Below are 118637 nucleotides of genomic sequence, written 5' to 3'. Positions count from 1 at the left end.
TAGATATTAATAAGTCACTATACAATATTTTAGGATAATTTTTATAACATATATTATTCGTATTTAATAATATGTGAGAATTATTTGTATAATACGTGAACTTTGTGAGAATTACTAAAAATTTTGTAAAAAAATATGTGTATTAGGCATTAGAAATACGTATGTACATGTACAATACGACTATTGTACGTTTGCTTTTAAAAAAATAGTAGACGTGTGTAGAATACGAATGTATTATTGAAAAATACGTACATACATATGTATATATGTATAAGACTATATTTTAAAGAAACTAATTTCATATTTTTTCTTTAAAAAATTTAAAAAATAACGTAAACACTTCTCCCGACGAAATTTCGTCGGCATAGGTCTATGCCGGCAAATACTTGTCGGATTAGGTTTCTCCCGACAAAATAACCTACGCCGACGAAATTTCGTCGGGAGAGGTCTTTTACAAAAAATTAAATATAAAATTAGGATGTTTAGGTTAATTAGTTTTTTAAAATTTTATTTTTAGAAATTAAATAATAGATTTGACGGATTTAATTAGTTAAATTAGTAATTACATTTTAATTATTATTTATTTAGTGAATAATTAGTATTAAATATTTTAATTCATTTCATGAATTATATTACTTAATAAATAGGAATTCAATTGTTCTTTTTCTTTTTTTCCTTTAATATTCACTAAGTAAATAATAACTAAAACATAATTACTAATCAAAGTTTTTAAAAAAAGAGAAATACATATTATGCTGCTTAAAGGGTTCGTAAAATAGTATAGCCGGGCGGCTGTACGTTTTTAAAAAAATTTATAAAACTGAGTATAGCCGTGCGGCTGTACTATTTTATATGTATAAAAAAAAAAGAGGACCCCAATAATTAGGCGCCACGTGTCAATACAATTCAACTTTTCAAAAACAGATTAAAAACACAGAGTATAGCCGCCCGGCTGTACTATGTTTTAATTTAATAAAAAGTTTATATTAAAAGGGCCCTCCAGCGATTAGACGCCACGTGTCACTATACTATTTTTTGGAAGAAAAAAAAAAATTCGTAGTATTGCCGCACGGCTATACTATTCTAAAAGGTCTATCTATACTATTTAATATATAAATTAAAAAAAGAAAAGAGGACCCTCCAAGTTTCATTAGCTTGTACTTTATAGATATTAATTTGCTAGTTTCAACATATCCAAAGTAGATATTAATAAGTCACTATACAATATTTTAGGATAATTTTTATAACATATATTATTCGTATTTAATAATATGTGAGAATTATTTGTATAATACGTGAACTTTGTGAGAATTACTAAAAATTTTGTAAAAAAATATGTGTATTAAGCATTAGAAATACGTATGTACATGTACAATACGACTATTGTACGTTTGCTTTTAAAAAAATAGTAGACGTGTGTAGAATACGAATGTATTATTGAAAAATACGTACATACATATGTATATATGTATAAGACTATATTTTAAAGAAACTAATTTCATATTTTTTCTTTAAAAAATTTAAAAAATAACGTAAACACTTCTCCCGACGAAATTTCGTCGGCATAGGTCTATGCCGGCAAATACTTGTCGGATTAGGTTTCTCCCGACAAAATAACCTACGCCGACGAAATTTCGTCGGGAGAGGTCTTTTACAAAAAATTAAATATAAAATTAGGATGTTTAGGTTAATTAATTTTTTAAAATTTTATTTTTAGAAATTAAATAATAGATTTGACGGATTTAATTAGTTAAATTAGTAATTACATTTTAATTATTATTTATTTAGTGAATAATTAGTATTAAATATTTTAATTCATTTCATGAATTATATTACTTAATAAATAGGAATTCAGTTGTTCTTTTTCTTTTTTTCCTTTAATATTCACTAAGTAAATAATAACTAAAACATAATTACTAATCAAAGTTTTTAAAAAAGAAGAAATACATATTATGCTGCTTAAAGGGTTCGTAAAATAGTATAGCCGGGCGGCTGTACGTTTTTAAAAACATTTATAAAACTGAGTATAGCCGTGCGGCTGTACTATTTTATATGTATAAAAAAAAAAGAGGACCCCAATAATTAGGCGCCACGTGTCAATACAATTCAACTTTTCAAAAACAGATTAAAAACACATAGTATAGCCGCCCGGCTGTACTATGTTTTAATTTAATAAAAAGTTTATATTAAAAGGGCCCTCCAGCGATTAGACGCCACGTGTCACTATACTATTTTTTGGAAGAAAAAAAAAAATTCGTAGTATTGCCGCACGGCTATACTATTCTAAAAGGTCTATCTATACTATTTAATATATAAATTAAAAAAAGAAAAGAGGACCCTCCAAGTTTCATTAGCTTGTACTTTATAGATATTAATTTGCTAGTTTCAACATATCCAAAGTAGATATTAATAAGTCACTATACAATATTTTAGGATAATTTTTATAACATATATTATTCGTATTTAATAATATGTGAGAATTATTTGTATAATACGTGAACTTTGTGAGAATTACTAAAAATTTTGTAAAAAAATATGTGTATTAAGCATTAGAAATACGTATGTACATGTACAATACGACTATTGTACGTTTGCTTTTAAAAAAATAGTAGACGTGTGTAGAATACGAATGTATTATTGAAAAATACGTACATACATATGTATATATGTATAAGACTATATTTTAAAGAAACTAATTTCATATTTTTTCTTTAAAAAATTTAAAAAATAACGTAAACACTTCTCCCGACGAAATTTCGTCGGCATAGGTCTATGCCGGCAAATACTTGTCGGATTAGGTTTCTCCCGACAAAATAACCTACGCCGACGAAATTTCGTCGGGAGAGGTCTTTTACAAAAAATTAAATATAAAATTAGGATGTTTAGGTTAATTAATTTTTTAAAATTTTATTTTTAGAAATTAAATAATAGATTTGACGGATTTAATTAGTTATATTAGTAATTACATTTTAATTATTATTTATTTAGTGAATAATTAGTATTAAATATTTTAATTCATTTCATGAATTATATTACTTAATAAATAGGAATTCAGTTGTTCTTTTTCTTTTTTTCCTTTAATATTCACTAAGTAAATAATAACTAAAACATAATTACTAATCAAAGTTTTTAAAAAAAGAGAAATACATATTATGCTGCTTAAAGGGTTCGTAAAATAGTATAGCCGGGCGGCTGTACGTTTTTAAAAAAATTTATAAAACTGAGTATAGCCGTGCGGCTGTACTATTTTATATGTATAAAAAAAAAGAGGACCCCAATAATTAGGCGCCACGTGTCAATACAATTCAACTTTTCAAAAACAGATTAAAAACACAGAGTATAGCCGCCCGGCTGTACTATGTTTTAATTTAATAAAAAGTTTATATTAAAAGGGCCCTCCAGCGATTAGACGCCACGTGTCACTATACTATTTTTTGGAAGAAAAAAAAAAATTCGTAGTATTGCCGCACGGCTATACTATTCTAAAAGGTCTATCTATACTATTTAATATATAAATTAAAAAAAGAAAAGAGGACCCTCCAAGTTTCATTAGCTCGTACTTTATAGATATTAATTTGCTAGTTTCAACATATCCAAAGTAGATATTAATAAGTCACTATACAATATTTTAGGATAATTTTTATAACATATATTATTCGTATTTAATAATATGTGAGAATTATTTGTATAATACGTGAACTTTGTGAGAATTACTAAAAATTTTGTAAAAAAATATGTGTATTAAGCATTAGAAATACGTATGTACATGTACAATACGACTATTGTACGTTTGCTTTTAAAAAAATAGTAGACGTGTGTAGAATACGAATGTATTATTGAAAAATACGTACATACATATGTATATATGTATAAGACTATATTTTAAAGAAACTAATTTCATATTTTTTCTTTAAAAAATTTAAAAAATAACGTAAACACTTCTCCCGACGAAATTTCGTCGGCATAGGTCTATGCCGGCAAATACTTGTCGGATTAGGTTTCTCCCGACAAAATAACCTACGCCGACGAAATTTCGTCGGGAGAGGTCTTTTACAAAAAATTAAATATAAAATTAGGATGTTTAGGTTAATTAATTTTTTAAAATTTTATTTTTAGAAATTAAATAATAGATTTGACGGATTTAATTAGTTAAATTAGTAATTACATTTTAATTATTATTTATTTAGTGAATAATTAGTATTAAATATTTTAATTCATTTCATGAATTATATTACTTAATAAATAGGAATTCAGTTGTTCTTTTTCTTTTTTTCCTTTAATATTCACTAAGTAAATAATAACTAAAACATAATTACTAATCAAAGTTTTTAAAAAAAGAGAAATACATATTATGCTGCTTAAAGGGTTCGTAAAATAGTATAGCCGGGCGGCTGTACGTTTTTAAAAAAATTTATAAAACTGAGTATAGCCGTGCGGCTGTACTATTTTATATGTATAAAAAAAAAAGAGGACCCCAATAATTAGGCGCCACGTGTCAATACAATTCAACTTTTCAAAAACAGATTAAAAACACAGAGTATAGCCGCCCGGCTGTACTATGTTTTAATTTAATAAAAAGTTTATATTAAAAGGGCCCTCCAGCGATTAGACGCCACGTGTCACTATACTATTTTTTGGAAGAAAAAAAAAAATTCGTAGTATTGCCGCACGGCTATACTATTCTAAAAGGTCTATCTATACTATTTAATATATAAATTAAAAAAAGAAAAGAGGACCCTCCAAGTTTCATTAGCTCGTACTTTATAGATATTAATTTGCTAGTTTCAACATATCCAAAGTAGATATTAATAAGTCACTATACAATATTTTAGGATAATTTTTATAACATATATTATTCGTATTTAATAATATGTGAGAATTATTTGTATAATACGTGAACTTTGTGAGAATTACTAAAAATTTTGTAAAAAAATATGTGTATTAAGCATTAGAAATACGTATGTACATGTACAATACGACTATTGTACGTTTGCTTTTAAAAAAATAGTAGACGTGTGTAGAATACGAATGTATTATTGAAAAATACGTACATACATATGTATATATGTATAAGACTATATTTTAAAGAAACTAATTTCATATTTTTTCTTTAAAAAATTTAAAAAATAACGTAAACACTTCTCCCGACGAAATTTCGTCGGCATAGGTCTATGCCGGCAAATACTTGTCGGATTAGGTTTCTCCCGACAAAATAACCTACGCCGACGAAATTTCGTCGGGAGAGGTCTTTTACAAAAAATTAAATATAAAATTAGGATGTTTAGGTTAATTAATTTTTTAAAATTTTATTTTTAGAAATTAAATAATAGATTTGACGGATTTAATTAGTTAAATTAGTAATTACATTTTAATTATTATTTATTTAGTGAATAATTAGTATTAAATATTTTAATTCATTTCATGAATTATATTACTTAATAAATAGGAATTCAGTTGTTCTTTTTCTTTTTTTCCTTTAATATTCACTAAGTAAATAATAACTAAAACATAATTACTAATCAAAGTTTTTAAAAAAAGAGAAATACATATTATGCTGCTTAAAGGGTTCGTAAAATAGTATAGCCGGGCGGCTGTACGTTTTTAAAAAAATTTATAAAACTGAGTATAGCCGAGCGGCTGTACTATTTTATATGTATAAAAAAAAAAAGAGGACCCCAATAATTAGGCGCCACGTGTCAATACAATTCAACTTTTCAAAAACAGATTAAAAACACAGAGTATAGCCGCCCGGCTGTACTATGTTTTAATTTAATAAAAAGTTTATATTAAAAGGGCCCTCCAGCGATTAGACGCCACGTGTCACTATACTATTTTTTGGAAGAAAAAAAAAAATTCGTAGTATTGCCGCACGGCTATACTATTCTAAAAGGTCTATCTATACTATTTAATATATAAATTAAAAAAAGAAAAGAGGACCCTCCAAGTTTCATTAGCTCGTACTTTATAGATATTAATTTGCTAGTTTCAACATATCCAAAGTAGATATTAATAAGTCACTATACAATATTTTAGGATAATTTTTATAACATATATTATTCGTATTTAATAATATGTGAGAATTATTTGTATAATACGTGAACTTTGTGAGAATTACTAAAAATTTTGTAAAAAAATATGTGTATTAAGCATTAGAAATACGTATGTACATGTACAATACGACTATTGTACGTTTGCTTTTAAAAAAATAGTAGACGTGTGTAGAATACGAATGTATTATTGAAAAATACGTACATACATATGTATATATGTATAAGACTATATTTTAAAGAAACTAATTTCATATTTTTTCTTTAAAAAATTTAAAAAATAACGTAAACACTTCTCCCGACGAAATTTCGTCGGCATAGGTCTATGCCGGCAAATACTTGTCGGATTAGGTTTCTCCCGACAAAATAACCTACGCCGACGAAATTTCGTCGGGAGAGGTCTTTTACAAAAAATTAAATATAAAATTAGGATGTTTAGGTTAATTAATTTTTTAAAATTTTATTTTTAGAAATTAAATAATAGATTTGACGGATTTAATTAGTTAAATTAGTAATTACATTTTAATTATTATTTATTTAGTGAATAATTAGTATTAAATATTTTAATTCATTTCATGAATTATATTACTTAATAAATAGGAATTCAGTTGTTCTTTTTCTTTTTTTCCTTTAATATTCACTAAGTAAATAATAACTAAAACATAATTACTAATCAAAGTTTTTAAAAAAAGAGAAATACATATTATGCTGCTTAAAGGGTTCGTAAAATAGTATAGCCGGGCGGCTGTACGTTTTTAAAAAAATTTATAAAACTGAGTATAGCCGAGCGGCTGTACTATTTTATATGTATAAAAAAAAAAAGAGGACCCCAATAATTAGGCGCCACGTGTCAATACAATTCAACTTTTCAAAAACAGATTAAAAACACAGAGTATAGCCGCCCGGCTGTACTATGTTTTAATTTAATAAAAAGTTTATATTAAAAGGGCCCTCCAGCGATTAGACGCCACGTGTCACTATACTATTTTTTGGAAGAAAAAAAAAAATTCGTAGTATTGCCGCACGGCTATACTATTCTAAAAGGTCTATCTATACTATTTAATATATAAATTAAAAAAAGAAAAGAGGACCCTCCAAGTTTCATTAGCTCGTACTTTATAGATATTAATTTGCTAGTTTCAACATATCCAAAGTAGATATTAATAAGTCACTATACAATATTTTAGGATAATTTTTATAACATATATTATTCGTATTTAATAATATGTGAGAATTATTTGTATAATACGTGAACTTTGTGAGAATTACTAAAAATTTTGTAAAAAAATATGTGTATTAAGCATTAGAAATACGTATGTACATGTACAATACGACTATTGTACGTTTGCTTTTAAAAAAATAGTAGACGTGTGTAGAATACGAATGTATTATTGAAAAATACGTACATACATATGTATATATGTATAAGACTATATTTTAAAGAAACTAATTTCATATTTTTTCTTTAAAAAATTTAAAAAATAACGTAAACACTTCTCCCGACGAAATTTCGTCGGCATAGGTCTATGCCGGCAAATACTTGTCGGATTAGGTTTCTCCCGACAAAATAACCTACGCCGACGAAATTTCGTCGGGAGAGGTCTTTTACAAAAAATTAAATATAAAATTAGGATGTTTAGGTTAATTAATTTTTTAAAATTTTATTTTTAGAAATTAAATAATAGATTTGACGGATTTAATTAGTTAAATTAGTAATTACATTTTAATTATTATTTATTTAGTGAATAATTAGTATTAAATATTTTAATTCATTTCATGAATTATATTACTTAATAAATAGGAATTCAGTTGTTCTTTTTCTTTTTTTCCTTTAATATTCACTAAGTAAATAATAACTAAAACATAATTACTAATCAAAGTTTTTAAAAAAAGAGAAATACATATTATGCTGCTTAAAGGGTTCGTAAAATAGTATAGCCGGGCGGCTGTACGTTTTTAAAAAAATTTATAAAACTGAGTATAGCCGAGCGGCTGTACTATTTTATATGTATAAAAAAAAAAAGAGGACCCCAATAATTAGGCGCCACGTGTCAATACAATTCAACTTTTCAAAAACAGATTAAAAACACAGAGTATAGCCGCCCGGCTGTACTATGTTTTAATTTAATAAAAAGTTTATATTAAAAGGGCCCTCCAGCGATTAGACGCCACGTGTCACTATACTATTTTTTGGAAGAAAAAAAAAATTTCGTAGTATTGCCGCACGGCTATACTATTCTAAAAGGTCTATCTATACTATTTAATATATAAATTAAAAAAAGAAAAGAGGACCCTCCAAGTTTCATTAGCTCGTACTTTATAGATATTAATTTGCTAGTTTCAACATATCCAAAGTAGATATTAATAAGTCACTATACAATATTTTAGGATAATTTTTATAACATATATTATTCGTATTTAATAATATGTGAGAATTATTTGTATAATACGTGAACTTTGTGAGAATTACTAAAAATTTTGTAAAAAAATATGTGTATTAAGCATTAGAAATACGTATGTACATGTACAATACGACTATTGTACGTTTGCTTTTAAAAAAATAGTAGACGTGTGTAGAATACGGATGTATTATTGAAAAATACGTACATACATATGTATATATGTATAAGACTATATTTTAAAGAAACTAATTTCATATTTTTTCTTTAAAAAATTTAAAAAATAACGTAAACACTTCTCCCGACGAAATTTCGTCGGCATAGGTCTATGCCGGCAAATACTTGTCGGATTAGGTTTCTCCCGACAAAATAACCTACGCCGACGAAATTTCGTCGGGAGAGGTCTTTTACAAAAAATTAAATATAAAATTAGGATGTTTAGGTTAATTAATTTTTTAAAATTTTATTTTTAGAAATTAAATAATAGATTTGACGGATTTAATTAGTTATATTAGTAATTACATTTTAATTATTATTTATTTAGTGAATAATTAGTATTAAATATTTTAATTCATTTCATGAATTATATTACTTAATAAATAGGAATTCAGTTGTTCTTTTTCTTTTTTTCCTTTAATATTCACTAAGTAAATAATAACTAAAACATAATTACTAATCAAAGTTTTTAAAAAAAGAGAAATACATATTATGCTGCTTAAAGGGTTCGTAAAATAGTATAGCCGGGCGGCTGTACGTTTTTAAAAAAATTTATAAAACTGAGTATAGCCGTGCGGCTGTACTATTTTATATGTATAAAAAAAAAAGAGGACCCCAATAATTAGGCGCCACGTGTCAATACAATTCAACTTTTCAAAAACAGATTAAAAACACAGAGTATAGCCGACCGGCTGTACTATGTTTTAATTTAATAAAAAGTTTATATTAAAAGGGCCCTCCAGCGATTAGACGCCACGTGTCACTATACTATTTTTTGGAAGAAAAAAAAAAATTCGTAGTATTGCCGCACGGCTATACTATTCTAAAAGGTCTATCTATACTATTTAATATATAAATTAAAAAAAGAAAAGAGGACCCTCCAAGTTTCATTAGCTCGTACTTTATAGATATTAATTTGCTAGTTTCAACATATCCAAAGTAGATATTAATAAGTCACTATACAATATTTTAGGATAATTTTTATAACATATATTATTCGTATTTAATAATATGTGAGAATTATTTGTATAATACGTGAACTTTGTGAGAATTACTAAAAATTTTGTAAAAAAATATGTGTATTAAGCATTAGAAATACGTATGTACATGTACAATACGACTATTGTACGTTTGCTTTTAAAAAAATAGTAGACGTGTGTAGAATACGAATGTATTATTGAAAAATACGTACATACATATGTATATATGTATAAGACTATATTTTAAAGAAACTAATTTCATATTTTTTCTTTAAAAAATTTAAAAAATAACGTAAACACTTCTCCCGACGAAATTTCGTCGGCATAGGTCTATGCCGGCAAATACTTGTCGGATTAGGTTTCTCCCGACAAAATAACCTACGCCGACGAAATTTCGTCGGGAGAGGTCTTTTACAAAAAATTAAATATAAAATTAGGATGTTTAGGTTAATTAATTTTTTAAAATTTTATTTTTAGAAATTAAATAATAGATTTGACGGATTTAATTAGTTAAATTAGTAATTACATTTTAATTATTATTTATTTAGTGAATAATTAGTATTAAATATTTTAATTCATTTCATGAATTATATTACTTAATAAATAGGAATTCAGTTGTTCTTTTTCTTTTTTTCCTTTAATATTCACTAAGTAAATAATAACTAAAACATAATTACTAATCAAAGTTTTTAAAAAAAGAGAAATACATATTATGCTGCTTAAAGGGTTCGTAAAATAGTATAGCCGGGCGGCTGTACGTTTTTAAAAAATTTTATAAAACTGAGTATAGCCGAGCGGCTGTACTATTTTATATGTATAAAAAAAAAAAGAGGACCCCAATAATTAGGCGCCACGTGTCAATACAATTCAACTTTTCAAAAACAGATTAAAAACACAGAGTATAGCCGCCCGGCTGTACTATGTTTTAATTTAATAAAAAGTTTATATTAAAAGGGCCCTCCAGCGATTAGACGCCACGTGTCACTATACTATTTTTTGGAAGAAAAAAAAAAATTCGTAGTATTGCCGCACGGCTATACTATTCTAAAAGGTCTATCTATACTATTTAATATATAAATTAAAAAAAGAAAAGAGGACCCTCCAAGTTTCATTAGCTCGTACTTTATAGATATTAATTTGCTAGTTTCAACATATCCAAAGTAGATATTAATAAGTCACTATACAATATTTTAGGATAATTTTTATAACATATATTATTCGTATTTAATAATATGTGAGAATTATTTGTATAATACGTGAACTTTGTGAGAATTACTAAAAATTTTGTAAAAAAATATGTGTATTAAGCATTAGAAATACGTATGTACATGTACAATACGACTATTGTACGTTTGCTTTTAAAAAAATAGTAGACGTGTGTAGAATACGGATGTATTATTGAAAAATACGTACATACATATGTATATATGTATAAGACTATATTTTAAAGAAACTAATTTCATATTTTTTCTTTAAAAAATTTAAAAAATAACGTAAACACTTCTCCCGACGAAATTTCGTCGGCATAGGTCTATGCCGGCAAATACTTGTCGGATTAGGTTTCTCCCGACAAAATAACCTACGCCGACGAAATTTCGTCGGGAGAGGTCTTTTACAAAAAAATAAATATAAAATTAGGATGTTTAGGTTAATTAATTTTTTAAAATTTTATTTTTAGAAATTAAATAATAGATTTGACGGATTTAATTAGTTATATTAGTAATTACATTTTAATTATTATTTATTTAGTGAATAATTAGTATTAAATATTTTAATTCATTTCATGAATTATATTACTTAATAAATAGGAATTCAGTTGTTCTTTTTCTTTTTTTCCTTTAATATTCACTAAGTAAATAATAACTAAAACATAATTACTAATCAAAGTTTTTAAAAAAAGAGAAATACATATTATGCTGCTTAAAGGGTTCGTAAAATAGTATAGCCGGGCGGCTGTACGTTTTTAAAAAAATTTATAAAACTGAGTATAGCCGAGCGGCTGTACTATTTTATATGTATAAAAAAAAAAGAGGACCCCAATAATTAGGCGCCACGTGTCAATACAATTCAACTTTTCAAAAACAGATTAAAAACACAGAGTATAGCCGACCGGCTGTACTATGTTTTAATTTAATAAAAAGTTTATATTAAAAGGGCCCTCCAGCGATTAGACGCCACGTGTCACTATACTATTTTTTGGAAGAAAAAAAAAAATTCGTAGTATTGCCGCACGGCTATACTATTCTAAAAGGTCTATCTATACTATTTAATATATAAATTAAAAAAAGAAAAGAGGACCCTCCAAGTTTCATTAGCTCGTACTTTATAGATATTAATTTGCTAGTTTCAACATATCCAAAGTAGATATTAATAAGTCACTATACAATATTTTAGGATAATTTTTATAACATATATTATTCGTATTTAATAATATGTGAGAATTATTTGTATAATACGTTAACTTTGTGAGAATTACTAAAAAATTTGTAAAAAAATATGTGTATTAAGCATTAGAAATACGTATGTACATGTACAATACGACTATTGTACGTTTGCTTTTAAAAAAATAGTAGACGTGTGTAGAATACGAATGTATTATTGAAAAATACGTACATACATATGTATATATGTATAAGACTATATTTTAAAGAAACTAATTTCATATTTTTTCTTTAAAAAATTTAAAAAATAACGTAAACACTTCTCCCGACGAAATTTCGTCGGCATAGGTCTATGCCGGCAAATACTTGTCGGATTAGGTTTATCCCGACAAAATAACCTACGCCGACGAAATTTCGTCGGGAGAGGTCTTTTACAAAAAATTAAATATAAAATTAGGATGTTTAGGTTAATTAATTTTTTAAAATTTTATTTTTAGAAATTAAATAATAGATTTGACGGATTTAATTAGTTAAATTAGTAATTACATTTTAATTATTATTTATTTAGTGAATAATTAGTATTAAATATTTTAATTCATTTCATGAATTATATTACTTAATAAATAGGAATTCAATTGTTCTTTTCCTTTTTTTCCTTTAATATTCACTAAGTAAATAATAACTAAAACATAATTACTAATCAAAGTTTTTAAAAAAAGAGAAATACATATTATGCTGCTTAAAGGGTTCGTAAAATAGTATAGCCGGGCGGCTGTACGTTTTTAAAAAAATTTATAAAACTGAGTATAGCCGAGCGGCTGTACTATTTTATATGTATAAAAAAAAAGAGGACCCCAATAATTAGGCGCCACGTGTCAATACAATTCAACTTTTCAAAAACAGATTAAAAACACAGAGTATAGCCGCCCGGCTGTACTATGTTTTAATTTAATAAAAAGTTTATATTAAAAGGGCCCTCCAGCGATTAGACGCCACGTGTCACTATACTATTTTTTGGAAGAAAAAAAAAAATTCGTAGTATTGCCGCACGGCTATACTATTCTAAAAGGTCTATCTATACTATTTAATATATAAATTAAAAAAAGAAAAGAGGACCCTCCAAGTTTCATTAGCTTGTACTTTATAGATATTAATTTGCTAGTTTCAACATATCCAAAGTAGATATTAATAAGTCACTATACAATATTTTAGGATAATTTTTATATTATTCGTATTTAATAATATGTGAGAATTATTTGTATAATACGTGAACTTTGTGAGAATTACTAAAAATTTTGTAAAAAAATATGCGTATTGAGCATTAGAAATACGCATGTACATGTACAATACGACTATTGTACGTTTGCTTTTAAAAAAATAATAGACGTGTGTAGAATACGAATGTATTATTGAAAAATACGTACATACATATGTATATATGTATAAGACTATATTTTAAAGAAACTAATTTCATATTTTTTCTTTAAAAAATTTAAAAAATAACGTAAACACTTCTCCAGACGAAATTTCGTCGGCATAGGTCTATGCCGGCAAATACTTGTCGGATTAGGTTTCTCCCGACAAAATAACCTACGCCGACGAAATTTCGTCGGGAGAGGTCTTTTACAAAAAATTAAATATAAAATTAGGATGTTTAGGTTAATTAATTTTTTAAAATTTTATTTTTAGAAATTAAATAATAGATTTGACGGATTTAATTAGTTAAATTAGTAATTATATTTTAATTATTATTTATTTAGTGAATAATTAGTATTAAATATTTTAATTCATTTCATGAATTATATTACTTAATAAATAGGAATTCAATTGTTCTTTTTCTTTTTTTCCTTTAATATTCACTAAGTAAATAATAACTAAAACATAATTACTAATCAAAGTAATTAAAAAAAGAGAAATACATATTATGCTGCTTAAAGGGTTCGTAAAATAGTATAGCCGGGCGGCTGTACGTTTTTAAAAAAATTTATAAAACTGAGTATAGCCGTGCGGCTGTACTATTTTATATGTATAAAAAAAAAAGAGGACCCCAATCATTAGGCGCCACGTGTCAATACAATTCAACTTTTCAAAAACAGATTAAAAACACAGAGTATAGCCGCCCGGCTGTACTATGTTTTAATTTAATAAAAAGTTTATATTAAAAGGGCCCTCCAGCGATTAGACGCCACGTGTCACTATACTATTTTTTGGAAGAAAAAAAAAAATTCGTAGTATTGCCGCACGGCTATACTATTCTAAAAGGTCTATCTATACTATTTAATATATAAATTAAAAAAAGAAAAGAGGACCCTCCAAGTTTCATTAGCTTGTACTTTATAGATATTAATTTGCTAGTTTCAACATATCCAAAGTAGATATTAATAAGTCACTATACAATATTTTAGGATAATTTTTATATTATTCGTATTTAATAATATGTGAGAATTATTTGTATAATACGTGAACTTTGTGAGAATTACTAAAAATTTTGTAAAAAAATATGCGTATTGAGCATTAGAAATACGCATGTACATGTACAATACGACTATTGTACGTTTGCTTTTAAAAAAATAATAGACGTGTGTAGAATACGAATGTATTATTGAAAAATACGTACATACATATGTATATATGTATAAGACTATATTTTAAAGAAACTAATTTCATATTTTTTCTTTAAAAAATTTAAAAAATAACGTAAACACTTCTCCAGACGAAATTTCGTCGGCATAGGTCTATGCCGGCAAATACTTGTCGGATTAGGTTTCTCCCGACAAAATAACCTACGCCGACGAAATTTCGTCGGGAGAGGTCTTTTACAAAAAATTAAATATAAAATTAGGATGTTTAGGTTAATTAATTTTTTAAAATTTTATTTTTAGAAATTAAATAATAGATTTGACGGATTTAATTAGTTAAATTAGTAATTATATTTTAATTATTATTTATTTAGTGAATAATTAGTATTAAATATTTTAATTCATTTCATGAATTATATTACTTAATAAATAGGAATTCAATTGTTCTTTTTCTTTTTTTCCTTTAATATTCACTAAGTAAATAATAACTAAAACATAATTACTAATCAAAGTAATTAAAAAAAGAGAAATACATATTATGCTGCTTAAAGGGTTCGTAAAATAGTATAGCCGGGCGGCTGTACGTTTTTAAAAAAATTTATAAAACTGAGTATAGCCGTGCGGCTGTACTATTTTATATGTATAAAAAAAAAAGAGGACCCCAATCATTAGGCGCCACGTGTCAATACAATTCAACTTTTCAAAAACAGATTAAAAACACAGAGTATAGCCGCCCGGCTGTACTATGTTTTAATTTAATAAAAAGTTTATATTAAAAGGGCCCTCCAGCGATTAGACGCCACGTGTCACTATACTATTTTTTGGAAGAAAAAAAAAAATTCGTAGTATTGCCGCACGGCTATACTATTCTAAAAGGTCTATCTATACTATTTAATATATAAATTAAAAAAAGAAAAGAGGACCCTCCAAGTTTCATTAGCTTGTACTTTATAGATATTAATTTGCTAGTTTCAACATATCCAAAGTAGATATTAATAAGTCACTATACAATATTTTAGGATAATTTTTATATTATTCGTATTTAATAATATGTGAGAATTATTTGTATAATACGTGAACTTTGTGAGAATTACTAAAAATTTTGTAAAAAAATATGCGTATTGAGCATTAGAAATACGCATGTACATGTACAATACGACTATTGTACGTTTGCTTTTAAAAAAATAGTAGACGTGTGTAGAATACGAATGTATTATTGAAAAATACGTACATACATATGTATATATGTATAAGACTATATTTTAAAGAAACTAATTTCATATTTTTTCTTTAAAAAATTTAAAAAATAACGTAAACACTTCTCCAGACGAAATTTCGTCGGCATAGGTCTATGCCGGCAAATACTTGTCGGATTAGGTTTCTCCCGACAAAATAACCTACGCCGACGAAATTTCGTCGGGAGAGGTCTTTTACAAAAAATTAAATATAAAATTAGGATGTTTAGGTTAATTAATTTTTTAAAATTTTATTTTTAGAAATTAAATAATAGATTTGACGGATTTAATTAGTTAAATTAGTAATTATATTTTAATTATTATTTATTTAGTGAATAATTAGTATTAAATATTTTAATTCATTTCATGAATTATATTACTTAATAAATAGGAATTCAATTGTTCTTTTTCTTTTTTTCCTTTAATATTCTCTAAGTAAATAATAACTACCATATCACATAAACGAATAAGATAACTAATATATTGAAAAAAAATTATACGGAACTTCAAATTACTGTTGCGAAGAATTAGAGAGAAAAATAAAATGGCTTACTTGCAGTCGAAAGATAAAAAGAATTCTTGAAATTGATGGAGATTATCTGAAATTGATGAAATTCGTTCAAGTTGGGTTCCTGCATATGTGAATCATGTTTTTTAAGCCGGAATGACAAGTAGCCAACGAGTAGAAAGTTGCCATGCATTCTTCAAGAGATATGTTTCCAAAAATAATTCTTTAACCGACTTTATAACACGGTTAAGTAGGGCACTTGTACGACAACGTCATTAGGAGTTAAGTGCTGATCATATTGATAAGAATGAGAAACCTGTGTTGAAATTGCCATTAGAGATGGAAAAGCAAATGGTTGGGACTTACACACGTAAAATTTTCTATGAATTTCAAGATTAATTATGGTGCAATTTGTTATATATGGTTGAGTTGACAAGTGAGACTGCCAATTATTGTGTGTACAAAGTTAAGAGGAGAAACAATGACCATGGCTCCAGAGTGCGAGAAATTGTTCATGAAAAAGAATTGGATTTTGCTTCGTGTAGTTGCAAAAAAATTGAGAGTCAAGGAATCACATGTAGACACATCTTAGCATTTTTGAATACTATGCGGTTCACTTATTTGCCACATCAATACATCTTGAAGAGATGGACTAAAACAGAAAATTTAGAGAGAGTTTTTTATGATGACGGTTTGGAATTAAATGATTTTTCTGAAAAATCATTTCTTGTGAGACGAACTAGATTGTTTCAACTTGCTTCAGATGTAATTGATAAAGCTATGACAAATGAAGAAGCAAGTGACATCGTAGCAAAAAAAATTACAAAATGCGCTTGAGGAGATCAAACCTATAGTTGATGCTACAAGTGGAGTTCCTGAAAAATGTAGTACTACTCGAGCACACAAGTTTAATGAACCACTTCCTGTTAGAGCCAAAGGTTGTGGAGAAAGGTTAAAGGAAAGAGTAAGAGTAGGCGCTGTCATGGATGCGGAAAAATTGGACAATCACATGATAAAAGAAATTGTCCAATGCTAAAAAATGGGTGAGTGTGTAATTATTATTCAAAATTTTTATATATGAATATTGCATCAATCGTCTTAATTATTGTTTTCCTTTGATGTAGATGCAATGATGCAAATTCAAATTTATCTGATACAGATGAGAGTTCCTTCTCCATAGGTAATGTTGATGTATATATGTGTGTTAATTTATTGACAGGAAAATTGAAGTAACACATTCTGATATTCATTTTTCCTTTAACAGGCTAAAAATTACCTGGAAGTGCAAACATGGGCTTCATACTACAGTCATGAATATGGGACATCTTGCACTTGAGTCTAGACTATGCGAATAAACATGAGGACATGGGAATCTTTTAGGTTTTTTTATATATAATTTTTCTTGCAAAGATGAATTTGAACCAAAGAGATGCTGCAAGGACAAGTAATTTGTAGAACTTTTATATTTCAAGAGTTCTTTTAACTTTTTCTTAATAATAAGGTATTATTTGCTTAAAGTATTTTTTCTTATTGGAGCATGTCAATTATAAAGAAAACATAGGTATCAAACAAACAGTGACAATTGGTTTCAAAGAGAGAAAAATGACAGGAAAAAAAGAGTAGAAAGAAAAATTGAGAAAAAGCGAAAGAAGGAAAAAAAGAAAAAAGAAAAGAGAATGAAACAATTACGAGAGAAGTATGAGAGTGATAATGAAAAAATGAAACAGGAGAGAGAATGAAACAATTGTGTCTATCTTTAGTTTCAAAGTGAGAAAGAACGGAAAAAAAAAAAAACAACGAATGGAAAGGCAAAAATGAGAGGAGGAATGTATAAACCAATTAAATTTGTCAATTAATTGGTGGAGAGAGAAACAAAGAAACACCCATTGCAGAAAGGTTCACAACCTCCAATTAAAATTTTCAATTAATTTATAGGTTATGATTGCATATGACCTGCCATTAAGGACAAAATTTATCAAGAGGGAGAGAGAGACATACGGAGGGAAGAGAGGGAGAGAGAGAGAGAAAAGAAAGAGAAGAAAGAGAAAGAAAATTAAAAAAAGAAAGAGAGGGTGAGAGACAGAGAGAAGAAGAAGAGAGAGAAGGGAAAATGTGAGGTAATCGAGAGAAAGAAGGAGAGAGAAAGGTATGATAAGTTTGATATAATATTAAATTAGTTTAATAATCATTAAAGTGGCTGTCAATTGTGCTTGAAAAAAAAAAACCAAAGAGTTGATCTGCGCGTGGTTTTAAGTTTTGTCTATTAGTACATATCAAAGCTGCAGAACCATTAGATTGATCTGACGTTTCACTTTTAGTGTCCGTATTTTAATTAAAATCCAATTATCCTGATGTGAGCAAAACTGTATATATATATTGTATAGTAAACTTACGTTTTTTTTTTTATATATAAAAAACACTCCAGGTGAAACGACGTCGTCTCATTTAAATCTTTTTAAAACACTGCAATCGAAACGACGTCGTTTCATTACAATTAACCTATAAAAAAAACACAGAGTCGTCTTCCTCGCAGAGTCGCAGCCAATTTGCAGACTCGCAAAATTTCTTCCGGTTCAGAAGTGTCCAGATCTGGCGCGCCTTGCTCCGCCTGGCCACGCCTTGAAACGCCTCCTCACGCCTTCCCCGCGCTAAACGTGCAACTCGCGAAACAGCCGACCGCCTCGGGCGATTTCCTGCCGCCTCGCTCCGACGCGCGCGAAGGCATGCCTTTGAAAACACTGGAAACAGAGAAAGACCCATATCATGTTTGTTTCCTTTTGTTTATATTTTTTTATTTGAATATGTGATGAAATTTCTCTGCGTATAACTCATTAGGATATTGCTAGAGCACAATAGTTAAATTTCTGTAAGATTTGGTGTTGGATGCAATAGGTAAGTTATTAATCTAGCCATTACTTTGTTTTTTTACAGATGAACTCTATACACTATTAGAAACATTATAAATTCAAACCCGGACGCAATGTTGTATCCCATTGTATCCTTAAGCCCTGAAATTAAAATAAAAGAATACCTCTGTACATGAAAATTGAAAATAGTTTGATAGCGTGGTTAGTATCCCGAATTACATATGCAAGAGTTTCTTCCCCTCGCATCTTGCGATTACCCTGTTATTAAATTTTATCTAGCAACTGGTGGTACTTGAGTGAGTATATATTACTATTAGTGAAGACACCATCTCCATCACAAATAAAATAGAAAAACATCTGATACGAATTTGTGTGTGGTTTCTGGGCATGAAGTAGTTTCAAACTGGAAATGTATGAAGGAGTATAGGAAAATCTGTTCTAGTTTTCTATATAAGTTTAGTAATGTATTTGCCTATTTTTGTTCTTCAAATGTTTTAGAATGTTTTAATGAGGATGTGGTTTACTATCAATACTACTATCATTATGATTTTTCTTCTGGGTCATTGAAGGATTCGAGTGTTTATCTCTGTCCTCACATCCTAATTTAGGACACAAGACAGATTGTAGTTCAGTACACTCAGCTATCCTCAATGCTTGGGCACAAAACTTAGATTGTGTAATACGTAGATAGCAGGTTGCAAAATGTGTGCATATCCATTTTAGTAAGAGGAGCACTCTTTTTTTAAGTGACATATTTGATGCTCTTTTTATGTTTAGGGTTTTCCAGTAATCCATTGTGTTCTTATCATCTTTTATTTAGACCTTTTAATGATTGAATGATCTTGGATATGATTGTTCGTCACTAAATTGGTATTTTGTGGTCTACAAGCTTATAAGAACAAACAGTAATTCATTGTTGATACATTCATAAGTTGATGTAGAGGAAGGGATAGTCATACAAGGAGCTAAGAGATGTTAAATCTAATGATTATATTTTCTGTTTTGGAGGATAATTATTGTTAACCAATATGAATAAGGATGGATAGGATGGGTTGGAACAAAAAATTAACCATATATGCCAAATAGCCGATTTTTTGTTGCTCATCTGTTGGTGATCAGTATGTGCTTATGTTTAATGGTTGACTGTATTGCAACCCTTTATTTTGAGTTGGCATGAGTTTTGGCTTACAAATTTTGGTCCTACTCTTATTATAAATAGTTTCAACATAATAAACAGGGAGAAATTATAAATTTGCTTGCTAATGCTCTGATGAAGAAACTCACAAGCTCAGACCCCTCCAAGACCCTGACACCGGATCACATGAATGGCGTCAAACAATGCCTTTCTGTATTCTACCCTGTGTTTCGCTCACCTGATCATCCCACCTATGCTGTGGTACCACACTCTTTTGCCTTACTAATGCTTCTTCAGTAAGACTTTTTCTGATTGTTTCCTATTTTTTACTTTTGGAATGTTATATTTGGGCAGATGATACAGAGGGCAATTGCTGAGTTGAACGAGGAAGGGGGTTCGACTCAAGAAGCAATATCAGAATTTATTAGAGAGCGGTTTGACTGTTTGCCATTGGCTCATGAAAGTTTCTTGAGTCATCACTTGAAGAAACTTAGTGAGAGCGGAGAAATTCTGAGTGCTTCAAATAATTATTATATGCTTCCGGCTGAAGAAAATGGTTATGTTTCTCGAAGGGAGCGAGTGCAGAAAAAAGAGAGTAGTGGGCTGGGTAGGGGAAGAAGAACAAGAAATGGAATTGAGCATAAAAAACTGGCAGAAAAACAAGTTGAAGTAACTGAACATAGAGAACAGAGGCAGCAAAGTCAGGAGCCCGAGGTGATAGTTGATCAAAATGGATGCTCAGAGCAACAAAAGGAACAACAAGATGAAGTGAATGGAGAAGTTGCAATGGTTGTGGCAAAACAGAAATATAAAGCGACTAAAGAACAATTTGAAGTAACTGAACATAGAGAATGGAGGCAGCAAAGTCAAGAACCAGAGGTGATAGTTGATCAAAATAGATGCTCTGAGCAACAAAATGAACAACATGATGAAGAGAGAGGAGAAGTTGCAATGGTTGTGGTAAAACAGAAATATAAAGCGACTGAAGAACAGGTTGAAGTAACCGAACAACAGAGAGAACAGGGGAAACAAAGTCAAGAACTGGGTCTACAAGAACAGCACAGTAAGGTGATTGATGATCACAGTGGACCTCCTGAGGAACAGCAAGACAAAGTGAAAGGGCAAAAAACTGAAAAACAAATGCAAGAAGTTGCTGTGATTGTTGAAAAGCAGCACAATTCAGAAGAGAAATATAAAGCAACTGAAGAACAAGTTGAACTGATTGAACAGAGACAACATGGGCAGAATTGTCTTGAACCGAATCAAGAGCAAGATGAACTGATTGGACACCAAAGTCAAACTGAAATGCAAGAAGTTGTAATGATTGTTGAAAAGCAGAATAATGCAAAAGAGAAATATAAAGTGACTGAAGAACAGGTAGAAATTACTGAACGGAGATTACATGGGCAACAAAGTCAAGAACTGAGTCTAGAAGAACAGCATAATATGGTGATTGACATTCAAAATGGATCTCCAGAGAAACAAAACGAACATGCTGATGGATCTCCAGAGAAACAAAATGAACATGCAGATGAAGCAAATTGGCAACAAATTCAAAAACAAATGCAAGAAAATGCAGTGAATTTTCGAAAGCAGAGTAATGCAGAACAGAAATATAAAGTGACTGAAGAAAACATTCAAGCACAAAGGGATGAACTTATTGAAGAACGGTGTCAATCTGAAGAACAACAATGTGAAGTGACCAGAGAACAATTACAAATTGAAAGAATTGAAAGAGAGATTCAGTTACTAGAGGAACAAGTTGAAATAATTGAAAAGATGACTAAACCAGGAGAGCAAATTGAAATGATTTCTGAACGAAATAAGCCACAAGAGCAAAGTGAATTAATATCCAAGATCGTTGGTTCTCGGTCAGCCATTTTCTTTCTGTATTCAGTATTAGTTGTGTTATTGGCTATTTTGCGCATGCCAGTCTCATTTCATAAACAGCAATATGCAGGAGTTATTATCAAAGAAGCAAGATAAAGATGCAGCTACTGCGATCAATTCAAGCCCTTCTCTTACAAGTCAAAAACTGCCCCACCATGGTTCATCATTTTTGTCTGAGGTAAATGTTGAAATGTGTATGTAATACAAAATGCAACCACTACCTATTGATTCAACTTATTTAAGCCTGGCATGTTTGTTATTGTATTTATTTTGATCAACAGGAAAATTATGTAGAATTGTTGATGAGGACACGTAAGCTTGAGGAGAAGTTGTTGGAAAATCTGTCTAGCATAAGGGAGGGATCAAACCATAGCAGTCAGAAACCTAGGACAGACTTAGAGGAGTTATTTTCAAGGCATGGAGAGCTAGCCACCCATGATAGTCAGCCGCAGATGCCCAAGTGCCAAAACAAATCAATTAACACTTTTCCTGATGTTGAATTGCCACAACAAGAGGAGATTGGAAACTTAGAAAGATCATTGGAACCGTTAACAATGGAAGCAGAGAATATCAGAGAAATATCCCGGCATGTTGGAAAGAAGACTTGTCTAAACTTTGAAGCAAAGCATGAGAAAGAAAAGCATAGTGCTGCCTGCGATCCCAACCTTTGTTGTCAGCAGAAGCCATCCGTCTCTCTGCAAGTTGCAAGTTGTGAGGATGTCCCCAAGCACTCACCAGACCAGGAACTGGAACGGAAACTGAAGAACCAGCAACCAGAACTTCAAAAGCCACAAAGACCTCAAGATGTCAAATTACTGTCAGTTGAGGGAGGCTATAAGGCTCATGAATCTGAGCCAAACATTATGGACAGTTCTGTTGATTTGCTCCAGGCATCACAGCATCAGAAGAGGCAGCTGCGTCCTCGGCATAAAAAGACATCTGAATCTGGTTGTGGGGTGCCAAAGGCACGTAAATGCGAGGTAGCAGCCATGAATTTTCTCTAGAATTGGTAGCTATCCCTCAATGAAGGGGACTGACTGCTGTAGTTTCAGATTCAAGTGATTTTTTTTTTACATATATATAACATCTATTGGTAGCCATCTCCTGTATATATATTTTTTATACAGATATATATATATATATGTATATGCGTGTTGACCAATAGATGTTAATGTGACTCCAATTTCTTGTATTACATAGGAACTTGAGAACAAGAAGCAGCCCAGAGAAGAAATACAGGACATGGGTATGAAGCTTGATCATTTTGCAGTTAAGCTGTCATTTCAAGCACAGAAAAATACACAGGAGCCAGCACAGCAGAGGCAATTGTGTCCGCGGCGCCAAAGGCAGTCCAAATCTGAAGAGTTGATCACTACATCGATGATGGAATCACCACCCACAAGGCATCAGGATCCCCTGATATCAAACCTTCAAGAAGCTGAAAAGCCTCAGGAGCTAAAGACATCAGCAGCGAAAACAGGCCCCACACAGCAGCAGAGGCAACTTCGACCTCGAGACAAAAAGCTGCCTGGATCTAGGGCAGTTCTGTCACCTTCACAATCTCTGGATGAGCAGTATCCATTGCTTTCAAACAGTGGAAGATCTCAAATGCAACAGCCGAGAGTGGATGATTCATCTCAGCTGAAGAACCGACATCGACATGATGAATTGTCCCAAACAATAAAAGAGCTGCAGCGTCATATGAAATTACATTCACACAGCCAAGGTGTTTCACAATCTGATCCTAGTGTGTCCATGACAAAATCATCACCCTCACAGAACCAATGTGAGGAACCCCAAGAAAAGATGCAACATGATGAATTGCAGCACCTGAAACATCAAAAGCATAAGAAGCCTCCTAGACCAAAGGAAAATGTAGACCCAACTATGGAGGTTTTGCCCCCATCAGCTGACCAGCAGCCACAGAAGCGAGGAAGAGGGAGGCCTCCTAAAGCAAAACTGGCTACAGCTTCAACCAGCAATGCATCACTGCCTGCTAAATGCCAGAAGCAGAAGGAACAACCAGAAAAACGAAAACAAGGGAGGCCCCGTAAGTTGACAGCAAAAATTACTTTAGCAAGGACCAGATTGACCTTAAAGAACCAACCACAGCAACAAAAGCGAGGTAGGGGAAGGCCTCGAAAAGTGACTGAGGAAACCTAAGAAGGCAACCATGAATGTTCTGTTCTCTAATATCACTAGCATTGTAGTTCACCAGTTTGTAATATGGTTTACCTTGGTAGGATTTTTCCTCGGAGAAAACAAAGAATCATCTTATGTTTTTAACTTATTTAGTAACCATGGAACTGTCAATGCCAGGTTGATTCCAAACATATACCAAAATTTGTTCATGTTCTTTCTGCAAGGAAGGTATAATTTTTGCCCCCTTTCTACTCACAGAAGACGGATTCTAAGGTTTTTCCCAGGTTAGAGAACTTTTCCCGCTGTCCTCCTTTCAACAGGGATTGAATTATTATTGCATAAAGAGCAATGGCCATGGCAAAACTATTATATAAATGGAAAACACTCGAAATTTATGCATTGAAGGTTGAAATAATAGAGCTGCAAATTTAAGCGTTGAGATCCATTGTCAAATAGTGAATTTACCAATCTTGGTTAATCAAAAGATGTTTTAGTAACATATTTTTTGAAAAAATTCGAGTGCGTTCAGGTTCAGTGTTGAGTTTTTCTTACCAAATGCTTTTAAAATGTGGTGAAAGAAAAATTCAATACTGAATTTTATTTTTAACAAATCCACTTTCATTTTCACCATTGAAAGGGGTTGCCAAGATACCCTTAGTCGATTAATTCCACATTGTTCTTGGTGTTGATGTGCTTTGCATTTCAACAGAGTTTCAGTCTAAAGAAGTTGCCAGGTTTAGCCATCTATCCCCCCTTAGCATGGGCATGGCTGTTTTCATTGTTCCTTTTCACTTTGTGTTTGTGAGGTATTTTTAAATATTTTTAAAGAAATAAGCATACAAAATTAATGAAATGGGGAAGTTGATAAGTTTTTTTTCTTCTGTATACAAGCGATATTCATAAATGTGATACGAATGCAGAACCTCAGATTGAGGGGTCACTTCTCTTAATCATTTGAACTACAAATTACAAGACCTCAGATAAAAAGGTCACTGCTCCTTAAACACTTGAATTACAAACTCCTTTGAGGGGAAAATTGAGAGAGAAAAAAACAAAGTTGAGCTCGAGTGTAGTGATGAATTGTTGGGTGTGTTTAGCAACACTGTAGGAAACAAACCAAAGTAGAAGTTGTTTATAACGATTTGAAATAAATATGTTTTGATATGACACAATCTCACTACAGACAGACAGAGTGAAGTGCTCTCCTACCCTCCTTTCCTTTTTTAGCTTCTCTCTTTCTCTCTCTCTCTCTCCGAGCTTCGTGTCTGCACTGTGTTTCTCTCAGTGGAAACCAACCCGACTTTATTCTATTATTGAACCTCACTTCTTTCTTCTTATTTTTTATCCCTTTCTATTTTCTTTTTCTTCTTTTCCTGATTTGAGTGCAGGATTTAATAAGCGAATGAAGCAGCCATTATTGCTGTCTTCCTGGGTTTTCTGGTCTCGCAACAAACATGGCCTTCTCTTCTTGCCTTTGCCAATCTCCACTCTCACCCAAGGTATGGTTTTTCCTTCAAGCTTCATTTTCTCTTACCTCCAATTAATTGGGTTTTTACTTCTTTTTTTCTTTCAGTGATCTTTTTCTTTAAAAATTGTAGTTTGATGGTAGGTTTGGATGAATTTCTGATCCACTTGAAATGGGTATCTGGCATAGTTTGAAATTCGTTATGTGTAGTCCATCCAATCCAAGATACAATATCAGAGTTAGCATTTTGATCTATTTGTGCTAAAATTTCTTTCCATGTCAAAGGGGTGGTATGTTTTCCCAGCGTGGTTCCAATAATTTACAGATTGGGTCAACCGGCATTGTTACTCTCTTTGTTGGCTCTTTAATTTTTCAACCTGGAAACTTATTTAGAAATAAAAACAACTAATTTGAGTTGAAAAAGTTAGTGATAATTGGTTCATTGAATATCACTTTTGATAGTTTAGAGCTCAGAGGGGTCATGAAACTAATATGCTGTATGAACCTTCTGCTGCAATTTGATGGGTTGCTCATGTAATTTTTTATTGTGCTTTTGCTGTCATTCTTCTATCTGTATTATTGAAGCATTATTGATCAATTAATTTTACTGTTTAACTGTGTAATGAGTTTGAAGTACTGGATAACTTGTGACTATTTTCATAAATAATCTCATGTTTAGCCACTGAGCATAATTTTGTCAGTGGTGGGCTTCTCTTACTATTTAAGTTCCGTTTCTGATAGATTGACTGCGGCAAGAAGATTGTCAGGCCTTGGAGTAGTGATGGAAGGAAACAAAGGTTCACTTTTTCACTCGGAAGTAATAGCACAGAACTTGTTGGTCAACAGCTTGTGACAGTGGGAGCTCACTTACACAAGCACTGGAGTTTTGTGGGAGGTTCAAGAGTTACTGTGAGACCAGAACTTGAGAGATCCATTCCACTTCGAAAAAGCTCAGGAGTATATGCATCATGTGATCCCTTCTCCCACTTTAATTCCTTTTAGTAATTTATTATTATCATTTGTAATGTTGCATGGCTGAGTTAATTATACATTGGTAGTAACAGGCCTTCGCAGAGGTATGCGAGGGCAAAAGTCTGTATGAAGACCAAAGCACATAAGTATCCTATGCATAAAAGACCAAATCGACTGACAATTGCAGCAATGTTACAAAACAGTTTGCCTATTAAACAATGTTCTTGTAACATCTAGTTGTGTAGTTCTTAGCATGAAATAAAGACTCAAACGAATCTAGTATCTCTGTATTGCCACCAATATTGTTAATTTTGACTATGAACTATAGTATAATGTGATAGCCCTGTTGAAGGCTTTATGGATTTTGCACACATGAATGAAAGTTTTGACATAGTTTTCAGAACCAATTTCTACCCGACTCTTGAGGTGTTATCCTTTCAGAGGTGCAAACATAAGTAAAGGTTGTTTTAGCTTAACACATTACCTTCATTGTTCTAAAGCCATTGTAATAAAAAAGACAAATAAAATCTTACAAATGCATATCCTAACAATAGCATCCATTATAGTAATCCAGTATTTCATCCTGTGTAATGGTTGGCTGAGTTCTTCTAAATGTTTGAAGTTCCTTCTCTAATTTCTGCTTTATTGTTCTGGAAGCAGTCGTTTTCAGTCCTTTGTTTTTCCTTCATGTAACTGCCACCAACTATTAGGGACGTGGGGGCGTAAAAAAGGGGATCCTATGGTGTCTACATGTCACTTTTTAGTCCTTAACTGAACTTTTACAATGTTTAAATGCTTTACTGCCCATTGTTGCAAGCTTTATAGTCCTGAGGTCTCACGTTTTGGATACAGTTACTGCATTTTAGGCTGAAGGAGTTCATGAAATTAGAGATCACCAGGTTTGGGTTGAGAATTGAGCTGTTGCATGATTATTTGATTACTGTAGTTAATTACTGTGAATGCCATGCTTGCCAAACTGATAGTATCAAAGTCACACAAACATTAGCACCCCAAGCTAGATAACTGTTTTTGTAAATGTCCTTATGACTTGTTCTTCTTGTTCCACCTTGCAAATGATGCTGCAATATCAAGTTCTGCAAGGCCCTTCCAATACCTTTTTTCTAGTGTTGTGGTGTTGATATTTTGGTACATCCGGCATCAACATTTTCCCCCTACCTTTGAATCCCGTGAAATAGATCCCTAGTAGCCTCGTCATATGATGCATATAAGGTTGATCGCTTTTGAAGTTAAAAATCTTCTTATTTTGTCTAACCTGAAATAATTTTTAGCCATTAAATGTTTCTGTGATCCATACATTTGATGTTAAGTTCCTCATGTTAGTGTGAGTGAGAGTAGAGATGGGAGGGCCAGAGGGAGACTTAGTTTCAAATCTTACTGATAAAATACAGTTCATGTTCTTTTTTTCAGGGTTGGCAACTTCTCAAATTGCTAGCACTGCTTTTACTTTGGGAACAACTGCTGTTCTCCCATTTTACACCCTCATGGTTCTGGCACCTAAAGCTGAACTAGTATGTTTCTGTATTTATTTCAGTCCTCTGATTCTCGTTCAATGTAGCAATTTTAGTTCATCCTGTGTAGATTAATTGTTTTAGATTGGTGTATACGATTGAAAGCTGTTATATGAGTGCATTTGGCTATATGCATATGCTTTATTTTTTCCAAATTGCTACACTCCCTTCCCTAAATTCCTTGTTTTCTGGTTCTTGGTTTCCGTATTAGTTAATTCAGGTTGTCAATGTATGGATGGCATAATTCGTCTCAAATGGAGTCTTTATGACTTTTACAATATATCTCACAAAATTACATTTTCCTCATTCTCCTTGTAACTCTTATTTGAAAATCCATTTGTTTATTCTTGATGATTTTCTGAACTCAGACTGATGCACCCAATTATTTCAACTCATGTAAAATGCAGACGAAAATTTCTATGGAAAGTAGTATACCGTATATTGTCCTTGGCATTCTCTATGCTTATCTACTATACCTCTCTTGGACTCCTGAAACACTTCAGTTGATTTTCGCAAGTAAATACTGGCTTCCTGAGGTGTGTATTAGCATGTATACTTTCGGTAATCTTTTCTGATGGGTTTTGAAAATTTCTTATAAAAAATTTTATTTTCTGCTTATGTACCATGTGCAGCTGCCTGGTATGGTAAGGATGTTTTCCAACGAGATGACATTAGCTTCTGCTTGGATTCACTTGTTGGCTGTTGATCTCTTTGCTGCAAGGTAGCTCCCTCTCCCTCTCTCCCTCTCTTGCTCTCGTGCGTCCGTGACTTTCTCAGTTCTAACACTCATTGTTCATTCATCCAGGCAGGTTTTTCGCGATGGACAGGAAAACGAAATTGAGACCCGGCATTCAGTTTCTCTTTGCCTCTTTTTCTGCCCCATTGGAATTGTTACTCATGTCGTTACCAAAGCACTGACAAAAAGTGCTGGGAGTTCCAGCACAGGTAATATGCATTGACAATTAAAATTCTTCCTGAACAAGAACAATCAGGATTAATTGGGAAGTTGAATAAGAAAACTTTGAATTTGAATGAAGGTTCTTATGTTGTCAGCAATTTACAGACATTTTCTCTTTGCAAGCACTGATCTCAAAGTTTCTTCATCAGATACAGTCACAAGTCATTTATCTTTGTTATGCGGGTGGATATATTATTAATTATGAAATATGTCATGAAATGAAATATGTTATTTTATTGAATTTATTAATTAAAAGAATACAAGATCAAATTCAGGTAAAAACAATATGAAACATCAAGTACTTGTTGAAATATATGGATGTATGCAAACGGAAAAAGCATAGATTAATGAAAAGACCGTCATTATCAACAGCGAAAGATGGATACTAACAATATTACTACCTAATTAGCCTAAGAACATGGCTGTGGTGGCTTTGCTGGGGACCGCTCCTGTGGTGGTGGCGGCGGGGTAGGCAGCGATGGAAACTGCTTCGGTCGTGGTAAGAAATGAAGTGGAACATGAGGTTTTGGTGCCGGGGGTGGGGATCTCCCGCGGAATCTTGACACTAGTTTTAATTCATTCGTGGAAAGGCCGGAGAAACCATCAGTGGCCTTAACCATGTAACTCGACTGTGACAGTAGTAGTAGTCCATAAATCAACAACAAAATTAGCAAACTTGGATTGGCATGCATTTCTGTGTAGCTTCGCTTTTTCAGGTGGAGAGCCGCAACATACTGCTGTTTTTATAGCTAGCCATTAATGATTTTGTTGGGATAAACAAGTTTTCCTTATCGATTGAATCTTTCAAAAAATAATATATAATAACAAAAATACCACTCCTGTCTAGTGGAGTCTCGTGCACAAAACTCCTAAGAAATATTGTATGCAAAATGAAGAGGCACTTCTTGGAGATTGTGAACATGATAATTGCACTTGTTATCCTTTATGATCATGTAAATTTTTTTCATTTTTTAATACAAGCGATAGTCCAAACTGAAAGGAGGTTCGAACTTCAAATAACTGGTCTGCAAGTCAATGCCATTTTCCACTAGGTTAGACTCATTAACATATGATCAAGTAAACTTAATTAAAATAATTGAGGCAGTGTGGAACCAAGAGTTGAAAATTGAAAGTAAATACAGCTAAACCTAATACTATATCTAGAAAGAAAATTTTAAAAATAAAAAAAAATTGACAGGGTTTTGACTGGATGTTTAGAATTTTTCAGTATTTGCAAATCGGGTTAAAATGATACAATAAACTAAATAAAATAATATGATTGAAACAAAACTCAACAATACCAATAAATTTATTTTAATAAGCATAAATAAGTACATTTTGTAGACGGATGTAAAGAACCTTACATTTTGTAGACAAATGTGTCTTTATACACAAATAAAAACTTTGATAAAAATACAACAAAAAATAATGCAAAACTAAGCCCTGAGAACATGGTTCTGGTGGCTGCACCAGTGAAAGACCTTGGCCGTCTCTTTGGTGGCGGCAGCGGAGGTCACCATATCTTCAACCGTGGTATTGGTAGCTTCTGCTTCAGCGGTAGTTGTGGAGATGGTGAGAAAGTATATTACATACGCAACAAATCATTTTTCTTTCTTTCTGATTAGAACATAAGCGACAAAGTTAAAATGCACCCGTCACAAAGTAATTATATTACTACGACCAAGACTCAGTAGTTTGCAATTCACAACAAAAACCCAAAAAAATGAATTTTGCTTCCAAATATGGTAACTTTATGCTTAACTCTACCTTTTAATTGTAAATCCAATTTAGGGGAAGTTCGTAGTTTACACTACACAAAAAGAAAAAATTTATTTTGTTGGTAAATCCGATTTTAGGTTTAAACTACACGAACATATTTTCTAATCGAATGAATTTATCCTATTTTATTTTCTTTTGTGTCATCTTTTATTTAATGTCATGAAAAATCTGTAACTATTGGTGACATATTCAGATGCCATTACACTAAAAAAAAAAAAGCGGGGGGGGGGGGGAAGAGGAACAAGAAACAGAAATTAAACATAATTTCTCAACTGACGACTTCAGCCACATTACAATGATCTGACTACTATGAAAAAGAAAAAAATTCAATTTTGACACAGCCATTGTGGGGTAGCTGATCATAAGATAACAGTAAGTTCTTAGCCTCAAAGCTACAATTAATTTGAAGCAAGAACGATGGCGAATATGCGTAATGAATAATATAAACCCATCCCTACTTCTCTCTCTATTCGTCAGATAGCAGGCGTCACTGGATGTCTACAATTGCTGAACATGGTTAGTGATTTCCTCAGGGCAAGATTGGGCCTGTAAAAGCTCCAAACGGTTGAAAGGAGGAGCAAACTGCAATATGTAATCTTCATCTGAGGCAAAACATGCAAAATTAGCACATTCATTATTTTAACAAATGCTCCATCTGATTGCAGAGGAAGCATTGCTACATTAAGCATAAATCTAAACTCACAACTACTTCAGCTACGGTAAAAGTTGAAAGAAAATTCTCAAAAATTAGTGTTTTGTTTTTTAATTAGAAGGGAGGAAGAGGAGAGAGATAAGAGATACAGAAGAGGAAGAACAGATTTAACTAGTTAAAATTGCTTTCAGTCTTTATTTTAAAAAACATGTGTTTTCTTCATCCTCTCTCGAATCTCCTTCTCCAATCTTTCTTAGAAGACAAAAAAGGTTCCAATATAAGATGATGCTATCTTTATACTTTTTTTTCCTGTTGATTGGGCAACAAATGGAGCTGAAAGGAAAAAGGATAGCAAATATTAAAAACTCACTCTCTTTAACTGTCCCGTACAGCCAGCATAATACCTCATCAGCAAATGCCAAGCAAACTCCTCCCTGCCAACCAGGTTCATTAGAAATGCCAACTAGTTTCATTACATGTGAAAAGAGAGCATTTATTGACCACAGCCGCAAGCAATAATCTTCAAATCCTAAGATGACCACAGCGGTGTTCGTCATGTACAACTTGAGACAGCTTTTGCTCAGGTTCACATAGTTACTACTATAGTGCATATCTCCTGACTAATTAGACTAACAATGTGAGTCAGATTACTTAAATCAAATGTTTTTTAAAGTTTGACAGGTAGGAAGGTGCCTGGGTGCATACTTGGCGATCATGTACATCGCAGAAAACAAAACTCACCTGCCAGTAGTTCTTCATTTTCACTCTTTGTGTTATATCTTTGGTTCTTAGTCTCTCTGTGCGAACAAGTCGACCGGCATCATCCCTGCATGAGAAAAGCAAAACAAAACAAAACAAAAAAAAGAGATATTTAAACAGATCTAAATTTGTAGAGCAGAAAATAAAAGAATTTCCACAGAAACTCTCCCAGTGCAAGAAACTGCACCTGGAATATACAATGCAGATGTGATTACTGCTCAGTTTTCTACGAATTCAAAGCTTGTATTTATGTCAATTATACGAACTACCATTCTTTTGCAGCCTTTAATATATATTGCTATCTAAACCATCTTAAGTAGCAATTGTACAAGTATTTGTCTAAGCAGCAAGAAAGTAAAGGCTGAAGTAGCAATTGGGGTTACCTAAATCCAATGACAATATAGGGAACACCCGCTAAGAATGATTGTATCTGCAGCAAATATAATAGAAAGTTAACTCTTTTACAATTAACAGAATTTACACCTGCTAAGAATGACTGAGACTGCAGCAAATATAATAGATGAGTTAACTCTTTTACGAATAACAGAATTTTTAAAATATAAATAGGGAAAGGACCAGAGACGATGACAAAACCCAATTCCCTGAGAAAATTAGACAAAGCCCGAGCACAAACAAATTGTGCAACTTTTCATGTCAATCTCTAATACAAGCTCATCAAGACTCATGTATTTCTATGTAGGAAAACAGTACGTACAGTAAAGAATGCACTAATGGGAGAGAAACATAAATATTAATTTCTCATAGTTAGTTAAATGTACCCAAAACTTGAGGAGCTTCTCTCTCTCAAATCTTTCCTCTGTATGATAATCCAACTGCAAAAGTAAAAGGAGAATTTATAGGTAAGAATAAGACTCGGAGAACAAAAAGAATTGCATGGGAGGGGGAAGCAAGTCAACCTCACGACTTGTCTTTAGCTCCACATAAAACCTCCTCCCATCATCAGTTGAATCACAACAATCCATTTCAGCACCCATTAGAATACGATGGGCCCCTAATTTTGTTTTGATCACAGAACAGAATTCAACATTGGCATCAACATGATGTATCCCTCCGTCACCTCTCCCTGGATCTTCAGTGGCAAGACTCTCAAAACAATAACCCCAGTAACACCTAAGTTGAAAAGATAACATTTGCATAAAGCACACCTGAAATTGAGAATAAGCAATAATGGAAAGAAGCATGCCTACACATGTTTAGGAATTTTGAACCAGTTAGAAGAAGTAGAACAAAATGTCAGTTACAAGTCACTTCTGAGGTATTCATCAATAAAAATAAAATATTCATCATCTCCCTCAGTACCTTCCTGTTTAATCCTAGCTGAAAGGAAGCATTTATACCTAAATTCAGTAAAGTAAATCATATACCTTATGAGATCACTTGTGCACAAACTCTTATGTACATCTCAGTACTATATTATAGTTTTCCAGCAAGAATGAAAAGCAACAAGCTTTGACACTCCTTATCAAAATCCCCTTTTTTCATAATAAAAAACTCGAAACAGTTAATTCATCCTTACATTTTGAGTACTAATGTTTGCAACCATTGATAGTCTTTTATAAATGTAGTTCTTAGGCAATAGAATTCATTGATTAGACCAGGGAATAACTTCATTGCCTAAACCAGGGAATAAATTTCAATTAACCCATAACATCCTAGAAAGACCATGTGAAATTTCTAAAAGAAGAAATGAAATTCCAGTACCTTCGACGATCCAATTCACTTTGTGGCCTTTCAGGTAGTTTATGCACATCAAGATAGACAACCCCATTCCTTTTATGCACTCCCATTTCCCAAGGCTCGTGCCGAATGTAAGCAGTGGCCAATATCTACACAAAAGAGAGAAGCACTTGAAACACACACACAAAAAATTGTTTACTAGACCTACAAAGACAATGGGTGAAATATTAGACTAATAAACAATGAGTTGAGGTATTATACAGCATTGTGTCTCTAGTATGTTGCTTCTGGTGGATCTTATATAATCGTAAGTACATAAAGATATTCTTTCAGTAACTTGAGTATCCCCTTAAAACAGCCATGAGAGGTCTGTTCGTATATTGGTTTGTGCATTGCACTGCTGGAATTTGTACCATCTTATCCAAGATTACAACACATCTACACTCCAAATTATAACTAATCTATGGTTCATCAACAATATCCAGTGAACCTAATAAAGAAAATGATCTTGAGAACAAAATTATGCGAAGTGACGAGGAGATACCTTGTTAAGATTGTTACGATAAGTCTGTCAAAGAGAAAAAAGGAGGAACAAATTTATTAGTTAACAACCGAATCAGAGAATTATACAATAACAAATTTAAAGTGCATATGTTTCGTACCACAAAATGAATATTTTGAAGCGGAATATTCTTGTCTCTTATGCAGGCAAGAAGGTCACCAAAACCTTGAGAGCCCAAATCTGGTTTAGATGGGGGAAAACAAGAAAAAGGAAAAACACAAATTTGCCTGCAAAAATCAGCCCTCATATGCATAACCCCAAAGAAACAAAAATAAACTAACTCCAAGACATAACTCTTTATAAAATCGTCACAATAGTTTAGACACAAAGCATACCTTTCTTTCCAATAAAAGTATCATAACCATCATTGAGATCGGCTCCAATGTCTTCAGTAATAAGACGTTTGAAAAGCCTCTAATGTGGACAAAAGAACAATATAAATGAGTTAAAGACTGACATGGACTACCATATATGAGACAAACCTAACAAAAGAATGGCCCATTCAGAAAGCAAGCTACAGAATGCTTACCAAGCTGGTATCATCAAAGGTGACATCTCCACCTTCTACCCGACTATAGCAAGCAAGTTCACAGGGCTATTGGATAAAATTCTCAAATTAGCGGAGGAAAAAACAACTAATTTATATGCCATGCACCAGCCAATTGACAAGGACAACTTTTCAACATGTGGATTAAATGCCTTATCAACAAGTAATGGCTACAACAACCAAATTTACCGAACTGGCGCGGAAATATCCAATTAATACTACTTGCATCAGTTGAACCAAAAGCCAAGGCAACACTTGAAGGAAATTATTTTATAATTTTGAGAAAGGCTAATGAGTCTGAAATTCAGACTGTCCCGCTAATCTCTTTTAGTTAAAACGTTTTAATAAGAAACTGTCTTAGTTAAAACATAAGAGTTAGATATGTTTATGCTTTCCATGCACCATTGATAAATCAACCTTAAAAGTTCTTGACTTATAAAGGAGAAAGAAAAGGTAGCACAGAGATTAATAATCAGTAGACTTACTTCCTGAAATGCAATCATCTTTCTCGATAGTGTTTCTTCACTCTTTGTAAGTCTTAGATCCGAAACAAATCGTTCATCACGATGACCATTTGAGAACTTTGAACCATAACCGTAATTATGCCTCTGTGGATAAGGTCCGGGTCGGGGAAGGATGCCTGCACCTCTGTCATTTGGATGCCCTGATTGCCAACGACCACGCCCAAAATTTCCTCTACCCTGATTATTAGTATTGCGTATGACAGGCAATACTGCCAAGAATAGTTTGATGAGTACGGGGATTTAGTACCAAAAATTCCGCAAGAGTAGCAAACTAAGCATTTAGACTGAAACCTTAACATTAACAGCTTATATCTTGTATTGAAACAAATTCAGCCTGAAAGTATCTAATATTAATCCCTCCCAACGTAAGCAAGTCAGAACAAAGAGGCACTCCAAAGAAATAAAAATTGCAGTCCCAAAATCACAACACTACGAAAAGAAATGATTGAAATAAATAGAGGCCAGAAGAAAAGTGGGTGGCACACAAAAATGCCCAATACCCATCAAAGAAGACCACTTGGGCAAGCCAGAAAACCCATCAACACAACCTAATAACCAACCAAATCACCAAAACGCAAAATATGCATCAAAGAAAATTACTTGGGCATGCTACAAAACCATAAATATTCGTATATAACTCAATAAGCAACCAAAATGCTAAGTAACCATGTTTTTACTATGCTAGAATGACCATCTACACAACAAAATAAGCAACTAAAATACCAGAAAACTATACCAAATCCATACAAAACACCAACAACAACAAAAGTAATTACCAGGAATAAGGAAAGGACTAGTAGCAGGGGTTTTACAGAAATCTTCATTATCAGACCCGAACAGATCCTTATCTCCATCCCCAAAATAACCCCTATTGTTAAACTCATTGCTGTTGGCGGCGTTTGAATTATCAGCCTCGTCACCATTCTCTTCCTCTTCTTCACCACCACCACCCCCAGCACTGCTGGCGCTTGGGCTATTGCCACTGCTGGACTCGCCTCCATCGCTGCCGTTGGATGAAGAAGAAGCCGACGACGATGAAGATGATGAAGACGACGATGATGAGGAGGAGGATGGTGAGGATGAATGGGCCGCATCTTGGGTATTATGGTCGTCGTCATCATAGTCCTGGCCGAAGATATCTTCGTGCTGCTTTGAAAAATCCATCGAAAGAGCCCCTTTGGGGAAAAATCTTTGTGGGTTTTGGTTCGATTTTTGGTTTTTGTTAAGTTCTGTTTGTGGGTCTGTGTGTGTTTGGAGCTGGAAATTGTATGTGGGAGACTGAGTTGTTGTGGAAGGTGACTCGGTTACGAGTTCACCCGGTGAGCGGGCTCGAAGCTAACTTTAATTTTGTTATTAGCTTTTTTAAAGGTTCATTTTGAAATTATTTTGTGATTTTCAGCATACAAAATTAAAAGGAAAATCTTTTTTATTTCTTTTTTAGCAGTAATAAAAGAAGGCTTATTATCACAAAAGGTCCCTAAGGTTTACGAAACTATCAGATTGCATCCTTAATGGTTTTTTGTGTCACTCGTGGTCCTCAAGGTTAGTATGTATAATCACAAATGGTCCCTGCCGTTAGGTTCCGTCAAAAACTCCGTTAGTTTGCTGACGTGGCATATATACATATCACAAAACATCCCTAAGGTTTACACATCTATCACAAATGGTCCTTGCGAAATTTTTTAATTTTTTAATTTAAAATTCATAAAATTTTGGTTTTCTTTTTTATATTATTTAAAAATATATATTATATTTTAAATACATATGACACTATATTTTTGAAGATGTGGGCTCCACATATATGCCACACCAACAAACTAATGAAGTTTTTTTTAAATAATTTAAAATTCATAAAATTTTAAAATGAAAAAACCATTTATATAAGGATTTTAACCTTAAGGACCATTTATAATCCCTAAACCCTTGGTTTTTTTCATTTTTAAATTTTATGAATTTAAATTATTTTTTAAAAACTCCATTAGTTTGTTGATGTGGCATCTATGTGGAGCCCACATCTAAAATAATATAGTGTCATGTGTATTTAAAATACAATATATATTTTAAAATAATTTAAAAAATAAAACCAAAATTTTATGAATTTTAAATTTAAAAAATTTGCAGGGACCATTTGTGATAGGTGTGTAAACCTCAGGGATGTTTTGTGATATATATATATATATATATATATGCCACATCAGCAAACTAACGGAGTTTTTGACGGAATCTAACGGCAGGGACCATTTGTGATCATACATACTAACCTTGAGGACCACTAATGACACAAAAAAACATTAAGGATGAAATCTGATAGTTTCGTAAACCTTAGGGACCTTTTGTGATAATAAGCCATAAAAGAAATCCAACTTACTTAAACAAAAAAAATAAAACGACGTTTTTTGTCGTAAAACCATCCAACTTAATTAGGCCTTCTCCAACCCAATTTTTTTGGTCGTAAGGCTTTCTCCAACCCATTTGGAGCTAAACTCAAATTTTCATCCCCCAAAAAGTAACTATTTGGGTTTTGTCTGGACTCAAATCATTTTTTCTCCCCACACTCCGGATTCAAATTTTAAGTCCGCAACTTTATTAAATTGTTTAAGAATGATTTAAGTCTATTTTTTTTATGAATAACTTTTCTCCATTTAATCTTTTTAAATAACTTCATAATTTAATTTTTTGAAAAATTTGACCTAAAAAAATTGAAATTCCACAAATATAATGTTTTTGGTACATTATTTGAGAAATTAGTGGGTATATATAGAGTTTGGGGTGAGTTTTGGATTGGATCTGATTTAGATTAAATTAAAATATTATTTTGATCATTGGATTTAAATTTCAGCTGTTGGGTCTTTTTTTTAACCGTTAAAATAGTTTAGATTTAATATATATCATTGATTTAAGTTAATATTAGAATATATAAAAATAAACAAATAACATCACTATAAGCCAAGCAAAGCATAATCTTTAATAACCAACACATGGGCTGTTGGTAGGCCCCAACAATGAAAGCTTGCACATGGGGTGTTGAGGCAACAGGTGGGCTCCACTAATTTTTTTTTTTTTGGGTCCAGACAATAGATGGACTACCATTTGGCCCCCAGTTTGGGTTTTCCCACATTTTGGCCCCTTTATTTTCTTGGGTTGGGATAAGTTTTGGGCAATAATTTGGGATTTTTTGGGTTTGGCCTCATGAGTTGGAGATGGCCTAAAACCATCACTAAACCCAAATTTTTCCCCTCCCAAAAGTAACTATTTGGGTTTTATCCGGACTCAAACCGTTTTTTCCCTTAACCCTAAAGATTCAAATTTTAAATCCACAATTTTATTAAATTGTTTAAGAATAGTTTAAGTCTAATTTTTTTTATTATATAAAATGGATAACTTTTCTTCATTTAATATTTTAAAATAACTTTATAAATTTATTTATTTTTTTAACAATTTGACCTTAAGAAATTGAAATTCCAAAAAAATTGAAATGGGTGGGTGTTTATAGAGTTTGAAGTGAGTTTTGGGGTTGGATATGATTTAGATTAATTAAAAATATTATTTTAACCGTTGGATTTAAATTTCAGCTGTTGAATCTTTATTTTTACCGTTAAAATAACTTGAATTTAATCTAGATCGTTGATTTTGGTTACTATTGGAAAAAAAAAAGAAGGGTGGATTCCAACGACTACATCACATGCACACGACACGTGGGGCGAGGAGGTCTGCAACAATAGCAGCAACGCGGGCTTGTTTCACAGCTGCTTACATATGGCTTGCGTCAGCTTTTAGTGGGCTCCACCGAAATAGTTTCCAATTCAGGCAATAGTTGGAGGTATTTAGCCCCAAGTTTGGGTTTTCCCAAATTTTGGCCCTTTAATTTTCTTGGATTGGGAGGGAAATTGAGCTAAAATTTGGAATATTTTGGGTTTGACCTCATGGGTTGGAGATGGCCTTAGAGTACATATCAGACAAGCCCACAAGTGTTTTGGGTTACAATTTTGACCCTAAACCCACCTTTCATGTAAGTTTTGAATAATCTCAAGTGACACTTCCATCTGACCTACTATTTTCATCTTGTCCTTTTGGCTCTTGACAAAAATGAAATCAATCTCCCCATGTATGAAAATTATTGTTTTGACCATTATTTTATATTTGAAATATAATCAATTTGTTTATCTTCCAATTATGATTCATTTTTACTTTAATTTTGCGCAAAAGGCCTTCAGGTCCAGGGTTGATTACTTTGCGACATTGGGTCCCGCAGTTCACTTGCTCGGGCCAGCTTCAAGCTCTATAGTTCACTTGTTCGAGAGCTTGACAACCCTAAGTCTTACGGCTATCGACATGTCACGACTCGATTCGAGAATAAAGAATATTCCTGAATCAGGGTATGAGTCATACCATAGTTAATAATAAAATCCTACAACCATAATATGATGAGAAATAGAGCCACAAATAATACAAATTCACTTAATAACACAGAATTAAAGTCGCAGTAGCTCGTAGTTAAATACACACTAGGATCCTTATCAAATGGTTGACTACTTACAAATATTAATTACACAAATCAACAACAAAAGCCTAGTAGCTTGGTTGAAGCTCGCTTCCTCAAACTTCGCCTTGAATCTTGCACAATCTGTTAGGGGATGAGCCTTCTAATGCCCAGTATAGTACCATTAAAACCCTCAAGGTCAACTATCACAGTTAATCAAAGTGTCATGCATCAAACAACACAAGATACATAAATTATACAACCAGTCCATAATAGATAAATAAATTTGCATATGCAATGATGCCATGGGCTCACTGTCTTATAATCCTATTAATTCATACCTTAGGACAATAAGCGTGTATGTCCCATACCATACGTATTACCACTGTGACTCCGAATACCCTAAAATATGAACTAGCGCCCATCCATCCCTTAACCCCATTTTTTATTTACGAATTCATAACTTTCACTTTTAATTAAAGACCCTACTCCCATCACCTAACTATATTCTGGCCCTACTCTTGTCACCTAAATATATTCCACATTTTTACTAAAACATATCTAAGGCCTTCTCCCACCCCTTAGATATACCTCGAGCCAAACACAAATCCAAAACAAAACCGTATTTATGATGTATATGTAATGCAATTCAAATATCATTTATCTCTGTGGAATAATAATAGAGATAATAAAAATAATATTTCAAGTTTAATCACATTAATAATCACTTAATATCAAATAATATCCATAGAGCAACATCCATAATAATATTCACATGACATCAAATAGTATTTCATCAAACATCAAATAATATTCATCGAGCAAAACAACAATAATATTCATATTTATAGTACTATATATAAGCACCAAGATTAAAAGTGACATAGCCCAATCATCGAGAAATCAGGAAACTTTTCCTCGTGTCCAGCTAGCTAAAGTACTAATTTACCATTCGGAAGTTCTCGCATTCGTCGAATCTACACTTTTGATCCAATTCCTAAACAAATCCAAATCCAAATTATTATTGAGCAGTCTTTGCTCTATTTCACCTAAGACCAGTAAACCTCAATCTTACACATTTTAAAAATTCTATGTGAAAATGACAAAAATGCCCTTGGGACCAACTTAGGGTCCAAAGCAGTCAAATCTCATCCAAAATAATCTAAAATTGTGTCATACACCTTGTCAACACCGAAACAAGGCCAATGACACCCGTTGTCCAAAAGTCACTATTTGGGTTTTGTGGGCCTCACATCAACTGACACTTCAAACAAAATCCACCAAGATGCACAACCTCGGATTGACTCAAAACATATACCATCGGACTCGGATTGAGTTGAATGACTAAAAATATGGCGTCGGAAGCTGTCGGAACAGCCACAACTCGCCGAAGATGCGAGTTCTCTTAGCTAAGGTTACTGTTCATCTTCTCCAAAATTCTGCAATTTATCCTATTTCTTCCCAATTTGTGTGCTTCATTGTGACTGACAAAACTTCAGTGAGAAAGGAAAATTTTATAACAATTTTAAAGCATGTTATCTCTAGTTTCTAACCCAACAAACCACACTCAAAACGGAGCTAAAACGAAAGAGAAATCAAGCTCCAAAGTTGAGCTCATGGCAGGTTTTCTGCAGACTCTGCACAAAAAAAACATATTTTTCTCCAAACATTTGCAGCCGCATTTGACATAACAAAACTTAACTAAATTCGACGAAACCAATTGCGTTTTGTTCCTTGACAAGTCTAGTTTAAAACCCAACAAATGAAATCCTCAAACACTCAAAGGATTAGGAGAAAAAGATAGCCAAAGTGAGGCTCGTGTACTGAATATTTCCAGAAAAAGCAAATTTCCATATTTGGTTAAAGTTGATTTCATCCATCCTAACTCACCAATCGTTCCTATAGCTTCGAACTCACTCCAAACTTCACACCTACTTCTCAAAAGACTCGAAACAACTATAAAAATTAAATTACTTGAAATAATAAATATCCTCACCTTTCAATACCAAATCAAGAACATCTCCAAGCTTCTTCCTCTTCTTCTCCCTCTTACTGTCTCCTCCATTCATCCCACTTTCCTTAGCTCTAATAAAATCAGATTGATTAGGGAGGATCCCTTAAGCTAGGTGACTTATAACTTTAGGCTAGGTGACTCATCCTTTTATAACGGTGGATTTGAAAACTTGAGACAAGGGGAAAGAATTGGGAGGAAGAATGGGATGTTGTCCTCCACGTTTCAGATTCTTCTCTTCTTTTTTTCGCCTACAAGGGGATTTTGGTAATTTTCACACTTAGGGGTATTTTTGGTCATTTTGGCTAAAAATTCAAAAACGATTTTCTACGCATTCACTAAGTCGAATACTATCATTCTACCTAATAATCATAATGGTCTCACTTCAATTTCTTATACTTCCTTTGAAAAATTCACAAAATGTTACGTAATGGCATTTGTGTCCAACTTGAAATTAAACACACTTAATCTAAGGGGGGTGTATTCAATTGAGATTTTAATAGATTGTAATTACATGATTTTAATGTGATGGATTTCAGCTGAATTTGTAATTATATGACTTTAATAGATTGCAATTACATGATTTTACTTATGATTTTAATTCACTTAGGATTTTACTTATAATTTTAATAGATCGTAATTACATGATTTTACTTCTATTTCTATACAAGCTTGAACTCTATCACCCAGCATCATTCACATAAATACATAACCTGAAGTCATATACCATTACACTATATAAAAGGAAATATCATGATTGTGGCATGAGAGCAAGTCAGAGCTGAATCGAGGATGTAGATAGAAAATCATCACGAATATGTGAAGTGGTCCAGAGTGCCACCAAAGTAGTTATGCCTTTACGTTATTTATTCTTGAAAAATCACTTTGACAACTGTTTGTTTCATCTGTTCAGATTTTGAAACAATTCATGAATTCAGATTTTGAAAAATTAATGTTATGTGATGACTTCTTAACATCTGTGCTTTTGATATTTTCATCCCCAAAGAGCAGGAGATTCTAAAAAAAGTACCAAAAATATAATTTTGCTATGAAGAAACTTGTCTACAAGGAAAGAAGAGCCATTGGAAAATGCCCATTAACTCTAGAAGTGGCAAAATCTTCTCTCTTGTTAATGTTTCTTTATCGTCTCTCTTAAGAAATTTTTTTTTTTAGGTTTTTTGTACAGTAGAAAGCATGAAAAAATAGTGGGGAAAAAAAAAAGTATGAGTGCATATATGAGAATCGTGCATAGGAGGGTGGGGGTTTGTTATGTGATTTGGTATTTATATCACACACTCAAAAGTCTCACACAATACATCATTTAATGAAATACATTAAAATCAGTAAGTTTTTTTAATACCATGGTACTTTTTCTTATCTTTTAAAAGTCATAATTGAAAACTACCAGACTTGTATTGATTATTTAAAAATCCTAATTGAATACCACCAGACTTTTATTGATTACTTAAAAATCTTAATTGAATATCGCTGTAATTTTCAGCTTCGAAACAATCCATTAAAATCTCAATTGAATACACCCTACCCCAAGTGCAAGTCGGGACTTAAATCTCAAGTTCAAGTTAGGACTTAAATGGGGTGTATCCAGTTGAGATTTTAAAAAACTATTTAAGGATAAAAAAAATCAAGTGGATTTAATTAGAATGTAATGACTTATTGGATTTTATTGATGGATTTGTATAATTAGGATTTTTAACTTTTGGATTTTAAAGATTATATCATAAGATTTTATAAGATTTGAAAGGACCACGTGGATTTATATCATAAGATTTATATCTGGGCCTGACTAAATAGGCCTACAGCCCAAACCAAAATTTGAAACTATTTTAAATATCTAGCCCGATAGATATAGTGAACCCAAAGTTTCATACCCTTAAAAGAAAAGAAAAAAAGGTAGCCCATGTATTATCCACAAGTACAATAGCCAACATGGACAAAAAGGTATTTGCTCCCAAGTTGTAGCTTGATATTGATGTGTCATTTTATGGGGTTAGAAGAATGCGTTTCCTTCAAGGATGAAAATAAGAATGACGACATTCATGGTTACAATAGTGCATTCCCATGGATGAAAACCAACATAAATAAAAGCATAGTTCCATCTCTTGGAAGGAACAAAATCGATGTGGAGACTTTTAAATAATCCCCCAACTGTGCAGCTCCTGAGATATGACCGTCTCCATGCTATAACAAAATAATGTTACCACTAAATTGACTAGGAAAAAATAATAACATTGATTTGATGGCATCAGAAAGACAATTCTGGAGTTCCAAATCATTCAGTTTGATGAATGACAGTTTGCACAGGGTTCCAACTTGGCTACGTTACATAACTCAAAGGGGCCGTTTGGTTCATGGGAAAGGAGGCATAGGAATGGGAATTCAATTGCTTTCCCATGTTTGGTAAGTCCGGGAATGGGAAACGGATTCCTGGCACATGGGAAAGTAGGGGGGAAAGTGATGCCCCCCTCTTAACTTGGGTTTTGCTTTCCCTCCTCATGGGAAAGTTTGGGAAAATGTGCCAACATTCAATGCACAATTTTCATGACTATTTTGTCCCTATGAACAATTTATAATTACAACGTATCATTAAATGCATTCTTTTTTTATTTGATTTAATATGGGTATAATTGGAAAATTATACAAATTTTGTTTTCCATTCCTACTCAAAACAAACATGGGAAAGGAAACAAAGTGAAATCTCCCGATTACTTTCCCAACATTACCAAACGTGGGAAAGGAATCTTTCATTCCCATTCCTTGGGAAATGACATGGGAATTGATTTCCCCTCAAATCCATTCCGTGAACCAAACGGGGTAAAAGGATAATGCTTGCAGAAAATAAAAACAACCACAATAAACAAGGTCAAACCGTGAAACCATTGACTAGCCGAAAACCATTGAGTGATGATAACCATGACTCAACTCCTACTCCTGTTTCAAGCCCAATGTAAACACCAAACATGCGCCATAAACAAAGACACAATGAAATTTGAAAACTGGAAGATAATCAACGTAACTCTATTATCCTCAAGACATCTTTCCCAATTAGAAAGATCCCCTAAAATGGAAAAAAGAAGAGGTAAGTTTTCCAGGATTTTCTTAAACCAACAAGGCAAGAAGATTAGCGCAACATGATTTGAAGGAAGAAGGGTTCACGAAGAGCTCAATGCATGTATGTTCATCTTCTCTAGTAGACAAAAAAAAATCTCACATGAAAAGTCTGATGGATTATGGTGGGATTTGAGATAGGGTTTGGTATTTATACCTCCCACTAAAAAGTCTCACACAATTCCACATTTAAAAAAATCCTTTGAAATTAGAAAGTTTTTGAATACCATAAGACTTTTTGTTACTTGTTTAAAGTCTTGATTGAATACCAATAGATTTTGACACTCTCTTTAAAAAATCTTAACATCGTTATTTCCTCCATCGATATCAAATTTCTCTTACCATTTATTTTTAGTCTTGGCAAAACGACACTTGTAGTCCCTGTGGTTTTCAACTTTTACCACTAAGGTCCCTGTGATTTCAATTTCGTCACTTTTGCCACTATGGTTTAGGATTCCAAGCAATTCAAGGACACTTCTCAATTTCCCGTTAGATTCCTTTTAGTTTTGTTAGGGCCTGAGCACGTGCCTCTCACATGGAGGGGCATTACGGTCAAATCCACCCATCTTATAAACCCAAAACACTGGCTTATCCTTGCCCATTCGAATTAGGTGATTTTGGGGGAAGTTTGGGAGATGTCGAACTCTGGCCAAGTTCCAAGGTGTCAATTCTGTAATGGTGAAATGAGATTGGGAATCTCCAAGACAGATAGGACTCGCAGGAGACGTTTTCTGGAAATGCACTAGATCTTATGTAATTTGCAAATTTATTTTTGTCAATTTTTGGTTATAAATGATGAATCTGGTTTTTGTGCTGGATTTATTTGGGATGATGAACCAATTAGATTCAATCAAGCAAGCAGAGAGAATGAAGCAATGAGAGGAGGTGAAGGCATTAATGGTTGGCTTGGAAGATGAATTGCAGAAGCCCAAAAGGTTGCAAGACTCTACTGTAAATTCCCTAAATGGAATTAGGGATTTGTTGCTTTTGATTTGTGGATTTCTACTATTAATTTATGTGTTCTTGATCATGATTGTGGTTATGAAGTTGGTAAAAAATTGAACGTTGGCACCATTCCCATCTGTTATGTATTCTGAATGTTGTAGTGTGTAAATTGAATGTTGTAGTTCTTTTGGTTTTGAAATTTGCAAGGAATGTGGAATGGAAGCTTTATTTTGATTCAAATTGCCTTATTCAATTGACATGTGTTTCAACAACTAAACTTGACAATTTCATGCTACAATAAATTTCCTGCTTACTCATTTGATATAATAGAATGCTAAATACTGCTAACAATCAATCTGCTGCTCCCATTCAATTCCAAAACAAGTCACTTTCTATTCCAAAACAACTTCAAAATGCTATTACATAACAAATGTTCCAGCAACCAAAAAGATTCAGAATGTTAACAACTGATGTCACATTCAAAACATGCAGCAATTCAAAATATTTTTACATTCAAAAGGTGCAACAATTGAAAGGTTCAACACTTCAAATTCATAAGGTCCAGCAACTGAAAGGTCCAACACTTCAAAATACTTTTATATTTCCAACTTCAAATTATATTCCCAACTTCATTACTTCACAAAATAGTCAAGAATATGAATATGTTTCACTTTAGTTGTATTTCTACTTCTTTCACTTCCTTGGTGCTTTCCCAAGTGATTTCCACGGAGCACTACTGCTAACTCTCAACAGTCTTGGACCTTGCCTTGGAGTTGGATGCATAGAAGCAGATGGATTCACAGAGGGAGAAGCAGATGGATTCACATAACTCGATACACCTTGCTGCAAAGTTGCATGTGATTAGCTTTTCCTAATCTACACAAAACAATAATTTTACCAATCATTGTAATATACATGAAGTTGGTTAAAAAAATTGCAAAATTATGAACTGAAACTCACATGAAGCTTTCTTCTTTGCACATTCATTTGAGAACTATATGCATTGGTTTGAGAACCTCTTGCATTCATTTCAGAACCTCTTACATTGATTTCAAAACCATATGCATTGGTTTGAGAACCTCTTGCATTCATTTCAAAACCTCTTGCATTCATTTGAGAACCATATGCATTGGTTTGAGAACCAGAGCCTTTTTTTCTTTGAAGGATACCCAGTTGTCAATTAACAAAGTGAAGGAAAAGAAAATAGATTTGATCTGAAATTTTTTTTTGAAGTTAACAACTAACAAAGTGAAGGAAAAGAAACTGAAACAACTAGGCTTTACCTGCGAAAGGATCCTTCAAGTGGCACCCATCTACTCCAATGATGAGTCTACAACCAGCAAGAAAGCCATTTTTCCATGCATCAAGGCATACATAAAGCCTCTGAAAATGTGGAGGAGGCTCCATCCTTATCTTGACAGGACTCGCCCCGAACTCTTCGGAATCTAGGACAAATCCTGTGGTAATTCCAACATCATATTGATGTTGGGCCCACTTACTAAAGAAACGAGACTTTCTGCCGATATTTTGGCAAAGTCACCCTTAAAAAATGGACATTCCCAAAATTCTCAACCTGTTAAAAACACAGTTATACATCTCAACAGGCTGCATACACAAGATGATATCATGCAGTTAACATCAATGGCCTCTGACCTTATAATCAACTCTAGTATAGGCAACATCAGAGCATATCTAACAGAATTCAGTTTACAAAAGGGAACATAAAGTTCAATAGAAATAAAACAAGGAAAAGTCATCTTACAAGAGATTGAGCTCAGAAGTTAGGATCTCGGCTCAGCCGCTCGATTCAAATCTATCTATTGCCTGTAGGGCGCAAAACAGAAAAGTGTGAGTGGATAAAAACAAAGTTTAGTTCACATTTGAAAACAACATAATATAACCCCACCATTTAGAAAACAATATGCATTCAAACTGATGTAGCTATATATATATATATATATATATATATATATATATATATATATATATATATATATTATAGTTTAAACAAAACCATAGTGAAATCCGAAATCTCATCATGATACTTTATTACTCTTCCCATTCGAACCTTTCCCAAACTATTCTCTTGAAACGCGTGCCAGTTGGCATGACGAGCGAGGAAGTATCCTCATCGATAAACAAGAACGAATGAATATATATATATATAAGTGTGACCACAACCAAGTTTGTACTGTGGAAACAATCCAACCGGGAGATTATTTGACTAGCTCACCAGAACGTATAGCATAATCCTCAATACTTGTATGCCTGTGACAAGTCTTATGTGCGCAGACTAACCCCGCTAAGGGTCTACAAAACACTCTGTCAAGGGTGCCCGGGTTCCAACATATCTAAATATCCATAGTTCCCAATTTCCAATTCATAATTTTCAAATCCAGGTAGGTACATAGGGTAGTGCTTATAGCTTTTCAAATTGACATAAACTATAATCCACTCTCTTTCCATCATCTCATTACCAAAACCCACGTACCCCACACATAACCAAGCATAGATAGAAATTCTCGAAAATAATATATATCAACTCAAGATACTCGCAATAAGCCAAAATCCAAATATATTGCAATTACTTTACAAAAATATCAAGTTTCAACATTTTATTATATAATAAACTCATTAAACGAGTAAACCATTATGCATAGTTTTTCTGTTATAAAATAATGCTTATTATATGAAAACAAAGTCTACTCACAAGTAGTCCCACGCTGCATGACTATGAGAGAGTCCCGCCTGCTGAGTACGAGTTGCCGGAGTACCTATTTAAAAACACAAGGGCGGGATTAACATAACATACCTCGAACGAGAAATTTAAATAGAATTCCTAGTTTCCAGGGATTCAAGTTTGTGTACGTCGAACGAGAAGTTCTTAAGGTCCAACTATGTGTTATGGGTGATGGAATAGCCTCGGAAGACGCTCGGTCAACCGAGTGGTCAAACTTTCTAAATTTGGTCAATCGGGCCTTCGGGACCCATGACCTCCTATTTCCGATCCGAAAGTTCCTATGGGTTCAACAAGGTTTAATATACATGTCCTGCAAGTTTGGTCCAAATTGAACGGTCGGATTGCTCGTGATTGCACAATCGGACGGTTACCGTTTTACCCAAACTTTGAGTCATTGAATCGGAGCATCCGGGACTCTGATTCACGATCCGCGAATTAATAAACGATACTAGAGGTGTCTAGATCAACATATATGAAAATGGAGTCGATCCAATGGTCCGAACATATCAAACCCGGATAACGCCTAATATGCATAATCTTATTGACAGTCAAATGATAACCAAATTCAAATACGAGCATACCGTCGTGCTCAGGACGACATGGGGATCATTTTAGGACCAAATGGGTCACCCAAACAGTGCCCATGCACCCCCAAAGGCCCCGGCAGCATGTGGGTGCCTAGAGAAATTCAGATGACCGGACAATCTCCAAGTAGTCCCACGCTGCTTGACTCTGAGAGAGTCCCGCCTGCTGAGTACGAGTTGTCGGAGTACCTATTTAAAAACACAAGGGCGAGATTAACATAACATACCTCGAGTGAGAAATTTAAATAGAATTCCTAGTTTCCCGAGATTCAAGTTTGTGTACGTCGAACGAGAAGTTCTTAAGGTCCAACTATGTGTTCTGGGTGATGGAATAGCCTTGGAAGACGCTCGGTCAACCAAGTGGTCAAATTTTCTAAATTTAGTCAACCGGGCCTTCAGGACCCATGACCTCCTATTTCCAATCTGAAAGTTCCTATGGGTTCAACAAGGTTTAATATACATGTCCTGCAAGTTTGGTCCAAATTGAACGGTCAGATTGCTCGCGATTGCACGATCGGACGATTACCATTTTACCCAAACTTTGAGTCATTGAATCGGAGCATCCGGGACTCCGATTCATGATCCGCGAATTTATAAATGATACTAGAGGTGTCTAGATCAACATACATGAAAATGAAGTCGATCCAATGGTCTGAACATATTGAACCCGGATAACGCCTAATATCCGTAATCTGATCAACAGTCAAACGATAACCAATTCAAATCCGAGCATACCGTCGTGCTCGGGACGACATGGGGATCATTTCAAGACCAAATGGGTCACCCAAACAGTGCCCACGCGCCGCCAAACGCGCCAGTATCGCATGGGTGCCTAGAGAAATTCAGATGACCGGAAAATCTCCAAATAGTCCCACGTTGCTCGACTCTGAGAGAGTCCCGTCTGCTGAGTACAAGTTGCCGGAGCAGCTATTTAAAAACACGAGGGCGAGATTAACATAACATACCTCAAACGAGAAATTTAAATAGAATTCCTAGTTTCCCAGGATTCAAGTTTGTGTACGTCGAACGAGAAGTTCTTAAGGTCCGACTATGTGTTCTGGGTGATGGAATAGCCTCGGAAGACGCTCGGTCAACCGAGTGGTCAAACTTTCTAAATTTGGTCAACCGGGCCTTTGGGACCCATGACCTCCTATTTCCAATCCGAAAGTTCCTATGGGTTCAACAAGGTTTAATATACATGTCCTACAGGTTTGGTCCAAATTGAATGGTTGGATCGCTCGCGATTCCACGATCGGACGGTTACCGTTTTACCCAAACTTTGAGTCATTGAATCGGAGCATATGGGACTCCAATTCACAATCCGCGAATTTATACACGATACTAGAGGTGTCTAGATCAACATATATGAAAATGGAGTCGATCCAATGGTCCGAACATATCGAACCCGGATAACGCCTAATATGCGTAATCTGATGGACAGTCAAACGATAACCAAATTCAAATTCGAGCATATCGTTGTGCTCAAGGCGACATGAGAATCATTTTAGGACCAAATGGGTCACCCAAACAGTGCCCACGCGTCGGCAGCGTGTGGGTGCCTAGAGAAATTCAGATGACTGGAAAATCTCCAAACCGCCAGTCAAGACCTATACCTACATGATCAGGACAACGAATGAAGCAACTTTTGTTCTTGGACCATGGGCAAAAAGTGACCGAAACTTGCCCAAAACCGGCCACTTTAAGGGATAATTTGAGTTCCAAATCGCAAAAATTGATCCTAATCAACCCAACCATGCGCTAGAACACATTGAGAGTATGGAAAAGCATACGTAGATCGAAGAAATTGGTTGCCGGAATGGCCGGAACGAACATAGGAAGTTTTGAGTCAAAATCGGTCAGTTTCCGCGATATTTCGGCTGCTGTCAGCGGCGGCTGTGGCTGGAAATGGGTGGGATGGATAGAGGAGGTGGAGGTGGTCCTTTTGGTATTGGCCTTGTGGCCAGAGGTGGGTTGTGGTGGCGGCGGGAGGCCAAAAGGCTGTTGGTGAACAGTAACAGGGGGTTTCGAGTGGGAGAAGAAGACCAAGGGGAGGGAGGGAGAGAGGGAGAGAGAGAGAGAGAGAGAGAGAGAGAGAGAGAGAGAGGAGAAGAAAGGAAATCAGATTTTTAAAAATCATTTTCGAAATAGTTAAAGTTTTGCCATTATGCTTCCTTTGATCGTAATTTTTTTGTTACAACTCCAATTTGATCCCACTACGTGTCTACGAACTCATCTCGACGCAATCTACGTCATGATACCATTCATTTCCCTAAAATACTTCTGGATTAAAAAATGACCAAAATAACCCTATCCCCGAGGGCAAAATTGTAATTTTATAATTAAATTAAACCAAAACTTAAATTTGGGTCGGGATGTTAGGCCATCTCCAGTCATAGGGCTAAATGTAGTACAGGGCTAAAAATTTAGCCCTCCAAAATATTAATTTTTTAAAGAATAGTGCAGGGTTAAATTTTTCCATATCTAGCCATGCAGGGCTATATTTTAGGGTCCTTCATATTTTATTATTTTGAGAGAAACTATGGTACAACACTCGTATATTCCACAACTATGTATTATTTAATTTAATTAAACTACTATTTAGAGACAATATTCCGTGACCAAGAATTTTTTATAATTTTTTAAAAACAACACTTGAAAACATTTAAAATGGTGACCACATTTTATAAATAAAAAAAATGGATGGGTTTCATTGGTCTGACCTCCAACGGTCGTGACCAATAATTTTTTATAAATTTTTCTTAAATAACACAAATTGAAAACATTTAAAAAGGTGACCACATTTTTTTAAAAAAATGGATGGGTTTCAATGGTCTGACCTCCAACGGTCATGACCAATAATTTTTTATAAATTTTTCTTAAATAACATGAATTGAAAACATTTAAAAAGGCTTTAATATATATATATACTAACGTCATGATGTCAACGCTTTTAATGTTGGCTGTTAGATATGCATTTGCATGAGATGATTCGTGCTCTTGCCCACACTTGATAATTTATCTTCTTCAAAAGCACATGTATGGGTCCCACAAAAAATTTGGCCTAGGCTTGCAAGGCTACGTGGCCCGGTTGGAGGGCTACTCCAAATTTGGCCAAAATTTTGTTTAGCCCATGGCTGGAGATTGCCTTACATATCTTCATTGTGTTTCCAACATTAGTTGCTCTGACCTCATCACAATACTCTCGTAACCTTGAGTATTGCTCCTTATAAGTCCCTTATCTAATCTATTTGGCCTTGTTCTTAGCTCTTGCACATTGACTATCGGACACATTATACCCTAAGTCCCTCTTCACTGTCTTCCTCAAATGCTTTTACTTTATATCATGCTCCTCCATGATATGATCTAAGTACTTATGAGCAATGAACACACAGTTCACATATGGGTTAGTAGGGTTTCAATGACAAATGTGTTTATCAATAAACGTCTTGATTTGCAGGGTTTGCTCAATCTGCATAAAATAAGCATGCATTTTCCACGTGCAATTTGTATATTGTGCAGTTATCCTCCTCTTATCAATTTTCACAAATTTAATATGATAATTGCCTTGCACTGCATAATTTTTCACAGCTTTTTTCAAGTCTTCCTTGCTTCCAAATAACATTCCCTTCTCAAATTTAGGGTTATCCAAATCAGACTTACAAAACTTTGGAAATTTTCTCTTTCTTTCACCTTCCTCATCTGAAGAGTAATAGGAGATTCAAATCTTTTCTCAGAGTTTGTATCACTGTCTTCTTCACAAGCAGCAGCCATAAAATCTTTAGGGAGATAAGTATTTCCTACTCTCCCAAAATTGGACTGAAGATTTACATCAAATTTGTTGTTGTCATCTAGAGCAGCATCATTGTCACTCTCATAAATATCCTTATCTGATTCATCAGCACTATCTTCAAATTCTAATCTTCTTCTTCTACCATCAATATCAATGTCTTCTTTTGTACTCTCTTCTTCACTATTTTCTTCTTCATTACCCTCTTCATTGATGACATTCCCAGCTAGCTCTACAGGAACCTCTACAGTTCCTATAGTTCCTATTTTAGCCAATCGAAAAAACATTGCAGACAATCGAAAAAACAAAGCATTGAAAGCAACAAACACTTTAACCATTGAAAGCCCCTATACCAAATTGAAACTAAGTTAAATAATCAATAGATTATTATAAATAAACCCAATCCTAGACATGTATTTATAAAAAAACCCACGCACTATTTAAACATAGAAACACACCCAAAAGCAACCCCAAAATCAACAATTGTATATTTTTTGGGTGTGTTTATAAATGGGTCTTGTGTGTGTGTAATGATGGGTTTTGGGTGTGTTTATAAAGTGTTTTGAGTGTTGGGTTTTTTTATAATTTCAACCCCCATTTTGGGTGTTTTAGTGAAACTCCCAATAATCAAGCTCTTTCTAACTTGGTTTGTTCAAGCTTCCCCTGCCTTCTCCTATGCTCTTCGTCATTTTGGTTGTGTAACCAGCTCCTTCAATCAATTAACTTTAACGCAGATATGAGAATTTTTTTAATTAAACCCTAAAAGGCCCAAAAGAAATCCCTAATTTGTGTTTGAGGATTCGAGCATTTGTGTTCTCTTTCTCTGTAGTAAGAAGAATGAGAATGCTAGGTTATTTTAGGGGCACATGTGCTATGAATTACAAGTGATTTTACCTTAATGCCCCTCCACTTATTCAATAACTAAAAGGAATCTGACGGAAATTGAGAAGTGTCCTCGAATTGCTTGGAATCCTAAACCAAACAAGCAAGAGTGACGAAATTGAAACCACTGGGATCTTAGTGGTAAAAGTTGGAAATCACAGGGACTACAAGTGTCGTTTTGCCTAGTCTTAATGGAATACCACAAGACTTATTTGTCCTAAAATAATATTTTAAAATCTCAATTAAATACACCATCGTAAAATCATAAGTAAAATCATGTAATTACAACCTATTAAAATCATAAGTAAAATCATATAATTACAAATTCGGCTAAAATCCATTACATTAAAATCATGTAATTACAATCTATTAAAATCCCAATTGATACACCCCCTAAGACCACACCCAAAGGGGACAACTTTATTCCACGCGATCCTCACGTGTTGGTCGAACCCAGAAATTTCAGTGAGAGAGAGAGGAGGAAGAGAGCAAAGATGGAGAGAAAGGCAGTGAGAAGCGAAGCGATGGAGAGCATATCGGAGAGGCTATCGTCAATGGAGGGCCTCTACTTCCCTCGTGCCTTACACTCCAACACCGTCAATCCCTCACAGCGCAAGGCCATACTCCTCGACCTCCTCTGTCGCGACGTCGCTGTTTTCTTAGGTACCCCGATTTCTCTCTCTCCTACTCTCCGAGCTTTCTATGTTGGTATATTCTAACCCTGAAAGTTTTCAATTAGGGTTTTGAAGTAAAACCCTGACTTGATGATTGGTTTCTGGACAAATTAGTGTAAAGTTGAAAAGATGAAAATTGTTCCTTTCGTTTTCGAGAAGATCAAGGAGAAAGAAGGAAGATTGTTTAGGTTTAGCTCAGCTGCGTTTAAAACCACTGAAAGGAGATTTTTCTTTTTCTTTCCACAATCCTCTTTATTTGTATGCTCAGAGAACTGAGCAGAAAAAGATAAAGAATCTAACTTTGAAGTTGACGTGTTTCTCGAGGTTCTTGCTTTTGTTAATCTCACTTAAGCAAGCCAAAGCAAAGACTCGTATGAGTAATTAGCCTCAGGTTGAGTGCATATTATCATTGTTTGAGGATTCGAATGACAGGAAATATAAGATGCCAAAATGTATGTTGATTGCTATGCTGCAGTGCTTCCGATTCATTGGAAATTAGGCAGAACTATTTCTTTTGTAATCTAACAGTTCAAATTCAATTCAATTCCACTTTTGCTAATACCCTTTTCTTGATTTGTTTTTTCAGAACGTTATGGATCGAAATTGACTTTTGATGAGCTCCAGGAGTTTGACGTGCTTAAAGATGATTATGAAATCAATTGGCATGTGAATCATCTTAGAAGTTTAATGAGCCCAACGTCAGATGAATTGAAGTCAAGGTCAGTTACAGTCAAGAACCGGAGGCGAGCATATCTGAATAAACTGATATTTGACGGGCATTATTTCTCAGAAGATGCCATGAGGGAGAGGGAGCCATACTTGCATCACGAGTATGTAGGGAAGTTTCAGGATCCGATTGGAAGGAGCATGGCCAGACCTGGGGAGAGGTGGTCAGACACGTTGTTGAGGAGGGCAGAGGAAGCAATCTTGGTTGCAAAGATTAGAGGGGAGCAGCAAAGGTTGGGTGTTTCTGAGAGTGATTGGGTCGGTGGTGAGAGAAACCAGCAAGAAGAGCAAGAAGAAGAGGAGGAGGAGGAGGAGGAGGAAGAAGAAGAAGAGGAAGAGGAGGAGGAAGAGGAAGAAGAAGTTAAGAAGGCTAACAGGGGTGCACAATCTGCAGAGGTAACTTATTAAACAATTAAAAGTTGTTCTTGCGAAATTAAAGAAGTATTGTTTGCTGACTGCCACATTCTATCTATGTATATTTCAATATTTGTGCTGACTGCCACATTCCATGATAAAACATGAAAACAATATGGTGATAGTGATTGTCTGTGTTCTCTTTGTTGAATTTTGGAGTTTTGTCTGGTGAGATATGTAATGACCAAAAACTAGTGCATAATATATACTTTTTAAAAGAAGTGGGTTATGATGAGAATCAATGGCTATTACATAAGATTTCAGATCCCTCTCTCTTACTATGGTTTTCTTCTGTTAAGTATCACTGTAGTGACAAAATATCTGATGCCTTATGGAAGAACACCTTGATTGCCTTATCTCTAGAATTCGAGTTGGATTCTAAATAATTATTGAAAAATGGACAAGGGTAAGGTAGTGGTGCTACTAGTTACTTTTGGTTTTATTTTTTATGTCAGTGGTCTATCCAGTGAGCATCATTGTTTTTATTCTAATACTATGTGCTATACTGATGAAACTTTAAAGTTATAGTAATCTCAACCAATTTGGTGAAAATGCTTTTTTATGATGTTTTGTTCTTTGGTTCTTGTATGATTTAAATGCTTCTAATGATTTAGATATCTACTTGGCTCTTGTTAGTTGCTACAACATAGCTTGCAGGTTGTTCTGACGTTTTTAGTTTGCCTTGTCTCTTATAGGTGCTCATGGATCATCCAGATGCACCCAATGGTGCTCAAACTGGGGATAGTCTGGATGCGCCCAATGGTGCTCAAACCATCACAGAAGAGCGCAGTGAGCAAGCAACTGTATCTGCAGCAGAGTTGCAAGATCAGATGGATCAGTTCACCCACATCATGCAGCAGAAGTTTTTGTTGGGAGAAGATAATGAGTATCTAGATTACTCAAAAATCGACAATGACGAGACCTTGGATGATCACTGGCAGAGGGAAGCCAACCATGACGCTGAGGAGAAGTACTTTGCTGAGGATTAAGTAGAACTTAGAGTGCATATAATCCTAGTTCTTGAGAGTTTTTTTTTCTTTTTAAATAACCTAGTGGTCTAGCATATACCTACTTTCTATGTACATTATGTGTAACCAGCACCTTGTTTTAGTTGTTTGCTGGTTTTTTCAACAGAAACATCTTAAGAATACTTGAAAAGTTAATCTTTTTTACTGATTAAGATTATGCACATGTAAGATACTACAGAGCTCAAATATATTTTCACAAGTTTTTGTTGACCTCTATCCTGAAGTGGGACTCAGAATATCATGGGTTCCATCCGAAAAAAGAGATTAATTTGAAATTATAGCTAGGAATTGGAATAAATACTTCTCTTTTGTTATTATTTTGTTTCTACCCAGAACATGTTTCAAATCATTCTGAATGGATTATTATGGAACCTCATGGGCTGGAATCCAATCAAAACTGAGAATCTTCTGGATTGGTTGCTAATATATTATGTGATCGATCATATAGAATTTGTATTCTCATGTCCATTACTAGTGGGAGTGACAAACTTAATTGAGTGAAACTAGTAAAAGGGATATTAGCAATGAAGTCCCTGTGGTGTGGTGGCACTCCAACCATCATTGGATACCTCAACCAGAAAGGGTACATTACTGATAAGCAAGTTTATTGTAGAGCCAGATTGAATAAATGAAACAAGGTTTGTCACGAATCTCAACGCTTCTGACCATACACACTGATAATCGTTCAAGAACTGGACAATGTAACAAGAAGTACTCAAGAATTTCTCCAGTCACGTCAACATTTTGGAAATAAAGAACTTTGAGGGACTTAAGTCCATTGTAGTGCAATGAAGCAAACTCTTCTTCGAGACCTAATAGTTTGCGGGGAAATGTATAAAAATCTCTGCTCACATCACCATGTACCATAACAAAATCCAACACAAGCACTTGAACTCCTCTTTTTCAATGCAAATTGAATCCAGTTATCGATGGAACTTGTAAAGCGGCGATCTAGATCGAAGCAAACCCTAAATAGTTCGATGTTAAGGCTAGTATGTTGTTCCACCACATGATTGACCCAATTGACGTAACCAAGGCTTTTCTCATCTTGTAATGTTCGACTGAGGTCTATGAAGCCGAACAAAGTTTTACCAGCATCAAAATCAAGTGTCTTTGTAGACGCCCACAAATACTGACAGTATTTTGAAAGAACACTAGTAGCTACTACTTCCTTTAGCGGCAAGAGAGACAAAATACTATCAAGAATTTAACGGGGCATCTCACTGATGCTGTCCACCATGTTGTTCTTGCTCTAACAAGTGACAAAACATAAAAAGAGTAAAGCACAATAATATACATAAATAAAATTTTCAAGTTACATATGTCGATCCCAACCAAAAAAAAAAATTACATACTTCAATTAGTTTAATTGGTAAGATTTTGATCTCCCTCGGGTTCATTCAACTTGGTAATTGTACATATATATATTTTTTAAATTGAGTGTTGTCTATATAATATTTTTTTTTTTTGTCTAAACCATGAGGTGGTCCTGGATGGGCCCCAACTATGGGTTGCACCTTTAAGCCTTAACCACAACCGGGTCGGCCCGTAAGGGGTAAAGTGTTGGCCAAAGTGGTGACTCCGTACGAGAGCAGGGATCGAACCCCTGACCTCTCTTAAGGAATGAGAGTGCCGAACCACTCACACCAACCACCTTGGTTCTATATAATATTTTTAACTGCTCTTCTTCTACACATTTTCTTCTTTATTTTTTAATTTTTAATTTAATTTTTTAACTGCTCTTTTTTTTAATTGAGTTTTTTTTGTCGAGAGTTTTTTTTTATTGAGTATTGTTTTACTCATTTACCGTCTTTCAGTCAAATCTTTGTATTTCAATATTTTACTTCATCAATAGCATTTTGAAGGTTATTGAATGTTTCACTTTTTATGCATATATAAAATGATTGCTGCTATTTCCATCCCATATTCTATTTCTTCACTCACCTTATTTGCTTACTCACCATGTAAATACAATCCTATCTTTTCACTCATCATTATTCCTAAAATACCCTTTAATTATTAATTCAAACATTTATCCAGAACTCTCTCTCCTCCTACTCACGATGAAACTCCTATCCCTTCTGTTTTTCCTCTTTTTAATATCTTTGCAAGCATCACTCTTTCTCGATCGATTGTTTTTTTTTTTTTTTATAATCATTGCAAAGCTAATTGATGGCCACAACTTTCGCTTGATTAATATCTTTGAGCAATGTCCTTTTTGTTTTTAGTTCTCATCATATTCGGGTTTAGACTCCATACTCGAGACATAGACATAAAGTTTGTGACTTCTCGGGATGAGAAGGAAATGGTTTTGATATAGGCTTTGCTACCCTTTTGAAGTGGTACCATACGTAGTTCCAGACCTGGATTTTGGAGAATCAGCAAAAAGAGATTTTGATATGTGAAAAGAAATTTTGAGGTGAGAGAAAAGAAAGAAGAAGAAAGGATGCAGAAGTGTTGAATTTTTCTTTAATCGACTCTGGGTTTTTTTTCCTGTAAATTTTAGGTCTCCTTAGAAGTCATTCTATAAAGAAGTAAGTTTGTCTTTAAAATTTTGAAGATAAAGTGGGTAAAGAAATAGGACAGAAGATGGAAATAGTAGCACACTCTATTTACTTGTTTGTGAGTGATTATAAATAGGCCAAAATTCACTTTTATGGAGAATCACTTCTCCATATAATCACTTTTGGGAATGCTTATGGAACAGTTAAAAACGCTTTTTGACAACCAAAAGAACTTTTAACAGCGTTTGGCTGAAACGTTTATAAGCGCTTTTGGGTCGTAGAAGTGCTTTATGGAGAAGCATCTACCTGTGCTTCTTCAGGAAACACTCCCAAGTGCTTTTCCAAGAAGCACTTCGATTTCTTATGAAAATTTCAACGTCTTTATAATAAAAGCGCGTATAAGTAGAAGTGCTTCTTAGAGAAGTAGTCTCAAACTAGCCCTTAGGTGGTTTTAAGTGATTTTATGGAGAAGCAGACGAAATGTGCTTTTCCCCATAATCACTAGGGCCAGTTTGACATTGCTGTGTTGTGAAAATAATCGCTGTCAGATTTGTTGTGAAAGAAATTAGTTATGAGAGAAAGCAGTTTGGTGTTGGTAAACTTTTTGTTAAAAGTGTTGTTGGTACTGATCTCGCATAAACAAAGAATGATTACCACATAATCATTAAACCAAGCGTCTCTTCGAAACTGATTCCTACATAATCAGAAAATGAAAGCACCTCATTAGCTGCTTTCCCTTATGGCTTTCTCTCACATCAATTTTTAACAATAAGTGATTTTCTCATAGTTTATCAAACGGGTTAGGCTTCTCAAATTTTTTAAAAAATCACTTATCACCCCAAATAAGTAATGTCAAACAAACACTAGAAGTGATTCTGACCTATCTAGAATCACTCACAAACGAGCTGATAACCATTTTTGTTATTTAGCAAATCAAAAGCCAGCCGACTTCTTTTGCACGTGACAAATAGTACAATCCATCATCATGCCTCAATTACTACCGTGGGCCCCACCCCCTCCTCCAGGAGAAGAAAGAGGAATGTCAACCCAATTTCTTTCTTTCCTCATTAATTTCCCGTTAATTTCCAGCAATCTCATTTGGTTTTAAATTTTAATCAATCAAATTTAATTTAAAACCATAAACAGCGAAAATATCTCTGGCGACAGCTCCACTCCCATTGGCTACCCCCACCCACCAGGACCCACCTGACGATCTCTCCAACATTCCCCAATCACCTGACACGTGTCCATATCCTCCCTCTCTCTGCAGAATCTAAACGACCAAACTCTAGATCTCTCCTCATCAACAATGAATCCAAACGAGTTGTCGTTCGTTCGCTTGCTAGCCCATCTATCCATCGCAACGAGGATGAAATTACCAAAACACCCTCCGTATATAACTATAAGCCTACCCCGATCCCTCCCTTTCTTCCCTCTCTCTGCTTCGCACTCTTGTTCTTCTCTCGAAGCTGAGTTGGTGACCCGAAAACCCGAACCCGAACGAACGAATTCCAGAGCGGCATGAGTTAGCAATCGAAACTGAAAACCCCTAGACCCTCAGCCCTAGGGTTTTTTTAATTTTTGTAATTTTCATTTCTTTTTGGGGGTTAATTGTTAATTTTCGATGCTGGGGTGAAAAAATTTTTGGGCATCAAAGAAGAAGAAGAGATGTATAGGGAGCGAGGGGTGGGTGGGTCGAAGACGACGGAGGTGGTGGGGCCCGCCGTTGATCGGAAGCGGATCAATGACGCTCTGGACAAGCAGCTCGAGCGATCCTCGCCTTCCACTTCTAGGGCAATCAATGGCAAGGATAAGCCGCTTATCATGGGGGGAAAGCAGCCTCCATCTGATCACAGAGACTCTCGCTCTGCCTCTGCCTCTCTCGCCAAAACCAATTGCTCCGATGGTCTGAAATTTTCTTTATGTTAATTTGATTAATTGGAATTGTATGCCTTCTCCTTGCTCAATTTGTTTCCTTTTTGATTTTTTTGTGGGTTTCTATGAAAGTAGAAGAGTAGAGATCGATTGCCTGCTTAGGACAACATCGTTGATATGTTAAAAATCTGTGGTTTGCTTTGTTTTGTTGCATTAACACGAGTGTAGAAAAAAATAAATAAAGGGTTTGAAATGGATTCGCATTTGGATAAAGTTTTCAGAAATGGGGTGCATCTGGGCAGGAGGATGCATTGATATAATTTTTTTTCCCTTAATGATATCAACTGGGTTTGTGTACATACTTGTTTTAATTATAATGCATTGTACACATATTACGAATTGCGTTCCATTTTATGTCATCAAAACATGTTAGCGGTATTCAAAAGGATGAAATCGGGCTTTCTGTATGAGCTTTCCATCTATTCGTTGTGATAGCTAAACCTCAAGTATATCCGTTGCTATAGCGGTCTGCCCATGATTTAATGTCACCGTCTTGTCTCTTCAGCAGGCTTATCCATACAAGAAAAGCTGTAATTTTGTGGCCCAACTAGTTAGTTGATCTGTCGGATGTCCCATCCCTTCCTTCACATAATTTTACTGTCCATTAAACTGCCAGGTCCAGAATCCGGAAGTTACAGAGCATTGTTTAGTTTTTGGGAAATTTACTTGAACTTTTGCTAGAGTCCGTCATTTGCAATTGGATATGGGGTTTTCTAGGGGGTGATACCAAACAGTTTGGTGTTATATCCTTTTGATCTGGAGTTTAATGATAAATTTTGTTCTTGTAGTTTGAATGTATCCCTATTTTATAAAGAGCAATGTTAGTAAACTACGTCTCAAGATAGAGAGTAATTTTCGTATTTGAAGTTCATTCTCTTACAAGTGGTTCTTTGCAAACTGTTTGAAAACTTGGTTTCTTGTTTTTTACATTACTATTGAGTATTAATATTCACTATTCTTGATTTTAAATATCTGCTTCTATCCCGCTCTCCCTACCCCCAAGAAAAAAATTGATACATGCTACCATGGACAGAAGGGTTGCACATAGAACACTATTTATCATCTTTAAACTTCATTGAAATATGTGATTTATTCTACTCTAGTGAAGTTTGATTTATGACGAGCAAGTATTGTAAAATTGGGCCGCACATCTCCTGGAAAAACAGAATGTGTGAACTTTGTTTAGTTTATAATTATATTTTTGTTCATCTGCACTTTCTGTTGTTGGTTTTGTTTGGTTTGTCTTGCCTATTTATAGATATAAGCTACCAGTTCTGTAAGTTTACTAATGGAAATGTATCTCCATTAACTGCAGAGGAATCTGAAACAGACAGTGAAGAGTCGGATGTTAGTGGTTCAGATGGGGATGACACATCTTGGATCTCATGGTTTTGCAATTTACGAGGAAATGAATTTTTTTGTGAAGTTGATGATGATTACATACAAGATGATTTTAACCTCTGCGGGCTAAGCAGTCAAGTGCCATACTATGATTATGCACTTGATTTAATTTTGGATGTTGAATCTTCTCACGGTAAGCTTGATGTTTCAAAGTTTTTCGCGTTGGCTCCATGTGTGTTCTTTCTTGCAGCTATATGATTAAGCTATATTTTTTATATAAAGAAAATATGATCAATCTGTATTTCTGTGAGAATCTTTTCCATGGAGTCGCGAACTTTTTAATCATTTTTCTTGAAATTTGTTCTTTCCCCAGCTTAATATTAAAGGATGATTCTTTTTGAACTCAAGAAGCTACCTTCTGAATCTGTTTTTAAAAATAAAAAATAAAAAATCCAGACCCAATTCTACCGTCTAGAAAAAAATTTAGAACGAACATCTTGTTTCTCCCTCCTCCCCTACCCCACCACGTATTAAATTATATATGAATATTTGTGTGATCAGCCATTTGGTTTTTTGCCTATTTGATATATACTTTTGGCAGGTGATATGTTCACAGAAGAACAAAATGAATTGATTGAATCAGCAGCAGAGATGCTTTATGGTCTAATTCATGTTCGATATATATTGACAAGCAAAGGCATGGCGGCCATGGTAAGTTTCTTTTCTTGATTGTCTGTTCGAAAATTTCATGCTTTCTTGACTGTAAAATTTGTGAACTGGCTAGAATTGTGCTATTGGATCTACAGCTAGACAAGTACAAAAACTATGATTTTGGGAGATGCCCAAGAGTTTTCTGCTGCGGACAACCCTGCCTCCCAGTTGGCCAATCGGATATCCCACGGTCAAGCACTGTAAAAATATATTGCCCCAAATGTGAAGATATCTACTACCCTCGATCGAAGTATCAAGGTAGTATCCTTTATATATTGAACCTATATTTACAATTGTTGGCTGCATAAACAGCTACTTTGTCAAGAAGTTGAGCATTAACATTTGGTGTTTATTCCTTTGCTGTTTGGCTTCTAAATGTCTGGAAGCTAAGCATTAACATCTTGTTTTAAGTTGAGATGGGGGTTATTTCTATTAAAACTTAATTTGTAGGTTTTGTCCTGGAAGTATTATAATTGTAAGTTAGAAACTGACAAGTAGTTTGAAACCATTTTTCCAATGTTTCCTTTAGGTAAATTATTTGTTTCATCTGATTCACTTGCATTTATAGTGGATTGTTGTGGTGTCTTTTTAAAGGGTATGTCGTTGGGGTTTGAAACTGCTTCCTCTATGCATGGCTAAGCATCAATGTTCATGTTGATTAATTATAACACCTTGGTTTTGCCATTTGAGAAGATTTTGTTAGTTTTCTTATTGATATCTGTTGTCTAATGTAGTCAATTTCAAGTTTTTATATGCTATTTGATTCTTTATTTTTTGTTAGAAACATGAAATTACTGTGTATTTTGCTGCACCTTGCGTTACCAGTATCATGTCATGTATTTTGTCGTCTATAACATCATTATGGGGTTGGCTCAATTTCATGGTCCAACACCATGCTCACTAGTTTTGCCTGCATTAATTCCTGAGTTACTTAACTCTATCTAGACATTGATGGAGCCTACTTCGGAAGTACATTTCCTCACCTGTTCTTGATGACATATGGGAACCTGAAGCCACAGAAGGCATCACAGAGCTATGTTCCTAGAGTATTCGGATTCAAGCTTCACAAGCCATGATGCTGGAATTTCAAGCTTCAGCTAGGGTGGAGTTCATGTGAGACTTGCTTCCCTCTGTCATTAATGCTCTTGAGAGTGACGTGGAGTTACTCCTCCAAATTATCACAATATAGATTCCCTCTTAATGTGTTCTCGGATACACTATCAATCATATTTGCAGCCATTCCAAGCTTCATTTTCAATTTTAGCTGCATCTTGGTGAGCTTCTATAGAACTTCTCAGTTTGGTTTTAGTATTAATAAGTACTTTGTAGTGGTTTCTGCCGACATGTTTTCTTCATTTTCTTATTAGCTCAAGTTGGATTATTTACACTCCGAGAATAGCCACTTCATCTCACTACAATTTTCTTCTATCCTCAGAATGTCTTATTTAGTCTTAATATTCTTGTCTAATGATTTTAGATTCAAGTCAACAGTAGGATGTATGCACTTAATTGTTGGAATATAGTAATCATATATACCATCTGCGTGCAGGTATTTTCATTTTTGACCTAATTAATTTTTCTTTGTTAAATATGTTGCTTTCCTTTTAAAAACAAAATGCTGCTTTCCAAAAGTTATGCTTTTTGGGGGAAGAGAATTCAAAATTATAAATTAGATATACTAGTTGAAAATGGAAAACAGAAAGTTGGGATTCTTTGATGTGCAACTTTGGAGTAAAACTAACATGTAATGTTTCATACTCCTTTCCCTCAGTAAGATGAGCGAGATAGAGAGAAAGGGGTAAGAACAGAGTATGAAACATGGGATAGGTAAATTTGTACAAATGGTCTCCCCAATGTCCGGGGCAATATTACTGATTGATCTATAATTTTTTTTCCTTTTGATAGGAACTAGTCTGATTTATTTATTTTTTTTGTAAAAAATGACTTATTCATCAAGAGGAGTTGAAAAAATTAAGAGCATTTATTTCTGTACACGAGGTCGTGTTTCTAATTACTTTCTTTTGGAAAAAAAACAAAACAATTTATACATCAATGGAACTCTCGACAGCAGCAGCACATCAGTAAGAACTTGGCTTCATTATGGAGAATGTTGAACCAATTGATTGATCCACAGAGTCAAACCTGAAGATTGAAATTAAAGGTTTCTTTTATCATAAAATATGGCCATCAATGATGAAGATTAGTACAACTATGTAAAGATCTTCTAAAATACTTTTTAATAAACTATATATTATAAGAATACATCATAATCAAATGCATATGAAATCCCAATTAAACAATTAATGAGGTTCAATCAAACGTTACGATTGTCAAAGTTCACGGCAAGCGACACAAAAACTACTAACGTCATTAGCATTATCCTTGTTTATGCAGTCAGCGTTATCTTCCAGCGGAAAATACAGTCAGCGGTATCCAATCGGATATTGCCACGTGTGTTTCCTATTTCAAATTTAAGAAAGAGCAAGGGCATTTCTGCAAATATTCTATACTCCCAGGGTTGTATAAAGAACAAACAAACGACCTCAGGTTGGTTTCTGCCAGAAAACCAGACATGATTACCACAGCACAGAAACTAGAAACAGCAACATAATACACAGATATGCACCAATTGCACTGAATCTAGGGAAACCCAAAAACCCACAGGTATTCTAAATTCACAGAGCCACTCAGAGAGAGAGAGAGAGAAGAAGAAGAAGAAGAAGAATTAGAATTTGTATGTAAATGCAACGCAGATCGGAAAAGTAAAGAAAAGCGGAGGCTGAGGCTGAGGCTGAGGCCAACCCAACACTTAGAATTCATCCAATTCCTCATCAAAAGCACTTCCAAATCCATATCCAAATCCAGTTATCTGGATACCCCTGGATACCCAATTTGTCCGACACATGTTGTCACCAAACTACCCACCTGATCATTTCTAAGCAACCCAAACAGAGACATCACTCACCATCACCAAACCCACCAACACAACCTCACCAAAATCCCACCCAATTCAAATTCCATGAGGAACCCATCTCCTAGTTTCTCTTGCCATCACATGCCCTTTGCTCAGCGCCCCACAAAAGGCCTAAAATGAACCAAACACCTTCCAGTCTTTCCCACTCTCCTACACTCTCCTCTCTTCACCACCACCACCACCACCACAACCAAAGTTCTTTGAATTCAGGCTCTTCTTCTTCTTCACATTCATTTCTGTGTTCTGCTTCACTTGCAATCATTCCCTTTGCCACGAGATCACTGGCTGTCAAACTTTTTCGCCATTTCCGCTGTGCCCATTTGCTCAGAGTCCACTGTCGCTTGCTTATCCTCCTTTCGGTGCCTTCCCTTTACTTCATCACAAGTCCTCGCCGGTCTTTCCTTCTTGATTTCCTCTCTGTAATCGCTTTCTCGGCAGCCCTTTTGATTTCCCTGAATATTGCACTTCCTCGTTTTGTTTCAATTCGCTTGTTTCTTTCCCGCTCTCTGCCAATTAAGCTTTGTTCATCTTCTTGCGTCTCTAAGCCCCCTCAGCCTGTTCTTTGGTCAATTGGGCCGAAGCCAAAATTGGAGAAAAGGCCAAATTCTGGGTCTTGGGTGCAGGTTTATAGTAATAAGGATGTTTATGAGGGTGAATTTGATAGAGGAAAGTGTTCAGGAAGTGGGGTTTATTACTATCATATGAGTGGGAGGTATGAAGGTGATTGGATAGATGAGAAGTATGATGGTTATGGTGTGGAGACTTGGGCAAGAGGAAGCCGGTATCGTGGACAGTATAGGCAGGGGATAAGGCATGGGATTGGGGTTTATAGATTCTTCACTGGTGATGTTTATGCTGGAGAGTGGTCTAATGGGCAGTGCCATGGGTGTGGAATACTTACGTGTGAGGACGGGAGCCGGTATGTTGGGGAGTTCAAGTGGGGTGTCAAGCATGGACTAGGTCATTATCATTTCAGGTAAATTTACTCTCTTCTTTTAGATATATGGTTATTGTGTGTGATGTAATGTTATTTGGATTTCCAGGATATTGATGTTTTGAAATAAACACTGATCAGTGGCGATGTTGTTCTATGTGGTCTGATATTGATGTTTGGAGTTAGTTTGTTAACACTAGTCAAGTAGATGATGGCCTATGTTTTCCCGCGTGAAGCGGTGGGAAAGGTTGATGGAATTGAAATGATTATGTACCCTCCTTGAGTTACTATGTCGTCTTTTGATCTGGTGTTGGAATTTGTGCGCTAGCTTGTAGGTCAGTTTACCCGTACTCGTTTACAGTAGTAGGAAGTTCAGTTGCAAAATTCATAACAGGACTTATCAGACCTGTGTGTATTCTACTTAGGTGAAACATGGGAACAAATGGTTTGAATAAATCTCAACCTACAAAATATTCTTCCCTTAGGAATTCGTAGAAATATTAGAGGCATACATATTGGTCAGGGTTGTCTAAGGTTTTAGGTATTATGAGCTTAATGGAAAAGTTGTGCACTTCGTACCAAGTTTAGTTAGTTTTGTCTCTTTGGCTAGGAGTTTGTTTCTTTCAGTCATGAGTTCATAGATGCCAAGTATGTTTGGCCTTAAGTTGTTATACCTATCATGGTTCCTTCGCATAATTTACAAAAAGTTCAATACTTTAAGGATTCACTTTCTGAGTTATGACCAGGATATGTATTAGAATACCTAGAATAAAAGATAGTTAAGTCTTTTGGCGGAAAAAAAAAGGCAGTTAAGTCTTTAAGCCTCATGGAGTTTGGAACCTATCTCATACTTTATTGCCTTCACCAACACATTCTCTACAGGGTCCCTTGAATCTCCTTTAAAAAAAATATATAAATGACAGCCATAGAATTTGGCCACTGTTATTTTATATGCTTAATTACGTTGCTGATGTTTTTGGCACCTGTGGACAGGAAAACTGATTTAGTTTCCTCCATTTGACTGTCGTGTCTGTGTGTTTTATGTGTGTTGTGTGTGTGATCTCACACATGTTAAGAAAACCTGTTATAAGAGAAGTGCATTCAATCATTTTTGGTCTTCAAGCATATGCCAAGGAAGGAGGGGTTAGTGGTGATCGTTTGATATATGCAAGTGAAAGTTAATTCACAAAACCACATCAGTGCTGATTGCTACGTGTGATTGTGCAGAAATAGGGATAGGTATGCTGGGGAATATTTTGCTGACAAGATGCACGGTTTTGGAGTATATCAGTTTGGGAATGGGCACCGGTATGAAGGAGCCTGGCACGAAGGAAGAAAGCAGGGACTTGGTATGTACACTTTCAGAAGTGGGGAAACACAATCTGGGCATTGGCAAAATGGGGTTCTAGATATTCCCAGTGTGCAAAATACCCATCCTGGATCTCCCCGTGCAGTAAACCATGCCAGAGTGCTTAATGCAGTCCAGGTAATTGTGTTTTATGTACTTGTGGTATTAGTATTTCTTTGGAATAAATTCTGCCTGAAATGTGATGGTCTAGAACCATAAAATATTTTGGAATAAGTTAGCTGGACAAGCTTTGTGCAAAGTATTTTGTATTGTATGTTGTTGACTTGGTTATTAATTAAAAGTTTAGTAAAACACCATCAATAAGTTATATCTTCTTGTTTGCGGATAAAGTATGTATACATAATTTTGATGCTTTTGAAACTGACTCACAATGAATTTGTCATACAATTAATATTCCTCATCAGAACACCAACTAGTTAGATCTTTTTCTTTTCACTAAAATTTAATTGATGTGTGAAGGAGCAGCCATTGATTTAGATTAGCTTTGCTTGTTGAGGATAACTTTCTACTCAGTGAGCGTTTCTGCAATCTAAATTTCTAGTTGCTTGATGATCCCAATGAAAAAATTGAAAAACTTTTAAACAATAAAACATGAAGTTTTTTCAAAGACTTGGAAGCTACACTGAGTGAGACTCGCTTTTGGGTTTTCCACTATAGATGTCATCGGTCATTAGAGTTTGACTCGCTTTTGGGTTTTAACGTTATGCTGCCAGAGCTTTTCCTCAAAGAATGACAGCTTTGCAATAGAAATACTCAAAAGTTGATTTATGTGAAGACAAACTGCAAAAAACAATTATGTGCACAAGCCCTCACCACTAAGATAGTTTTCTCACTAAAAACCATCTTATGAGCAGGAAGCACAGAGAGCTGCTGAGAGAGCATATGAAGTGGCCAAAGTGGATGAAAGGGTGAAGAAAGCTGTAGCAATAGCTAATAAAGCAGCAAATGCTGCAAGAGTTGCAGCTGTAAAGGCTGTGCAGAAACAGATACACCCATTACAACAATGATGGCAACAGCACTACCCCGCAGCTCGCCTCATCTTTACAGACCATTCAGCATCAACATCATGCTTCTGCGGCTGAATCGTCACAGCGTATTTTTATTTACTGTTAGACAAAGCCACAGAAGCACGAGGAAAGAAGACCACGCAGACCAGTCATTTGCTTGTCTTTTCTTTTCTGTTTCTTTCTTCTGCATTTATATTGTGATGGGGAATGCAAGGTACCTGCCTGGAACCACATTCAGTCATTGATATATATGGCTGATTGAGGAGCAGGCAGGCTTTTCCCTTTTTGTAGCCTCAACAATATGTACATAGGATGAGTAAGAGTGTCCAAGTTATAAACCAAGGTTAGCAACTCGGCACGAAGGTTCCTGAATTTAGTCCATGGTTCGAGTTTACATTTTTGCTTCCTCTTGTAAAAGCTACTGCTTATTATTGTATGTAATTGTGCCTGGTCGAAGACTATCCAGTCTGGTGTTATTTGTGTAAAATGTTCCCTCCTGTAAAAAAACAGGAGGTAAAAAGAAGCAGAGAAATGGTGATGTATAATGCATATGAGGATGAACTTGCAGCCTAATTTTCTTCACTTCCTTGTGCCAAAATTAGTGTTTGGAGGATCACAAGGACTCCACTGTAGATTGATTTTAGGTTTTTAGGTCGGTGATCCACTTTCCTTTTTCTTTCAAATGATGAAAACGAAGTGCCTTTGATGTATTACATGCCCAAAAAAAAACACAAATGCATGTTTTAATGTAGCCATCTTTCTTACAACTTAGGGACTTTAGTGGATGGGATGGCTACAAACACAAGATTGAAGAGAACCAACTTCAGGTTAGAGGTATCCAATTCTGGTGGAAATTCAGCCATTCCTAACAATTCATGTGATGTTGTGGTTCGTTGAGATGCAAATCGAGCAGCAGATGCTGGTCTTTTCAGCCAACTCTGCATTAACTCGACGCCCGTGGAGAGTAGAGAAGTGAGATTGTAGTCAACAGATCTCCGGCAGCAAGGGAAAGATCTGCCAACATGTCGGTGTGTACATCTTATTTCCCAAACAAGTAAAACTAATAATCCAAACAACCACTACGCAAAAAGAGCACAAGACCATTCCAAGTATTAAACATAAATCCAGAAACTATTTCGATTGCATTGAGAACACACCCAAATTCCAACAGGGAAGCTAAAAATCTCAGATTAAACAAATACTACAAGTCAACATGGCCTTCCATCTAACAAGTTCTTCAAAATATAAGCAAACAAAAGGAGAAACATTCTCAAAACTGTTTGAAAGTCTATCAATACTTGCAAATGCTCTGAGCGTAGTAGAGTGGAGTAACCGCAGCTCAACTCTCAGTTTGCTCCCTCAGCCTTCTGATTGTGCTCCTCACCGTCACAGCACTAGCAGTGCTGTTAAGAAAAAACGAAAAATCAATAAGTTGATTACTTGGACTGAAAATTAAAGGAACTTGGAACAAAAGCAAAAAAGGATTCTTACTTCAAGGTATAGGCACCGCCCGCCTTCACTTTTCCGCAGTCCTTGCATCCCCAAATTCCAACAGCCTTTCTTTTCACAGCATACTATACAACAAGGAAATCAAAGATTTATTATTTTTCAATAGACAAGAGTACGACTAAATTTGTTGAGGAAATAGAACCGCACTACCTTGCCGCAAAATTCGCAGAAATACTTGCTGTGTTGACTGACTTCCATCTTCTTAATCTGCTTACGCAGACTAGCACCATAACGGGTTCCTGCAATAAACAGCAGAAAATAGAATCATATACACTTCAATGCAGAATTAAAACAAACATACAGTGCCACCAGGAGATCATGGTATGCAGCATTGTTGCCCAGAGAAAAAAAAAAATAAGGGTAGCAACATAGGAACAAATATTTCTCTTACCAAAAAGAGAAGCACATCACATACAATTTTCGTGAAAACAAAACAGAAAATGGAAAAAATCAGGTGTAATTCCAATAACCAATCCTACCATTACACCTAATCTCAGCTATTAACATACTGGAAACTCAATGTTTTAGCATAAAACCACAACATAATCCGCATATCAACCAAGTAAAAAAAACCACTAAAGCCAATGAATTTCAGACATATAATCATAAAACACACACAAGAAATAGGAAAGACAGAAATGAGATCAATATATGGCTCAAAGGCTGAAGCATAACAGAGAACATAGTACATGAGAATAAAAGCATTAGGCACTTACCATATTTCCCAACAATACCCGCCTTCTTTGTCCTCTTAGTCTGCGAAAAAAAAATACCATTTCTTATAAACACACAACGCTTGGAAATACCAAATCAATATGCAATAAAATTCATCCAAAACATTTTCAAAAACTAAATTCACAAATCTTACGAAATGAAAACCATAACCCAAAATCAAGACTTTTCTTCATTTTCCCTAATTCGGAGATAGTTCAAGATAACAACAAGCTTTTACGATTTGGTTCCACAAAAATCAAGCCTATATTACAGAGCATTTCTCCCAGAAAACTTAAACAACAAACGAATTTCTGTGGAAACAAACAGTCCACAAGTAGTGAGATAGAGAGAGAGAGAGAGGTACCATTGTTGTGGGTACGAGGGTCGCTGGCTGTGAAGGGCTGAAGCGGCTGGTACTGACTTCTCAGAGCAGTAGAGGAAAACCCTAAATTGGTTTGTTCTAATTTATAGAGCCCAAATGGGCTGGATCATTTTAAAACGGGTCAACCCAGCTGTGTTTAAAACCAAACAAATAAGTCATTGTTGAGGGTAAAAAAAAGGCCCAAATTACATGAGAAACTCGGTGTAGGCCTAATCACCAACGAACCAAATCATGTCATTAAATTTGAATTGGACCTGAGAAGTATAGCAAGTTCCGTTGTAGTCTAGTTGGTCAGGATACTCGGCTCTCACCCGAGAGACCCGGGTTCAAGTCCCGGCAACGGAAATTCCTTTTTAGTTTTTTGCTTTTCAAGTCTCCAAACTTAAAGGTGAACTTTGGAGCCAGTTATGCCAAATTATCTTAGCCAATGAGTTGTTTTTTTTTTTTTTTAATAATTATTATTTTTTAAAAAAATCCAAATGATTGAAACTAAATAGCAAAAATGAAGACATATACATTAAAGCATTCACAATGGGCTCCCTAAACCATCTTTTGAGACTCCAAAAAAATCAAAAAATAAGGAGCATGATTGTAGATTAGGGTTCGCAATGGGTTGTGTCATGTCAGGATTATATATGTATAAAAAATGCTCAACCCAAACCCGACCCATTTAATAAACGTATCATTTACGAGTTAATCCGTTAATTTTCCATGTGAGTTTCAAGTCATGTCGGGTTGACCCGCTAAGTGGTAGCAAATAAAAAAGAAATAAAAAATCCTAAATTTTGATAATTTAATCAAGTAATTGCATTTATATATTTTTTATATAAAATTGTGATTGCATTTTGCCTCTCTCTATGTATGGAGATTGAGAAAGAGAAATAAAATAAATTTAAAAAATGAAGAAAATGAAGAAGAAAAAAAAAGGATTGGCGGGTTGACCAGTTTAATAAACGGGTTATATAAGTATTTAATGGGTTAACGGGTTGACCCAAAACCCACCTATTTATAAATGGGTCAATGGCGAGTTGACTTGAAAATGACCCGAATATTTAATCATGTGGGTTGACCCGCTAATTTTCCATACGGATTTTAAGTTGTGTATCGGGTCGTGTCAGAAATTGCCACCCCTATAGATGCTCTTACCTAAGTCATTTTAGGCATATAATAAAACTAATATTGACCTAACTCAAAATATTATTACTCATGAATTTATAATAGTCACATATTTTGTGGCTTAATATGCAATTAATTAGGAACATGATTACTTTTTGTGACTTAAGAACCGTGACAAAAGGATCTCTTGTTTGTAACTATGGAGTGAATTTGATATGTGAAATGTTCAAAGAAGACAAGATTAATTGAGTTGGTTATGATGATCTCCGATAATTAGTGTTGTAGATAGTCAATTTATTAGTGATTCTCTTTCTTGTATTATAAAGACAATTAGCACAATATATGGTTTTCTACTTTCTTGTATAAAGTTGTAAGTAATTCCAAGGAAATATTTTTGCTCATCACTTTAACTCAATGTGTATTATCATCATCTTTCTCAACACTTGACACGTGTCCATAGGCCTAACCATTATTAACTTTTTGTTTTGTATTTTTTGAACTACGGTTATGCTCATGGACATGTGTCAAGTGTTGAAAAGGGTGGTAATGGTACCCCTTGAGTTTAAGTGGTGAGAAAAAATGTAAAGGGCTTTTTTTTATAATGCAATTGATTAATTTTTGTTGAGTTTTTTGTCATTGAGTTCCTCTTTCAAAAAAAATGGTTCTCATCTCATGCCATTGAGTATTTAGAACGTTAATGAAGACATTTTGTTATGGTATGCTAAAAGCATCTCCAACAGCCTCTTCAACAACTTTGGAATGCTAAAATATGTGAGTCACATTATTAAAACCATCTCTAATAGTCTTGTCAAACTCAGTCATCAAAGTTGCCACCTCTTTCTCTCTCTTCAGAACTGGTAAGTTCTCTTATTTTTTGTTTTATTTTTCTTCCTGAAGTTTACAATAATGCACATGGGGTGGGAAAAGAATGAGGACCCTTTGTGGTTAGTTTAAGCCAATGTTGTGATTTACTTTCAAACATTTGAATATGCTAAATATTAGTCTTCAGATATAGTTTTTACATCTCTATAACCTCCAATGCAGCTTAATAAATTAGTTTTCTTTTTGTTACTGTATATTTCTAAAGTGAAAGGATGACTTTAATCTTAGGGTTCTTTGGTATGTGAGAATTTGTGATCAAATATACGTATGCATGTATGTCAGGCAATGATCTAATTTAGCTGCAACTTCTTATACAAGTTATGCATTGTAGTTTAGGTAATTACAATTGGATTTTTGCTCTTTCCTTGGCCTTCAACCTCACGTAGAGGCTACCCATATGAGGAATTGGTTGGGCAAGAGAAAAGTAGAACTACCCAAGAGCAAGGGAACTCAAAAGTGGACTTTCAGAAACTTCATTGCAGTTTTCATTTAATTACAATCGGATTTTTGCTCTTTCCTTGGCCTTCAACCTCACCAATTTGAAGAGTAGAGGCTACCCAGATGAGGAATTGGGTGGGCAAGAGAAGAGTAGAACTACCCAAGAGCAAGGGAACTCAAAATTGGACTTTTGGAAACTGCATTGCAGTTTTGGAAACTACATTACAGTTTTCATTTAATTACAATTTGATTTTTGTTCTTTCCTTGGCCTTCAACCTCACCAATTTGAAGAGTAGAGGCTACCCAGATGAGGAATTGAGTGGGCAAGAGAAGATTAGAACTACCTAAGAGCAAGGGAACTCAAAATTGAACTTTTGGAAACTGCATTACAGTTTTGTTCTTTCCTTGTTTTTTTTTAACATAATTGATATCAACATTGTATTTTTGTTGCAGTTTCTATTTTTATTTGCAGTTTTTGTGTGAATAAGTGTTTAAATGATATTTTTTTTTTTAAACCGTCGATTGTTTATATAAATATTGTATAACTGAATAAATATTACAAAATCAAGTTTGGTGTAGTGGTTTTGTGAGTGAGCCTTCCTCCTTTGAGGGTCAAGGTTCAAGTTCATTCAATGACACAAAATCTCTTTTTTTAAAGGTGAATAAAGGGCAACGGAGTTGGTCCCCTGCAGATGGTGGCAGGCTGGCGACGGGAGTACGGCGGTGGTGGTTGGCGGTGGGAGTCCGACGGTGGTGTGGAAAGAAATTTGGAAGTGTCATACCTTACCAAAAATTTGATTATTTTTCTGGCATATAATATCGAATGCAGTTCCGACGAGACTGAATTTATTTAAGAGAAATATTTGCGAGTCCCCTATTTGTGTTCTATGTGATCAGTTCGAGGAATCCATTGAACATGTTATTTTCCTTTATCCTTGGACCTAGGCAATGTGGTTTGGCTCTCTTCTATGTCTCCGTATTAATACCCAAAGCTTTCGTACTATTGATATTTGGTTGAGTGAGCTGCTTAAGATCAAATCCTGCACAAAAGAGGAGAAGAAGAACATGCTCACGCTTTTGAGTTTTATGGTGTGGGAAATCTAGAAATCCCAATGCAAAGTTGTGATTGAGAGGCGCATAATTGAGCCAATTGTGGTGATTAAGAAAGCATTATGTGCCAAAAGAGAGTTTATTGACGTGTGGCTGAAGATTGACATCGATGATGTTACTAAACTAAATAGTGCTGACCCTGCTTCCTAGATACCCCCTCTTGGAAATTTTGTAAAAATTAATATAGATAGAGGGTGGGTGAGTGATTTCTTCAGAAGAGGTTTTGGGGTAATTATCAGGAATGCTAATGGAAACTTTGAAGGGTGTTTGGCTGGCCCTATTATATGCAATTGTGCGCTTGTTGCTGAGGCCAATGCGGCCATCCAAGGTCTCGTGTTTGCTGCTAACCTTGGGCATGGAGAAGTTATTATGGAAACCGATTCAAGACTCCTTATCAATGGAGTGAAGAGGGACGTGAGGAACAAGGTGTGGTGATTTTGCCCTTACTCAAAGAAATATCGAAGGCTTGCTACCCTTTAGGGAGGTGAGATGGAATTGGATTAGCATGTGTCTTAATCGGGCTGCTCATGAGGCACCCTCGATTGGTGTTAGAGTAGTGGAGCTGGAAAGCTGGGTTTCACGACCACCCTATTTCTCTGGTTCAGGTGTTAGAGCATCTCCAACCGATATGTCAAAAGTACCACATAGACATTTAACAGCTAGAAATAACATCTCACACACTCCAACCGATGTGTCAAAGCTGATGTGGAATGAAGGCTGAAGATTGAGATGTTATTTTTGACATTCCAAAAGCAAGATGTCAAATGAATATTTTATTATTTTTTCTTTTCTATTCTTTTTAATTAAAAATAAATCAACACTAAAATGTAATAAAATAATAATTTAATTTGACATATCGGGTGGAGTGTAAAGCTGTGTAAGATGTCAAATTGCCACATCAACCATCAAATTTAAATTTGATGTTTGGTATTTGACATCTCCCTTGGAGATGCTCTTAGTGTCTAATGGGCTACTATGCCCCCCTATTTGATAACTTTTTTGTGGGACGTCTCTCTTTTGTATCTTTCATGCCTTGTTTGACTTGAAATAAAATTTAGTATTGACCAAAAAAAATAAAAATTTAAGGTGTGACAATGTAATGACCAAAATGTCCAAATAGGTGCTCCAAGATATTTTATCACCTTAAATTTATTATTTTATTTCAGGCTAGTGAGGGAGGATTTATTATAAAAAGAAAGACTATTGAGTTTGTTAACATAATGAGGAGGATAGCTTCGACATAAAATACAAAATTATCAGAAGAGATTGGTGAGGTGAGATTTCATAAGCGGAAATTCACCAAATGCCCCGGGCGATAACATATGATTCCCTCTATTCGCACTAGACTAGGGTCCAGTTCTCTTAGGGCATGTTTGTTCGAGGGGAGGGGACTAGTCAAGAATTATGCAGTGAGGACCTTAAATATGACCGTTAATGGTTAAGATATAGAACCTCACTTAAAGCCCATATATAAGCCCTGACTATAGAATGACTCGGGCACCAGGAGAGGGTGTCATGAACCAAACATGAGCTTATTCAAGAAGCTTACTAACAGGGCTTATCTTAGCCCATTTAAAAAGCAGTGCTAAAATAAGGCGGCCCAAAATAACGAGCCCATCTCTCTCGAAAACAAAACACGCTCGTCTTCGTCTTCACGCTGTGGAGCTCTCGTCTTCTTCTCCAGTTTCATGAGCGAGGGTCTTCATCTACCTCTCTAGTTTGCCTCAACCTCTCCTCTTCTCTCCTTTCTCCTATCTCCTCTACTTTGTCTACTGATTTTAATTTTGATTTTGTGTAGATTTAACGATTGGGTTACTTCTTACTCTGTGCAAATCTTAAGGCTTTCGTTGATTCACCATTGAGGTAAGCTCTGCTAGCTTTGTAATTCATCCTTTATTGCTTCTTTGATCTCGGTTTTTTATTTATTTTTATTTTTTTCTGTGATTTCTAAATGAATTGTAGTTGGGGAAGTAGAAGAAAGATATTTATGTGTTATATTCTTATTTGTATTGTTGATTAGTTGGGATTGAAATTGTGGTCTAATTGCATTTGCAGCTTACAATATGTGATTTTTCCTTTTCCTTTTTGTTTTTTGGTTGTTATTGACGCTATTGAATCTGGAGGACCCATTTATTGCTTTTCTAAAGTTAGCTTCTTTTTTTTTTTTTTTTTTTTTTTTTTTTCTGGGTTTACAAATAAATCTGTGATTGTTTTATTTCAGTTTGTAGGTGGTGAAAAATAGGCTGGATTTATATGTTCTGTGACAGTTGGTTTTCTGTTTCAATATCACAAAGAAGGCGGGGAAGTTTTAAAATTAGGATAAATGTTGTTTTCAATCACTTTGGAGCTGAAGCTTGTTTCTTGAGAAATTAAGCTTTTCTAAGACCCAGTTTTGTGTTTTGAAGTATGCTCATTTCACCATTCAATTCTGTGCTGATATGATATTCTTCTTCTAGGCATTATGCTCATGGCTCTGAAATTTCAGTTTGCAATGAATCGCTATATCAATCTGAAAGATTAGTTTTGTGTAGAAATTGAATGAAAGTAAATTGTACTGCATCTGTGTTGCATGTCTATACTAAGGCCATCTCCATTAATAAACTGTCTGATTACCATACTCAACTGATTTTAAACTCTTGAAAACTGTATATTTTTGTAAGTGAGAAAGCTTTGAAGTTTGTTGGTTGTATTAAAGGATAAATATGTATGTTTTGGTCAATTGGGTCTAGTGTTTGATGTATTTTTGGTGTGCAATTACTACATGGACCAAGGAAGACTTGTGTTCTATTGTCCATCGTCTGATTGATAATTGTGATATGATGTTGGGTTTTGTTTTGAGAAAGTTAAGTCAGACACAGGTTCTAACAATTCATTTGAATAATTAGGTGATCAAGTTGGGTAATTTAGTTTGGTGTGCTTCACTTGATTAATTTGGTGATCAAGTTGAGTTGGATTGAATTTGCAATGCATTTGGTTTAATTTGCTTGTCAGGTTTGATATCATAGAATTGTGTGGATTATGTAATCCCTGGGCTTAATTTGGTCATTCATTTGCATTGATTTAATTAGTCTTCAGTCTAATTTAGTCTTAACTCTTTCTGCACGGGGATATGAGGATGCTGACAGGTTTGGCTTGGTGAACCTTCTCTTTGAGGACTGAGAGGCTGTAGATGAGAGAGGTTGAGTGGTTCTATGGGCCTGTTGATGACTTTTGGATATGTATTTGTTTGTAATAGTCAAATTAGTTTTGGATTTATTTATTAGTTTATAATTTTTGTAATTATAAGTTTGTAATTTTTTCATAACGCATATTTAAGAACAGAAAAAAAATGATTTAATGTTTAAAATAATTATTTTTATAGTTTAGAAATATAGTCCTGTCTTGGATTGCACCAAACATAAGATAGTGCTAAATAACACTATTTTGCCCCTTAGTACCCCTTAGTCCAGCACTCCACCAAATATAGGACAGGACTAAGTCCAAGCCAAGCCAATCCAAGCCAGTCCTTGAATTTAGTCGTGTCCAGTCCAGTCCTGTGTACCAAACACCCCTTTAGTAGATAGGCCTAACAATGGGTTATTTTAAGATTGGGTTATTTGTCTTTTAAGCTAATTCTACCTTGTTTCAATCTTGTATTTGATTTCATAGAAACACCATGTTTGTGAATTTTACACTAGTTCATGTCATGTAATGCTGATTATACTTCTATTTTCTTATCTCTCATCTGGATCCAGTTTTGACCCTTTATTCTCCTTGAATGAGAATTTACCAAGAACTGGACAATCTTTCATTTGTTGGAAAATGGCAAAGAAAGGATGCTCAAAGTTGAATATTGCTATTATTCATCCTGATCTGGGTATAGGTAATTTCTATTTCTTCTTGTTATCATTGAAGATTGTAAAGAAGTTGTTTTGGCCTTATGTTGTTGTGATGTGTGATGTGCAGGAGGAGCTGAAAGACTAATTGTTGATGCGGCTGTGGAACTTGCATCCCATGGGCATAAAGTTCATGTTTTCACAGCGCACCATGACAAAAATAGATGTTTTGAGGAAACTATTTCTGGTGTGCCGTTTTTGTACTTCAAATTTATCTTTGAAATCATTGTATTTGTGAAAATGTGGTGGGGTTTGCTTAGGGTTGGAATGTCTACGGTACAATAAATCAAATAGGAGTGTGTTCGGCAACCACAAAAACTCATGCCCATATCCCACATCAAATTGTAATGCCATTTGAAAGTTGAAATCAGAGACTTATACATACACAAGAAGATAACATTTTGTATGCATCCTTTGGAGGAAGAAAAGAAGTCACAGTAGAATACTGAAAGATTTCCGGTTCAAGTAGTCTTGGTGTGTGTGTGTGTGTGTGTGTGTATTTCTAGGAGTACCATGGTTAGAAATACAACCTGCCTTGAGAACTTTATCGCATAATACTACTAAATAGGCAGATGGGTGTTAGACCTTAGAGTTGGAAGATGGCTTATGCTTTCTGCTTCCTTTTTGGGGAACCTGTTCTCAGTTTGGTGTTGATTAGCTGTCATTCTAAAGCAGTGCATAGTTTGATGTTTTAATGTCATTGGTTTGCCAGGTACCTTCCCTGTGACTGTATATGGTGCTTTCCTACCCCGACATATATTCTATCATCTTCATGCTTTGTGTGCATATCTGCGGTGCCTTTTTGTTGCTGTGTGTGTGCTGGTCATGTGGCCATCATTTGATGTGATACTAGCAGATCAGGTTTCTGTTGTCATCCCATTGCTGAAGCTAAAGAAGTCAACAAAGGTGCTTGCACGTATCTTGTACGAATTGTTATGTAGCATTGTTTGCTATTATAGTTGTTTTATGTGTTACATCTTTGTGTACAGGTTCTTTTTTATTGCCATTTTCCAGATTTATTACTGGCTCAACATACAACTATTCTAAGGAGGATATATAGAAAACCGATAGACTTCATAGAAGAAATGACAACTGGTCTGATTCCATTTCTTGGTTTTATCGTTTTTATGTGATGTGTGGACTGCATCTCTCTAGTGTTCTTTTGTTGTGTGTATACAGCTATTCCTTACCACTTTATTTTTTTAAATGATACTGCTGCAGGAATTGCAGATAAGATTCTTGTTAATAGCAAATTTACAGCATCTATGTTTGCAAAGACCTTCAAGTGTCTTGATGCGCGAGGAGTTCAGCCAGCTGTTCTTTACCCAGCTGTCAATGTGAATCAGTTTGATGAACCCACCGATTCTTATAAGTAATGAACATGTTTGTGTATCTGTTGGCACCTTACGGTTTTAGGCATGCTTTTATGATTCCATATCTAACCATTTGTTAGATGACTTTTCTTTGAATTTTATCTGGTAATTTACAGTTTTTGTTATTTGTTTATTTCCTTGTTGTAGGTTGAATTTTCTGTCCATCAACCGTTTTGAGAAGAAAAAGAATATAGACTTGGCAATTTTGGCCTTTTCTATGCTTCGCACCCTAGGAGGAGATGTGCTTCAAGGCCTCAATCTGGCTGAAGCTTCCTTAACAATTGCAGGCAAGTTCCTACTTATTTATCTGCCTGGGTAGTCTTATTGATGGATGTTTTATGCTAATTAGTAAGTACACCCTTTGAAAAAAAAGGACTTTAAATTACTATACAAGCTACCGGGTTAGATATGCTTGGTCCTTGTTTTCGGTAATTCTTGATGATATTTGTTTGGGCCATATACCAAAGGATCCAATGCCTACTCAAATGCCTACCGGTTGACATTGATACATTAATCCAACATCATTGCATACTTTGATTGATAGAATTGCATGACTTGTGCACATACAGGTGAAAAAATTGATACACGTCTTTTGTTTTAGGTGGTTTTGATAAGCGCTTGAAGGAAAATGTTGAGTACTTGGAGGAGCTCAGAAGTTTAGCGGAAAGGGAAGGAGTGTCTAGTCAGGTTAACTTCATCACATCTTGCTCAACAGCTGAAAGAAATGCACTTCTCTCCCAATGCCTATGTGTTCTTTATACGCCAAAGGTGCTAATTACTTTATTTGGTTCCATTGATTGGATATAGTGAAGAAATGAATTTGACATGCAGTATTCAATAATGCAGGATGAACACTTTGGCATTGTTCCTCTGGAAGCGATGGCAGCTCACAAACCTGTTATTGCGTGCAACAGTGGGGGCCCTGTAGAAACAGTTAAGAATGGTGTAACAGGATTTCTTTGTGAGGGTAACCCAAGAGAATTCTCCTTGGCTATGGCTAAACTCATTCAAGACCCACAGATGGCACAGAGAATGGGTACAGAAGCTCGAAAGCATGTCACGGAGTCATTCTCTACAAAAATATTTGGTCAGAATTTGAATCAATACCTTGTTGATATTGCTCGGACAAAGAGAGACTGAGAATAAATTAACATAGCGCATGATACACAGACAGTCTCCTTAATATGAATCTCTGCTTTAAAGCAACTGCTGCAAGCTTCAGATATTACATAATGATAATGGCAATTAACTAACTATACTTGTCCTGCATTGGAGTTTATGCTTGTCCTGCATTAACTAACTATGCTTGTCCTGCGGCGGGCCACATTGACTTACAATCTTTTTGTTTGGTGGAATTTGACAAACTTTAGGTCTTGGAGAATTAACATAGGTGAAACACTGAAACCCTAGCCATGTGAATCCAAATAATTTTGTTTTGAGTACAAGCGATAGGGGGAGGGTGAGTTTACACAAAATATTTATTGGGTGCTATGGGATTTCAAACCTCTGCCCACATGGTGGAGGTGAAAGAACTCAACTAACTGAGTTATACCCCACTAAGAACTCAACTAACTGAGTTATATCCCACTAACTCAAATAACTTTGTTAATATATAGCCTAAAGGCAACCCATACCCTTGAGAAACTATATTGCAAGTTAGGCTTACCCATTTTATCCGCTACTCAGCAATATGGAAGAGGTATCCAAAACATAGAAATTCAATTCAGCTGGGATAATTTTGTACCCGTATCTCAAGTTCTGAACAAAATCAGACTTACACATGTCAAGTTCCTGATCAGTAGGATTTCAAATTCCAAACCATTTGGCAGTTGTTTGGACTTGGACCCCCCAAAAATGGGAAAATGGGAATGTTTTCAATTAAAGGGAAAGAGGGAAACATTATTAGAAAGAAGTGAGATGCAAAATGAGAGAGCTAAAAACTAACAGAAGAACACATGAAACTAAAATATGAAAGGAAAAGAAAGAGCAACAAAACCAAACCAACCAATAGAACAATATGGAATTGTGAAATGAATACGTAAAGCTCATTTTTGTCAGGAGAGTTTCACCTAAAACCTCAGGGAGACATCCATAAAATTTGTCAGGCATCTAAATCCATCCATTTTGTAATTCATATCCCTTATATGAACTCTGCCAATGCATAGTGGTAAGATGAAGAAGCTCTGTGTCCTCGTGCAGGTTAAATACAACTGCTATCGTTCCTCCGTAGGAAAATTGGCCACATTAAGGCATTTTATCAAACACATTGCCCCTAAAGCAAAACTAATGGAAGTGCTGGTGGTTGTGGTGGCACTGATTGTGATTGTGATTGTAATTGTAGTGGCTGAGATTGCTGTGGAACCGACGAGGTGATGGTAGCGGTAATGGCAGCGACAATGGCACCATTATGAGACGACTTGGATCATAATGATCAAACCCTCCAAACGGTGGACAGGGATAATAAGGTGGCACTGCATAAGGGTTATATCCATGTCCATGTCCATGTCCATATCCATATCCATATCCACCTTGTCCAAAATAGTCGTAGTTGTCCCTGACCTCACCATCAAACGTAAGACTTTTTAGCTCTGCAACTTTCACTGTTCCTTTCTCTGCATCTGTGTCAATTTTATAGAAACCTAAGTTTCAAAAAAAGAAGTAAATAAATAACAATCCTTAATAAAAATAAAAGAAATGCAGTAGCAAAACTATTATTTTCTAGAAAGGAAAAAAATAGAGGCGAAAAACGAAAAATACCATAGATATTCTGCAAGACATCATAGATCTTTGTCCTGCATGCTTCACATTTGATATTCACTTTCAGAACACAAGTCTGCAAAAAAATTATATATATCAAATTGCAAGAATAAAGTTTATAAAGACCAATATGATTAAAAATAAACCAAGAAACCGTTTGTGCAATGGAAGGATCCATCAGGGAAAATTCTGATTAAATTTCTGCAATGCGTTCTTGCAGCTTTGCTTGAAGGGTTCTTGTATATTTTTGTAGTTGTATTTTGGCTGTCACATTCTCAATTAATTCCTAAAATCTCTCTTCTCGATATTCCTTGTAATTTTGATTGGGACGAAATAATTATGTCCAGTTGTGAAATTACTGTTTACATTAATTTTACTTTTCGACTTTTACTTCTTAATTCTGATTCAGAGATATAAGTGTGAATATAGGATAGGACGGTTGTCTTTAAACATTCGTCACAATTATGCAGGATCAACGTTCAACATGACAATGAGTCTCTGGATGTCTCCCCATTTTTGCGCCATACCGAGTAAGAGAAAGAGGGGAAAACAAAGGAAAAACAGAGACTTCGGATGCGATTAACCGACATTTAATCAAATTTTGTCCCCTAAACAATGGTTTTGCAATGAAAATGTTAATTATGCTTTTGCAGAAATCCTATAATTTTTTTCTCCTTCAAGCTAACAAGCACAGATGTAGAAGATGTTAGATGTATACTCCACCTTGAATTTTAGATGGTATGTACACGGCCGACAAGAAGTTAAGTTCATGCACAGACAATGCTTCGAACTCAAATTTCACTCCTCTTTCCAGCATCAATTGTAGTTCCAATCTAAAAGAGAAAACTGCTTCATGTTACTTATTCCAGTCATATGATGGATGAATAAGAAAGCTAACAGAGTCTTACCTCCACTCTAGCTCTTCTCTTTGTAAGTAGCATCTACGTAACATGGCTTCCGTTTTCCTCTTGTCTGGCATGTTTACAAGGAACCTTATTTAAAGTTACCAAAAGAAATAGTAATGCCAATGTAAAGCACCATATCTCTCACCTTCTGCTGTCAAGGGAATGAGACACTGTTGTGGAAGACGGTACTTCTCTGAGTCCAAAACGAAGGCTCCAAGCCAGAGTATCTCAGGGACCCGTAGTAATTTTGCATCATAGGCCATTTGCTTACATCACAAGAGAGTGAGCAGTCTTCCTTCCTAGTTAGTTCAAGTGTTAGTTAAGTTAGTAAACTATACATAACAAGTTTATAGATTGATCAAGAAGCCTAACCATAGAACCAAACCGATACGTGTACAGGATGTCAAAACCGCACGGATCAGAGTCTACCAAGCAATAGGTAGGGAGACGCAAAGTATCAACAAGAAGCCCCAAAAATCTGGTCTGCATTGCAAATTAAGCAGAGAATGTTACTAATTACTTGGAGAGACCATGGACATAATGCATCAAGAGTTTCCAATTAGAAAAGATCACATCTAAACAAATACACTATGTTCCCCATATTATCTTATCACAAATCTTAGGCTCAATTTATATGCCCATGATAATTTGGAAAATACAATGCATTACCAAGGTTTAATTAATGTACAAAGAAGAATACCATTTATCATAATCCAAGTTCAAGTCTCATAATGAACTATATCTTACAGCCCGTATACTAAGAATTATTCTTTGACATTGGAAATGAAAAATAACTCAGATTCACCTGAAAACACAGAAGGGTGCATGTAATAGATATCTCTCTTAGACCCATGTCTGTTTTCTTGCAGAAGTTGCTGAACAATTACTAGAACCCTAAGCAAAACATCTGAAATAGATTCGGGGAACCAGGTAATCAGTAACTGGTACCTTACCATAAATCTCTTGTACATGTATGATAGAGTTCAATTGTCTGTTAATGTCGGTATGAGGTTGATAGTCTGACAACATAACATCCACAAATCTCTGGTTTTCTATGCCTTTATTGTTAATAAAAAATGGAAGATGGACACTCATTTCAGTTCATTTTCATAAAGTAATCTGTTTATTATAAAAATTGAAAAGGGCCTCTGATTTTTCTTGGCAAATCGCAGGGCCGTGGCTGTGAGTTCCATCGTGAGTGCTTTCCCTCCATAATTCGTGCATTAATGGAGATTTTTTTAAAAATAATTTCTGGGTATTTATAAGATTGCTTGTGGGCCGGGTAAGTTTAGCTCGCTTTATAAGGAATAGAACTTTGTGTTTGTCAAACTTGGGTCTTACAATGACTAAGGTACAGACCAGAAAAAAAAAAAGACTAAGTTTCATTGCAGAGCATCATGATCTTCCAATATACTTCATCAATAAAACTATTTGTAACATAGAGAGAAGTAACATGAGTTACTCCCTGCAAATGTCTCCTTTATGAGATGAAATACATTGTCCATCAGCAGTCTGTTTGAACAACTAGTATTACAAAAGGAAATCACAGATAAATCAGCTATCATTCAGTATGCACACATAACCCTTTTGAACTCCGGTATTATTGAGAAGCCTCGTGTTTGTTAAGTGTCAGCTCCTCCTGGAGTCGATATGGAAGATACACAAGGGAACCAATATCGGCGAATACCATCTTTGTGGCCATCATCAATCATTGCAAGACCCTCCTGAGAAAAGCAAGGGTTTCTTGAGCCCCAGCAATCGTAGTATGTATATATAATAGACTGAAGGGAAGAGAGGATAGTATGAGTAGTTTAGTAAATGTCATCAACTTACATCTAGTAAAGTGTCGAATGCATCAATTGCACGGCCAGTGGTCCAAGATAACCGTCTCTCTACCTCATCAACAATCAAGCTTTCGCTTTCCAACAGAAATCACCTCAAAATCATTACCCAATACCTGGAATCAAGCAACAGTTGTTAGTATAATGCATCACTTAGTCAACAATCATAATAGTATGGTACTAACTACTGCAGAGATATAATATGAACTGCTTAAGACAAACTTTATGAAATGTTTAAGAGTCGAAAGCATCATAATAAATCATAAAATACAGAGTTTCAATCATGAGATCAAAAGGGACTACTACTACAACTACTCATATACAATGATAACGAAACCTAATCGGCCTTCCAGATATCACCAGGCTAACAACCTAAAAGAACTAGCCAGTGTTCTGTCACATTGCAAAAATGTGGCAAGAATTCAAGCCCCTTAGGCCTAGTCAACTGAAATTCAGGATGTGAACCTCTTCTACTGAGACCATAGGATCACAAGATTTATTTGTATTCTTTGGGGGCTGGGGGCCAATAACTTGTCTAAGGCCTTCCTAATTGAAGTACCTTATATTCACATCAATTTCTGACCGACACTTGTACAAGTAATGCATGGACAAGCAAACCATATTTACCTTCAACTTACTTATAGCACGCAGGCAATCATCCTCAGAAACAGCTTCACGATCACTCTTTCGCCTCTGACGAAGCATATTGCAGAGTTCCTTCAGTTTTATCAAACCTCCATTGTGGGGTCTTGTTGCCAAGCAAATGTCAACAATTTGCACCCCTGTCTAACCAATGAGCTCCATTTTAGAATATGTAATATATACACTCCCATATAAAATGCAGACTTTAGTTGCATCAATATATATTGGACAACAATCCTACAAAATATTGGGCACTGAATTTGCAACTTAACAGAGGCCTGGAACATATTTATCTAAATAATCTTAGCAACAACAATATTAACAGCCAATCTTGCAGATATGCATAGAGATTAAGAAGAAGGTACCAACCAAGTTCAAAATAGAAGTCACCAATCCCCAAGAGCTCTGCCCAGAAACCCTTATTGGAGGCCAAGGGATCTACCCCAACTTTATTGCACATGTTATGAAATTGTGATCTGAAAGCAGGGTTCTTGCGAATATCATTCTGTACAATACACGTCCACAAACAACACAAATTGATACCAACAAAGAAAAATTTCACATTATTAACCATCTGAAAATGATTGAAAACAAAATGGGACCTTGTGTTTTCGAGCGAAATCTTCCAACTGGGTTCGAAAAGTGGTAAGTTGTTCCTTCATGAGATCGGTTCTAATCTTGGCGACGTTCTCGCCTAACAACCGATATTGGTCCAGCAAAACCAGCATGGCTTGATTAATTGAATTTCAGTAATTAATGGCATTAATCAATGATGGAGAAGAATTTGTGTATGCCCAACCCTTCAATGATGGTCATAGGGCATCTATGGCTAAGCAGTCCTATTTTGCAATCTGAAGAAGGAGCAACAATTTGTGTATGTCGCAGACAAGTAAAGACTTTCGCGGTCATGGAAATGCTAAATTTCATTGCTAGCAATTGTCATTGGGCAAGTTGATTTCACACATTGTATCAATCCAGTATTCCAAAATGAACAACGATCACTAAAATGCTTAAGAGGCAGTCTAACCATTTTAACCAACGTGTAGGGAAGAGATATATTGGGAGTGTTTCTGATATGGCCTCATGTATTCCAAACACAAAACCGTAGTCATTCCTTCCCTGGGAGATAACAAGGAGTCTACAAAACCTTCTCATTCAACCATGACAGAAGGAACCAAGTGATCCTTGTATCGCAGCCCTTGAGTGAAGACAACTACAGCACAAGGAATTACTCACAGCTTTATACAAGTAAAAAACTAGATCCTATATTGTGCTAATTGTCTTTACAATACAGGAAAGAGAAACATTAATTAGTTGACTATCTACAACAACACACTAATTATCGGAGATCATCAGAATCAACTCAATTGATCTTGTCTTCTTTAAATCTTAACCAAAAGTTGACTGGCCTAGCTGCTCAAAGTATATGTCTTCATGCAGTAAAGCTATGCTTTTAAATATGTGCTTCAGTTTCTCGTGCTGAGCCATCTCTTCCAAGATTTTATCCTCTGAAACTGTGGCTCGGATTTCCTTCTCAAGAGCCTTCTTGTCTGAATCAGAAAACACCAACTCAGATAAACGACTCTTGTCAACTTGGCGACTGTATTTATCCTCTTCGTTAGTTCCATCCATGAGGAGATGGTAGACAAATACAACCTTCTTCTGTCCCAGCCTGTAGGCACGGGATATTGCTTGCCTCTCCACAGATGGATTCCATGCGACATCAAGCAATACAACTCTGGAAGCTCCAACAAGGCTTATGCCTTCGGAACATGCTTTAGTTGAAGCTAGTAATACCTTGGCATTGCTAGATGGATCATTGAAAACCTTCATCGAGGATTGACGCTGCTTCATATCACATTTCCCATCCATATACAGCACCTCTTCCCCTTCAGTCCACTGAAATAGAGATTTCAGAATATCCCTTAGAAGGATTAACGGATCAAGGAATTGACTGAAAACAAGAATTCTTTCCTTCATAGCATCGCTGAGCCGAATGAGTTCCGTCACAAATTTTGCCTTGACTCCAGCATCGGGATTTAATTTAAGCTCCTCTAACCTACCCCGGTCAGCAGAAAATGCATCTTCCTTATCCTTAAGCAAGAGGGAAGGATGAATACATATTAAAGCCTCTAGGTTTTCATATCGAAACGATTCCTTCACCCCTTGAATTCTCTTATGAAAACTCACCTGTAGCGGGGTTGGGTGTAAAACAACAACTGAGTTCCTTAACCCGGGAAGACTATCTTGCAGCACAGAACCTTTATAGACGTGAACAAATGGCGCAATCTGAGCTTTGACCTCTGTAGCATGTTTTTCTTTGTCATCAGCAACTTTTCCACTACTACTGGCCACAAAAGTCCATTTCCATTTTTCCCCATTGCTTTTCCTGCCTCGTTTTCTGGGAAGATCCCTACTGAATTTAGTAGAATCAATCGAGGCTGCAAAAGTGGGCCTCACAAGGCAGATTGTATTGAATAGCTCCTGAAAGTTATTCTGAAACGGAGTTCCAGAGAGCAGAATACGCCTTTTTGTTTTGATTTCTGACAAAGCCTTCCACATATGACTTTGATCATTCCGAGGAGTGTGTCCTTCATCAAACACTACGAGACCAGGAAACTCAAGAAGGATTTTCCCCATTTTGTCAGCTGAGCCAGTTTTTTGTGCTCCACAAAGCTGCTCAAACAGCCGGTAAGTAATCCCCAGGATGCTTCTGTTCTTTTTCCAGGAATACAACTTCAGCATTCGCCTGTTCTCTTTGTTAACACTTTTCCTGCCTTGAGCTTGCATCACCAAATTTACAGCTGTTTGATTTTCTTCGCCAGATAACTCCAAGTTGTTAAGATTGTGAAACGGAATGTCAAACTTCCATTTTTTAAACTCCTCTTCCCACGTAAGGAGCATGCTACGAGGAGCAATCAGAAGCGGCCTGCAATCTGGGAATAACTCCATGTATGTCTGGAGAAAGACAATGGTCAGGCGAGTTTTTCCTGTTCCAGGAGCATGTGATATGATGCATCCATTCCCACCAACACTACTTGGCTTTTTCAACTTGTCAAGATGAATACCACCCGCTATATGGTTCCAGATAAACTCAAAACCTTCACGCTGATGGGGATACATACTACTTTTAACACCAGGAATTAAGTCCCACACTGTGCCTTCAACATGAGGATGAGAATTACAGCCAGAATGGCGATCAGAATCAGAAACATGAGATTGAAGCTCATCAAAGATAGACCGGTTGTCTGTTTCAGAGCCTCTTGTGCCAAATCTTCCATAGGGGAAGTCAATCTGGAATGAACATACACAAGGGAAAATTCACATATCTGATATGCTAAAGCATGACAATTAAGTTGATAAGCGCGGAGCATCAGAAAGCAGACAAGGAAAGTAAAAGAAGAACGAAAAATCAGACCCTATACACTAAATCAAATTTTTTTTTTTTTTTTGCCAAGATATACTAAATCATTCAAAGCAACATATTTGACGAGACTCAAGAAATCCTTAAAAAAAATTGAGATCGGCCAGAAACATTCCAAGGACATTCACCATAACTAACTTGATAATTCTGATTTGAATGACTAAAATCAACAAGTTGCAGCTTTTAGAAGTAAAAATGGCCCACCAATGAGATCATTAAATAACCCCATCCGAGGATGAAGGATCCTCTCAATATCAAAGAAAGAAAGCACTGTCAAGTTAAGTACACCAAAAAATAATTACTGTCAAGTTAAAGACCAGAAGCTTTGAGTAACCAAATGAACTAAACCAATGATCAAGTCCAGGCATATGCAAGAGCTATTTACAAATACAATAAAAATCTAATAATAACAAATAACAGTTGAAATATGCCAATTGGGTCAATAACTTGAACAGTGAGTTTGCTCTCAGATCCAATCAAACTTGGCCAACTCAAGTTACATGGAATGGAACGTCAACACGTCATAGTTTCATTCCAAATAATGGACCCAGCTAGGTAAGTAAGCCCTTGCTCCAAGTCTCTAAATCTAGAACTTATATGGATAAAATTGCCAACAAAGGATGCATCCTAAAGCATGTTCCAAACAACACAGAACGCTCTACATGCAGTGTTGTCATAATAATAACTAGATTCTAAGAATTAGTGCAAATGAAAAATGCTAACATAATCAGTCTTAACTGAAAGGAACATGCATAAGACAGTTGCAGGACTTACGAAGTCTGGTAAAATATACTTGATCTCCTGATCTAAATAAGAGCAAAACTTGCATCTGAGTCCAATCTCTTCATCAAGTATAAGCTGATGAACCCCTCTCCTACAGAGGCTAGCCACTGTTTCATCTTCGTTAGCAATAGGGAGTGAATCTTGACTTTCAACCTGCCAATCAAACATTCACTTACAATAAAACATCTTGTGCAAGAAAAAAAAATGTACTTTCCAGGAGCAGAGTGCAAACAATGTTGTTTATATCAACCTACCACATTAGAATCAGGGGAACCAATCTCAGAAGCTCTGAGAGCAAATTCAAGATCGTCCCATAGTTCTTTTTCTTCTGGATCACACTCTGACTTCTTTGGTACATTTGACTGCTCCCATGGAAAAGTAAACTTAAGTGGAAGAGTTGTCATCTCAGATTCTGGTGGATTTCTTTCATCTTTAGGGCCTTCATCTCCAAAGGAAACTGTCCCTTCCAGCGTCCCTTCTCCCTTCTCATAAATGGAATCTGCAAGAATCTTAAAAGCATTACAGTCCTTATTTGCCCGCATGGACCTTCTATTAGTAAGATTCTCGATATCCCTTTTATTCTTCTTGCACACTCCGTGGACACCGTTCCATTTACTAGGCTCAGTTTCTGGACTACCACCATAGGTCTTGTCACTTTCATCATTTCTTCTATTATCATCAGACCCTGTTTTCTTTTCGTGGCACCTAGTTCTCAGACCACTGCAATTGGCCTCATCAACATCCTCGTTGTCATTATCATGCCCGGAAGAAGAATCCTCATTATCCTCATCAACACAAAGTCGTTGATTTACAGTTACAGATTCTATTCTCTTCTTTTCACTTCTTCGACTAACTCGTGAACTATTTCGTTTTGCCACACTATTTTGAGCAGAATGAATAGGATCATCTTTGTTGCTATCAATGTCATCATCTGCATCAACTGACATATCCAACCCAACCCTTCTCTTTCTCCTCACACCAACCTCAACACTTCTCCCCTTTCCCGCTTTCCCACTTCCTTTTGTAATCTCACTAGCATCAATGTCCTTCCCCTTCTTCACCTCAACATCACCCTCAACACTTTTCCCCTTTCTTGGTTTCCCACTTGTCTTGGTAACCTCTCTTTCATCATCATGCCCCTCTCCACTGCATGAATTCGACTCCTCAGAAAATACAGAACTTTCTGACTTTTGTTGTTCAAAAGACTCATCCTCTGATTCATCTGAGGCATCAGAAATAGCATCCTCACTAGAACTACTCTTCCAAGATTCATCTGAGTCATCAGAAGCAGTATCCTCACTGGCATCACTCCTGTCTATACTCGAACAACCAAAACCTCCTACTTTCTCTTCACCCAAATATACCACCTCATCATCACTATCCTCCACGTCAACTGGACACAAATTCTCAATGTCCACAGCACCAGATTTAGAATTCTTTCCATTTGATCCGGCACTCTCAACATGATCAAAACCCACAGAATCATTGTCTTGCTTTCCAAATGAACTTTCACTGAGGATCTTAACACTGGCTGCTCCACCGTCATCAGAATCATCACGACCGGACCTCTGTTTCTTAGACCCCTCAGCAGATTTTCTTTTCCCACCCTTCTTCTTGTTCTTGCCTTTCGTGGATGGACTCACACTAACTTCCTCATTCTCCTCAGAGTCATCTACATAAATACAGTCCCATTCCTTGGACCCCTTGCGTGATTTCCCTTTCATATCGGGCCCATTATGGAGTTTTCTTTTCCCACTCTTCTTCTTGGCCTTGCGTCCCACGGATGGACTCACACTGGCTTCTTCATTCTCCTCAGAGTCATCCACTGAGACACAACCCCATTCTTTGGACCCCTTACGTGATTTCTCTTTCTTATCGGACCCATCATGGAGTTTTCTTTTCCCACCCTTGTTCTTCTCCTTACCTACGGTGGATGGACTCACACCAGCTTCCTCATTCTCCTCAGACTCCTCAAAGTCATCCACAGAGACAAAATCCCATTCCTTGGACCCCTTACGTGATTTCTCTTTCTTATCAGACCCATTATGGATTTTTCTTTTCCCACCCTTCTTCTTCTCCTTGCCTCCAGTGGATGGAGGCACACTGGCTTCCTCATTCTCCTCAGAGTCATCCAAAGAGACACAATCCCATTCCTTGGACTCCTTACGTGATTTCTCTTTTTTATCAGACCCATCACGGAGTTTTCGTTTCCCAGCCTGTTTCTCGCATAACTTCCTCCAGTATTTCTCCTCACTTAGCCGTGTCCTCCTTGCTACAGGCGCGTTATAGTCCATGAGCACCAAAGATTGAACCTTTTCCACCAAAAACACACAAAAAATATTTTAAAAAGTCAGCTCTTTTACATCAAAATCACACTAACACATGCATATGTATATTACCTACACACGCAACCGCAAAGAGAAGAAGCTACAGCCTATCGCAATAACCCCAAAGATTCAATTTTTCACACCAACGAAAAATCATCACAAAGCCAGCTCTTTTCCCTCAAATCGCACGCCCACATACACAAAAATCATACAACACATGCATATACACACCAGAAAACAGCAAAACAGAGTGATAGGGAGACAGACAGACTTACAAGCAGCAAAAATGGCGAACTTGCAGAGAGAGAGAAAACAGAGAAGAGCACAACGAGAGCTTCGTGACGGTGAGCAGGACCAGAGTAAGGCAAAAGGGCGCGAAGAGAGAGTGCTTGTGCTTCAGAGCATGCACGCCACGCCACGCCAGAGAGCAAAGGAGCCGGACGCTTTTCTTTCTTTCTTCGTAGTGTGAATTTTGGTCTTTGAGAGTTGAAAAAGGAGAGGTCAAATTGGGGTCTGTAAGCGTGAATTTTATTTTCGGACAAAACTGGCCCTTTCTTGGCCTAGAATTGGAAGGACGCAAGGGGGTATTACAGTAAAATGGGACAACGGGCGAGGTTTGGTGCTTGCATGAAACTGGGAACTAGAGCTGTGATTGGTGGAGAAATCAACGGTCTGGATGGTGTCCACGTCAGGAGAAGAGGAGCAAATGAACGGTCAAGATTTCGTTCTGTACTCTCTGAGTCTTTCTCTTGTATTTGGCTTCTTCTGTTCAGGGTTTCAATGAAAGCAATCCCCTTGACCCAAAAAGAATCAAAAGGTTTCCTTAATAAGATAAAAACTTTAGGCTTTGTTTTAAAAAATAATAATAATCAATGCCTCTTTTAGGATTTGGATTTGGACTTATCAGTAGGCAAAGAAATAAATGACTTTCACTAGAATAAGCTCTGTCTGATATTGATGTAGGATGGGAATTTTTTATTTTTTTACTATATTAAGGGCTTGATTTGAACTTGGTTTGTCAATCAATAAATTAAGAGCTGGCTTTATTGAAATTTGAATCAAAGTTAGGTTTTCCTCAACTAATATTTCATAGGTTATTAAATGATGATAAAGGAAGGAACTCTAAATTATAGGATCGTTTCTTGTTGATTAATTTAAATTTAGGAAAATTTGCGTAAATATCATCTGAACTTTTAGGCATGTGCATTATTACCACCTGAACTTTTAATTTTTATTTTTAACCACCTGAATTTTGTAAAGTGTTGCAATCCGCCATCTACGTCTAACTCCGTTAAAATTTTCGTTAAGTTTAAGGTTATTTTCATCAATTTACTATAACTAAAAATAATTATAAAAAACAGAATTTAAAATTTTATATATATATATATATATATATATATTTATTTATTTATTACATGATGTAACGTCCTAAATGTTTTTTCCGAATCCAGGAATAAGACATCATAGAACCCTTTGGTCCTTGCTTGCTTATGTGCTAGGTAAACCTACAAGCAAAACCAAAAAGTGAACAACTATATACAATCAACTGCTATAGTGACCAATTCAAACTGATGAATATTTTGATATAATTGCAACTGCAGCCTCATTTTGTGTTAAATATCATCAACAATTCTAAGGAACACACATAACTAAGATAAGCAACAAATTTGTCTGTTTTTTTGTTTTTCTTTCAAAATTTATCTGATTTGTTATCAGAAAAACTAAAAGGTCGCAAAGGACCCAAAAGTGTAGTGGTTTGGAGTATTTACTCCCTCAAGCAAGATTTTGGATTCGAGTTCTATCATTCGTGTAGTGTCACGTTTAGTATATTATCACCATTTTGAAAAGGAAAAAATAATAATTATTAAAAGACTAGGGGTAATGACGCACATACCTCAAAGTTCAAGTGTATTTACACAAATTTCCCTTAAATTTATCAATTTTGGTAATCTCTTTGGGTTTTATCCTCTAAATTATTTAGTGACTGATGATAATTTATGATGACTTGTGAATGAGAGCAAAAAACAAAGAACTTCATGTCAACTATTAAAAAAAAAAGAAAAAGACTAAATATTTCTCAACCAATGAGGATAAGACACGAACTTTGACAGCCCATATAGTACTTTTTTTTTAATCTCCAGGGTAGAGAGTAGAGACCTTTATACGGCTATATATGACAGGTAGTCCTACAATCAGAATTTTTCATTTTTCTAGGATTCTCACCTTTTCTTCAACTTTTCCCACTGTGGGATTGCAGAGTACCCCAAAAAAATTAAACCCCACAACTTTGACAAATTTTCAGCAGGAAAAGAAAAACAAAATATTGACAATTTGTTAATTCAAAATTACAAAGAAGATGAAAGTTTGAGTTTGGCAACCCACAACTTTGTGCATTTAGACTCACAAGGGTTGGCGCTAGCTGTCACCCTGCCAAGCATAATTTGGCAAGGCTTTAACTTTTCTCTCTTGTTCTTATTGTCCTTTTGTTTGTTTTTTTTTCTTCTTTTGGAGCGTGGGTTTTGTTGTTGTTGTTTTGGAACATGGGTTTTTGTTTTTGTAGTGAATAAAAGTACAAGAGATTGGGGAGTTGAAGCTGAGGAAGGTAGGGTCTTTACTCTTTTACTAGTTTGGGTATTGAGTAAAAGTGAATGATATGTGAAAGTCTTATATCAAAGTGCGCTTTCAAAGTTAAATTCATACACGTGGCAATTAAAAGTTGGGTGTTGCCGCATAAGTTCTTTCGGCTCAAGGTTGTGAGTCTGCTCTGGCGCTAGAGGTGTCAAACGGGCCATGCTGAATCGGCCCGTCCTGTTTAGAGTCGGCCCAATTGTGTCGGACTTGTCCATTTATGAAAATCATCAATTCTGCCCAGAGCCCATGACCCAAACCCATATAAGCTTGGGCCATGCTCATGTCAGGCCACTAAACAGGGCGGAGATGGGCCCACACTAAATTTGACTTATGTATTGCATTTTCTTTTGTAAATTTTTTTACATCTTCATTTAAATCTTTTTTACAATTATGTAACAAGATTTATTATTTGTTGGGAAAAGTAGGCAATAACTTTCTTTAAAGTATATTTAAATAGAAAATGACATTATTGTTTGGATTTTAAAAATTGAAGGCAGAGTTTTCCACATCGATCCAAACGCTAGCAAGTCGAATTGGTCGAGCATACTAATCGTCTTTGTAACAAAGTTGCCCATTTGGTAGCGTCATTTGTGTCTAGGCGGGCGAGGGATGGTCATTCTTGGGGCAGTGGCGGATTTAGGATTCTAAAGTCGGCCGGACGAAATTTACATTAAAAACTCCATGATATGAATTTTATTAGAGTATCCACAATCATGCTCTCTATTTTTTAGTTAAATTTTAGCTAAAACATATAGGAGTTATTTTAGGAGCTCTTTATAAATTTTAAACTCCAATCATGCTCTCTAGTTTAAGAAGTCATAAATGCTATAACTCTTTTTTAATTGGTCCATCTATATTAAAAAATAGTTAGCATTAATTAAAGGTTTGAAATACTCTTTATATAAAGCAACATTAAATTATAGGGAGTCATTAGGAGTCCTTTCTCTCTCCTGAGATTTAGGAGCTCCTAGAGATCTCCCTATTTTAGGAGGTGGATAGGGAGCATGGTTTGAGTTGTACTTTTCCAATTCCTCCCTAAAAGTTGTCTAAAGAGGTGGTTTAGGGAGCCCATTGTGGATGCTCTTAATAAACATAGAAAAATACATCTAGTCAATAGACGTAATGAACATTACCCTTAAATGCATCTTTATACATAAATAAAAGCTTATGAAAAAAAAAAAAAAAAAACAACAACAACAACAATGCAATGCAACACAAAAATAATAGCATAAGCTTACCCACAAATATTAATATATTATCAACAAATAACCAAAACTCATACTATACAACTTATCAGTCACGTTTTCTTAGACCCCTATTGTCCAAGGGTCTTGTGATGACCCACCCTTGGATGATCCAAGAGCTAAAAAAATCAAAAAATATATGTTTTGTTCTACTTTTTACTTAATGACATATTAATTTAACTTAAACAAAAAAGTAAATCTGCGTGAAACTAAACGTGTTCTTCTTCCTCCCATCAGTCGGCGACACAGCATCTCTGACTCCGGCGGCACAACAACCATTCCCATGCTTTTGATTTATACATGGTGAAAATTTGTTTTGATTTTGATTTGAATCCATGCTTCTGATTTATACATGGAGAAATAGGCGAGATTTTTCTTTTGAGGTGAATGGGTTGTCCTCTTACTTGACCATAGTCGCTCGCCCTAGGATGGTCCAAGCCCCATAAAATAGCATACTTGAGGTGTCCCCTTATAATAAATAAGACTGAAAATGAAATGGATTTAGTTCGTAGTGATCTAATGCTGGGGTTAGGGGAGAAGAGTGTGCGACCGCGAACTGATAGGTTTGATTTTGATATTGAACGTTTGACAAAAATATTAGGCCAATCGTTTTGATTTTGATTTGACTTTGAGCAAATTTGTTTTTGTATCACTTCCAATGTGCAACTGACAATAAAGTTATGAATGGACTTGTAGTTACAACGAAGAACACATATTGACAATTTGTAATTTTGAATTGACAATTTTTCAGCAGGAAAAGGAAAACAAAATATTGACAATTTGTTAATTCAATATTACAAAGAAGATGAAAGTTTTGAGTTTGGCAACCCACAACTTTGTGCTTTTGTTTTTTTTGGTGAACAACTTTGTGCATTTAGACTCACAAGGGTTGGCGCTTCTTGACCAAAACACAAAAAAAAAAAGGGTTGGTGATAGCTGTCACCCTGCCGAGCATAATTTGGCAAAGCTTTAACTTTTCTCTCTTGTTATCATTGTCCTTTTGTTTTTGTTTTTTCTTTCTTTTGGAGCATGGATTTTTTCGTTGTTGTTTTGGAACATGGGTTTTTGTTTTTGTAGAGAATAAAAGTACAAGAGATTGGGGAGTTGAATGAAGGTAGGGTCTTTTACCCTTTTACTTGTTTGGGTATTGAGTAAGAGCGAATGATATGTGAAAGTCTTATATCAAAAAGTGCACTTTCAAAGTTAAATTATGATAATTGATAGTTGGGTGCCACGTGTAAGTCCTTCCGTCTCGAGATTGTGAGTCTGTCTTAGCACTAGAGGTGTCAAATAGGCCATGCTGGGCTGAACCGTCCCATTTAGAGTCGGCCCATTTAATAAGTGGGTCATGTCGGGCCTGCCCATTTATGAAAATCATCAATCCCGGCTTGAGCCCACTGCCCAAGCTCATATGTGCTCGGACTGTGCTCGTGCCGAGCCACTAAACCAACCAAGATGGGCCCACGCCAAATTTGACTTATGTATTGCATTTTATTTTTGTAATTTTTTTTACATCTTCATTTAAATCTTTTTTACAATTATGTATACTAGCCTCTTCGCACGCGCTTTCGCGCCTGCAAGAGGCTTTTTTTTAAAAAAAAATTATTTTATTTTAGAATTAAAAAAGATAATGGGTAGTTGTTTTCCATAAAAATAGGATCCATTATCCGATTTTTCTTTTAATTTTAATTTTTAAAATGAGAAAAAGTGCGAATTTACCATATTATTCTCATTTAATTAATAATTTCAATTCTTAATGTTTGCATTAACCAAGGGCATTTTTTGGTATTTTGAATGTTTCACCATTCTCTTCCTTTTGCTTTATATATATAGATACTAACAAGATTTATTATTTGTTGAAAAAAGTGGGCAACAACTTTCTTTAAAGTAAATTTAGGCTTATGATTTCCCCAGTCCCCTTTTCTCCACTTACTCCCTTTTGCTTTTTAATACTTTTTAATCAATTTTGTTTTTTCTCTTTCCTATTCTACCCTTACCCTACATTAATTTTTTCTTACTTCACTTTTATATTAGTTATTTTTCTTTATACTTAATTTTCAAACTTGCACTCCATTTCCAGTATCTTTTTTCCTTTAATCGAGTAAGAAATTAAGTTTTTTTTTTCCCTTTAATATTGAAAATAGATTGTAAGTTAGAAAATTAAGTATAAAGAAAAGGAAATAATAAAAAAGTGAAGTAAAAAAGAAATAATATAGGATAAGGGTAGAATAGGAAAGAGAAGGAACAAAATTGATTAAAAATTATTAAAAATTAAAAGGGAGTGTAAGTGAAGAAAAAGGGAGTGGGGAAATCAGCTCCCTAAATTTAAATAGAAAATGACTACATTATTGTTTGGATTTTAAAAATTGAAGGCATAGTTTTCCACATCGATCCAAATGCTAGCAAGTCAGATGGGTCGAGCATACTAGTCGTCTTTGTAACAAAGCTACTCATTTGGTAGCGTTGTTTGTGCCTAGGTGAGGGATGGTCATTCTTGGGGTTGTGGCAGATTCAGGATTCCAAAGTCGGCCAGGTGAAATTTATGTTAAAAACTCCATGATATGAATTTTATTAGAGCATCCACAATCATGCTCTCTAATTTTTAGTTAAATTTTAGCTAAAACATATAGGAGTTATTTTAGGAGCTCTCTATAAAATTTAAACTTCAATCATGCTATCTAGTTTATGGAGTCATAAATGCTATAACTCTGTTTTAGTTGGTCCATCTCTATTAAAAAATAATATAAAAAATAGTTAGCATTAATTAAAAGTTTGAAATACTCATTAAATACAGCAGCATTAAATTATAAAGAGCCACTAGTAGTCATTTCTCTCTTCTCAGATTTAGGAGCTCCTAGAGGTCCCTATTTTATGAGGTGGATAGGGAGCATGGTTGGAGTTGTATCTTTCCAATTCCTCCCTAAAATTTGTCTAAGGATGTGGTTTAGGGAGCCTATTGTGGATGCTCTTAATAAACATTGAAAAATACACATAATCAATAGACGGAATGAACTTTACCCTTAAATGCATATTTATACATTAATAACAGCTTATGAAAAACAAAAACAAAACAATAACGCAATGCAACACAAAATAATAGCATAAGCTTAGCACAAATATTAAGATATTATCAACAAATAACCAAAACTCATACCATACAACTTATCAGTCTCGTTTTCTTGGACTCCTATTGTCCAAGAGTCTTGTGGCGACTCACCTTTGGATCTAAATATTAGGCCAATCATTTTGATTTTGATTTTGATTTGACTTTGAGCAAATTTGTTTATGAATGGACTTGTAGTTACAATTGTTTGGGGACTTGGGGCTGGGTGGTTTTCCGTTGTATTGAGAAATAACAAGTAGAAGACCATGGCAGTGGACCGAGTGCTTTGATTGGGATACTGTTTCGTTTTCTGATATTATTGTTAGCCTTAACACCCACACGGCGGCCCCGGAATAGCAACGGAGACATGAGGGTAACAAAAAATAGTAATGGTTTGTCCAGAGTGGTGGTTTAATTGTTTAGCCGAGGATGCTAAAATTTTCACTTTTCGTTGGCAAACAAAAACTTCCAATCGCTGGCTACTACACCTTATACCACCACAACATAATACTACAATAAAGTACCCAAAACGGCATAAAAACGCGTTTACTTGGCGGGCCCCAGGGTCGCACCCTAAGTTTCCTAACGACGAGATGAGCATTTTAAACGGCCAATAATCTTGTCGTAAATTTTAAACGCCCCTCTCCCCCCATCAAAACCCACAAAAAGAAAAAAAGAAAAAAGAAAAAAGAAAACAAAGAAAAAATCCAAAATATAAAAACTTTGTCTCTGTAAATCACGAGGAGGGAAGCCCCTGTAGTATTATTTTTATAAATTTATAAAGAAGAGTTTTTCAGATCGGGGACCCTTCGATTTTGGTCTCCTCGATCGCCATCGCAACCTACATTGCCTCGGACCTGATCGCGGATTTCGATTTTTTGATTGTCTGATTTTATTGGTTTGATTAATTTGGAAGGCGATTTGAGATTTGATTCTTTGCATTTTGCTTCGGTTGAGCTTCGAAGCCGATTGGATTTGATTGGGGAACTTCCCAGAATCTGAGTTTTGTGATGATCTGAAGGATTTGATTTGATTTGATTGTTGTTTATTGGAGAGATGGATCCGTTATCTGCAATCAGCGAAGAGCTGGCGGAGATCGACGGCCAAATCACTGACATTTTCCGTGCATTATCGTGAGCATTTTCATTTTATGCCTCTGTTTGGATTTGGGTTGATTAAAGGATTGAGTTTCAGAGTGTTTTATGATTCCTTCTTGGAAATTCAAGTCTCATGCTAGTGTTTGGATTCGTGATTTATTTTATTATTATTATATTTTTTTTTTTGCAGAAATGGGTTTCAGAAGCTGGAGAAGATTAAGGACTCGAATAGGCAAAGTAGGCAGCTTGAAGAGCTCACTGACAAGATGCGAGACTGTAAGAGGTATTTTTCATAGTTTGATCCTCGTTATTTATTGTGAAAGTTAATGTGGGCTTAATGTCAATCAATGTTCTTGATAAGTTGGTGAATATGTGTGCTAAGAGTTATTGAATGGTAAATTGGTTCGTGATGGTGACTGGAGGTGATGCAATTAGCTTAAGTATTAACACATGATCAGTTTGTATAAAATAAATGAATTTTACTACAGTAAGCTCCATTTGATCTTGATGTAGAATGCTAAATTTTTTATTTTCACTATTAATGGTTTGATTGGACTTGGTTTGTGAATAAATTAAGAGCTGACTTTATTGAAATTAGAATCAAAGGTAGCTCTTCCTCAACTAATATATCGTAAGTTAAATGAAGATAAATAAAGGAACTCTTTGTTGGATAGTTTCTTGTTGATTAAACTTATATATGTACAAGTTGCTTCAAACAATGGAAAGAAGTTCATTACTCAGAAAACTATACCATGAAGGCTTTCTGAATTATGTATGCTAGGATAGGTCCTAGCCAGTTGACAATTTTATTTCTTAATCCCCTGAACTTTTGATGAACAACTCTAGGAATGTGATAGACCTGCCAGACAATAAACAATGCTTTCATTGCTATGCTCTAGTCTCTTCTTTGTCACCTTTGAGCTGGAACTTCGGTTTCAGAAGGAATCTAAATTTGCTGAAATCAGGGGATATGGTGGCATTGTTGGCAGTTTTGGAAGGTGTAAGTTAACATGCTGCTAGAGCTGTGTAAGGTGAAATTGGGGTCCTCATGAAAGTTTCATCCTTATTAGAACATTTGGAAAGTTTAGGTACCTCTGGAAGGTCCACATTTTCGTGTGGCTGGTGTCACTGAGACAGGTTAACACGTGCGGCACAGTGCAGAGGAGAAGACCACAAGTTTGTTTGTCTCCTAAATGGTGTGTAATGTGCAAAGCTAGCAGTGATTGTCAATCATTTGTTTCTTCACGGTCCTGTGACTTAAAATTTGTGGTTTAGATTGTGGAGGGGGTGGCAGGTAGAAGGCAAAAAGTTTTGAGTGGTGTAGTATAGCTGTGTTTTGAGTGTTATGTCGGGAAAAAAAATAAATGGATCTTTGAGGATAATTTGGGTGTTTATGAGGAGGTCCTTTGGGTTAAGATCAGGCTTTGTTCATTTCTTTGGGCTTCATTTTTGTCGGAATTCAGAGATATTTTTGCTTTCATCTATACTTCTTTATTGGAGAGCAGCCGTATCCTAACTCATTTAGTTGTTTTTCCTGATGTATTAAGAGGCTTGTGTTGAGTTTTGTACGAAGCATTTTCTTTAGGTTGTTGTCTGTGGATGGCTTGTTCATGTTCTCTTTGCACTGACTTTTTGCTCTAGTGAAGTCTCAATATTTAAAAAAGAAATAAAAAGATTAGAATGGACTTGCTACTGTGCCATAGGTTCAATTCAATCTTCTTGCTCAGATCTCATATCCATTCTCATCTCACTTGGACCTCATGCCTGTCCATGATGGAGATGGTGAAAGTGCTGATGAGTTTTTTCTTCATTGCCCAATTGCCTTACATTTAGGGTGGAGACTGTTCGGGAGGCTAGGAAGCTGGGTAGTTCCAGCATCTTTCATAGCACTGTTTTGTGAGCACAAACATTTGGGGGAAGGAAGAATAGTGCAGTCCTAGGGAGGTGTGGTATGATGGATGTGCTTTGGGTGTTGTAGCTAGAAAAAAATTAGATGATATTTGATAGCATTAGGGAGAGGGGAAGGAAGTTTTGTGGCACAAATACTGATTTTGGTCACATTGTGGGCTTCAGTTTCTTCAGAATTTTGCAAAATTCCTTATTTTGCAGATTGGGGGGCTGCCATTATTTAGGATGGTAGGAGGGCGGTTTTGTTTGTTTCCATTTTAATTGACTTTTGGATAATTGTTTAGCTTCGGTTGTTAGCGGACTCCTTTTCAACTGCAAATTTTTTATATTTCAGTTTGCACTCATCTATTTTTGTTAATGAAATTTTGTCTCTTATAACAAATATTATACTTGGAACTGGAATATTTCTACAATTTGTGACTAATGCTGGAAGTTTTGATGAAGTTTAACTAAGTTGACATTTGGTCATTAATCCTGCTCCATTATTTGTAAGGGATTGAAATATCTTGTCTGTTGTCGTGTTAAGGATAGTTGAGCAGTAATGAACATCATCTGCTTTTTTTGCTGAGATATGCATACTAATTCAGTACTCTTATTCTTTTACATTGAGCTCTGGATTTGCCTGGTTTATTTTTTGGATTTTCCACCCAAAATTATCCTTTACCTAAAAAATTGATGTTTCTTAGATTCAATATTACGATGGTTTGCCATGTCATTTGAGGAACAGATGCCATAATCTGATGGATCTGTGCTTAATTACTAAATTTTGCCAGCATCTGTGGTTTCTATATATCAAATTTTCTGGCATTCATTTGTAGGAGTTGTGGTTATTTAATTCAATTTCTTAAGACATTTAAATTCCAACCTATGAAGTCCTCAATTAGATTTTCAAGTTAAGAAGGTTATATATGTTGTGTTGTTTTCAGGCTTATCAAGGAATTTGACAGAGAAGTCAAGAATATTGAGAGAGTAAATGACCCAGACACCAGTAGAATGCTGAATGAGAAAAAGCAGACAATGGTGGGTTGTCAATTCTTAATTCATATACAGAGTCTGCATGTTTACTTTTTTTTTTCTTTCTAATTGTCCTTTCTTTTAATTGTCTTCTTGTGTCTATTCGTTGTTTTTACATGTTAAGTGTATTAACCATTGTTGAAACTTTTGTGCAGATCAAAGAGTTGAATTCATATGTGGCTCTGAAAAAGCAGTAAGTTAGCATCAGCAAGAAATTACATTAATTGTTGTGTGAGTGTGTCTGTACATTGTATCGGTCTGACTTGAACATCTATTATCGCAGGCTTGCATAACATATGTACATAAATAATATTTCATTGATGTATTAGATTTCATATGTTGATTACATATCAATATGGAGACCAAAATACCTGTGATGTAAAATGCCGTGTTTTCTGAGTCTTAATTATTAATTCATAATTATTCCAATAATAAAGTTTTTAATTCACAATTATACAATTGATATGATTCTCCAATCTACTGTTCCCATATATACCCAATATTTAGCGCGGATGTCTTCATGAATGTGTTTCCAAATTAGTAGAGTCCTATCATTTCCTATACTTTTAATTAGAGATGCACACGTGCACTTGGGTAACTTAATTTGGATGGTAGTGATCATGCGATGTTTTCCCTAATATTTGACATATTTCTCATCTCATCATCATTCTTCTAATAGCAGAAGAAGCCTGACTTTTACAATACAGAAAGATAACACATAGCACTATTTGTTGAAAAGGAACTATTTTATTGTTCTCTTGGATGAGTCAAAGTACTGGTTTGTTTTCAGGTCAAAATTGATTTATAAATTGATATTGTTTTAGTACTACAAGTAAATGTATTTATTTTATAAGAAATTTTGAAAACGTTTGTTGTGTCTTTGGTGCAGATATGCGTCGAACCTTGAAAACAAGAAAATTGATCTCTTTGATGGGCCAACCGAGGAATATGGGGAACAGAATGTCTTGCTAGCCTCATGTAAGCAAATGTCTATTTATTTGTTAACTTGCAATTCGGCATTGTATACTTTAATAATTGACCCATCAGCTGATAATTCCTGGTCTTATAAATAGCTATCACACAAATGCTCGTGCAAATGCACTCGTACACTCAAACACACTCACAGGTTCATGCTTTTACAAATACATATGAGGAATGCCGTAACATCACCAGGTAAATTGAGCATGGTTGATGTGGGGAGGAGAAAATAGACACTTGAGGGAAAGCATTAGAAAGGTGACTCCAAAAGAAAAAGTTAGTTATCTATAATGGAGAGAGGGATAGGGATAGTTACAAGCTTGGGTCATGTTCTGGCACATGTTACATATATGGTTGAAAATATGGGAGGGACACCAACTGAAATACAACTTCTCTTCATAATGACCTCTCTCTCTCTCTCCCTCTCTTCTCTCTCTTTTGGAAGATCATGGGACACCAATTGATATACAACTATTTCGACTTTTCCTCTATTTGCTTGGTTTCATTATGTAATTGGATGGTGGTGTTACTGTATGTTTTGTCATAAGTTAGGTTCCTAAAATCAATTATAGGTGAATTTGACTATATCAGAGTACTTGTAAGTGGTTAATGCACGTCTTGAGCCATACAAGACCTTATGTCCACTGGACATTGGGACACCAATTGATATACAATTATTTCGACTTTTCCTCTATTTGCTTGGTTTCATTATGTAATTGGCATGGTGGTGTTAATGTATGTTTTGTCATAAGTTAGGTTCATAAAATCAATTATAGGTGAATTTGACTATATCATAGTACTTGTAAGTCTAAGTGGTTAATGCACATCTTGAGCCATACAAGACCTTATGTTCACTGGACGTTGCAGTAACTCACCTTTCTGTTAACACCAAATACCCAGGTCTTTAATCTAATGATATTATATAGAAAATGCATTTGTAGCTACCTGAAGTTTGTATAGATGCCTAATTCTGATACAGTAGTTCTTCAAAAACCAATTATTACTTTCAACCAGCTGGGCTTTGTGACTATATTGACTATATGAAGCTTTATTGGAATTCGGAGTCGATATGAGATTGTTCACCGGTGACAACAGTGACTGCATAATCAATACAAGCCTTTGGTTGGATCAAGAACTAAAAGGCCTGGATGGATTGGTGTAGGATTAGAGGTTAAACTTGATTTAACAAAGAAAAGTAATGTATGTTAAACATTTAGGGAAGTTCCTAAGAAGTATGCATTTACGCAATAACTTTGACATTAGTATTTTGTTCAGATGCAATGCTAAAGATGACCAATGCATTTTCTTAGGCGTCATACCTTTTGTTTCCTTCATTCTAGATGAATTATTTTTTAACCAGAGTCCACATGTTTTGCAGCTATGACAAATCAACAACTTATTGATAATGGAAACCAAATGATGGATGAGACAGATCAAGCGATTGAGAGATCCAAAAAGGTTGGTACATTTTAAAAAGGTCCAATTTTATTATTGGAAGAAAAAGATTGTTCCTGCACCCAGGCGTTGTTAGAAGTGATTCAAGTAGAACTTATCTTTGTGTTCCTGTTTGTAATAGGTCGTTCATGAGACCATCAATGTTGGAACAGAGACAGCAGCAGCTCTCAAAGCTCAAGTATGTGATCGTTTTCAATTATTTTACTTCATATTCCTTATAGAAAATTGCATGGGCATCAAACTAAAGTTTTATTTTTATTTTTATTTTTTAAAATTTTTAAAATTTTAATGTTTCATTTTTAGACTGAACAAATGAGTAGGATTGTCAACGAGCTGGACTCTATCCATTTCTCAATCAAGAAAGCTACTAAGCTGGTCAAGGAAATTGGTAGGCAGGTCAATTTCTGAATTATCCACTTGCTTTGTCTTATGTTGACGATATTTCCCATTTCTATTACTCATTATGATTCTTTTTTTCTTTCCCATTTTCTTTCCTGTTAGGTTGCAACGGATAGGTGTATTATGGGATTACTTGTCCTGGTTGTCATTGGAGTCATAGCCATCATTATTGTGAAGGTATGGAGTTCGCTTGCATCTAGTTTTGTTTTTATAAATGTTTTAAACTCCACAGATAGAAGATTTTGCGTTGTCATCTACAGCTACATAATTGAGTTCTTAATATTCGTTGCATAACTTATAGCCTGATAGATGCTAGAAAAGTAATGTTGTTTTATTCTCATAATTTTCATTTTTCTTCATTTATTGCTGTGGAAGCCACTGATGTTATTTGCCGTCTGATGGTCCCTTTGTGCTTCAAGGGAGTTTATTGTTCTAAAATAAAAAAAATTAAGGGCCTGTTTGATAACCATTTCAATTTTAGTTTTTAGTTTTTAGTTTTCATTTTTTTTGCTAGAGTATAGAGGAAAATGAGAGGGAGAATGGAAGTGAGGATGAGCTTGAGAGAGAGAATAAGAGGGGAGGATGGGAGGGAGAAATAACAAAAGTGAAAACAAAAACTTGAAAGTGAAAACAATTTCAAATAGATTTCAGTTTTTAAATTTTGTTTTCACTTTTGTTGCTCCTCCCTCCCATCTTCCCCTCTCATCTTCCCTCTCAATCCCATCTCCACTCTCATTCTCACTTCCATCCTCCCTCCTTTTCCTCTATACTCTAGCACAAAAAATGAAAACTAAAAACTAAAATTGACATGGTTATCAAACGGGCCCTAAATTATGCTTTGTTTGTTTGAAATTTGGAAGTACATTTGATGCTTCTAAAAGTAGCATATCCTTGAACTGAAAGCTAGTACTTTGAAGAGATAAGGTGTACTTGACTGTATCGACTTGGCTGCTAAAGTATATTTCTGAAATAATTTCCAACTAATATTACTATAAATTTAAGTAGATTTTGAATTTTCTAGTTAGGAAAATGAAATATTTTGCGTTCAATTGTGGAATTTTATTTCCTCTTAGCTGTTGAAGAGCTTGCTAACTTGTATCAGTCATCTGTGTTTTGCCGTTGTTGGTGGATATATGGTTAAACTGTTCTTATATCTTTAACTTTTCAGCTCGTCCATCCAAACAACAAGGACATTCGAGATATTCCTGGACTAGCCCCTCCCGCAATGACCCGAAAATTACTGTGGAATCCTAATTAAAGAGAGCTCAAAATGAACCATGTCATGACATTGCCAAGATGGTTTGCATCATGCCCAAATGGATGTTAGCTTTTTATCTCGTGATGCTGTTCTCGGCCCTGTTTTACAAAACAGATATGGAACTATTTCCCAGTAAGTTTTGCTTTGGAGACCGCCTATCGTTTAGGAAAGCTAGGCTCACCGCTGTTGTTGTGCCTTGGTAATTGGCTTCAGTTGCATGAGATCTGTATGATCAATTTTTCTTCACTGACCGTAAAAGTTATTCCTATTTAAGTGAGGGAAATCTACTTTCAATGTGTATTTTTAGGCTGTATTGGTTCGTATACCCTGTATAATCACAGCTTGTTTTGTAGTCACTTTTACCAAAAGTTCTGTTTGGAAATTACTTGTTGATGTACCAAAATTAATATTTGAAATGAATTTGGGTCTTCTGTGGATTGAATCAATGTAGCTCAGAAGTTGATCTCATGTTTTATCATCTCTCAAGAAATGGATTTGAATCTGCAGGGTAGAGCTCTTTTTTGGTATGTCAATTTCTTTTTAGTTTCAAATATCAAGTTTTTTATTTTGGTTAAATTTCAAATATCAAGCTTTTCATTTAAAAGTGACATGTTACTTCTCTTGCATGAGCACCGACAAACTTCCTACTAGTTTTTGTTAAAAGTGAACAGAAACTTCTCTGACAGGCCAATTGACAGAGGCACCTATGCTTAAATTCAAATGTTCTTAGACACCCAACCAAATTTAAGATATCCCATCCACCAAAAACTCAACTAAATTACTCTGAAACCCAAACTGTTAACCTTTTTCATTTGTGGTAACATTAAGACACGCAACACTTATACCCCACACTTTGGCTCAACTTCCTCCATTATTGAAGGTATAAGTATGATGTTTTGGATGGTTTTGGTATACTTGTAATTGAGTTAATAGTTTCTGGGTGTTGATGATGTAGTGTGATTTAGGGCTTAGAGAGCAAGAAAATGAAAGGTGCTAATGGCTAAAGGTTTTAATTTTCAGAGAATTTGGAAAAGATTTTAGAAGTTCATTATGCCATTTATAATAATTTTACAAAGAGATAGGATTACAATTTAAAATTATAAAAACATGGGTGTCTAGAGAACTTTGAGTGTTTGTAAACTTTGTACCATCGCTGTTATCTGTTGATTTTTCCATTTTATTAAAAGACATCCAAAGTTCGAATCATCTATTCTTACATCATAAAAACATAAACAAACAAACAAATCAAATCGTGATTATCGGGTGATTTGACCCGACTGAATCTAAATATGATTTATTGCATACTTTTATACATATCATGAATTTTCACGCAGCTGTATATATTTGGATGCTAGTACCACTTTCTTCATAGATGGTTTACATCCATTGAATTTTCTTTTTCTGTCTCTCTGTTTTGGTCAATTTATTGGTTTCTGAGTTTGAAGCCTTCCTAAATATATACATGGTCTGGTCAAACAAAGGACTTTCTTTTCACGTGTAAATAAAATTTTATTGAATTTTAGTATGAACTCAAGATTTTCGCGTCTACGTCGGGGAACAAATGTAGCTCACATCACTTGCCAATGATGTGTGCAATTTCTAATCAAGGATGTTGTTGTGGCCGCTGACTACATTTGAAAACAAGCTGCCATGGTCAAATAGATTCTCCTCGTGATGCTTTATAATCAAACCTTGCATTTACATGCATCATGAAGTTGACCTCTTGTGTTTCTCAATCCGTGTAAAGTACATCACCATGGCCGACCTTGAGATTTCAAAACTTGATGGTTTTGTGAAACCTATAAAATCCTTGCTACCCCTCATTACCATAAGTTTAAGTTTAACCCACCAAAAGGTTTTCTCTTTGACCAAACAAGTAGGTCTTAAGCCACTGTTAAGAATTGTTGATTAAAATGTATTTGTTCATAGAAATCTCTTGAAGTTTATCATCAGAAAAGACTGCTGTGAAAAAGCTACGCTTGAAACGCAACCAATGGACTTGACTCTTGAGGACCAAATACAATAGAAAAGTGTACGCTTTGTAGTTTGTCAAATGGTTGACAAATGCAGTGACTCCTTTTTGAAAGGAAGGCCACCCTCTGGGTCATGCAATGTCAATCCAACACCTAGCTTATTTGATATTATACTATGAATTATTTTTTTGCTTTTTGACGAGTGATATTATAAATTATCAGTTGTAAATCCACGACTTAGACCGAAATATAATTATTCTTTTTAGTCCTTAATCAATGGAGTAGCTAACTGTAGTCTGCATTCAAAGTTCAAGAAAATTCATACATCCCGAGGTCTTGTGTTCGATTCTCCCATCCCCAAATATTACTTGTATACGAAGAAAAATAAAAAAAATCTAAAGTTATGACATGCTACCTGGATATATCCTCCAAAACAGTTAACCAATGGAAAATTCTATATGTACCCTGTAATTTGCTTACATCATCCTACATGCTTACCAAAACTTCACCTCATTTCAAATTGTGTATAGGAAACAAATTGTGGGTTGAATTCATAACACTGTTTATATTACTTTATTAATAGTCATATTCCTCTTTTTCTTCCCACTATTTTTGTTTTGAGCCAATCTCTTGTCTCACTTTAATCGGTCGTGTAGGAAGATTGAAATAAAAAGTGGATGCGTGAGCAATGCATATGTATAATGCTTTATCTTTTGACAATTTAAAAAGTTTTACTTGACTTCATCATTACAAAAACTTTCTCGTATCTAACCCATGACGATTGGAATCAATGTTGTAATTGCGAAGGAATTCAAAAGTGTGATTCTCATTGCACTAATTAATTCAGGTGTTATATATAATATGAATGAACGACGTAATTAACATGTCATGGGCTTAAAATATGTCATGGACTTATATATAATATGAAAAAAAAAAAATACATTCAAACTTGGAGGAGAGGAATGGATCTGCAACAAGACTCAATAGCATGCAAAGCTTCGTCAAGAATTAAGACTTCAACGCAAGGCATCCTTTGGTCCATTTAATTCCAACTTGGACTCCAAGACCATGCTCTTCCGTTATGTGAACACATTTAATTACTGATCTTTCAGTAATGCTATTTGAATACACTTAATTGACCACATTAGCTGATCATCTTATGTGGCAGCTGATGTGGTCATGCCACATCAATTAATGAAATTAACTCACGTGGAATTTATTTATTTATATTTTCTTTTTTCCAATGCTCTAAAAAAATATAATACAAAACCTTTTGGTCTCCAAGCAGAAACTTTGTTAGCCCCCGCTCAACCATTGAGTCCATCAATCCATCGTCAGACCACTGCTCGTCGCCACAGGGATAACGTTGTCATCAGATCATCACCACCACCACCAATGTGACGTCAATTCTCTTCTATATGAGATAATCTCTCTCCACTACCGTTTAAATATGAAGTTCCGTGTCCAAATGAGATATGGGTAAACACGCGTGAAATAGTTGTAGACTTCTTAGAGAAATGGGAATTGATTAGAGTTGTTCTTCGATTGGGTCATAGCTTTTCTTCTCTAGGTTTATGTGAAATGTTGGGTGGTGTTCGGTAATGTTTTCCCACGTCGTTTTCCGTTTTCCAAAAACAAAAACAACCCAATAGTGTAAACTATGAAAACACGGAAAACAAAGTTAGAAAACAAACTCAACTTTTCTTCTTTAAGTTAGAAAACAGCCTTTTGTTGTTTTCCCCATTTTCAAAGGAAAAGTGAAAACGCGGGAAATGGTTTAATGGAAACATGGAGAAACCAGTCAAACAATATGGGTAGAATATTTTCAGATATATTTCATTCTCCGAAAGGAGGTATTTATAATACAGGTTACAAACCCTAATAGGGTTTAATTAGGAAATAAGTGGAATCCTAATTACATAATATCTATACAAAAGGAAAAATAAATAAAACCCAAATAGAATAGGATATATTCTACTCGCCAACACTCCCCCTCAAGTTGGAGCAAAGACGTCACGCATGCCCAACTTGTCAAGCGAGTTGAGAAAGATACTTGTAGAAACAGCTTTCGTAAGAACATCAGCTAACTGATACTCTGAACGGATGAAGGGGAAGGACACAATCTCCGCATCCAACTTTTCTTTAATGAAATTTCGATCAACCTCCACATGTTTTGTACGGTCATGTTGTACAGGATTATGAGCAATTGCAATCGCAGCCGTATTGTCACAATATAAATCCATGGGTTTATTAGGCCCAAAACCAAGGTCTTTCAACAATCTCCTCAACCATAGTAACTCAGATACACCATGGGCCATTCCCCGATACTCGGCCTCAGCACTAGATCTAGACACCACCTTTTGTTTCTTGCTCCTCCACGTAACAAGATTGCCACCCACAAACATAAAATACCCAGATGTCGAACGCCTATCTGTGGCTGAACCTGCTCAATCAGCATCTGTATACCCTTCTACATTTGTATGGCCATACTTGGAGAAAATTAACCCCTTGCCAGGAGTTACTTTCAGATACCTTAAAATACGAGTCACAGCCCCCATATGATCTACACTAGGAGAGTGCATAAACTGACTCACTATATTTACAGCATACGCAATATCTGGACGAGTATGAGCCAAATAAATCAACTTCCCCACAAGTCGTTGATAACGTTCTTTATCAGTTGGAACTTGATCGGGATATATCCCCAACTTATGATTCTGCTCACTAGGGGTATCAATCAGTTTACAATCCAACATTCCAGTTTCTGCAAGTAAATCCAAAACATACTTTCTTTGGGATAGAAAAATACCATGTTTAGATCTGGCAACTTCAATCCCAAGAAAATACTTTAAATCACCCAATGATTTTATCTCGAACTCAGAAGCCAGATACTTCTGAAGACTCTGTATCTCTACATGATCATCTCCAGTCACAATCATATCATCAACATAAATAATTAAAGCTGTCAATTTACCTTTATGACGCTTCAGAAACAAAGTATGATCAGAGTTACTTTGCACATACCCAAACTTCTTCATAGATGCAGCAAATCTTCCAAACCACGCTCTTGGAGACTGCTTTAATCCATACAAGGATTTCCGTAGCTTGCACACCACACCCTCCTTAGAAGTCACAGGGATACCTGGCGGAGGATCCATATATATTTCTTCCTTGAGATCACCATAGAGGAATGCATTTTTGACATCAAATTGTAGCAGCGGCCAGTCACGGTTAGCAGCTAAGGATAAGAGTACGCGTACAGTGTTGAGCTTAGCTACTGGAGCAAAAGTCTCTGTGTAATCCACTCCATATGTCTGAGTATACCCTTTTGCTACCAATCTTGCCTTGTAACGGGCAATGGAACCATCAGCCTTGTGCTTCAAAGTAAACACCCATCTGCACCCAACTGCCTTTTTTCCTTTTGGTAAAGGAACTAACTCCCAAGTAGCATTCTTGTTCAAGGCTTCCATCTCAACATGCATTGCATTTACCCAGTTTTGATCAGATAGAGCAACCTGCAACTTAGTTGGCACACATACACTAGATAATTGACACAAATATGATGCATATGACTTAGATAAACGATGAGTTGACATATAATGGTTAATGGGATATTTAGACTTGGCATGTATATCAGGAGAATATTGTACTTTAGGTTTCCCACGGGTAGTACGTGGGGGCAAAGAATAGGTAGGCATATCACTAGAAAGTACCTCATTATCACAATTTGATTGAGGCAATGGCAGGGCAAAGGGGGGTATATTATCAATTTCATCTGTACGAGAGTCGTCAATATCACTGTTATGTCCTTCTGAGAGAGGCTCGAAAACACCATCATTTTCGTCTGGTGACCGGTCGTGGCTTTCCTCGCGACCGGTCGTGTCACTCGTATCGGTACTGTTATCGCTCGTCGACGCGGGCGACCGGTCACTTCCTATGTGCGACCGGTCGTTTCCAAGCAGATTCATTAGCGACCGGTCGCCCACTTCTATACGACCGGTCATATCCAGACAGATTCGTTCGCGACCGGTCGTTTCCTCACTGCGACTGGTCGCTTCGCTCGTATCGGTACTGTAGTCCCAGCTCGACGCGAGCGACCGGTCGCGTCCTATGAGCGACCGGTCGTTTTCATCCTGTTCGCCAAAAAATTTCATATTTTCCATTTCGAAACTCTTCAATTCACTCCCCCTCTCCCCCTGAATTGAAGATGAGGGAGAAACATAATAGGGTACTTCTTCATGAAATGTGACATCCAAAGTGACATGTACCTTCTGAGGAGGCGGGTGATAACACTTATAACCTTTCTGAGTCGTAGACTAACCAATGAAGACACAACGGAGAGCACAAGGATCAAGTTTACTCCTTTGATGAGAGTAAGCATGAACATACGCAACACACCCAAACACCTTCGGAGGTAACTTAGAGACCAAAACCGGAGGAGTAAGAGCACATAACACATCAAGTGGAGTCTTGAAATCAAGAACCCGACTAGGAGTACGGTTAATCAAGTAGGCCGCGGCCAAGACACCATGTCCCCAAAGATGATGGGGAACAGACATATCCAACATAAGAGAGCGGGCAACTTCAAGTAACTGACGATTCTTCCTTTCAGACAAGCCATTCTGTTGAGGAGTGAATGGAGTGGTAGTTTGGTGAATGATACCGTGATCACGAAAGAACTGATTCAATGTATGATTCACATATTCACCGCCATTATCGGTCCGAAAAACTTTAACATGAGCATGAAACTGAGTAGACACCATGGCACAAAAAACAGGGAGAATAGAGGCAACATCATGTTTATTCTTCATCAAATACACCCATGTTAAGCGAGTGCAGTCATCAATAAACGCAACAAACCAACGGAAACCATTTGAAGTCACACGAGCAGGACCCCATATATCAGAATGGACTAACTCAAAAGGCAAGGCAGCTTTATTATTACTTAAGGGAAAAACAGTACGGTGACTCTTGGCCATTACACAAGTCTCACATTTGAAGCTAGACTCATCACAGGAGCGGAATAAAGATGAAAACAGACGCTTAAGGTAGCCAAATAACGGGTGTCCCAAGCGACGATGCCATAACCAAATTTGCTGTTTGTCTTTGACACTGCAACGTTGAACAGTATTAACGACACGATCACGAACTGGTGCAGAAGGTAATGTCAAATAATACAACCCCCCTATCCGTTTACCATGCCCAATCACCTCGTGAGTCTTGAGATCCTGAAAAGAGTAATGGGTAGGATAGAAAGTAGCAGAAGCATTAAGTGTATCAAGTAAGCGACCAACAGATAACAAGTTACAATGGATATTGGGAACTAATAACGCACGAGACAAGGACAGAGTTGGGGTGAGAGAAATGGTGCCCTCGCCAGTAATTGGAGAGGGCAAACTATTAGCACTAGTTATGTATGGGTCACGGGTGTTACTAGACAACTCATCAAAAAATTTAGCATTATAAGTCATATGATCAGAAGCACCAGTGTCAATTATCCAAGTATTAGAGCCAGTACCTGGAATAGAGTCAGAAACACGCAAATTTGCAAAAGCAGCAGCAGCACCAACAATAGAATTATCACCCATGATTGTAGCAGAAACTCAACAAATCACGCAGGGTATACAACAGATCACAGCACAGACACAAATATGGCAGATGCACGAAGACAACAGAAGCACAAACACAGTAGAGGTAGATGCACGAACACAGTAGAGGCACGCAGTAAAGGCACGAACACGACAGAGCACAAGGCACAAACACAGTAGAGGCAGATGCACGAACACAGTAGAGGCACAAACACGACAAAGCACACAGCGGAACACGGCAAAGGCACAGACACAAGAACCCTAAAAGAAATTAGGGCACACAGTAGAACACGGGTGGGCACAACACACACATGTCACCAGAAAGTCGGCTCTGATACCAAGTCAAACAATATGGGTATAATATTTTCAGATATATTTCATTCTCCGAAAGGAGGTATTTATAATACAGGTTACAAACCCTAATAGGGTTTAATTAGGAAATAAGTGGAATCCTAATTACATAATATCTATACAAAAGGAAAAATAAATAAAACCCAAATAGAATAGGATATATTCTACTCGCCAACAAAACCCACACGAAAAGAGGAAGACCCCACTGCCTCTCTCAGCGTTCCTCCTCATCTCTCCCTCTTCCAAACACAGTCCCAGACCCATTCCTCGTCGTCGCCTATCTCATCTGTGACAAAATTTGGCTGATGGTTGTGAAAGTCTTGGTGATGAATTTCAATTACCTAATTTGGTTTTATTTTATTTTACATTTGAGTTGGCCAGAAGAATTTGGTAGAATTCCAATCTGCTATGCTTTATTATAGTCACAAGGTATGTGATAATTAGGAGAGCAGAGAGAGGAGGAGAGAGATATAGACAGAGAGCAGAGGGCGGAAGAAGAGAGAGAGAGAGAGAGAGACGGGGAGGTGGGATTGTTCTTTTTTTAAAATTAATATTATTTATTATTTATTATATAATCTGCCTTTTAGGATAATTGTATCTTTTTTAAACATTAGAATTCTATTATTTTTTAAATCATATATCTATATATAAATAGCAAAAGGCAAAAAATGATGAAACATTCAAAATACCAAAAAATGCCCTTGGTTAATTCAAATATTAAGAATTGAAATTATTAATTAAATGAGGATAATATGGTAAATTCACATTTTTCATATTAAAATAAATAAAAATAAAAACAAATTCAGATAATAGATCCTATTTTTATGAAACATAACTACCCATGTTATCTTTTCTTTGAAAAATCACTCACATAGTATGCATTTTAATGGAAAATTAAAATTAAAGGAAGTCATCCAACAACAAAAATGTTGTTTTTTATTATTCTCAAATTGTCCTACCATACATGTTTTTATTATTATTATTTTTTGAATATGTTTTCCAATTAATCTACCAGACGCATTTTCGAAGCCTAAAAATGCAAATTCATTTTCTCGTTTTCTTTCTCATAAAATATTCTTAGAAAACATTCTCTGAAAACTTTACCGAACAAGCTCTTAGAGATTTGGATGGCATAAACTATAGAAAGATCAAATGGCTTTCTTGGGTTTTTGGGGGATTGAGCACCAAATTGCTTCTTTTACGTCAATCCACAAGCAAAAAAATTGGATTGCTTCTACCCATTTTTAATGTAGTTACAACTGACACCATACCAAGGTGATAAAAATGATGTTTCAGGTGCCAATTCATCTTTATAATTAATTTAATTACACTAGAAGCTTGTGGATAGGGAACTGTGCACGAAAATGTTCTTCATTGTTCTTGACTGCAAAAGGTTACCCATCACAGCAGGCTGCAAAACTTCCTCTGCATAATTGTGTTTTCTTGATCTAGAAAACCACTTGGCCAGTGCCAATTGGATAAGTGAGATAATAATTATAAAAAATGCCATGAGCATAGAATTAAAGCATAATTATACTAACGTCTCAGCATAGAATTAAAGCAT

General features: G+C 35.2%; 11 protein-coding genes, 1 long non-coding RNA gene, 1 other non-coding gene and 2 pseudogenes across 18 annotated transcripts; 8 read left to right on the top strand and 7 right to left on the bottom strand.

Moving 5' to 3' along the window:
- Positions 1 to 18856: 18856 nt before the first annotated feature.
- On the top strand, positions 18857 to 24628 carry LOC110754539 (uncharacterized). The gene is made up of 6 exons (XM_021955604.2): positions 18857 to 19110; positions 20450 to 20608; positions 20702 to 22218; positions 22298 to 22415; positions 22519 to 23217; positions 23438 to 24628. The coding sequence occupies exons 1-6, from the start codon at positions 19069 to 19071 to the stop codon at positions 24398 to 24400; spliced, it is 3498 nt and encodes a 1165-aa protein (XP_021811296.1). The 5' UTR covers positions 18857 to 19068; the 3' UTR covers positions 24401 to 24628.
- Positions 24629 to 25550: 922 nt separating this feature from the next.
- Positions 25551 to 29425, top strand: LOC110754550 (protein ABA DEFICIENT 4, chloroplastic). Its single transcript, XM_021955618.2, has 6 exons — positions 25551 to 25878; positions 26586 to 26814; positions 28245 to 28345; positions 28753 to 28881; positions 28978 to 29066; positions 29151 to 29425. The coding sequence occupies exons 1-6, from the start codon at positions 25834 to 25836 to the stop codon at positions 29302 to 29304; spliced, it is 747 nt and encodes a 248-aa protein (XP_021811310.1). The 5' UTR covers positions 25551 to 25833; the 3' UTR covers positions 29305 to 29425.
- A 1902-nt stretch (positions 29426 to 31327) lies between these two features.
- Positions 31328 to 37166, bottom strand: LOC110754545 (glycine-rich protein). The gene is made up of 13 exons (XM_021955616.2): positions 36601 to 37166; positions 35786 to 36033; positions 35283 to 35348; positions 35089 to 35167; positions 34854 to 34933; positions 34736 to 34759; positions 34216 to 34340; positions 33411 to 33624; positions 33273 to 33326; positions 32877 to 32923; positions 32476 to 32560; positions 32105 to 32168; positions 31328 to 31684 (listed from the first exon to the last, which is right to left on the bottom strand). Exons 1-13 carry the CDS (start codon positions 36986 to 36988, stop codon positions 31581 to 31583), a joined length of 1578 nt encoding a protein of 525 aa, XP_021811308.1. The 5' UTR covers positions 36989 to 37166; the 3' UTR covers positions 31328 to 31580.
- Positions 37167 to 40218: 3052 nt separating this feature from the next.
- Positions 40219 to 42525, bottom strand: LOC110754549 (uncharacterized). Of its 2 annotated transcripts, none has more exons than XR_015835821.1 (2): positions 42301 to 42525; positions 40219 to 41301 (listed from the first exon to the last, which is right to left on the bottom strand). It is a non-coding gene; the product is annotated as an uncharacterized LOC110754549 (long non-coding RNA). The 2 variants fall into 2 exon arrangements; XR_002526321.2 differs by having other exon boundaries at positions 40219 to 40507.
- Positions 42526 to 54779: 12254 nt separating this feature from the next.
- LOC110754523 (coiled-coil protein) lies at positions 54780 to 57435 on the top strand. Its single transcript, XM_021955590.2, has 3 exons — positions 54780 to 55042; positions 55640 to 56175; positions 56889 to 57435. Exons 1-3 carry the CDS (start codon positions 54874 to 54876, stop codon positions 57180 to 57182), a joined length of 999 nt encoding a protein of 332 aa, XP_021811282.1. The 5' UTR covers positions 54780 to 54873; the 3' UTR covers positions 57183 to 57435.
- A 304-nt stretch (positions 57436 to 57739) lies between these two features.
- On the bottom strand, positions 57740 to 61084 carry LOC148294439 (F-box/FBD/LRR-repeat protein At5g22700-like; annotated as a pseudogene).
- Positions 61085 to 61145: 61 nt separating this feature from the next.
- On the top strand, positions 61146 to 65282 carry LOC110754540 (casein kinase II subunit beta-1-like). 3 transcript variants are annotated; one of them, XM_021955607.2, is made up of 5 exons: positions 61146 to 61631; positions 62976 to 63194; positions 63618 to 63712; positions 63808 to 63973; positions 64658 to 65282. In XM_021955607.2, exons 1-5 carry the CDS (start codon positions 61394 to 61396, stop codon positions 64786 to 64788), a joined length of 849 nt encoding a protein of 282 aa, XP_021811299.1. In that variant the 5' UTR covers positions 61146 to 61393; the 3' UTR covers positions 64789 to 65282. The 3 variants fall into 3 exon arrangements, with proteins under 3 accessions (XP_021811299.1, XP_021811297.1, XP_021811298.1); XM_021955605.2 differs by having other exon boundaries at positions 63603 to 63712; XM_021955606.2 differs by having other exon boundaries at positions 61147 to 61631; positions 63603 to 63712; positions 63808 to 63970.
- Positions 65283 to 66189: 907 nt separating this feature from the next.
- Positions 66190 to 70457, top strand: LOC110754536 (uncharacterized). Its single transcript, XM_088253865.1, has 3 exons — positions 66190 to 67662; positions 68848 to 69106; positions 69844 to 70457. Exons 1-3 carry the CDS (start codon positions 66803 to 66805, stop codon positions 69994 to 69996), a joined length of 1272 nt encoding a protein of 423 aa, XP_088109991.1. The 5' UTR covers positions 66190 to 66802; the 3' UTR covers positions 69997 to 70457.
- Positions 70458 to 71108: 651 nt separating this feature from the next.
- LOC110754537 (large ribosomal subunit protein eL43) lies at positions 71109 to 72711 on the bottom strand. Its single transcript, XM_021955603.2, has 5 exons — positions 72584 to 72711; positions 72222 to 72261; positions 71656 to 71744; positions 71488 to 71570; positions 71109 to 71399 (listed from the first exon to the last, which is right to left on the bottom strand). Exons 1-5 carry the CDS (start codon positions 72584 to 72586, stop codon positions 71336 to 71338), a joined length of 279 nt encoding a protein of 92 aa, XP_021811295.1. The 5' UTR covers positions 72587 to 72711; the 3' UTR covers positions 71109 to 71335.
- Positions 72712 to 72873: 162 nt separating this feature from the next.
- On the top strand, positions 72874 to 72946 carry TRNAE-CUC (transfer RNA glutamic acid (anticodon CUC)). Its single transcript has one exon. It is a non-coding gene; the product is annotated as a tRNA-Glu (tRNA).
- Positions 72947 to 77732: 4786 nt separating this feature from the next.
- On the top strand, positions 77733 to 82648 carry LOC110754544 (uncharacterized). 2 transcript variants are annotated; one of them, XM_021955613.2, is made up of 10 exons: positions 77733 to 77845; positions 77946 to 78010; positions 79882 to 80009; positions 80093 to 80209; positions 80735 to 80928; positions 81012 to 81117; positions 81244 to 81394; positions 81543 to 81682; positions 81997 to 82163; positions 82242 to 82648. In XM_021955613.2, the coding sequence occupies exons 3-10, from the start codon at positions 79949 to 79951 to the stop codon at positions 82533 to 82535; spliced, it is 1230 nt and encodes a 409-aa protein (XP_021811305.2). In that variant the 5' UTR covers positions 77733 to 77845; positions 77946 to 78010; positions 79882 to 79948; the 3' UTR covers positions 82536 to 82648. The 2 variants fall into 2 exon arrangements, with proteins under 2 accessions (XP_021811305.2, XP_021811307.2); XM_021955615.2 differs by having other exon boundaries at positions 77789 to 77864.
- A 585-nt stretch (positions 82649 to 83233) lies between these two features.
- On the bottom strand, positions 83234 to 85320 carry LOC110754527 (meiotic recombination protein SPO11-1-like). Of its 2 annotated transcripts, none has more exons than XM_021955595.2 (5): positions 85203 to 85320; positions 85061 to 85124; positions 84876 to 84985; positions 84153 to 84228; positions 83234 to 84034 (listed from the first exon to the last, which is right to left on the bottom strand). In XM_021955595.2, the coding sequence occupies exons 1-4, from the start codon at positions 85318 to 85320 to the stop codon at positions 84197 to 84199; spliced, it is 324 nt and encodes a 107-aa protein (XP_021811287.2). In that variant the 3' UTR covers positions 83234 to 84034; positions 84153 to 84196. The 2 variants fall into 2 exon arrangements, with proteins under 2 accessions (XP_021811287.2, XP_088109685.1); XM_088253559.1 differs by having other exon boundaries at positions 83234 to 84013.
- Positions 85321 to 86547: 1227 nt separating this feature from the next.
- On the bottom strand, positions 86548 to 88268 carry LOC110754547 (vacuolar protein sorting-associated protein 22 homolog 1-like; annotated as a pseudogene).
- Positions 87910 to 94544, bottom strand: LOC110754546 (SNF2 domain-containing protein CLASSY 3-like). The gene is made up of 5 exons (XM_021955617.2): positions 94350 to 94544; positions 92002 to 94059; positions 91739 to 91900; positions 88143 to 90834; positions 87910 to 88045 (listed from the first exon to the last, which is right to left on the bottom strand). The coding sequence occupies exons 2-4, from the start codon at positions 94039 to 94041 to the stop codon at positions 88930 to 88932; spliced, it is 4107 nt and encodes a 1368-aa protein (XP_021811309.2). The 5' UTR covers positions 94042 to 94059; positions 94350 to 94544; the 3' UTR covers positions 87910 to 88045; positions 88143 to 88929.
- A 7158-nt stretch (positions 94545 to 101702) lies between these two features.
- On the top strand, positions 101703 to 109607 carry NPSN11 (Putative plant snare 11). Its single transcript, XM_021955619.2, has 10 exons — positions 101703 to 102185; positions 102340 to 102432; positions 104984 to 105077; positions 105227 to 105264; positions 105961 to 106049; positions 107428 to 107507; positions 107626 to 107682; positions 107808 to 107900; positions 108006 to 108080; positions 109072 to 109607. The coding sequence occupies exons 1-10, from the start codon at positions 102109 to 102111 to the stop codon at positions 109159 to 109161; spliced, it is 786 nt and encodes a 261-aa protein (XP_021811311.1). The 5' UTR covers positions 101703 to 102108; the 3' UTR covers positions 109162 to 109607.
- The last annotated feature ends 9030 nt before the right edge of the window (positions 109608 to 118637 follow it).

The sequence above is a fragment of the Prunus avium genome, chromosome 5, assembly GCF_965620075.1.
Source record: "Prunus avium chromosome 5, drPruAviu1.hap1.1, whole genome shotgun sequence".
NCBI classification, from domain to species: domain Eukaryota; kingdom Viridiplantae; phylum Streptophyta; class Magnoliopsida; order Rosales; family Rosaceae; genus Prunus; species Prunus avium.
This window is presented reverse-complemented; position numbering and strand designations above follow the sequence as displayed.

Bases quoted from the DNA above. Each gene is read 5' to 3' on its own strand.
- LOC110754539 (XM_021955604.2), top strand. From the start codon at position 19,069: ATGCCTTTGAAAACACTGGAAACAGAGAAAGACCCATATCAT. The intron at 20,609-20,701 runs GTACCACACTCT...ATATTTGGGCAG, and splicing joins ATCATCCCACCTATGCTGTG to ATGATACAGAGGGCAATTGC. The intron at 23,218-23,437 runs GTAGCAGCCATG...TGTATTACATAG, and splicing joins CAAAGGCACGTAAATGCGAG to GAACTTGAGAACAAGAAGCA.
- LOC110754550 (XM_021955618.2), top strand. From the start codon at position 25,834: ATGGCCTTCTCTTCTTGCCTTTGCCAATCTCCACTCTCACCCAAG. The intron at 25,879-26,585 runs GTATGGTTTTTC...CGTTTCTGATAG, and splicing joins AATCTCCACTCTCACCCAAG to ATTGACTGCGGCAAGAAGAT. The intron at 28,882-28,977 runs GTGTGTATTAGC...TACCATGTGCAG, and splicing joins GTAAATACTGGCTTCCTGAG to CTGCCTGGTATGGTAAGGAT.
- LOC110754545 (XM_021955616.2), bottom strand. From the start codon at position 36,988: ATGGATTTTTCAAAGCAGCACGAAGATATCTTCGGCCAGGACTATGAT. The intron at 36,034-36,600 runs GTAATTACTTTT...TATTCTTGGCAG, and splicing joins TAGTCCTTTCCTTATTCCTG to TATTGCCTGTCATACGCAAT. The intron at 35,168-35,282 runs GTAAGCATTCTG...TGTCCACATTAG, and splicing joins CCTTTGATGATACCAGCTTG to AGGCTTTTCAAACGTCTTAT.
- LOC110754523 (XM_021955590.2), top strand. From the start codon at position 54,874: ATGGAGAGAAAGGCAGTGAGAAGCGAAGCGATGGAGAGCATATCGGAG. The intron at 55,043-55,639 runs GTACCCCGATTT...TTGTTTTTTCAG, and splicing joins CGACGTCGCTGTTTTCTTAG to AACGTTATGGATCGAAATTG. The intron at 56,176-56,888 runs GTAACTTATTAA...TGTCTCTTATAG, and splicing joins GGGGTGCACAATCTGCAGAG to GTGCTCATGGATCATCCAGA.
- LOC110754540 (XM_021955605.2), top strand. From the start codon at position 61,394: ATGTATAGGGAGCGAGGGGTGGGTGGGTCGAAGACGACGGAGGTGGTG. The intron at 63,195-63,602 runs GTAAGCTTGATG...TACTTTTGGCAG, and splicing joins GGATGTTGAATCTTCTCACG to GTGATATGTTCACAGAAGAA. The intron at 63,974-64,657 runs GTATCCTTTATA...AACTCTATCTAG, and splicing joins TCGATCGAAGTATCAAGGTA to ACATTGATGGAGCCTACTTC.
- LOC110754536 (XM_088253865.1), top strand. From the start codon at position 66,803: ATGAACCAAACACCTTCCAGTCTTTCCCACTCTCCTACACTCTCCTCT. The intron at 67,663-68,847 runs GTAAATTTACTC...GTGATTGTGCAG, and splicing joins CTAGGTCATTATCATTTCAG to AAATAGGGATAGGTATGCTG. The intron at 69,107-69,843 runs GTAATTGTGTTT...TCTTATGAGCAG, and splicing joins GAGTGCTTAATGCAGTCCAG to GAAGCACAGAGAGCTGCTGA.
- LOC110754537 (XM_021955603.2), bottom strand. The intron at 71,571-71,655 runs GTAGTGCGGTTC...CTTGTTGTATAG, and splicing joins TCTGCGAATTTTGCGGCAAG to TATGCTGTGAAAAGAAAGGC. The intron at 71,400-71,487 runs GTAAGAATCCTT...TTTTCTTAACAG, and splicing joins GGCGGTGCCTATACCTTGAA to CACTGCTAGTGCTGTGACGG.
- LOC110754544 (XM_021955613.2), top strand. From the start codon at position 79,949: ATGGCAAAGAAAGGATGCTCAAAGTTGAATATTGCTATTATTCATCCT. The intron at 81,683-81,996 runs GCAAGTTCCTAC...CTTTTGTTTTAG, and splicing joins AGCTTCCTTAACAATTGCAG to GTGGTTTTGATAAGCGCTTG. The intron at 82,164-82,241 runs GTGCTAATTACT...TCAATAATGCAG, and splicing joins GTGTTCTTTATACGCCAAAG to GATGAACACTTTGGCATTGT.
- LOC110754527 (XM_021955595.2), bottom strand. From the start codon at position 85,320: ATGGCCTATGATGCAAAATTACTACGGGTCCCTGAGATACTCTGGCTT. The intron at 85,125-85,202 runs GTGAGAGATATG...TAAACATGCCAG, and splicing joins CATTCCCTTGACAGCAGAAG to ACAAGAGGAAAACGGAAGCC. The intron at 84,986-85,060 runs GTAAGACTCTGT...TTTCTCTTTTAG, and splicing joins AGAGAAGAGCTAGAGTGGAG to ATTGGAACTACAATTGATGC.
- LOC110754546 (XM_021955617.2), bottom strand. From the start codon at position 94,041: ATGGACTATAACGCGCCTGTAGCAAGGAGGACACGGCTAAGTGAGGAG. The intron at 91,901-92,001 runs GTAGGTTGATAT...TTTGATTGGCAG, and splicing joins GTTCCCCTGATTCTAATGTG to GTTGAAAGTCAAGATTCACT. The intron at 90,835-91,738 runs GTAAGTCCTGCA...TGTTCATTCCAG, and splicing joins AGTATATTTTACCAGACTTC to ATTGACTTCCCCTATGGAAG.
- NPSN11 (XM_021955619.2), top strand. From the start codon at position 102,109: ATGGATCCGTTATCTGCAATCAGCGAAGAGCTGGCGGAGATCGACGGC. The intron at 105,078-105,226 runs GTGGGTTGTCAA...ACTTTTGTGCAG, and splicing joins ATGAGAAAAAGCAGACAATG to ATCAAAGAGTTGAATTCATA. The intron at 108,081-109,071 runs GTATGGAGTTCG...TTAACTTTTCAG, and splicing joins TAGCCATCATTATTGTGAAG to CTCGTCCATCCAAACAACAA.